Source organism: Grampus griseus (genome assembly GCF_964374135.1).
Source record: "Grampus griseus genome assembly, chromosome: 19".
NCBI lineage: Eukaryota > Metazoa > Chordata > Mammalia > Artiodactyla > Delphinidae > Grampus > Grampus griseus.
Window position 1 is genome coordinate 25,612,192 of NC_139013.1, and position 144,179 is coordinate 25,756,370.

The following is a 144,179-nucleotide window of genomic DNA, read 5'->3' on the forward strand; positions in this document are numbered from 1 at the left end:
CAGGAAGCAACTTTCTGCTGTGTTTCAACTCATGGTCACCCATTAGGTTGTTCTCTATGTCTAGTTCCTCCACTCATCCTGGACCCCTGTACATGGCGCTTCCTCTGCGGTTGAGGACTCAGAATACTGGCGTTCTCATCTTTGCTCCTTCCGTTACACCCCAGCCCTCCTCCCGCCCTCCCACTCCGCTCAACGCCCCACACATCCTGGATGAGAAGGGCTTCAATTTACCCTGCTCTCCTCTGGTACTTAAGACATTTTTGAGAGGGGACACATGACAGCCATGTGTTCCTCAAGACATTCTAGATTTTCAAGAAAAATATGACCACACTACAGCTGGTATCACACCTGGACCTTTATTTCCAGTGAAATCAATTACTTTTCAGTTAAACCTTTGGAAACCACTCCCCATCCAAATGCAGCTTTTTAAAATTAATCTGGGCCAGAAGTTTGAACAGCCCCACTCTGATGCCTGTGAACTGAACTCTGGAAGCAGACTTCCAAAATATATTCATAAAAGACCGTTCAGTTTTATATGTGCCAGAATGCTTTAGGATATAAAGTTACGGATCAAAAGTTTACAGGGCAAAATCAAAGGCCCTTCCTTATAAAGCAAATGTTTATTCTGAATTTTTCAAAATGATGCATGTTGAAGCTTTTCTAAACTGTCAGGTGCTGTGCAAGTGTTATTATTTTAAACACTGTTATCTGGGAAAAACTGGTTAATATTTATAAACCACTTGGTTTTTTTCTCCCAAGTTTATGTTTTTATAAAAAAAATAGGGCCACGAATTTTATGCCGCACATAATCACAGAGGAGAAAACTATTGAGTCACCGAAGCTATCTTTGTTGAGACCAAACATTTAAAAATATTCCTGAACATCGTCAAATATTAAAGCACAATTTTCTACTTGAAGGGGGGAAACATGATGTTTCAACCAGAGAGTTGGTTGCTTAAGGCACAAGCAGGTTTTAGAAATAGGCTTGCAATCAAAACACATTTGGCTTTGGTTTAGAAAAGTCTAATCCAGCATGAACTTTAGGCTGCGGCAAATGTGAGAAATGCGAGAAGGACCCCTGGGCCTCCCTCCATTCTCTCCAAGTGGCTCCGGGAGTCTCTAACAGGAGAAGATTTGGGAACAGTTCTCCTCGGCAAGCAGCCTCCTGAGTGGGCCTTGGCGAAATAATTCTTAGCTGCATTTAATTAGCAAGGACTCACGTGGCCGCTCATCAAGGTGAAATCTGCTTCCTTGAATGGTTTCGTGTGTTGGTTTCTGGTTGGTTAAATGTTGTGACATCTCCCTGGGCCCTTGCCCAGGGAGAGCATGTGTGTGGGTTCTCTTTGTTTGTTCGTTTTAGTTTATTTTACTGATGCATGGTTGATTTACAATGTTGTGTTAATTTCTGCTATATAGCAAAATGATTCAGTTACATATATAGGTATATATTCTTTTGCATTATGGTTTATCACAGGATATTGAAATAGTTCCTTGTGCTGTACAGTAGGACCTTGTTGCTTATCCATTCTATAGATCTTATGTCTGCTCACCCCAACCTCCCACTCCATCCCTGCCCCACCACCCCTCCCCCTTGGCAACCACAAGTCTCTATGTCTGTTTCTTTTTTCTTTCTTTTTTTTTTTTGCAGTACGCGGGCCTCTCACTGTTGTGGCCTCTCCCGTTGCGGAGCACAGGCTCCGGACGCGCAGGCTCAGCGGCCATGGCTCACAGGCCCAGCCGCTCCGCGGCTTGTGGGATCCTCCCAGACCGGGGCACAAACCCACGTCCCCTGCATCGGCAGGCAGACTCTCAACCACTGTGCCACCAGGGAAGCCCTGTGAGTCTGTTTCTGTTTCATAGATAAGTTCATTTGTGTCCTATTCTAGATTCCACATATAACTGATATCATATATTTATCTTTCTTCACTTAGTATGATAATCCCTGGGTCCATCCATGTTGCTGCAGATGGCATTATTTCATTCTTTTTCATGGTTGAGTAATATTCCATTGCATATGTATGTGTGTGTGTGTGTGTATATATATACTGTATCTTCTTTATCCACTCATCTGTTGACGGACATTTAGGTTGTTTCCATGTCTTGGCTATTATAAACAATGATGCTATGAACATAGGGGTGGGTTCTCTTTGTTGGTGGCATCAGGTTCTGTCTGGAGCATTCTTTCAAATAGAGAAGATCAGGAGGAAGATGGGGGGTGCTGCTTTCTCAGAGGAGTAGACAGAGCAGCCTGTTTGCATGGCACAATCTTGCATTGCAAATTCATCTGAACAGAACAGACACCAGCCCTGTCATCAAGGCACTGGTGGGGAGGGCAGAGGGAGAGGCAGGCAGAAAACAAGTAAACTTGAAAATATATAAAATAAGGTCCACTGTGGCAAGTGCTAGGAAGGAAATAAAGTTTCAAGATAGAGGGAAACCTTTGGATTGGAGGTTGTTCAGAGACAGGTTCTGCGAGGAGGTGACAGGTAAGGTGACAGGCCCCCAGATGAGAAGGAACTGGCCATGCAAAGAGGGAGGGGGACCTGGGGGAGGATTCCAGTCACAGGGAACAAGCTTTACAAAGACCCTGTCATGGACGAGAGCTTGGTGGGTGTGGTAGGCTGAATAATCCACACACTCCCCTCAAATAGCCAGGTCCTGATCCCCGGAACCTGAAAATGTTGCTTTACACGGCAAAAGGGACTTAAAGATGTCATTAAGTTAAGGATCTTGAGATAGGGATATTATCCTAGATTATCTGGGTAGACCCTAAATGCAACCACAAGTGTCTTTATAAGAGAGAGGCGAAGGGAGACTTGACACAGAAGAGGAAGGCAAGGTGACCACTGAAGTAAGAGGCTATACTCCTGGCTTTGAAGGTGGAGGAAGGGGCCTCATGGGCCAAGGAATGCAGCTTGAGAAGCTGGAAAGGGCAAGGACACACATTTTCCCTTAGAACATCTGAAGGGAGTGTAGTCCTGCAGTTACTTTTGTTCTAGCCCCATTTTGGACTTCTGGCCTCCGGGACTGTAAGAGAATTAATTTGTGTCGTTTCAAGGCACCAAGTTTGTGGTAATTTGTTACGGCATCCACAGGAAACGAATACAGTGTGTTTGAGGCAAGCTAAGGGGAGAGTCCACCACATGGGTCTGCAGAGGTAGGTAGGGCCAGTTCATGAAGGGCCTAGTTGGCCATGGGAAAGAATCATGGCAGGGCATTGGAGAGTTCTAAGCGGTGCAATGCAACCCATTTAAAGATCTCTCTTGTTCTGGGGTGGAGAAGCGACTGGAATGCACAAAGGTAAGGGTGAGGAGAAGAGGAAGTAGAGAGACCATCTAGGAGCCATTGCAGGGGAGAGGCAGCTGGGCAGCATCAGGGGGTATCAGTGGAGGTGGAGAGAAAAGGATGGATTCCAGAGATATTCTAGAGGTCAATTCCCAAAGGTTTACAAATGGAATGGATGAAAGTGGTGAGGGAAAGTGAAGACTCAAGGATATCTGCTAGATTTTTGACTTGAGTAACTGGGGAGGAAACAAGTTTGGAAGCAGGAGAGACTGCTGTTTTGGAGTTTCAAGTTTGAGGTATCTAAGTAGAAATGTCAAATGGAGACGCCACGTTCTGGCGTGGGTCTGGAGCCCATGGGAGAGGTCACCACCAGATATAACACCATGGGCATCCTCAGCATCAAAAGGGGAATGGGGTCTTTGGGCCTGGATGATATAACCCAGGGAGAGATTATGGAGAACAAAGAGCTCAAGAGGGCCCAGGTGGGACTACTCTGGTGGCGCAGTGGTTAAAAAGCCGCCTGCCAAAGCAGGGGACACGGGTTCGAACCCTGGTCCGGGAGGATCTCACGTGCTGTGGAGCAGCTAAGCCCGTGGGCCACAACTACTGAGCCTGCGCTGTAGAGCCTGCAAGCCACAACTACTGAACCCGCGTGCCACAGCTACTGAAGCCCGCACGCCTAGAGTCCGTATTCTGCAACAAAGAGAAGCCACCACACTGAGAAGCCTGTGCACTGCAACGAAGAGTAGCCCTTGCTTGCAACAACTAGAGAAAGCCCACGCGCAGCAATGAAGACCCAACACAGCCAAAAATAAATAAATAAATTTATTTAAAAAAAAATATAAGAGGGCCCAGGTAAGGGTGGAGCTGAGATCTTGACATGTGATTACCGTCAGAGCTCAGAGTGGATGTTTCCTACCTTGCGAAAGGCCAGTAGGTCCAACAAAGGCGTTCTAGGTATCTGCAGGTAACTTGCGAATTAGGACTCTTAAAATTCTCCAACAGGGAGGTTACCTGAAAGATGTGTGCTGGTGGCCAGTGGCTTATCTGGGAGCAGGCAGATTCCAGATCTGTAGCTCAGAATATTTAATTCTTCCACACAGAAAAAAAAGGTATCAGGGCAGAAGAATTTTTAAAGAGCTTGAGACTTTAATTAGATTCACCATCATCTTAGAAGAAAAAAAAATGTCAATCTGAGTGTTTTTTTTCCCAAAACCTAGAGTGCCAAACCCAGATGCTGAAATGAATACACCCCACGGAGATGTGGGAGGCGGAATCCCATTCCAAGCGGGCTGCGTTGAGACTACATGCAGCATCATTTCATTATTGCACCAACACCTTCACGCCTCCTTTCCCGCTCGGGAGATTGGTGCAGCACACAGCGCTCAGGGCACACTCCCTGGCAAGGCCTTACGGGAGGGGACACAGGGCCTCGGGCCCTGGGTGGCAGGTTCCGGTGGCCAGCAAGGTCATGAACAACATCGAGGACCGGCCTGGGCAGTTGCCCTTGGAGAACTACATAGGGGGAGACTGCAGCTGTGCAGACTGGCAATCCAAGCTCTTTGGATTCCCCAAGATTTCTTTTTTTTTTTTTCCTCTAAATGTAATCCCACCTATCATCACTTCCAGAAAAAGCCACAAATCCAATCCCCTAAGTGCTACCCCTGCCCCGTCAATCACCTGAAAATCCTTCCTCACAGGAAGGGCTGCATCTCTTCTTTATCTGGACCTTCTTTCTTGACATCTCCAGCTCCACATTCCCCTCCTCCCACCTGCTCTCTCCCACCCCCCAAGAAACAAGGGGCTCCTTCGGGGCCCACCCTTGCCCGATTACTGACTGGCCTCTCTGCTTTTGCCCTTGTCCCTCTGAGTGAGCCCATTAAAACATAAGTCAGATGAGCCAGGGCTCTGATTTAAACGCCTCAGGACTTCCCATCCGGTGCCGGGTAAAAGGCAAGGTCTGCGGCTGGCCTGGACCACCCCTGTGTTTTCTCTGGCCTCACCCTTGTCACTCACACCCCCATTCTCTGAACTCCAGCCACACTGGTTTCTTGGCTCTTCCTTGGCAACGCCAAGCACACCACTGCTTCCAGACCCTCGCACTTGCCTGTCTCCTCCCACTGGGACACTCTTCCCTAGACGCGGCATGGCTGGCTTCCTAGTTTCCTTCGGGTCTTTGTTCGCATGCTACCACATCAAGGGAGCCGTTCCCTGAACAATCTACCTAAAACAGCAGTCCCCAACCACCTCTTCGCCCCTGCCCTGCTTAGTCCTCTCTTCTCAGCATGACCACCTGATGCACCCTTGTTTCTTCCTTCCTCTAGAATGTCAACTCCATGAGAACATGGGCTATGCTCACTGCAGCATCCTCAGAATCTAGAACAGTGCCTGGCACATAGTAGGTGCCCAAATATCTGTTGAATGAAGGGAGAATCCACCTACTTAAAAGGGGCAGAAATAGAAGTTTCTGCCCCTGGGGTAGATTCTGATAATGAGTCACTTTTTCCCGACACTGTTAGTGATTCCTTCCTTAGGAAGGAAGGCTTCCTGGGACATGGGATCATTCGTAACGTATCTACTGCTCAAAATGAGATTCTAGATGTAGCACAAAGATCCCAATGGAGAGCACAAAACCCTTTTTCTCTCTCTGTGTGTTTTCTAAATCACACAGAAATCATTTGTCATTGATAACAGCAAATAGCTCAAACAGGAGAACATGGATTTATAGTTCAGTTGGATTAGTTTAAAGATGATTAAAATAATCTCTTTTATCTGATTAAAAAGAGCTTTTAGGTGACCGGAGTACAAGCCCTCAGACAGAATGTTCAGTTGTGTTTAGCGTTTGCCTCGCTAAGAGAGAAGCACATCCCCGAGATGGAGGGCTCTCGACTCAGCCATTGACTGAAATGCCACACCGGTCTATCATGGAGAGAGCAGTGGTATGGTGTCCTTGTCTGTGGGGACGCCTGGTCCATTCAGCCTCGTGGTTTAGAGTTCATGAATGCACACGCTCCTAGGACTGGATCCACGGGAGGCTGGATGAAAAACTGGCAGTTGCCACTTACTGAGATGGGGGAGTGGAAGTGTGAAACATCAGGATACTTGGGTTGTGCAGCAGGATATAAAATTCACACTGAATTTGGCAAGGCTGGAAGTAGGGGTAGCCTGTGGCAGCGATTTGGGAAGCATGGGGCGGCATGTCATGAATAAACATGACCAGTGCTGCTGTGAAGGTTTTGCTGAGACCTGACTGGGTGTTACTCCAAGTCATAGGCCTCTACCAGGCAACCAGGAGGGTCCCAGCTCCTGGGGGAGAGAGCTCCATTCAGTTCACTGGCTTTTTGTTGGGGTCCTGCTATGTGCCATAAGAGAAGTATGCAAGGTAGTGCAGAATTACAGTTACTACCCTGCTTAACACCCTTCAGAGGGCTCCGACTGCTCTTGGGATATAGACCACCCCTTGGTCCTTGCTCATCAGGCCCTAGACAGGCCCTTCTGCGCCCACACTTTCTGTGCTCTGCCCCTTCCAGTTCCTCCAATATGTCATGTAACATGTTCCCTTTGCCTGGGGTGCTCCCCTCACCCCGGCTGCCAGTCAACTTTCCTACCTCATCTTAAAGATGACTTCCTCAAATAGGCCTTCCCTGGGTACCCAGCCACCTTTGATGTGTGCTCAGAGCAGTTCTCCTTCTGGGGCTCCCTCTAACCGCCCCAGTTAAGTGATGGTGTAATTATTCGTTTAAGGTCTGCCTTCCTTGCCAAAGGACGAGGGTGGCATCTCTCTCATACGCTGCCGTGTTTCCTGCTGCTCGCACAGTAACAGAACCACCGGTCGTGTGAAGCCAGGGCCAGGCTGAGTGGAAGAGGCTGTGGGGTGGTGGGTAGACAGAGGGGATCAGTGGGGCCTGGAGCCGTCAGCAAAGACCCCGGGAAGTGGGTGGGCTCTGGCTGAGCCTTAAACGAAGGAGGATTTGGAAGGCAGAGAGGATGGAGAATCCATTTAAACAGAGGTAGAAAGAGCCCTGGCTTGCAATTAGGAGAATCAGGGCCCCAGGGCCCCTGGGTGACTGTTGACAAGCTGTTTTCCCGCTCTGGACCTTAATCTCCCATCTGTAAAATGAAAGGCTAGCTTACTAAGGACTGTAAGTAATAGCACCATGACACCGTTTCCCATTTCATCCCCTGGCAGGCATCTCTCTTCCCTGTGAGCCTGAATACAGCGTGAGGATTGTTTTCAACACAATGTTCTAGGCGGTCATTACCAATTGATAGGAGACGGTAATTGAGATAAGCCCTGTTTATCCCGTCTGGCTTGGAAGAATATCTGTTGGATGAATTTGGGCCCTGACACTGATTCAGGGAACCTGTGACAGGAGGGCTGACCACCGCTGGTAGGGAAGAAAGCCCTCCTGAAGCCTAGGGCTCAGCAGCACCAAAGGACACGAGGATGTTCTATGCCAGGGGTGGCAAATTCAAATGCCTTCAGGAGCCAGCAGATAATGTAAATGAGAGAAGTGTTCCAGCAGGATAAAATAGGGAATGGTGAGGAATGTGGCAAACTGGAGAAAGGGAGTGGGCTTGCCCTGTCTAAAAGGATTCAAAATCTTTCTTCCTCATCCCACTTCTTCCTCCTCACTGTATGGGTCAAGCAAAAACAGTCCTCAGGCTGAATTTTTCTTCCCGACAGCCAGACTGTGACTTCGGAGTCCTATTGACTTTTTTTGGAGAACCTAGATCTAGAAGGGAACAGTGTTGCCTAAGGCCACACTTAGAGTTAGGCCTGTTGAGTCTCATTTTATTGCTTTCTCCTGCATTGTGATCATGAAGATGGCTAAGGATGGACTAAAGAGGGACAAGAATGGATTGAGGTTTTCAAAAGATGTCCATTTCATTCTGGGCTCTTATGGCAAAGGAGATGGGTGGCCTGTTTACCAGTAATGTTAATAATAACTCCTGTGACTTATTTTATGGACTCACTGGTTTAAATTCTCCAGATTTTCAGAAATGTCACTTTCCACTGAGGAAAACTTTCCCTCTCATGGTTAAACACACACACACACACACACACACACACACACACACACACACCCCCCACATCTTCCTTCCTCAGTATTAATCACCTTCTCCTATAATTGGTAGTTAAAATGTCAAAGGAGAAGGAATTAATTAACAGGAGTATCCGGTGCAGCAAGGCATGCTGCAAGGCTCTGGGACTGATTATAAAAAGCACTTCCTTAAATATTGTGAGCACTTTTGGGAATCAGAAATCTCCCTTCTAATTGAAAAATCCTTAACTACACCCCAAGTCCTGGCTGGTGGCCAGGGGTGCAGATCTGTGGGAGGCCTTGTGTGGAAATCCCTTCTCCATCACCCTAGGGAGACGTCCCTCCAAACTCGGATAGGTGGCAACGGAGGTTCAGAAACAGCAGGGGTCCCACACAGAATCTGAGGAAGAGGAAAAGACAACATTACTGAGCTCTTAATGTGTGTCAGGACTTTACATACGATTTTTCACAACAATCCTGTAACACAGGCGATCCGATTATCTCCATTTTACAGATGGGGAAATTGAGGCTCAGAGCAGTTGAGTTCCGCGTGTCACGCGGCTACTAATTGAAAGCGCAAAGGATTCAAACTTAGGTCTTATTCCAAAGCTTTGCTTTTTCGTGGAATCCTAAAATCCTATTCCTAGCTTGCGTCTGGGCTCCTCCCCACCCCAGCTCCGAACTCTCAGTCTGCAGGAGTTTTGACAGCTAAGCCAAAAGCCAAGACCCGGGTGGAGCCGGGAGAAGCACAGCGCCCCGCCCCGGCTCTGTTGTTAGCCAATGGGGCCGTGGCACCCGCAATATTTCGTCCAATCAGCCAGAGCCCCCCGCCCCCCGTATCTCCCGTTCTCCTCCCCTCCCCTTCGCTTTCCCTTTGGCTCGACCGAGCTTGACGGAGCGGAAAGTCCCTTCAGTCCGCTCCGGGCCGGCAGCCATTGGAGGAAGGTCTGTCACAGGACGGCCCAATCAGAGCGTGCTTAGGAACGCAGCTCGGGCTGCGATTGGTTAGCGTCGGGATTGCCCCCGCCTACCCCTCTCCCTCCCTCTGTCCCTGGGCGGTTCGGAGGCGGGGCAGGTGGGGGCGGGCCCAGGTAGCAGGTTCGGCTGCACTGGGGATAGCGCGTTGGAGGTAAATACTAGGGCGGCGGGTGTGGGGCGCCGGGGCCGACCCTGTAGGCGGGCTAGCGAGACTGGGGAAGGGGCGACGCCCCGCCGCCCGAGGTGAGTGAATGAGCTGGCGGCCGAGAGGGCGAGCGACTGGCGGCCCGGTCCCTCGGGCGCCCCTCCCCGGCCTCTGGGCGCCTCAAGCTACCGCGGCGGCCGTCGGGCCTCGGCGCCGGCCCGTTACTTGCCCCGGCCCTTAGCCGGCCGGGCCCGCGGGGTGCTGAGCCCGCTGACGTCAGCCGGGACTTACCCACTCCCCGGGGCTTCCCCACCGACACCCCAGCCCCTCCGGCCTTCCTGAGAGGGCTCCCAAGTCGTGGGAGCGTGGTCACCACCGCCAGGACCCCGGGAGAAGAGAGGACTTGGGGGTGGGAGCAGCGCAGGAAACCGTCTGCTCCTTGGGCCCCCCATTTACAGATGGGGAAACTGAGGCATGGGCCGCTGGCTGGCTCCCGACAGCCCGGGTTGGCATCGAGAGCCCCGGGCTGTAATACTGTCACATCGGTGCCTTGGGTTTTGGAGTGTTTGTGGCTCCTGTCCAGGAAGAGCAGTCGGGGTTCTGGCCTCGTTAATGGCGTGTTGTGTTTTTCTTTCAGTTTCTCCCTTTCCAGGGTGAGGATGGTTTTACACAACAACCCGGAGTTCTTTAGTTGAAAGGTGCGCTGTGTTGAAGCAAGGTATTCATTTTTTTCTTTCTTTTTTTTTCTTTCTTGTCATATTAACGATCTCTGGGGAAATCGTGAAGTCTTGACGGAAGATGGTGTTCCTGAGTTTGGTTTTCAGCCGGCTCAACTGTCCAGTTATTCATTTACTTGGCATCTTTTCTATTCCACCCTATGGCATTTGCATGTTTTAGGATGGTTGTCACCTTCCAGCCACCAAGCTTTTCAGTCCCCGTCATGCCTGCCCCCTTCCTCTCCTCAGGTTCCCTGGAAAGTTGTATGCTTAGCTTAGCTTAGCTAAGGAGCATTCCCTGCTTGGCTTTTGATTTCGGGCTAATAGGGATCTTAATAAGATTGTTCCTTTTGCAGTCATTGGCTCCAGGAGAAAAATCCAGGCCTTGAGAGAGGGTGTTCATTCAAGCGTTGGTTTTCTGCGCACCCCCTCACGCCCCAAGTAGACTGAATGGTCTAAGAATTTAGCTTGCTAATTCCCTACTGAGTAGTGGGTGGATTTGAACTAGCACAATATTAGGTGAAAATGATTTGCCGGAAATTCTTGTTGAAGTTCATGTACTGTGAATGTTGATAACACCTAGAACATTCTCTAATGTTCTGCTACAAAATTTTACAGTACTCTTTCGAAGAAGCCTTCCTTTGGAGGGTAACTTTAGTGAGGAGCTGATAAGACCAGGGCACTTGTTATATAAAACAACAGACATGCAGCAGGAATGAAATTTTCTTGTGATCTGGCATGCCTAAACTGTGAGTTTGTTCAAGGAAGTCTTTAACACAGAAGAAAGGAGTAAATTATCCTATTCATCAAACTTTTAGTATTTTGTTCCTGATTTTCCAACTGTGATCTTAAATTTGTCAAGGTATTTTCATTGGTTGCGCAGAATTTATAGGCATCAGACATGGTGTGAGAATCTAGGAACCCAGTTTCAAATGAACCTCAAAACAACTTTTCGTAATTGTGAAATATTCCTTATTTGTTTCCTCTTATGTGTGTAACAATGAAGTGATATAAAGACTGACCATTCCTTCACTGAGCCAGAGAATTAGAATTAGCATTTATTTAGGGAATTAGGTAAAAACCTAATTACTCTCAACTCCTGAGTCTTTTCTCTTTTTCTTCTTTTAACCTAAAAGAAGCTTTTAATCACTTAAACGATTAGGATGAGGAAATGGAAGTTTGGCTTTCACTGTTATCACCTGAGTTAACCAAGTCATTCATTCATTTCTTATGTACTGATTGTCTAACATACTGTCAGGCTCCTGTTTGGGCAGTGGAAATATAAAGATGAAGGACTTAGAGAGTTCACAGTTTGGAAGTGCAGTGGCCCCGTGTAACTCCAGTGAGACAGGAGTGTTTCAGGTTCTTCGGAGGACGTGAATATGCGGATGTGGGAGCCAGACTTTCTTCCAGACCTCATAAAACCCACTTGTTTAGGTACTGAATAAGTGTGTACTTGGGTCACAGATTAATCTATGAGGAAAACGGACTCTTTTCTGGTCTGGTCTCTTTTCTGGAATCTCTGCTGTTTGGGAATGTACAACCTTGTTCTTTTAATGGGAAATATTCTTTCTTAAAATGGTAATTATTCTAGCCATCTAGAAGCATTTGGAAAAAGTCCTGTGTATCTTCTTTTTTTTGGGTATGCACACTGGCCTCCCTACCTGTTTGTCATTTATAATTATGGGCAATTTTTTAGTGTTGTAATGTTTATTCTGGTATACATAGACCCCTGTGGTTTTTAGAACAAGTCACGATATCTCAGGAGATGCAAAATGTTACTGAATTGCATCTGTTTTTGTTTTCTTCGGTGAAGTTCTTTGAACAATAACCTGATAACTTGAGAATCAAAATGACATTGTTTCTTCTAGATAAGTTAACCATTGTCACTTTCATGTAGCTAATGCTGTTCATCTGTACTATATATTATCTTTTAGAACTAATTTGGACCTTTAATATTTTCATATGAAACGTATTTCTCAATCATCTTCTTTTCATTGCATTTGATAAGAAACTGATATTTGTGCCTTCCCACCCTCACTTGGTTTAATGACTTTATTGTAATACAATTAAATTCTCCTTTACTCAGAATCCAGACCATCAACAAGCTTAGATAACCAGATATATTTTCAAATCTATCTGACCCTGAATCTCATCTGAAGTCTTGTCAAAAGAAAGTCCTGTTCAGTATGGTTTTAGCGTTAAAAATATTATTGTATTCCAACTCTTTGATAATCTTCATTCGGTACTTATAGTATTTATCAGGATATTCATAATTACTCAGTTTTTCGGCCTGAAATAAGTATGATGGTATTTTAGATGAATCGTTTGTGATACATTTACACTCAAAGTGAAGTACAGTATATTGTTAGAGGCAATTTTTAAACAATTAGACCTGGAAGGTAATAAAAGAACACAAATGATGGCAGCCATCAACCTTAAATCTTCTGTATTTTTCAGTGTCTAACACTGTGCTGAGTCCGTAAAAATACTAAACTAACAAACCTTGATGGATAAAGAACTCACTGACAATGTGATTTAAATCTTTCCCATGTGGTCTTGAGTCAGTTTTTACTGCTTGGGGTTCTTTAAGACTTAAGTTTAGTGTTGTGCATATCCCAGTGAAAGAAGAATGTGGGCATCATATTCATTTCTACAGGGAAGAAAGTCTGTATTAGCATATTCTGCTGTAATGCCAGTAAGTTGAGATATTAATGTTCATTAAATTTGTCTTATATACCTCTAATAGAGCCATAAAGTTCCCTGTTCAACTTTCTCTATCAGTTGCAATGAGGAGAATCAATGTTTAATATGATAATTCCAAACCTATTCTTCCTTCATGTATTCTTTTTCAAAGAGGAAAAACCACATCCTTTTTACTTTTTGGATAATGCTTTTAAAATATTTTATAACTTTTGCTTTGGCTGTTCTAGTTGTCTAACATGACCCATCCTGTTAATGAGTTAAGCTCACTCTGACTTGTGCTAATGCAAGTCAGAAAAAAGTTACTACTACTTGTGTAGTTAACTTTAAAATACAGTTCTTATTAACTGTTATTAAATTGCCCTCAACCTTTTTATAAACCAAAGGTAGTTATATTTTACTGTGGACTGTCTCTTAAATGATTTGCAAAAAACCAATCTTGTAATCAAATTCATTTAAAATAGGGTGTCCTAATGCCTTCCATACAGTGATTTAGTTTTGTCTTGGTAATATTACATTAGCACCGGTGGTTTTTATTTTAAATCATGACATGGATTGTTAAGCTAGAGCATCAGCAGAGCAGAAGTTGTTGGCATATACTAATTATTAAGATTCAAGGAATTTCTTAATTTTAATATTTGAAGATATAATTTGTAGGAACTTAAAAGATTTCTTTTCAAAATAGAATTGCCATACTTTAAAAACAATTTTTGGCCAAAAATATTTAAATATATTCTAAAGAGAACAAAACAACTTCACTTTTTTAGGAGTTGCTTTTTGACCGTCTCATCCTTCCGGGAGCAACCGAGATAATGTCTATGCAATAAAGCCTATGCACTTTACTCCTAAAAGACCCGTTCAGAATTTATGCATTCCTCTTTTTGTTATTGTTTTGTTTGTTTTTTTTAAAACACACAACCATATTTCATCACCTGGCTTCCCAGAACTCATTAGAAGCAATAAGTTGGAAAGCAGCAAGGCTGTAAAATAAGTCAAATGCATGTTGCAGGAAACCACAGAAAATGGCTGATGGCAGGGGAAAACCATAGACTGTAAATCTACAGAAGGCAGACGAAGAACTCAGAAAGCATGATGTAAAGCCTCATTACAAAGTAACGAGCACGCTTGCATAGTGAGGGTCACACATAATAATTTCTATTCATGTTGATACTTCAGTGATCAAGATAAAAATGAGGCTATTTCCTTGTTGAAAAGTGCTGACATTTAAAAAGAATTTTAGTCAGCAATAACAAATACTTCATTTGAGGACTTTTAAGGAATAGAGCCAAATTACGGTTTGGGTCGCCTTCCTAAGGGGTTTTGTTTATGTGGGGTTTCCACAGGTGTCTTATATAAGTAGCAAACATAAATTGATCCTATTCCTGCTGAAGAGACAGTGCCCTCAAGTGGAATTAAGACAAACACATTATAAAAAAAAGAAAAGAAAAAAAAAGAGAGAGAACCACTTTATGCTGCTTGCCCTCACTAAATATTGTGCATATATTTGTTGTGCATATATTTCGATAATGTTGGCTTGAGGAGGTGCCAAGCCCTTTACCCTGTCTTGGGTGATCTTCATGTCTCATTCTGGCTTGTAGAGGGACAGACTTTTAAAACTTTACCATTATAGAGAACCTCACTATCTACCAGTGCGTTCTAAAAGAAATGTTATTCCGTGTGTAGATTTGCCAGATTACACATTTAATCATTAAGTTAAATGGTTAAACTTAAAATTTGGCTCTTAAGTTTTAGGAGTATTTATTTTTTAATTCCAAGAATAAAATAGATAAATATGATAGTGCTATCATCTGCTGCTATTACCCAGAATAATGGAAATGGATATGGCTACCTCAGAGAAGGATGGAATAAATACCGTATTCGGAAACCAAATAGCCACATGCGTGTGACAGAGAATACCTAAGAACTATTGTTTTCAGTAAGATAATTAATTAACATAATGAATTAAAGTCTTTACTTGAATTGATGAAATTGTGTAGTTTTAAACCCATGATTCAAGTAGGGTTGCGAAGTCTATTTTAATTGCAAAAGATTAGTATTCTTGTAAAAATCTTTAATGAAAAATTGAAACAAAAAGAAATAATCTTTCATGTATTCCTTTCTAGTATACATAGTTAAACTTGTGGTATAAAAACATTTTATATTTGATGCTGTACTGCAGTTATATTTCTTCCTTATGTAGTCCAAGTTTTGATGGCTACAAAATTGATTTTTAAGATATATTTAATATTAAGCAGATTTATAATATCTGATATTTATGATTGAGAGAAATTAAATGATAGCTATGATTAATACTATTAACATTTGCCTAAGGACAAAATGTACAAGATTAAGGAAATGAAACTGAGTTAGATAAAATGTTCCATTATCAAACTGTGGTACACAGATAAATGAATTGTGGTTGAAGTTTCAGAATGTGATTTTATGGTATTTTTATTGATAAAAATGTTCAATATAATAATTGTGATGGGTAACTTTTTACCTAAACTACCTGTACAGATATATATATATAAATAGCCTTTTTGATTTGTGTGTGTTGCCCAAATATAGCAGCTTATCCATTTAAGTTAGGCAGGATCTATTAAAACTTCTACTTGTGAAAGTTTGAAAATGTCAGAATATGTATATAAGGTTATCTTTTACTAGAATTTGAATTCATAAATTTCAATGCCTTGGAAACAAACATTATTGTATTGTCTTTGGAGATAATTTACAATTGAATCTCCTTGATTAAATACGCGAGATTACTGTAGAAACAAGTAATATAGTATATCTTTTAACCTTTTAAGATATTTTTGGAAGTATGTCATTAGTGTGTGCTTTTACTAGTCCAATGAAGAATTTTAAAAGTCTTTGACCGTAATTTTAGCTCACGGTAGAGTGAAATGTAAAGTTTCTTTTTGCTTGTCCTCCAGGCGTTTTGATTTGCTGTCTTTTTACAGCATGGACACCAGATTGCTAAAAACATGCTTTGGGACTGCCAGTGAATTTACCTTTTGCGGTTTTACTACACACTTAGTAGTTCCTTTTTTTTTGAGTTAATGTTTTGGAGTTAATATCACAATGAGTTCGGGCTTATGGAGCCAAGAAAAAGTTACTTCACCTTACTGGGAAGAGCGGATTTTTTATTTGCTTCTTCAAGAATGCAGTGTTACAGACAAACAAACACAAAAACTCCTTAAAGTACCAAAGGGGAGTATAGGACAGTATATCCAAGACCGTTCTGTGGGGCATTCAAGGATTCCTTCTACAAAAGGCAAGAAAAATCAGATTGGATTAAAAATTTTAGAGCAACCACATGCAGTTCTGTTTGTTGATGAAAAGGATGTTGTAGAAATAAATGAAAAATTCACAGAGTTACTTTTGGCAATTACCAATTGTGAAGAGAGGTTCAGCCTGTTTAAAAACAGAAACAGACTAAGTAAAGGCCTCCAAATAGATGTGGGCTGCCCTGTGAAAGTCCAGCTGAGATCTGGGGAAGAAAAATTTCCTGGAGTTGTGCGCTTCAGAGGACCTTTATTAGCAGAGAGGACAGTATCGGGAATATTCTTTGGAGTAGAATTACTGGTAAGTTTGATAAGCCATTTTAGTGGGCTGTGTGTATTTGTGTCTGTGTCTGTGTGTGCACACGTGTTTTTTCCCCTTTTAAATACAAAATAAGTTTTCCCAGAAATCTTCTGTAATTTTTAATATTCATAATCCTTAGGATTTACTTTCTAATGGTAAATTGAGATGATGCAAAGATGCTGCATTGAAAACTTTTAAAAACTACCTACTATAGTAGGAAATGCAAGTAGATGATGTAATTATTGAAGACTTTCATATCTTAGAAATTTTAACATTGAATGTTAAAAATGAATTCTATCAATTGTAAATGAATTCATTACTTAAAATTGTTAATTATCCTGTGATATTATCATCTGTAGGTTTCTCACTTTTTCTTAAAGTGTACTATTAAGTTGTGAATTTTGGTTATATAAGTTAACAGCAGTTTCAACTTGCTTATAGTTGTCCCTGATAATGTACGTGAAAATCATCTTGGAATTTGTTTCTACTGAAAAGAGAACCAAGAACTCTGTGATAATGTTTCCAAAATTAATATTAATTCTCAAGAACTTAAATGTCAGTTATATTTTGACATTCTTGCAAGTAGAATTTCATGCCTTGTTTGCTTTTGTTTTTGTTTTTGCGGTACGCGGGCCTCTCACTGCCGCGGCCTCTCCCGCCGCGGAGCACAGGCTCCGGACGGGCAGGCTCGGCGGCCATGGCTCACAGGCCCAGCCGCTCCGCGGCATGCGGGATCCTCCCGGACCGGGGCACGAACCCGTGTCCCCTGCATCGGCAGGCGGACTCTCAACCACTGCGCCACCAGGGAAGCCCTTGTTTGCTTTTTGGTTTAATTTTTTAAAGCAGCAGTTGTAAAACAATTGGAAATTTGCATCCTAACTGTGCCATTTGCTAGCTGGGTTACTAGGTTATTTAAGCAAGCCACTTCTCTAAATCTGCTTCCTCATCTGTAAAATAGTAATATTATACACAACTTGCAGTGTTTTTGTGATATATTGATTCAGGATTTAGCACAGTGGCTGGCACACAGTAAGCGCTCAATAAATGGAGCTAGCATTACTGTCATATTAAAGTAAAGTTTTCTTTTTATGACAAAATTTTTGTTAAAATCACAATGTAGAATCTAGCCCACGCTCTCTCACAGTAATGATTTGAAATTATCAAGTAATTTTATTTCAGCATCGGATACAGTTTCTTCCTTATTTTTTAAACACCCTAAATTCAATATCAGCTTCTAATAATTATATTTCTTATATGTGTCATTTAGAATTTGTTCAGTGATTTCTCTGAAGTCCCCAGAGTGGATCTTTTCCCTTAGGGATCATCTTTCTCTATCAGTCAATCATTTTTTTCCTCTCATTTAAAAACTAGGAAGAAGGTCGTGGCCAAGGTTTCACTGATGGGATATATCAAGGGAAACAGCTTTTTCAGTGTGATGAAGATTGTGGAGTATTTGTTGCATTGGACAAGCTAGAACTCATAGAAGATGATGACACTGGATTGGAAAGTGATTATGCAGGTCCAGTGGACACAATGCAAGTTGAACTTCCCCCTCTGGAAATAAACTCCAGAGTTTCTTTGAAGCTTGGAGAAACTATAGAATCTGGAACAGTTATATTCTGTGATGTTTTGCCAGGCAAAGAAAGCTTAGGATATTTTGTAGGTGTGGACATGGTAAGAAACTTTTGAATTATGTTATCTTTATGAATATATCTATTAGCTTTACGACCAATTTAGGTACAAATTTAACACTTAGAATATCTAAAATGGACTAATTCGTAGTAATTTAAAGAACACTTTATAATTTGTCTTTGGTAGAGGAACATTGATAGGGGACAGGAGTCTAGCTGTAGATTTACACTTACTCGTTTTTCCAGTTTGAATAAACTGGAATAATGTTTTCAGTCTTTAAATTTGCTCTATAATAGCTGACCAATAAACAGAAAAAAACCCCACTGAAATATATTGCATGATGTCTTATTTTTCTTTATTTTGAAAAGGTTTTTTTTTTTCTGTAATCTGTTTCTCTTTTTGTAATACTTTGTTGAATTTAATTGGCTGATCTAATTTTAATGAGTAGTGTGTAAAAGTCATTCCTGGAAAATATCAATACCTGAATAGAGGAAAGGCACATTGCTTTAGAGGAAAAGACAATTAGAGTGTCTTCTTAGGATGTAATTCACTCAAAAGAGGTTTTTTTTTTTTACTGTGATAAAATATATGTGACATAATATTTACCAATTTAGCCACCTTAAAGTGACACTGAGTACATTCACATTTTTGTGCACCCATCACCCCTATTCATCTCCAGCCCAAACTGAAACTCTGTACCTATTAAACAATAACTCCCTGTTACTCACTCCTTTCAGCCAGTATTCTACTGGTAACCAGAATTCTTTCTGTCTCTGTGAATTTGCTTATTCTAGGTGCTTCATTAAGTGGAATCATACAATATTTGTCCTTTTGTTTGTGTCACTTATTTTTAATGTTACCTTACAATCATATTTGTTAATTATGGTTACATCCCAATATGGCAAATTGGACGATACCTGTGAGATTAAGAGAAGGAGAAGAAAAAGTCTTGAGAACATTTTTCTCATAGATTGAAAATACGGACAGGAATTTGTTAGGTATAATGAAAGAAATTCGTACGGAATTATTAAGTACTAGAAAGAGTTGGGAGAGGATGTGAGTAATAGACTTGTACTCACGGTGTTTTTCGTGATTATTTTTATCAATTCAGGTACACTTTTTAGTAGGATATGAATGTTCTAGCGTAAGTTTCTCTTACGCTGTGCTTGGAAATTCTGGGAAATTCTATTTGATATCCATTAGTTAGACAAACGTTACTATGTTGTTTAGGCAAACACTTACTGAACATTTACCATGTGAGAAGTTAGAGCCAGTGTAAAACATGTGGGTCCCTCGGGATAGCTAGAAATAAAGCACATCTTTAAACCATTATTCTTTAAATATTCAGAACTTGTTTAGAGAAGAGGTTGTGGGCTGAGTGGAGGGAAGGTTGGAGAAAGAGGGCCACTGGTCATTGGGGTTAGTTTCCTCTTGCTTTAGGTCATTTGGGCCTTAAACTTGGCAAAAGCCATTTAGGCCTGTCGCTCCTTAGATGGCAGTCTAGGGAGCATCTTGTTTACTTGGGGCAGGCTGCCTAGTGATTGCACCGCCAGCTTCTCCCCCTGCCTCTGTCTGTCTTCCAGTTGGCTTGTGCAAGCATTCATTCCAAACCCCTCTAGTGCACTCCTTGAAAGGAAAGTTCTGGCAAATGCAATAGTGTTCATCTCCTATTTCTGATGACATTTCGCATGCTGTCCATATTGGTGCTCAGGGCAGTTGTCTGACTGGGCCATCTCTTAATCTAGCTCCATGAACAGCACTTGTACAGTGCTGTTCATGGAGTACATTTTTATAATTAATATAAAAATCTCCATTTTGGAGGGAATTCTTGCATACCCATAAAATGACAAAAGAACAGTTAAAAAAATAGACTTTCTGTCTACAGAAAGGCACACAGGAATTCAAATGGAATATTTAAGTGCTCAGGGAATGTGAAGTGACTAGAGCAAGCTAGGGTTAATTAGGGGCAGATTTCTGGCTGAAACAGTGTATGATTAATACATCTACCTATGTAGATGGATTGTTGTTATATAGATAACTATTGTCCAGTGAAATATGACAAATGCTTTTGATCCCTTGCTCATCCATGGGTTTACTATGGCTTGATTGTTCTTGATCTCATTTGTTGGAGGATCTTTTTATGGAAAATACAGACTTTCATATTTATGTTTTGTTGAGGAGGTTTTTAAAATTTATTCTATTATTTAATTTCTAGGATAATCCTATTGGCAACTGGGATGGAAGATTTGATGGAGTACAGCTTTGTAGTTTTGCAAGTGTTGAAAGTACAATTCTCTTGCATATCAATGATATCATCCCAGGTATGTTTTCTTTGTGTTTTAAATATTATGAAGGCAGAGCTTCTAAGGCATATTTAGTTATGAGGATGTAAATATAAGCTTCAAGATGCATTTTTGGAACTTGACTTTTATATTATGGAATTGTTATTACATAGAATATCCTTCCTTACCCCCAAATAAAAACAATATTTAAAGATTTGCATTTCTAAAAGTATGTGAGTGTGGGGTAGCATTTATCCATTATTGTTCACTTTTTCATTATGTTCCCCTTCTAAGTGGGTGAAAAAAAAACCCTTTCTGATAATTGCAAGGGTCAGAAAATGTAATAAACTGCTACCTGTTTGAGTGAGAGCCTGGTTTAAACTAGAAGCCTTTAAGCAGAAGTTGGTCATTTAATATAATCTAATATACTGTGGAGAGGATTCTTGCTGGATGCCCTACGATATCCCTTCCAGTTTTGAGAATGGCATAATTGATCAGGCTTCATGACTCTGTAGTCAGAAACAGATCACTCAACTTTTACATCTTAAAAATAATCTTAAGCAACCTTTTATTTTACCCTAAACAAGTAGCACCTAATGGCTGCTGTCAACTAATTGATAAATTCCTATCGATAGCAGCATCAACATCACCTTCTCCCTGCTCCTAGTAGAATTCCAATTATCAGCTAGTCTGTTGGTAGTCATGGAACTAACAGAGGCAATCAGAGGTGGTGATTCTTATTGAGCATTGAAAGTCTGCATTCAGTAGCCACAAATTATGAATCTCTTAATTAGATTGGACATTAATTCTTAATCAGTTTCTACATTCTTGACAAACTTATAAGGTAGGTCTTAATTATCCCCATTTTGCTGATAAAGAACTGAGGATTAGATAGAGATAAGACTGACTAGGATCAAGTAACATCCTAGTTGATTCTGTTAGAGCCCAAATTCAAATCCAGACTTGTCTGATTATAAAGCTCTGACCTTTTCAGTACCTCCTCACCCCACATCCTGTGTGTGTACTTAGGATATGAAGCCCTGCATAGAAGAACATGATTCTCAGCCTCACATGTATACTTGGGAATATTGTTTCCATGGAGATGTATTTTGTCTTTAATTCTTTAAAAGCTGAATTTTACTATAGCAAGGATCACAACTGAACAAAATGTTTTTTTTTGCTTCCAGTGTTATTTCATTATTGTTGATTTTGACACATAACACTTTTGAGTTCCCCAAAACTCAAAAGGTCATTTCAGGTCCTCAGTTTCTTTTTTTGTAAAAATGAAGGGGCTAATACTAGGTGATCCTTGAGATTCCTTCTAGCCTGCCCTCTTTGTCCTTCCTGTTTCCCTGTTGGCTTGGCAAGTAATAAATGCTTGTTTTGCTGAGTTAGGGAATGCTTTCTACGTTAGCTTTTAGCCTTACAGCAAGAGTACATTAATTTAGTTGGAGGTATGGGATTCAAATGATAGCTTTATGTTGATTTTGCTTTGTAAACTCTGACATACTTGGTTTTCCTTGACTTCTTTAAAATCAGTTTTTAATTTCTTACACATTGGATTCTTAGCTGTTTCTTTGCTTCTCTTTGGAAACAAATGGTTTACATTCAGTGGAAAGTATACACGTGCTTTGTATTTTACCTAGTAATATTTAATTTACCTTTTCATGACTGCTTATGGAAAAACACAATTTGTGATCTTATAAATCAAAATACTTTTTAATGTTACAATAAATGCTTATTGTTTAAAAAGCAGTTTTGTAAAAGGTTGTTCCTTCATCAAATATTATTAAAGCCTTACTTAGGCTTCTTTTAGGTGTTGAGGATATAGTAGGAAGCAAACCAGGTAAAAGGTCTTCCCACATGGAGGTTTTATGCTAGTGAGTGAAGACAGACAATAAATAAGACATATGGTCAATTAGATGGTGATTGCATGGAGAATGACAAGGCAAGGTGGAAGGGGAGTGCTGGGTTGTGAGGGGTGGGATTTTTCTACTTTATATAGGGTAGTCCTAGTGAACCTCTCTAATGTGACATTTGAGCTCTTGACATGAAGGAGATTTGAGGACTTGGCCAGCTTGAGGAATAGCAAGGGGTTCATTGTGGCTTGAATGAGGGAGAGTGATAGGAGAGGTAGTGGAGCTGGACCAGGCAGGGCCAAGTGGGCTGGTGTATGGATTCTTGGCTTTACTCTGAGGGAGATGGGGAGCTCAGGTGGGTTTTGAGTGAAGGACAGCTTAACCCTAACTTACGTTTTAAAATGATCGCTTTGGCTGCGTGTTAGAAGGCAAAAACGGAAATCAGGAGGAGGACTGTTGCAATTATCCATATGAGAGATAGAGGATGGTGGCTTGGATTGAGGTGGTATATCGAGGTGGTATATAATATATTGTTTAGCCTGTTTTTAAACTTAGTATAAACAGAGTCACAGTGATTGTATTCTTTAATGCTTGCATCATTTACTTAAAGTGTATTTTGAGAGTCTTTCCTGTAGATGATGGTGTTAGTAGTCTGTTCACCCTCACTGCTTCATAGTATATTTCATTGTGTGAATACTTCATGATTTAATAACCCATTCTAATGTGAATGGATGTTTGGGTTTTGCGTATTTCCATATCCTCTTCACCACTTCACCACCATTTTTGCCAATCTGATGCCTTTGGGAAATGGTATCTCAAGGTGGTTTTAATTTGTAGTTTCCTGATTACAAGTAGGGTTGAATAACTTTTCATATGTTTATGGAACATTTGTGTCTTCTGTTAAATACCTGTTTGTGTCTTTGCACAGTTTTCTGTTGATTTGTTTGTCTATTTATTGATTTATGAGTTCTCTATTTTAAACTTTTAATAAAATATTTTTTCAACATTTTATTATGAAATTTCAAACATATGGAAAAGTTGAAAGAATTTTATACTGAACATCCCTATTCCTATGACCTAGAGTCTACACTTAATATTTCTGTACTTGCTTTATCATCTATTTATCCATCCCTCTATCCATGCACTGATCCACCATTTTTTTAATGCATTTCAAAATAAGTTACAGACATCAGTACACTTCCTCCTAAATACTTCAGCGCGCATATAATTAGCTAGAGATAAGTATTTAGGGTTTTTTTTCCTTTTGAGATAAAAGACATACATGTAATGAAATATACATTGTATCATTTGAGTTTTGACCAATACAAATACCCTTGAGTTTAGTAACTATCAAGTTACTAAAATAATTTTTAATAAGAAATGCATTCACATAGCTCAAGTCAAAATAATGAAACAGTATAGGAGGGTATCTTGTTTCCATTCTTATCCCCTCTGCTCCAGTTGCACCCTCACTCCTCTCCTTGCCTCCCATTAGTAACTATTTTTTTTAGTTTCTTGTATATCTTTCCAGAGTTTCTTTACACAATATAAATAGTCTTTCTTCCCTTTTTAGGCATGAAACTTAGTATTTACGCTGTTCTGAACGTGCTTTATTCTCTTCACTCTATATCTTGGAGCTCTTTGTATATCTGAATAGAGAGGTTCTTCTCATTATTTACAGTGTTTATTTTTCCGTTGTATTGTGGTTCCATAATTTATTGATTCATATTGATGGATATTTGGATTGTTCTTCATTTTTACTATTACAAACAATGCTGCATAGCCTTGTACATATATATTTTCCACATGTGCTTAACTTATCTATAGGATAAATTCCCAGAAGTGGGATTGTTTGGTGAAAAGCTGTATACATTTGTATTGTTCTAGATACTGCTTAACTGCTTTCAGTAGTGGATATAACAATTTATATTCCTACCAGCAGAGTGTGAGGGTGATTTATTTTTATTTTTTTATTTTGTTTTTTATTTTTTTATTGAAGTATAGTTGATTTACAGTGTTGTGTTTCTGGTGTACAGCAAGGTGATTCAGTTTTACATATATATATATATATATATATATATATATATATATATATATATATATACGTGTGTGTGTGTTTGTGTGTGTGTACACACACTCAAATTCTTTTCCATTATGGTTTAATACAAGGTACTGAATATAGTTCCCTGTGCTATATAGTAGGACCTTGTTGTTTATCTATTTTATATAGTAGTTTGTTTCTGCTAATCCCAAACTCCTAATTTACCCCTTCCCCACCCCCTTTCCCCTTTGGTAACCATAAGTTTGTTTTCTGTGTCTTGTGAGTCTGTTTCTGTTTTGCAAATAAATTCATTTGTATAATATTTTAGATTCTACAAATAAGTGATATCATATGATATTTGTCTTTGTCTGAGACCTAGAGATTATCATACTAAGTGACTTACTTCACTTAGTATGATAATCTCTAGGTCCATCTGTGTTGCTGCAAATGGCATTATTTCATTCTTTTTTATGGCTGAGTAATATTCCATTGTATACATATACTGCATCTTCTTTATCCTTTCATCTGTCGATGGACATTTAGGTTGCTTCCATGTCTTGGCTATTGTAAATAGTGCTGCTGTGAATATTGGAGTGCATGTATCTTTTTGAATTAGTTTTCTTCAGATATATGCTTAGGAGTGGGATTGCTGGATCATATGGTAGCGCTATTTTTAGTTTTTTTAAAAAAATATTTATTTGGTTGCACCAGGTCTTAGTTGTGGGAGGCAGCATGTGGGCTCCTTAGTTGTGGCATGCGAACTCTTAGTTGCGGCATGCATGTGGAATCTAGTTCCCTGACCAGGGATCGAACCTGGGCCCCCTGCATTGGGAGCGTGGAGACTTATCCACTGCAGTGCCAGGGAAGTCCCTCTATTTTTAGTTTTTTAAGGAACCTCCACACTGTTTTCCATAGTGGCTGTGACAGTTTACATTCTCACCAACAGCATAGGAGGGTTTCATAAGGGGGATTTTTTTATAGCCTTGTCATAGATTTTTTTTCCAATCTGATAGGTGAAGGATATATTTCAGTATAGTTTTAATTTGCATGTCTGTGATGAATGTGGTTGAGCATCCTTTTGTATGATTAAGAGAAATTTGTATTTCTCTTTCTGTGGACTGTTTATACATATTTATTGTCTATTTTAAAAAGTTGGATTATCGTTTTTTTCTTACCAATTTCTTCTTTATGTGTTAGGGTTGTAAACTTTTTTGTGATATGAGATGCAAATGTTCCTGTTTCATTTGTCCCTAACCCTCATTTGTCATTAGTGTTTTTAATTGTTTGCTTATCTGATTGTCCTCATTTTTAAACATTGTGATAAAATATATGTAATAAGATTTACCATTTTAACCATTTTTAAGTGTACAGTCAGTGGCATTAAGTATATTTACAATGATGTGCAACCATCACTGCCGTTTCCAGACCTTTTTCATAATCTCAAACAGAAACTCTATACCTATTTAGAAATAGCTCCCCATTTCTCTCTTCCCTCAGCCCCTGGTAACTTGTGTTCTCTACTTTCTGTCTTTATAAGTTTGCCTATTCTAGATACCTCATGTAAGTGGAATCCATACAATATTTGTCCTTTGTATATAGCTTATTTCACTTAGTTTAATGTCTTTTGACTTTGCTTTAGGTGATTTTTGTCATGCAGGATTTAAAATTTTTACATAGCTGAATTTATCAAATTTGTTAGAGGCTTCTGGATTTTGTCATTCCAAGGTTATAAAGGAATTTCTCCATGTTTTCTTCTAGTACTCTTGTGGTTTTATTTTTTACATTTATTTCTTTGATCCATTTTTATTTTATATGGTGTATGATGTGAAATATGGATCTAATTTAGGTTCCAGCCCCCTGCCCAGATAGTTACCCACTTGTCCCAACACCATTTATTAAAAAGTCCATCTTTTTCTTCCTCCTTTGAGATGCCACTTTCATCATACTGAACTCCCACATATACTTCAGTTATTTCTGGACTTTCTATTCTGTCTGTTCATGCTTCAGCACCACATTGTTTTTAATGATTCTTTATAATATGTTTTAATAAGAGCCCTAGTCCTGTCTCATTGCTCTTCTGAGTTTTCCTGTTATTCTATATTGTCTTCTACAAGTTTAATAGTTTTGCTTTTCACATTTAAGTGTATAATACATCTAGATTTTATTTTGTGTAGGATATGAGGTACATATACCCAATTTTCTCTACCATGCTTGCTGGGTATAAATCAAGTTTTAACATATGTATATATGGATCTCTTTCTGTGCTCTACTCTTTTTCTACATTAAGACCTCTAGGCCTTTATCATCATAGCTTTAGCAGAAGTCTTACAGCTGTAAGAGTACATTTCCCTTCTTGTTCTTTCTCTTTTTTTTAATAACTAAAAAGGTTTATTAAAATTAATAACCAAGTGTTTTAATTGACATCAGAAGAGCAAAACAATAAACCCTGAGCTTGTTCTTTTTCTTAATGAGTGTCTTGGCTGTGATTGGCCTTTGACTCTTCACTGTAAATTTAACAGTCAGCTTCTCAGATACTATGAGAGTTCCGTTGGGATTTTGATTGGAATTGCAGTTAAGCTGTGGAATAATTTGAGGAAAATTGACATTTCTATTATATTGAAACTTCTAATACATGAACAATGTATAGCCTTTCATTTGTTTAATCTCTTTTTAGTAAAATTTTATAATTTTCTCCATTTCTTGCATGTATTCTGATACATTATAAAGTAAAACATATTTTCTAATAGTTTTTTGGTTATAAGTAGAAATATAGTCTACTTATAAAAACAGTTGTATTGAGATCTAATTCACATACCATATAATTCACTAGTTTAAGCCATACAATTCAGTGTCTTGTAGTGTATTTACAGATATGTATAGTTATCACAACAGTCAATTGGAGAACATTTTCATCAACTCAAAAAGGAACCCTGTACCTTTTAGCTATAACTCCATTATCCCTTCATCCTCCTCAGTCCTAGGCAACCATCAGTCTACTTTCTGTCTCTGTATGTTTGCCTATTGTAGACATTTCATATAAATAGAATAATATAATCTGTGCTCTTTTGTGACTGACTTCTTTCACTTAGCATAATGTTTTCAAGGTTCATCCATGTTATAGTGTATATCAGTACTTCATTCTTTTTTATGCCTGAATAATACTCCATTGTAATAATATATCGCATTTTGTTTATCCATTCATCTGTTGATGACACTTGGGTTCCCTCCATCTTTTGGCTATAATGTATAATGCTGCTACAAACGTTCGTGTACAGGTTTTTGTGTGGATGTATGCTTTCATTTCTCCTGGGTATATATCTAGGAATGGAATTGCTGGGTCATATGGTAGCTCATGTTTAATCATTTATGGAACTGCCAGACTGTTTTCCAAAGTGGCTGCACCATTTCGCATTTTACAGCAATGTATGAGAATTCTGGTTTCTTCATTTTTTTGTTGTTATTTGACTTTCTGATTCTAGCCATCCTAGTGGGTGTGAAGTAGTATCTCAGTTGACTTCTGTATGCTGAGTTTTGTTATAAACAATCTTATTAAAATCTTTTATTCACAGTTTATCTGTAGATTGCTTTTTTAGTAGCAAGTCATTATCATCTGCAAATACTGTTTTACCTCTTCCTTCTAATCCTTATATCTTTCATTTTTAAAATATGGTTTTGTTATCCTAGTGTCCCTGTAAATATAATATTGGATAGACGTGGTGATAGGAGGCATCTTGGCCTTGCTCCTGATCTCAAAGTGAATGCTTTCAGCATTGCACTATGAAGTATGATGTTCATCATAGGATTTTATTGTTGTTGCTGTCATTTATCAGGTTATAGAAGTTACCCACTATTCTCCATTTTCAAAGAGTTTTATCATGAGTGGATATCGAATTTTTTTTTTTTTGGCTGTGTTGGGTCGGGTCTTTGTTGCTGCACGCGGGCTTTCTCTAGTTGCAGCGAGCGGGGGCTACTATTTGTTGCGGTGCATGGGCTTCTCATTGCGGTGGCTTCTCTTGTTGCGGAGCACAGTTTCTAGATGCATGGGCTCAGGAGTTGTGGCTCACGGGCTCTAGAGCGCAGGCTCAGTAGCTCTGGTTCATGGGTTTAGCTTGTCCGCGGCATGTGGGATCTTCCCAGACCAGGGCTTGAACCCATATCCCCTGCATTGGCAGGCGGATTCTTAACCACTGCGCCACCAGGGAAGTCCCTAAATTTTATCAAACTTTTTTCTTTATATATTGAGGTAGTCCTATGTTTCTTTTCTTTTAATCTGCTAATTTTCTAATATTAAATTAGCCTTACATTCCTGATATAAGTCCACTTTTATCATGAGTCATGCGTTGCTTGGTCCAGTTTGCTAATTTTTGCATGTTTCAGAATTAAAGAACAAATTTGCATTGCATATTTAAAAATTTTTTTACATAGTGCCCTGGAATGGGCTTGCCTCAGGAAGGGCCTGTTCCTTGGAAAGTGTTGGGGTAAAATTAAAAAAAAAAAAAAAATTTAAAAATGCATGTGTTTAAATTAAAAAAACATTTTTGTTTGGTAAAGTACATATGGCATAAACTTACCATCTTAACCATTTTTACATGTACAGTTCAGTGGTATTAAACACGTTCATAATTTTGTATAACAATCATCACCATCTGCCTCCTTAATGCTTTTCATCTTGTAAAACTCTGTACCCATTAGGCAGTAAACGCGCATCTCTCCCCTACCCTCAGCCTCTGGCAACTGCTGTTCTATTTCCTGTCTCTATGATTTGGATTACTCTAAGTACTTCATTTAAGTGGAATCGTACACTGTTTCTTTTTTAATGATTAGCCATTCCACCCCGCCACTCCATGGTAACCACCACTCTACTCTCTGTTTTTCTGAGTTTGTCCTTTTCAGATTCCACATATAAATGAGATCGTACAGTATTTGCCTTTTTCTTCAAAAAATTAAAAATAGAATTACCCTACAATCCAACAAGCCCACTTCTGGATGTATATCCAAAGGAAATGAAAACAGGATCTCAAAAAGATGTCTGCACTCCCATGTGCATTACAACATTATTTACAGTAGCCAAGGTATGGAAACAACCAAAATGTCCATCAACGGATAAATGGATAAAGAAGATGTGGTGGAATATTATTTGGCCATGAGAAAGAAGGAAATCCTGCCATTTATGACAGTGTGGTTGGACTGTGAGGGCATTATGCTAAGTGAAATAAGGCAGACAGAGAAAAACAATCTTGCCAGAGGATTCTCACTTTCATTTATTCAAAAAGCCATCTTTTGGATTTCTTAATCCTTTCTAGATATATTGATTTTCTGTTTCAGTAATTTTAAAAATTATTTTTTCTTTGACTTTTTGTGGATTCTATTTTTTTCTAAACTGTTTAGTTTGAATGCTTATTAGCTTGTTAATTTTTAGTCTTTTTTTCTAGTGTAAAGCATCTAAGGCTATAGATTCTCTCTATGTACCCAACTACCTACATTCCATAAAATTTGATATATAGTTATCTTGTTACCATTAAATTTGAAGTGTTTTGTAATTTCCTTCATGAGTTTTTTAATGTAATTCATCAACTATTTTAAAATGTACTTTAAAAATTTTCAGGTGTCTGTTTTTATCGTTATTAATTTTCAATTTGATTGATATGGTGAGAGAATATGATACTAATCCTTTGACATTTGTTGAGGCTGACTTTATGGCCTAGTACGTGATCAATTTTCAGAAATGTTCTGTGTGTACTTGAAAAGAATGTGTTTTCTTCAATTTTAGTTGAATGTAGTTCATGCATATTTTATATGTCCCTTAGGTCAAGCTAATTTATTATGCTATTCAAATTTTATGTATCATTACTGAGTTTTTAATTGTGAGGTCTAACAGTTACTGAGCAAGGTATATTAAAACATCCTCATATGATGATGGATTTGTTAATTTCTTCTTAATCTATAAGTGTTTCCTTTAATTTTGAAATTGTTATTTGCTACATACAAGTTTAGATTTTTTATATACCTAGAATTTAGAATTGTTGTGATTTAGAATTGTTGTGATTTCTCATTATGTGGTGACTGCCTCCATCTCCAGTAATTTTTTCTTTTTTTTTTTTTTTTTTGCCTTAAATTCTGTTTTGTATGATATAGATAGGTTTTCTTTTGGTTAGTATTTTCCAGGTGTGTCTCTTTTTCATCATTTATGTTTTAGTTATGTCTCTTATAATCACATATAGTTGGTTTCTTAATATAGTTTGACAATTTTTATATTTTAACTGAAGATTTTAATCTATTAATAGTTATCATTGCTGACAGTTGGATTTATTTCTACCATCTTGTGTGTTTTCTATTTGTGCTACTTTATCTGCCCTATCCCCAGTGTGTTTTTTTGGATTGAGATGTTTCCCCCCGCCCCACCTTCTTTACTCCATTTTCCCACTCTATCCCACTTGTTTTCTTTTAGACAGCATGTCATTTTTTAAAAAAATCCATTCTGATGATCTCTGTCTTTTGTTGTTGTGTTTAATCTATTAACACTTAAAGTAATTTTTGTTTTTTATGTTTTCTATTTGTCCCTCTGTTTTTCATTCTTCTTATAGTCATTTTCTACCTTTTTGGTAGATTATTTGAAAAATTTTAAGAATTATATGTTAATTAATCTATTGGTTTTAAAGCTATATTTCATTGTAATATTGCTTTTAGTGGTTTCTCCAGGGATTATAGTATATATCCTTAATGTTTTAGTTTAGTTCGGGTTAATATTGTGCCAATTATATACATCAGTATAAGGTGTAGAAACCTTGTAACCATGTAAATCTAGTTACCTCTTCCTCATTATTTATGCTATTAATTGTCATGTACATTACATCTGTGTACTTTAAAAATGCACAAGAAAATGTTATATTTTTTGTTGAAATAATCATTTATATTTTAAAGAATTAAAAGATCTGTGCATCTATTTATCATTTTCCTTCATCCTGAAGAACTTCTTGTGGTGTTTGTTGAAGTGAAGTCTTCTAGAAATGAATTTCTCTTAATTTTCTTTGTCTGAGAATGTCTTTATCTTGCCTTCATATTTGAAGGATATTTTGGGTATATATAGAATTCTGCTATAAAGTTGGTTTTCTGTGATTTTCTGGCCTTCACAGTTTCTGATGAAAAGTCATCAGTAGCCTGAATCATTGTGACCCTGTATGTAATGTAATATGTTGTTTTTCTCTGTGTGCTTTGAAGACTTTATATTTGGCTTACAGCATTTAACTATGATGTGCCCAGAATGATTTTCTTCATCTTTATCCTGGTTGGCATTTGCTAAACTTCTTGAATTTGTAAATTTATATTTTTAACAAAGTAGGAAACGTCTAGCCAATTTTCCTTCAAATGTTTTTTCTGTTCCTTTCAGTGTTCTCTCTTTCTGTACCTTCAATTTGATATATGTCGAAATTTTTGGTATTGTCCCTTATCCTTAAGGTTCTGTTAATTTTTTTTCAAATTTTAGTCCCTCTGTTCTTTAGATAATTCTTTTGTTCTACCTTCAATTTTATTCACTTCCCCCTCTTTTATCCGCATTGTGCTTTTAACACATCCAATACATTATGTTTTGAGATATTGTATTTTTAAGTTTTTAAAAGTATTTTAAGACTTCCCGTCCAGTTCCTTTTTTTGTTTCTCTAGTTTTTATTTCTCTGATGAGATATTCCTATCTTCTCCTTCACTATAAGCATATTTTTCTTTACTTCATTAAGCACAGTTATAATAGCCTCTTTACAATTCTTATCTGCCAATTACAACATCAGAATCATCCATGCATTGGTATCCATTGCAGTTTTTTCTTTTTAGACTGTCAGTTTACTGTTTTGTTTTTTTTTTTGGTATGTTAAGCAATTTTTTAAGTTTTTTGTTTTGTTTTACTTTTACTTTTTTTTTTTTTTTTACGGTACACGTGCCTCTCACTGTTGTGGCCTCTCCCGTTGTGGAGCACAGGCTCCAGACGCGCAGGCTCAGCGGCCATGGCTCACGGGCCTAACCGCTCTGCGGCATGTGGGATCTTCCCGGACCGGGGCACGAACCCGTGTCCCCTGCATTGGCAGGCGGACTCTCAACCACTGCGCCACCAGGGAAGCCCTTACTTTTACTTTTAGCATTAGTACAAAACCTTCATAAGAAGGTCATTTTAGTTGTAAGCCAGTAGTAGTTCTCCACCTGTGGTGATTTTGCCCACAGAAGACATTTTGCAATGTCTGGAGACATTTTTGGTCAACGCATCTGGGGTAGGAGTACTGCTTGAATCTAGGGGATAGAGACAGAGATGCTGCTAGACATCCTACAATGCAGCAAGCAGCCCTCCACAAAAAAAGATATGGTCTGAAATGTTAGCCTTGCCGAGGTTGAGAAGCCCTGTCCTAATAAGCAAATTCTGTGAGTTATGCTAATTTTATAATAACTTGCTGGATAGTTAAGGGGAATCCCTTGTAAAATCAATTTTCTTTCATTATTTATTCTTACAGGAATAATCAACTCTATGCTAATATTGTCTCACCAGAACCACATGGATAAATGTAATTTAACTTGTCTTACCAAATCAAATATCTCTGTGGGTATTTCTTTTTCTTTCTTTCTTACCTTTTTTTTTTGTTTTAAATGTCCAAAGGGTACTTTCGAAAGCTCAAAACCTTATTAGTATAACCATCCTTTTTACGTACCTTAATTGAATTTCTTTGAATTTTCCATTTTACAACTAAATATAATTCATTATATCAAGTAAGTTGGGAGGCTGGGGAAATCATTAGTTCAGTATTATAATTTAAGAAAGAAAAAGATACCTGAAATATGAGGTTGGCTTATGTATAATTAATTGTGTTTTTCTCAGTTTGCCGTAGAATAAAGATTTGAAATGCCCCCACCCCCTTTTTTTCCAACTCCAGAGCTGTATTTCTTTCTGTATACTTTTTCCATATCTCGATTTGGTTTGAAATGTAAATGATCTTGGGTTCTACAGTAGCACTTAAGAAGAAAAGAAAAGAAAAAGCTACCATTTCTATTTTTCATGTGATGGAATTATATATAACCTCACAAAGAATTCATCTTTAGTAGTATTTATCTTCAAAAACATTTACAATTACATTTTATTTAAATAGTGATGTAAGATTAAAATAATCAAAATTAGTTACATGAATCTCTTAGGAATCACTTGTCAGGCAAACTTTGATCTTATAGATCAGTGGCAATCATTGTCATTGTTACTGGCTCTCAGAGCAGTGTGACAGGCAAGGCAAAGAATGCTTTTTTTTTTTCTTTTAAACCTTGATTTTCATAAACCATGAATAGAAGATAATTAGGAATGATACCAGCTTTTATTACATAATACACCAATTATACTTTTTTGCCAACAAAATAAAGCTTGCAAATAGACTTTAAAAAGCAAAGTTGTCTAAACGAAAATTAATTTCATTTATTTAAATAGGTCTTCATCTATATTTCATGTCATCATTAACACCCATTTCTTGAGAGAGAAGAAAATAGTCATAATCTCATTTAGTTTCTTAGTTTTTTTTCTTGCCCTATTACCTTCACTTGTAGGACAAAATTATTTACAGCATTAAAAAATTTTTTTTGGAAGTGGTTGAACAGTTGATGAGATTAGGAAAGAATTCATCCTATTCAGTTGCTTGTTACAGTAGGCTTCTGAAGAATACCATTGACTAAAAATGCAGGAGTCTTCAGCCTGTTAAGAGTTTTTCATCTCTTCATTACTGTTTTTTTTTTATTTTTTAATTTATTTGTTTTTGGCTGCATTGGGTCTTCGTTGCTGTGCACGGCCTTTCTCTAGTTGTGACGAGCCGGGGCTACTGTTCATTGTGGTGCCTGGACTTCTCATTGCAGTGGCTTCTCTTGTGGTGGAGTATGGACTCCAGGCATGCGGGCTTCAGTAGTTGCAGCACACGGGCCCTAGAGAGTGCGGGCTTCAGTAGTTGTGACGTGTGGGCTCAGTAGTTGTGGTGCGCAGGCTCTAGGGTGCTCCGGCTTTCAGTAGTTGTGGCGCGTGGGCTCTAGGGTGCAGGCTCAGTAGTTGTGGCACACTGGCATAGTTGCTTCGCGGCATGTGGGATCTTCCTGGACCAGGAATGGAACCTGTGTGCCCTGCATTGGCGGGCAGATTCTTAACCACTGTGCCACCAGGGAAGTCCCGTTTGTTACTGTTTTAAATGTTAAAAACCTCTAACATAATCTAATTTGACATTATATTCAGGTTCTTAAACCTGTTGTGATGAAGCATATCAATTAGTGCCTCCCCTAAATTTCTGCTTTTTTTAGTCCAATCTGTGTTGTCTTTTTTAGTTTTGGGGGTTAGGAATGTAATACTAATTTTGTTTTTCAGATTATGTAGTACATTCATGTTCGCACAGAATTTTCAAAGGGTGTATGAGACCTTTTCCTCCTAGCATTGCCCCCCAACTACCTAATTATCTTCTGCATCCTTCTTGATTAATTCGTTTCTTTGTTGTTCAGTGTTTGCATATTTTATACACTTTTTTGTACCTTCTTTTTATAATCTTAACAATTTTAGTGAGTTTTAACTGACATACAGTAAACTGCACATATTTTAAGTATATAGTTTGTTATGTTTTAACGAATGTGTAGACCAGTGAGACCTTTACCGCAGTCAAGATAGTGAGCATGTCCATCACCCCGAGGTATGCCCCCCTTGTGCTGGCTTCCTTCCATCTGCGTGTCCCATCCTCCAAAATCTAGGCAACCATTGATCTTTTTTCTGTCAGTGTACATTTGTTCACATTTTCCTAGAATTTTATATAAATGGAGTAACTCAGGATGTATTCTTTTTTTTTTGGTCTGACTTATTTCATTCAACGTAATTATTTGTTGACTCATCCACGTGTCCCTTTCGTTGCTGAGAAGTATTCCATTCTATAGTGAGAAATAATATATATATATTATATATGAATAATACATATTATATATGTATAATATATATTATATATATGCATTATATATATTATATGTGTGTATAATGTATATATAATATATATAAATGTATAATATATATATATGTGTCTGCCCCTGAGTCTTGCTAATGTTTGGTCTTTGACCCAGGTTCCTGACACAGAGCTCCTAAAATCCTTTGGAATTTTCTGGGTGATAGAAGTGTCTTTTGTTCTTATGAGGTGATTCTTAGTGGGCTCCTGGATGGAGGCTGGTCACTACAGAGACCAAGCCATGATTAGAACTTTCAGCCACAGCCACATTCCCTGGAGAGGGGAGAGGAGCTGGAAATTGAGTTAGTAATCAAGCATGCCTATCTGATGAAGTCTCCATAAACATTCCCATAGTATGGGGTTTTGAGAGCTTGCAGGTTACCGCAAAGCTTACGGTCTTTTGGGACTGAGCCCTTAACTTGTGGGATTTGCCGCTAACCCCAGGTAGATAGCGTCAGAACCAAATTGAATTGTAGGACACCCAGCTGGTGTCACAGCTTAGTGTGGGAAAACTCCTCACACATTTGGTGGCCACAAGTGTCAAAATTGTTGTGAGCATGAGAACAAAGGGAAAGACAGCATGTTTTCCCTATAGGCATAAGGATATACCATTTTGTTTTTTCATTCACTTGTTGGTGGAATTTGGCTTGTTTCTGTTTAGTTTGTGGCTATTATGAATAATGCTGCTATGAAAATTCATGTATAAGTCTTCGTATGGACATAGGTATTCATTTCTCTTGGGTAAATACCCAGATGTGGAATGGCTGGTACTATTGTAGGTGATTGTTGAACTTTAAAAACAAAACAAAACAACAGCAACCTGCCAAACGGTCTTTCCAAAGTGGTTATACTATTTTACATTCCCAGCAGCAGTGTGTGAGAATCCCAGTTTTTGCATATCCTTGCCAGCGCTTGGTATGGTCAGTCTTATAAATTTTAGCTATTCTAATAGCTATATAGTGACATCTAGTTGTAGCTTTAATTTTCATTTTCCTGATGGCCAGTGATGTTGAACATCTTTTTATGTGCTTATTTGTCATCTGTATATCTTCCTTGGTGGAGCATCTATGCAAATCTTTGGCCAATTTCTTGTTAATTTATTTTTATTATTGGGTTTTGAGAATTCTTATAAATCTGAATATAAGCCCTTTGTCAGATACATGATTTAAAAATATTTGAGATTATTATATATTTGTATGCAGTTGTAAGAAATAATACAGAGAGATCTTGTGTACCCCTTACACAGTTTTCCCCAAAGGAACATCTTATACAACTACAGTGTAAGATCACGGCCAGGGTGTTGACATTGATATGGTCAATATACAGAACATTCCCATTACCACAAGGATACTTCATGTGGCCTTTTTATTGTCACACTGCCCGTCTTGTCCCCAACCTCTCCTTAACCCTGGCATCCACTAATTTGTTCTTCATTTCTACAGTTCTGTCATTTCAAGAATCCTTTTGAGCTTGGCTTTTCTCATTCAGCATAATTCTCTAGAGATTCATCCATGCTGTGTGTGTCACTGGTCTGTTCCTTTTTATTGCTGAGTTACAGTCCATGTTATGGCTGTCCCACTATTTGTTTAACAGTTTACCCATTGAAGGACATCTGATTTGTTTCCAGTTTTTAGCTGTTATAACTAATGCTTATAAACATTTGTGTAGAGTGAACACAAGTGAACATAAGTCTTCATTTCTCTGGTATAAATATCCAGGTGTGCAACTTCTGGTCATGTGGTATTTGCATGCTTTTTAAGAAACTGCCACACTTTCCCAGAGTGGCTGTACCATTCTACATTACCGTCCACAATCTATGAGTGATCCAGTTTTTCCACATGCTCACCACCATTTGGTATGGTCACTAGTTTTTACTTGAGCCATTCTGAGATGTGTGTAGTCATATCTCACTACGGTTTTAATTGAATTTCCCTGATAGCTCATGATGTTGAATATCTATTTTCATGTACTGATTGCCATTTATGTATCTTCTTTAGTGAATTTTGTTTTCATCTCTTTTGCCCATGTTTTCATTGGATTATTTGCTTTTTTACTGTTGAATTTTGAGAATTCTTTATATATCCTAGACACTAGTCCTTTGCAAATTTTTTTTCCCAGTCGGTGCTTATCTCTTCATCCTCTTAACAGAGTCTTTCACAAAGCAAAAGATTTAGATTTTTATGGAGTCCAGTGTTTCTGGCTGTTTTTGTATTTCTCCTCTGTTCCCTTCTTCTCTTGCTCTCTTCCTTTGTGGTTTGATGACTTTGTTTAGTGGTATGCTAATATTCCTTTCTCTTTATCTTTTATGTAAAAAGTTTTCTATTTTTCATTTTTTCCTAAGTGTGTTTGTAATTGCTTATTGAAGCATTTTTACCATGATTGCTTTACAGATCTTTGTCAGATGATTCTAACATCTCTGTCATCTCAGTGTTGGCATTTATTGACTGTCTTTTTAAATTCTTTTTGGCATCTTCCTGGCTCTTGGTATAATGAGTGATTTTTATTTGAAACTTGGACAGTTGGGTATTATATTCTGAGATTCTAGATCATATTTAAACTTTGTTTTTGCCGCTTCAAGGGGTGTGTGTCACCTCATTATGGTCAGGTGGAGGCAGAAGTCCAGACTCCCCGCTTGGCCTTTGTTGGAGTGGGTGTGGCCGCTGTGTTTGGTTGCAATAGAGTGATTATTGTCTGAAAGTTTCTGTCTAACTAGGGTTTGTCTTTTCTCATTCTTTGACTAATGAGAGGATACCTTTGTTGGGAGTTTCTTTTGCCTCTCCCCGTTGGCATTTCCAGGTTGCTGCCTTCTTCAGCTCTAAGTCTAGGATATATGAGGCAATAAGAAAACCCAGGGAAATCTCGTGTCACTCCTTAGGTCCTGTGCTCCCTAGCTCATCTGCCTTCTCCTCTTTGCCTTTCAGAGGCTTCTCAGTTTTGTTTTATATGTTACATCCAGAGTTTTTAGCTGTACTTATCAGGAGGAATAGGAAAAAGTACACCAACTTATCTTCCCAGAAGAGTAAGTTGCCCCTTTTTAAAAAAAGCTAACAGTAGATCGATCATAGGGATCATTTTATATTAGTACATAAATTGCATACTTAATCTTTTGCTTAAATTATTGCATTGTATTTCATTTTATAAATGTATCAATTTTTTTTTTTAGATGTTGGGGGTAGGAGTTTATTAATTTATTAATTTATTTTTGCTGTGTTGGGTCTTCGTTTCTGTGCGAGGGCTTTCTCTAGTTGTGGCAAGCGGGGGCCACTCCTCATCACGGTGCATGGGCCTCTCACTGTCGCGGCCTCTCTTGTTGCGGAGCACAGGCTCCAGACGCGCAGGCTCAGTAGTTGTGGCTCACAGGCCTAGTTGCTCCGCGGCATGTGGGATCCTCCCAGACCAGGGCTCGAACCCGTGTCCCCTGAATTAGCAGGCAGATTCTCAACCACTGCGCCACCAGGGAAGCCCCAAAATGTATCAATTTTTTGAAACCAGTCCCCTACTGATGGGCATTAAGGCTGTTTTCAGTCTTTTGCTATTATAAACAATGCTTCAGTGAGTAATGTCATATGTATGTTTCAGTTTGCATGTATCCAGTATAGCTAAAACATTACTTACGTGTTCATTTGATAGAAGAGTCACTTTGTCCTGAAGAAAATTAGAGTATTTCATTTTAGAAAGATCTAATTGTGAAAAGGTCTCTCCTTGGATACGTGCTTACCTCTACCTCCCTATAACTTCCCTCATTGATTCTAGTTCTAACTGGGGATGAAGTTAGGACAAATCCAGCCCCTCTTCCTTGTAGCAACCCTCAGATATTCAAAGATGAGTGTCCTTGACACCTACCTCTTCTGTTCTCCAGCCTAAATAGTTTGAGTCATTTTAGCCATTTCTCATATCGCATGCCTTCCAGATATTCTGAATAAGACCTGGTTTGTTAAAGACACCTTGACACTTGGACACCTAGAGGGGAACAGAATACCGTAGTCTGTATGTAGACTAATTATTGCAATAGAACAGGACTTTGGAAGAAAAGATTTTGGGACTGCCCTGTCACAGTTTGAATTATATTCCCAGAGACACGGTAATGCCTTCCTTGCATGGAGTTAGTAGTATTTCTTGACTAAATGAATGCACTTATAAACTAATGAATTAATGATTCCTGAACTTACGCTTGACTTAAATCCCCAATTTTGTTCACATGTACTTCTGCTTCTGATCTATATTTGTATGGTTGATTTGGGGGACACATGGCAGGACTTTACATTTGTCCCTGTTTAACTTCATGTCGTTAGAACTATCCAGTCTTCCATTTTCAGATCATTTTGGATACTAATTCTGTCCTTTTGTGTTTTGTCTCTCTCAATATCATGTCATCTGTAGATTTTTCTTGTGTGCCATCAATATACTTTTCTGAGTATTTAAATGGGATATATTATACTCATATTTACATTAAAATATTTATAAGATCTTAAAAAAAAGATAACTTCCTGGAAGTGGACTTGCTGGGTCAAAGGGTATGTGTACTTTACATTTTGATAGATAATGCCAAGTGGCCTTCTGTAGAGATTTGTCAGTCTGAATCACCCTGAATGTTGTCTGTATAGGCAGGACTTCTCTCATATGAGACAATTAGAGCCAAAAGGTTATTTTGAAGCACTAGATCACAGTATGCAACCCTGATGTTATCTCTATGGACCTTCCAGGATTTCTTGAACAATTTTTCATATAAAATTGTCTAAAATATAAGGAAAATATTTACTTTGATCAGTAGTCTCACTGTAAGGAGATTTTTGCTTTGTTGTTGTGTATAGTATGTTTGGTATTGGGTTTTATAATTCTTCATTCTACCCAAGTAAACTTACATTTTCTTCAGTAGATTTCTCCATGGATATTAAATTCTCATTTGGGTTTGAATTATGCTCTTGTGGCTGATGATGTTAAGCAGTACCTCAGTTAAGCAATTTTCTCAATTTAGTGGGTCATTCAAATCCACAGACATTTCTTGTGGTTTGTTATTGTTCACTGGTTTATTGTTATGATTTCCAACCCAAGTTTCTTCCAGAGGTTTTTCTTTTTCTGATTAAATCGATAAGAGTGCTGGGCAGGCTTCTAATTTTATCATTTTGAATGCACTCCTGCTGTGTATATATAATGGGTGCTTTTGGCTTCATTTCTTTTCTCAACACAGTGTCCATGGTGTTTTGTATATCAGTTGTTTATTCTTTTTTATTGCTATGTAATATTCCATTGCACGAACAGATCACAGTTTGTTTATCCATTCTCCTGTAGAGTGCATTGTTCCAGCTTTTGTTTATTACAAATAAGGCTGCTATGAACATTTTATACATGCCGTTTGGTGGACATGTCTTGCTATCTCTTTTAATATCTTTTAATCAGGATTGTTTTAATCTCACAAAATTGCCTGCCAAATTTATTCCTTACTTTGTTTACTTTCTCATACTTGCCTTTTCCTGAGATGGTAATCTCTTAAAATTCATTTAAGATGGAAGCCTTTGATTTTGGATCATGAATACAGTTGTGATAAGGAAAGAATTAGTTGGTATGTAACTGCTGGAGGGCAAGTTAGATATGGCATGTGACCCTTTATCTGCATAGAATTCTGCAGGACTGTCCTATTCCTCAAAGTTGATATTTGAGCCCCTACCTCCCCCATGACAAAGTCTGTGGCAGAAGATAACCACCATTTCCAACTCCAGTGCCCTGCATATTCCTAACCCTTGGAGCGCTCCCCTAGCATCACCATCAGAGTTGTCACCACCGGCTCATCCATTTGGCCTTTCGGTACTGCCAGGCGGCCTTAGTAAAGACCATTTTCTGCCTTTATTATAATCACCACTAACTGTATAGTGTATATAGATTATGGTATACATGTGAAGATCTTTTCAAAATGTACTTACATGCAATTAATTACAGTTAATAGTGGGAGTTAGTTTTCTTTAGTCAATTTGTATGCTATAATTTGGAAACTTTTGCCAGTGACTAAGAAGTTTTACTTTCACAGTAGCTGTCACATGTGGTATTTAGAGATATTGGAATGGTAACATCATAAAAATATTGGTAAATAGCCTCACATTTACTATATCACTTGGTTAAACACATGGTTATTCAGTATAATTTTTGAACTAAAATAATAGTCCATTTGATCACATTATGAGACAGTTAAGATATAGTTCAATAATGCATTCTTCTCCCCCTCCAACTGTGGAAAAAAGTTACCAAGCATCATTTATATATAATTAATTCAATATTATTTCTTTTTTCTTAAAAAAAATAGCCCTTTTGTTTAAAATGTAAAACTTTCCCTCTTTTTCTCTTTCTGTTCTCAAAAATCCACTGTGGGTGATATTGTTTTTGCTGATACATAGCTTTATCAGGTAGGACTCTTAAGTGTCATGTTGGACTCCACGGATATGTTGAACTTTCCAGGGGAAAACTTTCCAGACTGACTTTTCTATATTTGCTTGATGAGTTTTTGTGAATATCTTATGAAAATCACTGGCCTTTAAGGTTTAAAGTAGTCTTTGTATCAAAAACAAAATTATTGCACCAATTTTTCAAAACAGTTTTAAGTGTTTTCTTCAGAAATATTGTTGCTATTTATCTCTGGCTTTCTGCATTATTCATTTGTGTATTTCTCTGTGTTTTTTCTCTTATATGTATATGTGTTTGTGTTATTCTTAACATGTATATATATTTTTAAAAACTGATACATATACCTAACCAGACTTTTTCCAATCTGTGTCCCATGAAATATATTAATCTGAGATGCTAAGTAGAGTGGCACCAAAAACATTATCAAATAAGTTTATTATATCCCTTTTTGAGAGATTCACAATGCATATCAGCATATTAAAGGTTCTGGGGTTATGCAGTAAAGAAGTCTGTTTATCTCAGCATCTTCTAGAGATATTTGAGAGTGGGACACTTCATAACACACAGGGGTGTTCTGGGGATACTGATTTGGGAAATCCTGCAAAAAACTGAGTAAGGTTTTCTTGGTGGTGTTTCAACATATCAAATAAAATTGATTAAAAGTGGTTAAATTTTCAAGAAGTTAAAGCACATAGCTGAATTGTACTTGGGGTGTATTATCTTGTAGAAATTATGTTTTGAAATACAGCAATGATTTATTTTTGGTATGATCTTTTTCAGTACTTTTTATGGCCTTGACGAATTTGTAAAACTACTCTGAAAATTCTGTTTTTTCATTGGAAAGGGATTGTTGTTGTTATTGTCATTATTTGCTCAATTGTTTCTCTTCTATAAGAATTTGCTTTTATCTTTAAAAAACATGTTTACTGTTTCAGATAGCGTTACACAGGAAAGGAGGCCTCCCAAACTAGCCTTTATGTCAAGAGGTGTTGGGGACAAAGGTTCATCCAGTCATAATAAACCAAAGGCTACAGGTATGGATTAATAGAATACAGTTCTTAGTTATTTACATGATTTTTTATTTGCCATAGCATTGAAAAAAGGTTAAAAGGTATTACTCCTTAATGTATACGTAGACTTTCTTCTTGCAAACATTTTTAGTAGTTTACTAAAAAATGTTTATAGATGGTGTTGCTTAAGCCAAGGGTTCGCAACCTTTTCTAAATGATGAAAAGTTTCCTCTGGGGACCTGTGTCTTTTTCTGGTCCATATATGCTGGTTTTTGGAATTCCCTACTTGTAACATTTGTATATATAGTTTAGAGTCACACTGTACAAAATAATCATTTATGGATAATGTTTATAGGATAAAATATACTAGAGATTATGTGGATTTTGCTAACAGAGGTGGCACAAATTAAATTCCAAACCACTAAGCAAAAATTTTTGTCTTTCTTCCAGAGACTCCCTTACAATACATGTGGAGTTTTTAGTTGTTTTTTGGTTAGCTTCCACATATTTCATAGATGTATAGGGTGGTAGTTATACAAGCTAAACAGCTAATTTAAAAAGCTGCAAGAATTTTCAACTCAGATGTAGGTTAAGAAAAGAATATTTTTTCCTCAATTATCTAGTGAAGAAAACTTTTTCAGCTTATTTAAAAGGAAATTGTACTTTAAGCAATATTTTATGTGACATTGGACCCTGGGAGATGTAGAATTAATAGAATATATAAGTGATAGATAGTATTTTTTATGTTAACCTATGGATCTAGGTAGGTTAGCACCAATTTGCTACTCTCACTTAAATATGAATAGCCTAAAGATTTTCTTAAGATATGTGTACTACTTATGTTGTAGCAGATCTTAGTTATAGGTATGAAGTGTAAAGTTATCTGCTTTAAATTGAAAGAGAAATCAGATTTTGTTGTAGGTTCTTCAGACCCCACTGCTCTCAACGATAGCATGTCCTTTTAGTAATGAGGCAGGGGGAATGTCTTGATGTGTCTGTGGCATAGCTACACTAAATTTTCTTACATTTAATAAATCTAATGTATAAGAAATAATACTGCTTCACTTTTTCAGAGACATGAAGAAATTCAGCAAGGGATTTGTTGACTAAATTCCAAAATGTTTAAACCTTAAATCTTTTAAACCTAATTTATGCATCTATTTATATACATTCGAAGACTGCCTTCTTTTGAGGGCAGCCGTTTTAAAATAATATGTTAAGTTTGTGAACCAAGAGCTTCGTTAAATGAAATTGGGGAATGGTGATTTTGACATTTGGAAATAAGCCATAGTACGTGAAATGATTTTTTAAAGCAGTTTGTTTAAAAAAAAAAAAAAAGCAGGCTTTTCTTTTAACTTAACTCCTGTTCTCCTCTTATATTGTTTCTTGGGCTGAAGAATCTTTTTGACACTGCAAAAATGGTTACCAAAATTTTAAAAGCTGAAGGTACTAATAAAATATATTGTGTTTGTATACATCTGTTGGTTGTGTAAATAATTGTTAACACCATATACATATTATTTTCTCTTACGGAAAAACTTTCACGTCATATTGACTTTATTTTTAAAAGGAACTTTTCTTGTTCTATAGGATCTACCTCAGACCCTGGAAATAGAAACAGATCTGAATTATTTTATACCTTAAATGGGTCTTCTGTTGACTCACAACCACAATCCAAATCAAAAAATTCATGGTATATTGATGAAGGTAATCTATAATTTTAGTGTTCTTTATAATGATTCTCTCCTTTTAACTCACTAGAGAAAAAATGGCTTTTTCACCAATATAGATAGTTTTTGGAAACAGAATGAGTAGACCATTCTTTATTAATATTGCTGAATTAAAATATTGTACACAATTTGAGCTGCACTGCTGTTAAGGCTAATGTAATATTTAGAAAATGTATTAGCAGCTTGTTCTCTGCACTTCATTGATCTGTTTAAGGTAGAAGATCTCTAGAATCAGTTGAATCATTTAAAGACTTTACTATCTTGATTTCCTTTTTTTTGATACCACTTTTAAAAAACTCTACCTTCCCTTGGTTCTGGGACATCACTTTCTTCTGGTTTATTCTTTTTTCTTTTGTTCATCTGTTCAACAAGTACATATCGAATGCTTACTGTGTGCCAGAAACAAATGAAGAATTGCAGTCTTGATGGGTATAAGGAAGGCATATGATGCTGTGAGAGTATATTAAGGGATGCTTTTACTTGAGGGGCTCAGGGATATTTCTAGGAGGAAGTGACATGAGCTTAGATTTACCAGGGGAGTGATAGATAACAAATTGAAATGGGGCAGGAGAACGTTTTAGGCAGAAAGAACAGCATATGTAAAGGCCTTGTGGTAAAATGGAGCTGGTGTTTGCCAAGGACTAAAGAGAGCCAGAGTAGCCAGAACGGAGAGATAGAACATTTTATGAGATGAGAATGGAATGGCAAACAAGGCCAGGGCACGTGGAGCCTGGTGTATCCTATTAAAAGGAAATGGCAAGCCACTGAAGGATTTTGCAAGGGGTTTGCAGGGTTTGCCTTTTGAAAAGATGATTGTGGCTGCAGGGTGGACAGTGGACTGAAGCAGGGGCTGTGTGAATGCAAGGACACCGTTGAAGGCTGCTGATAGGCTCAGCCGTAGATTATAGTCGCTGGGGCTAGACTTGTTGGGGAAGGGATGGGGAGAGGTGGATGGCTATGAGATATCAGAAGTGAATTGACAGGATTCACAGATAGATTGAAAGTGAGAGGTAAGGAAGAAAGAGATGTGAGTGATGACTCCTAGTTTTCTGGCCTGCATACGTAGGTGATGATGGAGGAAGGTGATGGATTAGGTGATTGTGGAGGAAAGTGATGGATTTGCTTCGAATATGTTCAGTTTGAGGAGCCTTTTAAACTTCCCAGAGTTGATTTGTCAAGCGGGCAGTTGCATATGCAGATCTGGAGCTTAAAAGAGATGTTAAGAGCTGGAGAAATAAATTTGTAGTTTGCCTTCACGTATGTGGTGATTAAAATCCTGTGAATAGTATCACCTATGGAGAAAGTAGGGATGGAGGGTGTGGCTGAAGTCTGAGCCTTGAGGAGCATAATGGCTGGGAGGAGAAGTCTTCAAAGGAGACAGAGAAAAGGTAACCAGAGGATGTGGGCAAAACAGAGGATGTGGGCAAAACAGAGGATGTGGGCAAAACAAGAGGTTATTGGGCCAACAAGCCAAGGAGCTAATAGACACCAGTGTCGAATGCTTCTGAGAGGGCAAATAAGATAAAGACCACACAAAAACCCGTTGGATTTAGCCGGTGGCAGTCGCTGATGGCCTTGTGAGTTATGTTTTTACGGAGCCAGGAGATGGAGACACGAGTCCAGTTGCCTAAAATGTAAGTTTCTGCTTCATCCTGGACTTCCTCTCTCTCTCTCATTAGTCACATCCAGATGTCACCAAGTCCTAGGGATTTCCTCCTCTTTAATATCACTAGAATCCTTCCCCTCTCTTCATTTCTGAAACCACTGCCTTAGTTCAGATCCTTTCCTTTGTTTTTTGCTGTCTGGATTAATATAGTAACCTTCTAACTGGTCCAGAAAGACATATGAAGTAATGAAATTTGTATGGAATAGGTCTGCATCCTTAAATTAGAAAATAGAAGCAATTTACTTGTAAAAGAACATCATATCTGTAGTTGTTTTACTTACACATTTTAAAGGCTATTCTTTATAACATTTGATTCATTTATTCAATTTTTTTTATTAAATATTGAGTATTTTATTGTGTTAGTGGCTACACCAAGTGTTATGGATCCAACCATGGAAAAGACTAACAAAGTTCCTTGTTGTAGGGAGCTTATATTCTAGTTGGTATGATAGACAATAAATGTATAGACAGACAAGGTTAACTGTGACATGTGCAATGAAGGAAATGAACAAGGTGATAGCAGCTGGTGGGAAGCTGGCTCCAGAGATGGTTTGGAAAAGAGTCTTTGAGGAAATGATATTTATGTTGAGATCTGGATGATGTGAATGAAACTTCCAGAAAAAGAGCTTGAGAAGAGCATTCTAGGCAGAGGAAATAGTAAAGGCAGAGGTCCTGAGGTGAGAAACTATATTTGGGGAACAGGAAGTAGGCCAGAGTGGCTGCAGCAGAGTAAGCAAGGAAAAGAGGTGTACGAAATGAGTTTGGAGGGATAGGTAGGAGCCGGATCATTTAGGACCTAGTAAGTGTTGGTAAGAAATTTAGTATTTATTGTAAGGTACTGGAAAGCCATTGATGGTTTTAAACAAGGGAATGATACAAGATCACGTAAGATCTTTAAACTTTAAAAAAGATCTCAATAGTTGTGGTATGGTAATTAGATTGGAGAGGGGCGAGAAGAGGGACAGAGAGTCCAGGTAAGAGACTGGTTGCATGGTGAAAGATGATGGTGGCTTTGACTGGGGAGATGATAGTAGAGGGTAAGAGGGGTGGACAAATTTGAGGTATATTTTGGAAGTAGAAACAACAGATCTTGCTGTATGGAACTGAGTGTTGGGCTTGGGGGGTTGAGGCTTTGGGAAAGAAAATAATAACTTAAAAAATTTTTAGATTAAGTATCATCAGTACAGAATCTTAAATGGATAAGTTATAAAGTACAGTGAACACCCATGGAGTCACTACCCACTTTAAGGCAAAGAACATTATCATTCCCTTTGAAATCCCCTCAGCGCTTCTTCCTGGTGGTGTTCTTTTCACTCTCCTCTGAGCTACCATCGTCTTTAATTTAGTGTTCATCGCTCTCTTGGTTTTCATTATCGCTTTATGAGTTTGTCCATCTAAACAGCATACTGTTAGTTCTGCATGTTTTGAGCTTTATATACAAGGAATCAGACTGTATGTATATTGTGTAATTTCCTCCCTCAACATTATGTTTCTAGATTCATCCAAGTTGTAGTATGTGATGATGATTTATTTGTTTTCGTTGCTGTATAGCATTGCATTCCATTCCATTTCATTTCTGTGAAATATGGTATTTAAATATACCACAATGTAACTATCCATTCGACCACTGATGGACATTTGAACTGGTTTTATTTTCTTGCTATTATTAACAGCTCTGCTATTAACATTCTTACCCATGCCTAGGGTATGTACCTAGGAGTGGAATTACTAGATGTACATGGGATATGCACATCTTTCCTTTACTAAATAATGCCAAACTGTTCCCCGGAATAGTTAATACCACTTCACACTCCCATCGGCTTTGTGTAAGGGTATCATTGACTCCTCATCCTCACCAGCAGTTAATGTTCTAAGACCTTTACCTTTTGAAATGCTCTCTCATGTTGATTTTGACTTTCTTTTATGTATTTACTAGTGAGGGCAAGAACCTTTTCATTGATTTGTTGGTGATTTAGGTTTCTTTTTCTGTGAGCTCCCTTTTCAAGTCTTTTGCCCATTTTTTTTTCTATTTTTTTCTGCTCTTTTAAAAAAATTGATTTATAGACCTTTTTCAAATTCTAATCCTTTGTCAGAAATAAGGATTACAAGTATTTTCTCCTTGTTTGTGGCTCATATTTCTACTCTTGCTATGATGCCTTTTAATGGACAAGTATCTCTTAATTTTAATGTGGTCATATTTGTCAGTCTTTTCCTTTTTGGTTTGTATACTCATGTTTAAGATATTTCTCTCTACCCTAAAGTCATAAAGAACATTCTTCTATATTCTCTTGCAAAATTTGTAGGTTTGCCTTTGACATTTTTCTTTAAGACATCTGGAAATTGTTTTTGTGTAGAGTATGACAGAGGAGTCCAATTTAATTTTTTAAAAATATGGATAGTTGATTATCTCAGCGCCGTTTATTAAGAAGTTTGTTCTTTCCACACTGATTTGCAGTACCTGCCTGGCAACTGTATTAGTTGTTTTAATGAAACAGCTTTTGGCTTTGGTTCTTTTTATTGGATGTTTGTTTTCTCTTTCATTAATTTCTGTTTTTGTGTTCTTTCCTCTTGACTACTTTTGGGGAGGTTATTCTGTTGTTTTTCTAACTTCCTAAGTTGTATGCTGAGTTTATTAATTACCTTTCCTTTTTTTCTAAAATGAACTATTAAGTCTATACATTTCTTTTATAAGTATTACTTTAGTTGTGTTCAAGTGTTTTTTTCTTTATTTTAAAAATTTACATTATCATTTCTTCTTTGACTCATTTGTTATTTAGAAGCATCTTTCTTAAATTTTTTGCTCTCTTTTTTGTATTGGTTTTTGTAACTTAATTGTATTTTGGACAAAGAATATAACCTATACAATTCCAATCAATAACATATTTTATTGGTTTGAATAATTGGGTGCCATTTACTGAAGAAGAAAAATTTGGAGGTGGGGATGTGAATCAAGAACACTGACGTGGAGGTTGAATCAAGAACACTGACGTGGAGGTAGTAAGTTTGTGATGCTTATGAGAATCATACTAGAAGAGGTCAGGTGGGCAGTTGGACTTATGTATATATTAATCTTTAGAGATGTATGGCATATTTAATATTCTTGAATAAATTTCTCTAATTAAGAATAATTTCTTATAGTTGCTGAAGACCCTGCAAAATCGCTTACGGAGATCTCTCCAGACTTTGGACATGCTTCACCACCACTGCAACCTCCTTCCATGAACTCACTATCCAGCGAGAACAGATTTCATTCTTTACCATTTAGTCTGACAAAGATGCCCAACACCAATGGAAGTATTAGCCACAGTCCGCTCTCTCTGTCCGTTCAGTCTGTGATGGGAGAGCTAAATAATGCACCTGTGCAGGAGAGTCCACCCTTGGCTGTATCTTCTGGTAACTCACATGGCCTGGAAGTGGGCTCGCTGGCCGAGGTTAAAGAGAATCCTCCTTTCTATGGGGTAATCCGTTGGATTGGTCAGCCGCCAGGACTCAATGAAGTACTGGCTGGACTGGAACTGGTAATTTAATTTCACCTAAAAATTGCATTTCTTTTCTGTCTGGGGTTTTGTACAGATCTTTCCCTATGCTTTGCTTTTTGGTGACATATTTTATTTATCCACAAAGCCATCACTAGAGAAAAATTTTATTACCACGCTGCCTGACATCCTTTGCCACCCATTAAGCATCTGATCCACTTATTCTTAATGTTAGTTGATCTATGTTCAGGGAATGAAAGTAGATTTTTAGGCTAATATGTTTAGGCTCATTATATTAAACAGAATGCAGTAAGGAAAGCAAACTGTTATCAGTTTTTCTTTTTTCTTAGCCTCCCTCCTGCAATCAGTTCTAATATTTCTATCATTGACTTTAAGATTAATCACCATTTTTAGTGACCTTTTGAGATCTTTGGTAGAGGGAAAGATTTTGGAGATTAGAAAGCATATTGTTTGACATTTCATAATCAGAAAGAGAATTTGAGTACATTTAGCTTTTATTTAAATATATTTCTTGCTTTTTTATTTGTTGGTTTACAGGCCAGTGAATGCTATTTTTCTCTTTGGGTTGTTAAAATAAACAGCCCCTTCTGGCCTCCTGTCCCCACTAGTTTTAATGCTTTTGGAAATGATGCAGGGAAGTCAGTTAACCAGGGAAGGTTTAACATGTATTCTGAAGGGAAATACATTGAGGATTTTATGCTGGAATAAGGCATTAATTTCTCAAATCGTCAGCTGTGGGCTGAAACACTGATTAGTCAACCCCTTTTTCCTGATGGAGTTCTCAGTACAGGTGTGACAGCAGAATTCTAAGAAAGGGTAAACTTGAAACAAGTCTTAGTTCTTTGTATACCATCTTTGCAAGATGGAGAATAATGCATGTTTAAGCTTTTTTTTTTCTTTTTCAGGAAGATGAGTGTGCAGGCTGTACAGATGGAACCTTTAGGGGTACTCGGTATTTCACCTGTGCCCTGAAGAAGGCGCTGTTTGTTAAACTGAAGAGCTGCCGGCCAGACTCTAGATTTGCGTCCCTGCAGCCAGTTTCCAATCAGATCGAACGCTGTAACTCTTTAGGTATTTGTGTGCCTTTCATTTATTCATCAATCTGGAATGACTCTAGTTCTGACCTCATGTCATTTTGCAGTAGCTGGTAGTAAACAGTGTTTCTTCTTTCCTGCCAGTTTTCATCAAGCTTTTAAATCAGAAAAAAATTATTACTTGGTGTATGAGAAAGTTACAGTTATCCTAAGAGGGGACATTTAGAAAAAGTATTAGCCAGGAAACCATGCTTGAGACTTAAAAATTGAGAAATAGTGGGATTTATTTTCCCCTTCCTGTTGATTACAGACATTTAATTTTCAACAACCCAGGAAGTAGAGATTGAAATGTGGCCTTCGTTATGGCACTGATTTTCCTCTCTCTGTATTGTTCAAGTACATCAATAAGCATGTCTTATCAAGAAGTCAGCATTATTATAAGAAGTAGTTTTAATTGCTTGATGAACGACAGATTTCATCACTTATAGTAGGTGGCAGTTGCCTGATACTGTTCCTTTCCAGTTTTGGATAATTGTGGTGAAACATCTTGAGGGTTAAACAGGTGTAAATAGGAAAGCCATCTTTATGAAAAACAATTTTTCTTACAGTTGAAGTAGTGCTTTGGAATTTTTTGTTTTCTTTTCCAACTTGAAAATGGAACATCTTCAGACAAATAAGATATTTGGGGAACAAAATATTTTACTTGGCAGATGCTTTTTTACGTTACTTGATACTCTAAAATGTTTTTTAAATTGTGGAGGAAGTAAGGTTGAAAACGAACATTAGCATTTTTTTTATAAGCCAAGCTGAATAACAATTAACCAAAACCTACCTTTAACTTAGTTTTAAGTTGGGTAATAAATTGTGCATCAAAATACAAAAAGATTTTTTTTTTTTTTTTGCGGTACGCGGGCCTCTCACTGTTGTGGCCTCTCCCGTTGCGGAGCACAGGCTCCGGACGCGCAGGCTCAGCGGCCATGGCTCACGGGCCCAGCCGCTCCGCGGCATGTGGGATCCTCCCGGACCGGGGCACGAACCCGCATCCCCTGCATCGGCAGGCGGACTCCCAACCACTGCGCCACAAGGGAAGCCCCAAAGAGAGATTTTTAAGTGAAGAAATATGTATGGGAATACATAGCTATAATAGTTTAAAAGAATTATTTTCATTTTTATCTTTGCAGCATTTGGAGGCTACTTAAGTGAAGTAGTAGAAGAAAATACTCCACCAAAAATGGAAAAAGAAGGTTTAGAAATAATGATTGGAAAGAAGAAAGGTATCCAGGGTCATTACAATTCTTGTTACTTAGACTCAACCTTATTCTGGTAAGTTTAAAATTAATGCAGTAGGAATATAGTGCCATGGGGGCAGGTGTGTGTGTTTCTTTGTGTGTGTGTCGGAGAGAGAGAGAAAGAGAGAAAGAAACTGCTAATTGCCTCTGAGTGGAGAAACTGGGGGCTGGGGTTCAGGAGAGAAAGGGAGATTTGTATTTCACTATATACTCCTTGGAAGCTACTGAATGTTGCCTTATGTACCTGTATCCAAAAAATTAATATAAAAAATAATGCAGTGAATGATGGATAAGAGGTGAATGATAGTGTTACAGGTGGTACAGATATTCTGAGGGTATGTGGGAAATCATAGGACTGAAGAGAATAAGTACAGGATCTTTGTGCACAAATCAAATAACTTGTCATAAGCCATTGACTGGCGTGTGTGTTTGTTTTACTAGGCAGAGGCAATCATAAAACTACTTCATTTTAAAGAAGTATTTTCAGTAGAAGCACAGTTGCCCTCGTATATGTAGTTTGTTCCAAAGAAGAACAATTTAACATGGCAAGAATTTTTACACTCTGAAGCTTGAACCAAGAACATCGCCAGTTAAACTGAGCATAACCTGCCAGCTCTGTACAGCCATGCTGTAAGAATTAGGAAGTTAATGGGATGTTAAAATTTTAAAGACAAGGGAGAAGAATAAAAGTGGTAGGCCATTTTGGGGGCAGAATACTTTGTCTCTCAGAGGTGTTGACAAAAGCAAGACTTGATGTAGTATTCTTCAGATTTTCTGATAAAAATCTGTTTAGCCAAATTTTCTTTTTCTTTGATATCAGCAAGTCACTGCTGTTAGTCACTCACAAGTGATTTTGACATTTAAAGGAATTCAGATTTCTGCAAAGGGCTGTGGAGAGAGAGAAGTGTAATATCTAGAGTGGGTTACATATTGGCTATGTGTTTGCCTTGGGAAATTAGTTTCCAAACTTTCTCCTCTGTTGTAGTTTGACTCAGATTTGTAGGCCTTCTTTCAGCTTTTGCAAAGAAGTTTTCCAGTGTACTGAAGGCGTATTTTTAATCCTTTAACACTGTCAATCTATAGTTTGCCTTCTTGATATTAGTATTCTCCTTAAGGATCTCTGATGATTGAACCATGGGAACCTTGACAGGGGTCTTGGTTACCTGTATTAATAAAAAACACGAATTTGCATGTTATTTGTTCTCCAGAGTTTGTGATTTTTCTCTTCATATTCTTTTTAGTATGGGTTTCTCAAAAATTAGTACATTTACAGCATGAGGAAAAATATTCTTTTTATTTTGCAGCTTGTTTGCTTTTAGTTCTGTTCTGGACACTGTGTTACTTAGACCCAAAGAAAAGAATGACGTAGAATATTATAGTGAAACTCAAGAGCTGCTGAGGACAGAAATCGTTAATCCTCTGAGAATGTAAGTAGAAGATAGTTATTTTTGCCTTTAGGTGTGGTATCCTAGGTGCTATTTTTTGGTACAGTAATTAATTTATTCCCTGCTTTCCTTTAATGAGAAATGGGAGAGAATTAGTTCTCTCGATGATGTATTAACATCTTTTTTAACTTTCGGTCCTTGTATTGTCTTTTTTTTTTTTTTAAGAAGATTTCTGTTCAGTCTTTGTTGCTACTTTTATTTATTTTTTTTAATTTTTATTTTATTTATTTAATTATTTTTTGGCTGCGTTGGGTCTTCATTGCTGCACACAGGCTTTCTCTAGTTGTGGTGAGCAGGGACTACTCTTTGTTGCGGTGCACGGGCTTCTCATTGCGGTGGCTTCTCTTGTTGCGGAGCACAGGCTCTAGGTGCACGGGCTTCAGTAGTTGCGGGGTGTGGGCTCAGCAGTTGCAGCGCACGGGCTCTAGGGCACATGGACTTCAGTGGTTTCAGTGCGCGGGCTCAGTAGTTATGGCTCGCTGGCTCTAGAGCACAGGCTCAGTAGTTGTGGCGCACGGGCTTAGTTGCTCCGTGGCATGTGGGATCTTCCCGGACCAGGGATCGAACCTGTGTCCCCTGCATTGGCAGGAGGATTCTTAACCACTGCACCACCAGGGAAGTCCCGTTGTACTGTCTTTACTTCTTTAACATTTTAAATCTGGCCAAAGTGTAGCACATAGTGTATGCCATGAAGTGATTAAACCATTTTGGTAGAGTGTATTACAATTCAGCAATTACAGTAGGTTTATAAAAGCTGATATAAGGTATTTGGGATTCTTATCTTCAATACTACCCCGAATGTAATCATGCTTATTAGTTTAATCGGTATGATCTGGCTTCTTAAACTTAATTTTATCTGAATGAATAGCAGCAAGGGACATTTTTATTTATAGAGTAGCAAGTATTTAATAGTTTTATGTTAGAAATAAATAAGATGTATTTTATTAACACATTTCTTGGTTAAAGGAAAATATTTAGGCCTCCCTCCACTTCTCTTAAAAAGGTGATGTTTTTGGTTATCTCCTAGTTTAAGAATTATAAGTATGTCTTTCTTTGGCCACAGGAAGCAATTTGTAATGGTATAAGTACAAGACATCTAGTAAGGACTTTTGTTAAGTGGTAGGAGGAATGTGTGATAATGTCACAGTGTAAAATTTAAACTATGAAGAGTCCGGGCCATAGATCACAAAACAAATCTGTTCTTTTAGGAATATAGGGAGCAAACTATGTAATTTAAAGTCCATATTAAGATAAATTTAAATTTTGTGACATACTTTTATTATTTAACAATTAAAATAAAAAATAGTTTGATGTAAGATTTTGACCCCAAAATGCAGAACACTGAAATATAATGAGCATTCGGAATGACCTACTATATAACATGACTAGGAAAGTATATTATAGGTGAATAAATTTCCTACTTGTATCTTTTGTTTTCTTTGAATTCTGTAATGATGAAAATAACTGTAGTTTTTACCCCCTTAAGATAATTATGAATCTTGAGTTTTACATCAGTTATTTTGTATTATATTTGTATAAATGCAAATTTTAAACATACTGTCTATTTTCCCCCCAAGTGATTGATACTAGAACGAGACAGATTAAATCCAAAACTCTAAGGCATGTTACCACTTCCTTCTTTCCTTCCAAAACACCATAAGTCCGTTAATAAATGTTCTTTGAATACTGTTGTCCAACCAGTCAAGAATCATGGTTCGTCAGACTTTGTCACCCTGTCCACAGCAAGAAGCTTGTCAGATGCCCTGTTTTGATCAAGATTCCCTGTGTCTGCCGCAGTCATATCTAGATTATAACTAACTGGTTTTACTTGGTACTGAAACACGTGCTTTCTCCATTTCAAGCTTCTCGCAGGCAGAGACCCTGTTTTTCACCTTATTCATTTTTGTTTTCCCAGTGACTGAAAGGTTAGGTTACTTTGTAAGTGGTAGATGCTCAATATATGTTGGCCGCAAAGAGCTAATGAGTGAGTGGATAGCCGGTATGAAAAATGGATATAAGATTAGGTGGTTCTGACTTGCTCTTATGAAGCCCATGGTGGCCTCTAAGCTGTCTTCTGAAGCCATTTTTAGAATGAGAATTTTGTCAAGCATTGACAGGAAGCTTATTGAATGTATCCTGTATTCAGAGAAAGATAAGAGAAAGTGTCATAGTTACGATGACTGGTTTGATTGCAGAGTTTAGAATTTCACTTTCTTATCACTGCCCTTTTCCATCCCCCTTGGTAGCTATTTCATCCTTTAGTACAGCATTAAAAGGATTCTCTCTCAAAATTGTATATCCTGTTTTGTAAAGTACATGTTTTAATTCCTTAAGTAAAATAGTATTAAAAAAACAGTCATCATAAATGAAAAATATTTTTTTCTTTTATTAGTATATGATAGTTATTTTTAGGTTATCGTAGTGTCTGAGATAATTCTGATTATAGATTTTAAAATTTTCAAACCTCAAGAAGAAGCTTATAATTGTATTTTCTGAAATACTTATTAAGCTTACTAATTTTTGACACACTGGAGTTACATAAGAAATATTTGATTATCAAAATGTGTTATGTTCATTGTAAGCCAACTGTCCTTCAATAAAAAATGTGTTATATTAATTTAATATATTTGCTAATATTAATTAATAGTTTTTTACTAACATAGATATGGATACGTATGTGCAACAAAGATTATGAAACTGAGGAAAATACTTGAAAAAGTTGAGGCTGCATCAGGATTTACCTCTGAAGAAAAAGGTGACTGTTTTTTGTTTTTTTTTAAAGACGATGTTGGGGGTAGGAGTTTATTAATTAATTAATTTATTTTTGCTGTGTTGGGTCTTCGTTTCTGTGCGAGGGCTTTCTCTAGTCGTGGCAAGCGGGGGCCACTCTTCATCGCGGTGCGCGGGCCTCTCACTATCGCGGCCTCTCTTGTTGCGGAGCACAGGCTCCAGACGCGCAGGCTCAGTAGTTGTGGCTCACGGGCCTAGTTGCTCCACGGCATGTGGGATCCTCCCAGACCAGGGCTCGAACCTGTGTCCCCTGCATTAGCAGGCAGATTCTCAACCACTGCGCCACCAGGGAAGCCCAAGGTGACTGTTTTAATTTATAGGATAGGCATTAAAAGTAACTTGAAAGCATAAATGCTAAATTGTTGGCTGAAATGTTATATCTGTGTAGTTTTGGGGATTATATATTAAAATATAATTTTTTTCTATGTGGTGTACAATTTTCTTTTTGTAAATGCTTTCTCTTTTCTAAAAGTGAGTGATATGTGGAATAATGAACCCCTTTAAGAAGCTGGCTGGTTTTAGTATATTATGAATAAATAAGGAGATCTTTCCGTCCAGCGATGATATTCGGAGTTGTTTTCTTTTCAGGGTTGAAGAGTTGCACTGAGTCATCCACATTTCTCACTTAGCCTTCCTTGTTATAAAGGGAGTTACAAATGGCTGATTAGGATTAAGTTTATGGTCAGAGACAGTGTTTTAATCTATTCGTAGCTAATGAGTTTACTCAGAGATTCAACTCCTGACTTTGAATGTATTAACAGCATACTAGCTATAATAGTTACAGACTTGATAATTATTTAAATAACAGGAAAGATAAGGTCATACATCAGGTTTTATTACACTTATCTTAAGCCCCTCCCAAAGAAATTAAAATTATTTCCCTATATGTGAATTATTATACCCTTTGAAATATAATAAAGTTATAACAAAATTGGCACATAATACTTTATCATATCATTTAAATATCCTTTGTAGTTTGTTAGGAAAACTTGAGAACTATGCTTTTAATGGAAATAATATTGATTATGAAATTGAATTCTGTATAGGAATATGACTGTTATAAAAAAATAGAATGATTTAAAAATCTTGTCTGTGACTTATTTGATTTTTTATTTTCTCCTAGATCCTGAAGAATTCTTGAATATTCTGTTTCATCATATTTTAAGGGTAGAACCATTGTTAAAGATAAGGTAATTTTAAACTGTTACAGAAGCATTGGAAAAAATAGATAGTCCTCATTTCCACTGCGATCATTCAGTAGAAATGATTTCCTTAATGATTACTTAATATTGTATTTATTTAGGGATCTCAATATGTTAGGTTCCTGCAATGCAAATTAATTTAAATCATTATCTTTGCCATAGTATCATACTTAACTTGAGGAACAAATCCAGTGTAAATTTGTGCTTTTAATTTTAACCCCAGTAATAAGCACTATTGCAAATCGTTTTCTTATAAAACTGTATATAAATATATATATATATTTTTTCGCGGTACGCGGGCCTCTCACTGTTGTGGCCTGTCCCGTTGCGGAGCGCAGGCTCTGGACACTCAGGCCCAGTGGCCATGGCTCACGGGCCCAGCCACTCCACCGCATGTGGGATCTTCCCGGACCGGGGCACGAACCCGTGTCCCCTGCATCGGCAGGCGGACTCTCAACCACTGTGCCACCAGGGAAGCCCTGTAAATATTTTTGTAATTTAAATTAATGAATCCTTTTTTTTTTTTTTTTTGCGGTACGTGGGCCTCCCACTGCCGTGGCCTCTCCCGTTGCGGAGCACAGACTCCAGACGCGCAGGCTCAGCGTCCATGGCTCACGGGCCCAGCCGCTCCGCGGCACGTGGGATCCTCCCAGACCGGGGCACGAACCCGTGTCCCCTGCATCGGCAGGCGGACTCTCAACCACTGCGCCACCAGGGAAGCCCTAATGAATCCTTTTAAGAGAATATTATTCAAACTCAATCAAACACTGTGGGAGCACTGTTTTTGACAACCCATTAGTCAAAGAATTAATTTAGCTCTAAATTAGCTCTCTTCTCAGTTTTATAACTTGGTCTTTTTTCCCCCCATCTTCAGTGAAAGCCTTGAATCTAATACAGTGAAGTTCTTGGTGAGATGTTCTAAACTGATGAACTTTCCAGATTGAATGCTGGGCCTTTTTACATTTTAGTCTGGGTTTCTTTGTTGAAAAATCTTGCTTATATACTATTTACTTCCCTAAAACCTAATCACAGACAAGTATTCTTACTCATTTCAGTGTCTTAAGTGATATTCTTTGATGCCAGTGTCAAATTGATGAGTAAGAAGGATGGAGGGAAGGGTGGACAGTACTGAAGTTATAGTTTGATGTTATTTTGGAAGTTCTAGCTAATGAAATAAGATAGGATATATTTATTATCTATTCAGATAAGGTCATAGCTATATGTATACCCAGAAAATCCTAGAGAATTGTTTAGAAACTACTAGTATTAACACAAGAATTTGTAATTTGACCATGCAGGAAAAAACCATGGAGAAATCAGTCATATTCTGGTATCCCCACTAGCAAATATGAAAAAGAGATAATTTCATACTTCATGAAAGTATAAAATGCTAAGAAATCAATTTTACTGAGATAGGTTTTTAAAGAAGACTTGCACAGAGCTAAAAGGTGATTTAATTAATTAGTGAGAAAGATTGTGTTCCAGGTAGGAAGATTAAATAACTTAAGGATGTTAATGTTTACAAAATAACTTGTACATAATCAAGATCTTAACTTTTTTTTTTTTCCTGGAACTTAGTAAAATGATTTTAGAATTCTCTACAAGATGAAATGGGTGAAAACATTGCAGTTTTTTTTTTTAAAGAACTCTATTATAAGCTATAAAGACAAAACAACAGACATTTAAAACCGTGTGATACTGGTATACAATTAGAAATTGGATAGATAGAATTGAATAGAAAGCCCAGATATAGAATTAACTATATGTGGTATTTCAGTATTTTATAAGTCGACCTTCAAACACAAAGGAGGAAGGAAATATATATTAAATACATGATGTAGGAAATCTGCCAGGCAATTTGGGAGGAAAAAAATCACTTCTGTTTTTCATCTTGAAGAGATAAATTTCAGATGATTAAAACAGTTTTCATTCTTTTTTTGCATAGCCCAACACACCTTGGGTTGTAATACACTCCTGGTGTGTTACATAGGATGAATACTGCAGAGCACAGGATGTACATAGGATGAATACTGCAGTGATTCTCAGAGTGGGTGAAGAAGGGTCAGTCACATATAGGAATATGTCTCAGTGTCTGAAGGTCTTGTGGAGTTTGAAGAGGGCCCTGGGAAGCTCTGCCTCTCCTCCCCATTCAGCAGCCTCTTCATATTGAGAATCACTAGTTTGAAGATTATAAAAAGATAAAAAAAAAAATACTTTAAAAGTTAGCGTTTTTTTCCCAAGTGTCATTCTTCCCCTCCATGAGCCTGTCTTCCTGACTGAGGGAGCATCAGCTGATGCAACAAATAGGAGGATGAGTACCTTAAAACCTTGAAATAGTAAAGTAGTCTAAAAGAGACTATTCTAAAATGATATTCTTAATATGAATATTCTTAAATAGCTTAAGAGAAAAAAGAAGAACTTAGATACCTATGGAGGATAAATGCAGATTTGATAACAAAGAAAAATAAACAAAAATAAAACTCCCCAAAATACAATAAAAAACTATATATGTAGTTATATATATATAGCCATATATGTATATATGGCTGGGAGAGGGTACCTCACTGAATGCAGTATGCACAGCTGAAGAGAGAATTGCTTACTTGAAAGATAGATCTGAAGAAATTACCCAGAATGTAGCCCAAAGCGATAAAGAGTTAGAAAACCAGAAAGAGGAGATAAGAGACATGGAAGACAAATTCTAATTGTCATTGTAGGAGGAGACACTAGAGAGAATAGGGAAGAAGCAATATTTCAAGAGATAATAGCTGAAGATTTTTTGGAATTTTTGACAGACTTAATTTCTAAGAATAAAGATGCATAAAATTCCTGAGCTGGAAGAACCAAGACTAAATTACCAGTCAGAGACTTATTACAGGGTGTACTTTAATAACATAAAACTGAATTTAGAATAAAGGAGTGATATGCAAGAAACAAGAAAGCCAAGCAAGAAATTGGTAAATGTGGGTAAGTAAAGCCTTCATACTTAAAAACAATAACAACGATGGTAGTAGTAATAATAATTACTGTGTATGGGGTGCTAAGGTGAAGCTAAAGTCATAGCCACTAATGCGAGAGGCTAATGGATGGAGGTAAAGCATTACAAGAAAAATAACTGGAATAAGATCAGCATCAGGAAGCAGATATAAGGGAATATTCAGGTTGTATTACTGAGTACCTCTCATTATAGAACAATAGAACTGGCAATTCTTATTACATGGATATGCTATATTCCATAGTACTAGATAATCCAGAATCTGTAAAAAGTTTTAGTTGACTACCCATTATGGTCTGTGTTACAAAGGTAGATAGACCAATATTATGCAAACCCATGGATACTTTTGTCTTCTCTGTAGACGTCTGTTTTCTTTTAAGGTTAATACAACATTTGTACCCTTCTGCTCTTAGATGTTTTTGGTGATAAACAGCAATGTAAATTTCATGATTTTGTACAACAGCACCAGTTTTGTTGTGATTCTTTTATATGTGTGTCTTAATGCCCAGCTAATTACCCTAGGATATTAGCCTTCTAAAACTTTAGTTATGAGGTTTGAGTGGTTGCTGCCCCCCTCACCGCCTCCAGTTTTTCTGTCCCAGTATCCCAAAGCTGTTGGTATTACATCCTCATTTCTGGTTCCCATCTCTCGTGTTTGCCACTCCATGCTCCCTCCAACCACCATCCCCCTCCCCATCACTATTATTATTTCTAATTTTTGCAACTACTGACCTCTACTACTTTCTGCTTTCTTAGTTTCCAGTCTTATTTTTTCTGTTACCTATTAATTTTTTTTAATGCTTTTTGGCTTTTTGGCTTTTTTTAATGGCTTTTTTTGGTAATGCTTTTTTGCTTTTTGGCCAGAAAAATGCTGGCCTTTTATTGTCATCTGTAACCAATTAAAATATTGGTACAGCATAACCTTCAGGTTTTTTGGCTATCATTTTTTTCTTTTTTTGTTGTAGCGTCCCAAGAATCTTTGCTTTGTTACCAAATAAGTTGTGTTTATTTCAGGCTATAAGTTGCTTTGGGAAACTGAGGGTTTCTGAGGTTGGCCTCTCAATAGCTGAGATTTTATTGTGAAAACTATGTTAATATTTTTCCCTCAAAATCTTGAACTGTACTTATAAATCTAATTGTAAACAGTCTGATTCTATATGCAGAAATTCTGCTAAAAAGGGTAAATAGTAAATTGAAAGATTATTGATTCTTTTAGTAGAGTTAGTCTTGAATTTTCATGCATTCTGAAGTAAAATATTTAGAAGGGAAAATGTTCAATATAAGGGTAACACGGTGATTGGCATATAGTGGGCCCTAACTTGGTGTTTGTTGAATAAGTGAGTGACCATCTAAAGAGACAGCATGCTTTAGTGCAAAGAATAGTAAGCAGTTGTTAGGACACCTGGGTTTTATACCTGGCTCTGATTTTGAGTTACTGGGAAGGATTATCCTTCCCCAGATCTCAGGGCCTTTATTTTAGAAATGAAAAGTTACATCTGGAAGGTCTCTTAGGGTCTGTCCCATTCAGGCATGTACAAATTAACTTTCCTGTTTCAAGCATTAAATGCAGTTTGCTCCTTTCTAGCTTCGGTGGTTAAGTTGAACCAAGTGATGTTAGCTTCTGGTTTTTATTGTTCACACAGTGCTTCTTGACTGTGGATGTTATTGCATTATTTTTCTTCTAATCACTAAGGCAGCTTTTCAATATGAGAACTTAAACAAGAAATCATTTGCAAGGTCTTATGCATAAGTACATTTAATTATTTTATCTAAATGATTGTCTCTGCCCCTGTTGTTCTGAGTGTCAGAGTTGCACCATTGGTTTTATGGTCAGAGTTGCACCATCGGTTTCTGTTCTCAACAGTTTTTCTGTTCTCAAATGCCTCTGGAACCACTTCACTTTTTGATGCATTTCATAAATAAATTATCTGGCTTTTTTCTGCATATTTTTAGATCAGCAGGTCAGAAAGTTCAAGATTGTTACTTCTATCAGATTTTTATGGAAAAAAATGAGAAAGTTGGAGTTCCTACAATTCAGCAATTATTAGAATGGTCTTTTATCAACAGCAACCTGAAATTTGCTGAGGTTAGTGATAATTACTTATTGTATTTTTTATGCAAGTCATTAGGGTTCTCCAGACAACTATAGCTTCTATAACTATTACTTTTAACCTACTGAGAACAATTAGGAGCACAAATTGTTAACAAAACACAAATTTTAAAAAAAATATGCCATGCTTCAACTTTGTCCATGTAGAAAATACCTTAGAATTGACTGAACTTTTTAGATTTTTGGTGCCATAGAAAATATCATTCTAATTTGTAACTTGAAAACTTTTAAGTAGCTTAAAGCAAAGAAGATTTGCTTTTTTTTGTTGTTGTTGTCCTTTCACCCAGCTTAACATTTTACCCAATTAAAAATTTTACCCAAGCATATTATCCAAATATATCAAAAAAAATGTTTATTTTTCCTCCTTCAATAAAAAACAAAATTCACTTACTGTAAATGAACAAGTGATTTAAATTACTTTTCTTTTACTGTTTACTGAGTATCTTCATGATCTTAGTAGTACATGCTTGTGGTTCATTTTCATTGTATCCATCTCTGAAGGAATGTTCTGGTAAAACCTTAATAGTTACCGTTATTTATTTGTTGAAACATAAGGAATAGTGTCCTTCAGGTTTTTCCAAAGCCTTTAAAAAATATAAACCCAAAGTAGATGACTCTGCATGGTCATCATATTATTTGAGACCCAAGGTTGTTGAACTGCCTGACTTCCGTGTCCACATGTCCATAGATCTTGGACTACTTGAGGCTTGTGGCTCCGTGGTGCTCTGCCTTCACAGTCCATTTCACACGTGGATCCCATTTGTGAACACGGAGTAGCCATCCATGTTATGGTGGAACCACTGCTTGGTTTGACAATCAACTATTTCGGGGGAATTTTTTTTCAGCGTTTTGCTTCTAAAATTATGTATCTTTTTTTTTTAGGCACCATCATGTCTGATTATTCAGATGCCTCGATTTGGAAAGGACTTTAAACTATTTAAAAAAATTTTTCCTTCTCTGGAATTAAATATAACAGATTTACTTGAAGACAGTAAGTATAAGATTTTTTTGTTTGTTTTTCAGAAATAGTCTGTCAGGTCATTCACGTTAATTGTGAATGTGAGTCTAACAGGATATGAGTTTCCTAAAGGACAGTTTGGTATCTGAAGAGCCTGGAAATACTATACTAAAATTTATTCTGGGGGCTTCCCTGGTGGTGCAGTGGCTAAGAGTCTGCCTGCCGATGCAGGGGACACGGGTTCGTGCCCCGGTCCGGGAAGATACCACATGCCGCGGAGCGGCTGGGCCCCTGAGCCATGGCCGCTGAGCCTGCGCGTTCGGAGCCTGTGCTCCGCAACGGGAGCGGCCACAACAGTGAGAGGCCCGCGTACCGCAAAAAAAAAAAAAAAAAAAAAGATTTATTCTGAAAAAATAATCAGACATGTAAATCAATATTTCATATGTAAATGGTTTATGAGTAAGAAATTAGAAGCACTCTGTATGTTAATGAGAGTAGTTAAGTGAATTATGGTGTATCTCTACAACAAAACTACTGCCATTAAAATTCATGTTTTTGAAGACCAGTGTTATATGAAAGTGGTCATGATGTAATGATAAGTGAAAAGGAGAGTATGCTGATATTTTCTATAAGAGGAGCTACACACACACACACACACACACACACACACACACACACACACGTGCGCCGAGTTATATGAGTGTGCAGATATAAAATTATCTGAGAAAATTCACAGTTGGATTGACAGTGGTTGTCTCTTGCTAACTGAAATTGTAGATGCTTTCGGTTTTCTTATTTATACTCTCTTGTATTTTTGCATATTCATCAATAGAAATTTTATTATCGGGGAAACACTCTAGAATATATTATTTTTAAAAAATTGTCATTTGGTCAGAGAAAATGTTTTTAAAGATATCCTGAATCCAAGAAAATCCAATAAGTTGATGGGGATGGGGAGGGGTGGACTTCACTGAGTCCATGAGCATTATCCTTTTTAAAGCTTAACTTTTCTTTTTAATTTTTTTAATGAAAGAATGCATTTTTAAAGACCCCTTAACTCCCCGCCACCCCCAACGTTTTCAGCCCCTAGGCAGTGCCGGATATGTGGAGGGCTCGCAATGTATGAGTGTCGAGAATGCTACGATGACCCTGACATCTCAGCTGGAAAAATCAAGCAGTTTTGTAAAACCTGCAACACTCAAGTAAGTTTGACTTCACTTAATGGATATTCTCTTAATAAACAGTGAATCATTTGTAGTTTAAACAGATTTCAGGTTTTGAAAAGTTTTCAGAATCATAATTAACTTTAAAAATTCCATAATTAAATGGTATTGTTTATGCCTCCTCTGCTGATTTGATGGACTTCTGTCAAGTACTCAGTTGCTCTTTGTGAGGATGTATTCAATTAGAGTAAGTGGCATTCATTCCCGTCAAACATTGAGTTTGGCTTCTTAATGGCATTCTCTTCATGTTCCCTTTCAGGTCCACCTTCATCCCAAGAGGCTGAATCATAAATATAACCCAGTGTCACTTCCCAAAGATTTACCTGACTGGGATTGGAGACACGGCTGCATCCCCCGTCAGAAGATGGAGTTATTTGCTGTCCTCTGCATAGAAACAAGCCACTATGTCGCTTTTGTGAAGTACGGGAAAGACGACTCTGCCTGGCTCTTCTTTGACAGCATGGCTGATCGGGATGGTACTTTCCAGACCTTTTCTACATGTGGCACCATTTGAGTTTGTAGTGGGATAACCATAGTGGGCTAGCCTGGTCTGAGTAATAAGATAGTGTTGGGAAAAGCCGTTCAGGAATATCTTGGTGACGTAGTCCGAAATCTTGAAATGCATTAACAGCCCTGCTACTAAACGAAGGGATAATATTGTTGTGATATTTTGACATGCATAGAGTCTTTTAAAAAAAAGAAAAAAAAATGAACTGGAAATTTCTTTCTTTAGGGCTGAAAGGTTTTCAGCTTTGTCATCTTTGACTTTCAGGCTTCTCTTATTTTCTGTACCATAGTCACCATTTCCTAAATACCTACGTGCCAAGCTGTCAGGGAGGTACCTTACGTCATTATACCTAAATCCTTGCAAGATGGGAATGATTCCTATTTTTCTCTTACTAAAGCTGAGATTTAAGGTGCCTAAGGTCTCAGAGCTTGTATTTAATTCAGTCTTTCTGACCTCGGTGCTTATGTTTTTTCTGTTGTCTTCTAGATGACAAAGCTAAGAATAGAAGTAAATGTCTTCTTTGGAAAAATAAGCTTATTCTGTGTGTAATCTGTCTTCCTTAAGTGGGGAACATACTGCACCTTCTAGGCTGCTTTCTAGGATGTTTAGTCATTATTTAACAAATACCTAATGAGTGCATGTGAAGTGCCTGGGGCTCTAGTAGGTTTCAAAAACGAAACAGTTGTCAAAACAGCTGTACCCCTGCCTGTATAGAGTTTACAGATTAGGACTGGTCCTAGGCCAGGTTGTGACTTACACGTACTTCCAGTTCTCTTCCGTTTTTCCTTTAGTCACTCTCACGCTCCAGACCCCGAGTCTTCTGGTGTGGCCCTCTGGTGACCTAGGACGCCACTTGTGGCAGCCTCTTGATCAGATGCCCAAGCTGTACCCCAAGGGTTCTCAATGTTTTCTCAACTTTCAGACGGTTGAGGGATATAGCACAGCCCCAACTGTAAATAGGTCCTTACCCCAGTTAAAATTTGCATTTAGCCATGTAACTCAAAAGCACAAGGGTTCCAGGCGATTTTAGAAAAGCCACTGGGAGGCTAAAGCCTTTCCTGGAATCCCTAAGACCACGCCTCATAGCATCTTCATTCAGTCTAACGAAATGTAGAACAAAACCTTGCGAGAATCACACAAATACATATTTTAAATTTAGCGGGATAAAATGGTATTCATTTTACTAGATCTGCCCTAAACTGGACAGGCTCATGGTAAAGCATACAGGGAGGGGTGCTTGCGTCTGGGAAGGGATTTGGGAATGTGAAGAGTTGAGTGCGTGTACGTATGTGTGTGTAACATTATTCCCTGATTGAATACACAGAGAAGCCTGGGAAGTAGGTTTTGGACTTTGCTCAGGATATGTGTCCTTTTATCAATAGTATTCACTGTTGGTCCTGGAATCCTTTCAGAAACCAAGAAATGAGACTGTCAGGAGTTAACAAGAGAATTTAACTTCTAGAAATCAGAAGTAAAATAAGGTCTTTCAGGTCCTGGGAATTAGCCTTAACTAAATTATGGAATTGTAAAATTACTTTGGTGGGGCAGGACAGCAAAAGGGTTTAGAACTTGACTGCCCTAAATACAGCTCTTCCTCTTTTCCGTAGGTGGTCAGAATGGCTTCAACATTCCTCAGGTTACCCCATGCCCAGAAGTAGGAGAGTACTTGAAAATGTCTCTAGAAGATCTGCATTCCTTGGACTCCAGAAGAATCCAAGGCTGTGCACGAAGACTTCTTTGTGATGCATACATGTGCATGTACCAGAGTCCAACGATGAGTTTGTACAAATAAACGGGGTCATCTGGACAGGTGCAGAAACCCAATGCACAATTTTAATGTTGCATTTCACGCGAGCTGGCAGATTTGTTCAACGTCCATTGCCGGCAATGGATGTCTTTGTGGTGATGATCCTTCAGAAGAGGATTCCTGCGTTTAAAAACAAATTGCTTTTGTGTTACTAAAGTATTTAATAAGAAGCATTTTGCACTCTAGAAAGTATGTTTGTGTTGGTTTTTTAAGATGCCTAAATGAAGTTATTAATACCTGAAGCTTTAAGTTAAGTGCATTGATCATAAGATATTTTTGGAAGCATAAAATTTTAATTGTGACAGTTTAAAACCTCTTTTAGTCCATTGAGAATGTAAATAAATGTGTCTTCTTTATGGACCAAGGATATGAAATCATTTTTCCTTTGTAGCTGATGGTTGCCTTGAGGAGGATATATTTTGGTTTTATTAAGAGTCTACTTTCAATCCAGTTATTAAAGTTGTACTGAGTTTGATTTGTTAATTCTTCCCTGTATAGTGCTGATTCCTGCATGTCTGAAATCTGCTGAGTTTCTGTGTTTCTGCAGTAGTGGTCAGAAAAGTATTTAAATTCCCTTAGTGGTGTTTTCTATTTGTTCTGGTTTTGATATAAATGAGTGATTTTGTCATAAAATGTCCATTTTGGATGTAGTTTTCCTGGAGGATTAGCGTATACAGCAATTGAAGCTCTACATTCATAGTAGTAACTGTCAGCTAACAGCTTTTTTTTTAAGGCTCTCTATTGTATGCAACAGGGCACAGTAAGTTTTATTAAAGCGTTGGGGTGATAAATATATTCCTACACAAATATATATGGTTCATAAGAAAATAAAATTGGCATATAGAATCACTCATTAAAATTTCCCTGAAGAGATGTATTGGATATCTAAACCTCTACTATTTTAGATAAGACTGTCCAGAACTTAGATCAGTACCCGCATTAAATTCCATCTGATTTCCCTTGAGATAATGACCATTACGAATCAGATATTTTATTGAAATGTTAGCAGCAGCTTTGCCTTCCTCCTGATTAGATAAGTAGAAGATGAATGTTTTTGTAGCTAATATCCGTAGTGTGTGTCTGTTGTAGACTAGAAGCATAGGCTGTAAATGTAAGTGCCGTGGGATGTGTTGTATGGCGTCATCGTCTCTCTGGAATGACTTCCCAACCGCGCGGAAAGGCAGAGACTGTCGTGTGTCTAGCATATGACTTCATAAAACATTGAATGTCCAAAAAAAGGGAGAGAATCCTTGCAAACCCTGCAATTGTTTCTTTTCCAAATCACGTTTACTTTTTGGTTCTGTCATTCCATTTTCCTAATATTTATTAGCTTTATAAATCATAATAAGGTACAAAAAGTTCTTTCATATCGTGATTTTTTCAGTTTTGGAATGAAGAAGTCCGCAACTTGTGCGTGAAGTTTTGCTCAGTGCCTGGGTGGGGGGTGAGATGGTTCCTAGATTGGGGGGTGGGGGTGACCCCGCCCTGTCACCCCGGGGCAGGTGAGGAGCATGGGACACAGGATGTCTGTGGTCCCACCCAGTCCTGACCTTCCGAAGTCCAGTCACCGCGTAATCAGTACGTGCTGGGGAGGAAATGGATGAAGGAGCTTATCAATGTGATTTGAAAAGGCTGTCTGGAGGAGTGACTAGGACTCTATATCTGGGTAGGACTGGACTTAACAGTTAAAAAAGAGAAGACAGTGCCTTTCCTGTAAAAATTACAACAAAGTACAAGTTGAGGAAGCTCTGCCGTGCCCGGCCCCTCGCGGCGGAAGACTTGAAGAGGACTTGTGAGGGTGCCTGTGCCGTGTCCCGAGGCGGGTGGAGGCGCTTTCAAGTGGGAGGGGCCTCATCCATAAATGATTTCTAAGGACAGACTCTTCAAGCATTAGCTGAAGAATGCTGACAGCTCTTTTAGCATTGTCTGGGGAGGGAGTACCCAGTAAAGGGAGGCAGGGCCTGCTGTGGTGGTTCCTGGGGAAGCGGGGTCCTTTCCGGCCCTGGGTGTCCTCCCTGCTCCCCCGCAGTCCTGTCTTGTTCCTGGTCCAGCAGAGGCCCGTGTGTCAGGTGGGCACAGGCAGGGCTGGGCTGTGTGGCACCAGTGGCCCATGTGCCTGTTGATTTATTTACTTTTCAGCCTTAAATTTTCTTTAATATTTTCCTGTTGGCTTTTCAAATGTTTTTGTTATCCTTTCTTCCGTATCATATCTACAATCAAGATGGCAATATAGTAGAATCATCTTATTTATAAAACAAGTCATGTTCCCCCACCTCCATTAAGTACACACGTGTAAGTGTGTGTGTGCTTGTGTGTGAGAGTTTATACATGTGGGGTGGGGAGGGAGAGCAGCCATGCCGTAATGTGTTCCGTCCCTCGCTACCAGCTTGATGAAGGAGTTTGACTCCATCCACAAAAGGATGTTTTATAAGACTAGGGATACACATTGCAAACCAAGAGAAACAGTAACAAAACTCAATAAAATATAGTTGTTACAGTTGCTAAGGATTATCTCCCTGGACTAGTTGAGGATTTTTATAATTCATATTTGCCAAATATTATAGGTAAATAACTTCTTTCTGTCCCATGGATTCATTTAATATTATTTTTTTTTCATAATTCACGTAATTCAGGAACAAGGGGAAGGCATGGTAATCCTTATGGAACTTGTGTAGTCGTTCAAATTCCTGTTGTGTGAACATGGCACCTTCATAAATTCAGAGGCGTTACTGCCCTCCTCAGGTGGATCTCGATATCCAGCTAGATGATTTTGCGTCTGTGGATGATTGCAGACAGAGATGTGAGTGGAAAATACAGAATGAGGCCTTAGCTGAGGGACTGCCTGCCAACAAGTATTTCTTAGACACTTATAACCTAGGATTGTGTCAGAAGGAACATGAGACATGGTCCCTGCCCTCAGGCAACTTACCACCTACTTCTAACAACAGAATGTCTACTAAAGGCTGCTTAGCCTAAGTGCAAGGGTACCAGGTCGAGGGAAAGCTCTGGGACGCAGTGAGGTGTGACAGAAAAAGTGGTGGACAAGGGGACAAGAGAGCTGGTGCTAGCCCTTTCTCTGTCGCTTGCTCTGTTAGTCTTGGGCAACGTCTTGACTTCTCTGGGCCTTAGTGTCCTCCTCTATATAGCAAGAGGGTGGGACTGTTGAATTTTATAGGAAAAGAAGAAATTTCTGGGTCCCTGGCTATGCATGCTGGATCTGACTCCTCACAGATGGGGTCTAGGAAATGTCAAAGCCCAACCAGGTGACCCTGATGATCAGCCAGATTTGAGATGCACTGAACTGAAAGATCTCGCAAATACCTTCTCCTTATGTGATTGTGTGATCATAGAATGTTATTGTGTTAATTACTCTACATTCACGTGGGTAATTGTATGTTTGTCATATTGTTTCTCTGTGTTTACATGTGAATTTATATAAGAAATGCATTTTAGTATCTATGCCTCAGCCCGCTGTTTCCTAGAGGTTTTAGCCATCTTTGGAACACACTTAAGACTTAAAGAGGGTATTGGATGTTATTTACCTGGCTATTTGCATTTCATTTAATTTCTTTAGGGGAAATTGAGGCTCTGGGAACCAAAGAAATGGAAAAACAAAATTCTTATGCAAAGTTATAGAAAAAAATGTAAACTAACTAGCTGCTACTTTACAATGAAAACTTGAACCCTGTATGAGAAGATTCTGGTCATAAACTGTCCTTGTTAAAGTAGGGGGACTCTAAGGCTTATAATGACGAAATAAAACTACCTTTTCTAGGGGTCAGTGATGTTAACACACCCACAATTCTCCTTCAGTGAAAATAATCCTGGAATTTCCCAAGGCGAGTTGGGGTGGTGGAGGAGGGAAGGCCACCAGGTGTGGTACCCAGCCTGTGAAGGTGCGTTCTCTGCTCGCAGGCTTGTGTCGCTGCTCAGAGACTGGGACTGCAGAGAGCGAGGCTTCCTGCAGGGAGTCAGCACTGCATTGTCTAGTTTCCTTTCAGAAGCTTTATTGGAGGGAAAAGAGAGGAAAAAAGACTCTTCATCTTACTCTAAATCCTGGAACAGCCGAAGGGTCTTTCTTGAGTCAGAAAGTGGTGGTAAAAAGCTAACCAGCAAATATGGCCAAGGATAATGAAAAAGGGGGAAAGAAGGACATTCCTTCTTCCTGTTCACAATAAACATCAGTATTTGGAGCAGGTCACTCAAGAACCCCATTTGCTTTCCTGACTCTCTGTCTTGTCAGTGATGCCAGTTATTTTCAGTGTATTTTAAAGTCTTTCTATAACACAGGTTGGGGGAAAGGCCAGGTATGGTGGGATCATCCTTGGGGGCATCGCCGTCTTAGATGGAATTCTCCTGCACTTTTAAACCCTGTCCACTTTTGCTTTTCATTTTTTCAATAGAGGTTGTGTTGGAGACTCAACTGTCCTTGGTTTTATTTTCTAAAATGGCCTATAGTACTTCAGAAAGTCATAGTATCCTGTCAGAAACATTCATTAAAAAAAAAAAATCCCATTTGGGACCTCCCAGGGAAGTCGTGGTTATTAGGAAATCGGTATAAAGGGGCACATTTTGTATTGCATTTCCCATATTTGGTATCTTGTTCAACATTTTTTTTTTTGGCCTGATGAACATTCTATATTTATGAAGACATTCTTTAAAAATAAAACCACATAAAATATCCCTTTACTATCAGATTGCTCTGATTTAGCCTTAATTTTGTTAAATTTTTTAGAGATGATTGAAGTGCAGCTGTGGAAAGAAATGTACTATATACTATTTCTGTATCATTAAAATTAAATTTGTATGGTTCCTTTTCCTTGATTTCTTTGGGGAAGGATTTTGGGTTATGGGAAGACTAGAATTGAGTACAACTTCATAAGTATTTGCAGTGGTGCCGGGAAAGAAGATTGCTTTAGGAAAATGCTGTACCGGGCACACCTGTGTCTTCCTCAAGTCTCTGCCATCATCACAATTGTTTTAGAAAACCTTACAGACTTTTCCTGTTGTGGGAGATATGCCAGTGGCCTCTGGGTCGCCTCCTGACATCATGACTCCTTGTAGTTTCTTGAAATAACCTGGTACCTCCAAGCTCTGATCCACCAGTCTCTAATCCAGCCAGAAGTTGTTCATCTCTAAACATGGGCACAAAACTGTTGACACACTATAGAATAGTGTGTCCTGGTCCCTCACAGCTGCCAAGGAGGCAGTTAAACAGTTTACTTTTCTGTATAATCCAGAGGCATGATTACATGATGCTATAAGGACCGAAACTTTTACCTTCTTTTAGGTAACTGATATAACAAGCCTTCTACAGGAATTACTACTTGTATTTTAAGTCACTTGTTATGCCAAGGTAAGAAAGCCAGAATGGTCTGAGTTGGCAATATTCGTATGAATATAGAACCTTCAAGAACTTTCCTGTTTCAGAAATGCATAGCTGAATGACACATTGGTGATAATGAAACTTTGCCATTTTAACATCACTCAGATTTTCCTTTGTTCAGACTCAAGGGTTTTCATGCTTTTTCATAGATCCATTCTTTCTCTTTGTGGGTGTGTCAGTGAGACAGTGATAGTTTATATGCTTGTGTCCACCTGTGGATGTGGCCAGTCAAAGCCAGACCTTGCTGGAGGCAGGCTACCCGGTTGGCAGAGGACCATGGCCTCTCTAGGCCTCTTCTCCTGGGTCCTGGCTCCCTGCTCCTTTCCTGACTTGCTGAGGCCTCTTGTCCCTCACTTTCCTGAGAAGGGCTGTGCTGCCTACAGCAGCAGTTCTCAATCCTGGCCGCGCACTGAATTCACGGATGGAGGCTTTTAAGATAACTCATGCCTGTGCCCATCCGAGCCCACTGGAGTCTGCAGATGGTGCTACCAAACGCAAGTTCCTGTGCCTGCTGCACAGTGAGGCCAAACAAACTGAAACAGAGTTCAGAGCAGAGAAAGGTTTATTGCAGGGCCATGCAGGGAGAACTGGTGGCTCGTGCCCCCAAAGCCCCCAACTCCTCAGAGAGTTTCGACAAAGCACTTTTAAAGGCCAGGTGAGGGGGGAGGGTCCCAGGGTATGTGATCAGCTCATGCACAATTCTGATTGGTTGATGGTGAGGTAACAGGGCAGTCTCACAGGGGTTAACGTCGTCAATCCATAGGTGCCAGAAGGTCTGGGGGCTACTGCTCATGATCATCAAGTAGTAAACTTCTTCCATTTGGTGGTGGTTTTAGCATCTGAAAAACTCAGGAAATGAGCATCAGATACTATTATCTAGGTGCTTCAGAGAGGAGCTAAAGCAGAGGATATAGGGTAGGCATCTGTCCCAGGAAGGTTCCACAGGGTCCTGCTCGGTGACAACGGGGCCACAGGCACGTGGCATTTTTCACAGCTCCTTTCATTAGTCCAACATGCAGCCGGGATCGGGGGACACTTGTCAGGGGGAATGCAGTTTTCTGAGGGAAACATAATCCACCTGTCGTTCCCTGGTGGAACTTCTGCTCTGATAAAGAGGACTATGGACTTGGACGGGCTCCAAAGGGGAAGTAGAAAGTCTGTTGTAAAGCTCATGGCCCAGACTATTGAGAAAGAGCCTTGGAAATCGATGTGGGATGTATTCTAGAGGCCAGAGAAAGCATTTGGAAACAGGGTGAATGTCACTACTTCTGAAGAGGGCTTGAATGAAGATATCCTTCAAGGGGCATAATGAAGATGCTATCCTGTTCAGGAAATATTCCAAGGTGTGTAGAAACTTAGATGTCATAAACAGAAAAGAAAACCCACCAGGCTGATAAGGTAAGAAGGTGGGAAAGCTCTTAGGAAGGGGCTCAGTGTTTTGGGGGGCAGCCTTTACACTGAACTGTGGACAGTCAGGTTCGTGCAAGTTGCCACTTTTGGAGGGCTGTTGCTCAATGCTGAATTTTATCGGAAGAGGGAGTAGTTTGTGGTCTCATTGAAGTAATTAGGTGAGTGAAGACTGAACTGGACATCATAAAGGTAGAGTAATTTACCCAGCAGTGACCTCCATTACAAAAGCGCCACAGAAATTTGCAAGTTGCATCCACTGCTTTGACCTTACCCTTTGCTAGGAGTTTATGAAAACTCTTAAATTTTATACATCAGACCATCCCCTTACAAATAGCACCCAGGTCTGTTTCAAATACTGCCTTTTCCAAAGCAGTTTGAACTCAGGTTTGAAGAGTTGGATTGAAACTGACTTCCCCACGGAGGCCTCCTGAGTCCCTCTCTGCCACCCCTCCCTACTTTGTGAGACATTGAATGTGACCTCCGAGGTTGTACCTATTGAATCCCATTTGACAGCAGGCAGAGTCTCACCAGCCTGTGGAATAAATGAGGCCAGGCCTTGGGGCACGACGCATGGCATGCGTCCTACGTGGCTGAATACAGACAAGCAAGGCTGCTCCGTGGAGGGTGTCGTGGTGGGGTTATGAGACTGGAATCTCTACGTTTTAAACAAGTGTGTGTTTTACTCTTTCTGGCCATCTCTGCGAACTTTAGATTGTTTTGTTCAGATCTGTTTCCAAGCTATGTCCCGTATGTTACCTCTGGTGGGTGGGATGGGCAGCTGCAGGGCAGAAAGACTTAAGTGCAGTTTCAGGTTCCCGTGCAGAGTTCACGTCCCCAGAGAGGCCTTCTCAGACCACATTAGCCGCTGGTGTGCTGGTAAATGTTTAACAGCCAGCTCTCCAGGGAGAAAAAAAAAGCCCTGATCTGCAGCGTTTGCCAATTTTGAGGTGTAAATACTTTCACAGCGGCTGATTGCAAGCTGCCAGTGTGACATCCCTGAAGGTGGCACCGGGAAGAGATGTAGCTAGGATTAGCACACAAGTATCAATATATAGCATATCCACCAACCAGATACGACAGACAGGAATAGCTGAGTACAGACCGGGGGCTGCTGACTATGGCTGGGAGACCAAACCCAGCCCACCGCCTGTTTGCCTGTTTTTGTAGATAACGTTTTACTGAAAGACAGTCACGCCCATTCATATTACATATCTGTGGCTGCTTTCAAGATACAAGGGCAGAGTTGAGTAGTTAATGACAGAAACTGTATGCTCCGCACAGCCTAAAATATTTACTATCCGGTCCTTTACGGAAGAAGTGTGCTTCTCATTAGATAATTGTAAAATGTAAAATAATTAGGAAGGAATAAGTTTTAAATATGACTTATTTAATGATAACTTTTAAATATAACAATTGTAAGTTCATATAATTTAACATTAATAATGGATGTGTTTAAGACCGGGCTCACAAAATTCCTGAAAATTAAACAATTGGTTCTGAGGGTCGGTGGGACTAGCTCCAGCTCACCACCAGCATCCTCTAAAATGCCCCTGCAGACGCTTTCTGGCCCTGGGGTTCTTCAGTTTCTCCATGGCACCCCTCCTGGCACCTGGTGCTTTACTGTGGTCTCTCTGCACTAGAAGCAGGGATTTTTCTCTAGTTCCTTCAGTTATCTTTCCTTAGCACCTTGAACAGGGCCAGGCATGAGTAGGCACTCAAATATCTGCTCAGTGAAAGGAGGAACCCTCAGCCTTTTATGCATATAAGTCACCCCATTCACTATTGTTGATGTGGCCAGAATTAGATGACTGTCCCCATTTCTTTTGAGAAAATACAAGAGGTCCCAGCCTCTGGTGTCCCACATAATGCTTCCTCTCAGAAGTGGAGACATCGTGGAACTTCCCTCATAAGCTTGATGAACTTGAAATGAAACTGTGTATGTATGTAGAGTGCTTGTCACAGCCTGGTACGTGGTAGCCCCTCAGTAATGGCAGCCGCTGGTGGCAGCAGCTGTCGTGGTAATAGCATAATCGTGAACTCTGAGAGACAGGCTGCAAATCTAATCAACATGTCTCTTTCCCCCTCTCTTCTCCCTCCATGATCTTATTTTCAAGACATATTCTCAAGCCTTCATATTGCCTTTTAGACATAGATTTTCCTGTGCTTCTGGTCCTCCTGGCACAGCATCGCCATCTTGTGGTGATAATAGGCTATGCAGCCAGATCCCAGGTTTGGGAAGCAGCAGGTGATTTTTGAAAACAAGTGTGGCAATTAGTCAAGGCTACACACCAGATTACAAATTACATCCAGAAGCCTTTAAGCTCCCTCTGTGTCACTTCAGGACGTTTCTGCTTGTGACTGTCCTCTCACTGTCTGTCTGTCTTGCCCTTTCTCTGTCTCTCCATCTATCTTGAGCTTTGTCTCCTTTTACAAATGGTATTTAAAATGAGTTAGTGCCATCTGCTGGGTGAATGCCGTAAGGTCGGGTGTGAGCGCTTCTCTCAGGGATCTGCTGAAGAATAGAGTACTAATCCCTAGCTTTATGAGAAGAAAGTAGGTAAATCATGGGATCCTGATGTCAAGCCCCTAAACTGGTATGCATTTCTCCCTTCATTAGAAACATGCTTTTCTGGGGGCAGGGTGGGAACAGGGTGTGGGAAAAGACTGTCGGGGTGAGCCTAATATCTACTAACTTTACTACAGCTCAAGTTGTCAGGGTCTCCGTATGAAAATCAACCACACTCTCATCAGTGTTTCCTAAAGAGTGGTCTGTGGCCCACCTGCAGCTGAGCCATCTGGGACCCTTAGGAATGCAGGCTCAGGGACTTTCCTGGCCGTCCAGCGGTCAAAACTTCGCCTTCCAATGCAGGCGGACGTGCGGGTTCGATTCCTGGTCGGGGAGATAAGATCTCACGTGCCTCGCGGCCAAGAAACTAAAACATAAAACAGAAGCAATATTATAACAAATTCAATAAAGACTTAAAAAAATATGTGATGGGGCTGACACATCTGTCACTTAAAAAAAAAAGAATGCAGGCTCAAGTGCCCCACCTAAAACTACAGAATCATACTCTCAGCATGGGGCCCCGGAGTCTGCACTTTGAACCCCTCCCCCTCCCCCCACCAAGTGAGTCTCATACACTCTTTGTGTGTGTTTGAGAACCACTACCCTAGACTCTGCCACTGTGGCAAAGACTTTTTTTCAGCAAAATCCGGGAAGGATTTGCATGTGGATGAAGGCTCACATAAACTGCTTTCTGTGTGAGCGAGAGCTGGAATCTCTTGCATAGCCATAGCTCCTACCTTCACTCACTTTGTCATCACAGACCCAAACGCCTGGACCAGCGCCTGGCACATCACAGGCGCTCATGCTGATTATAGCCACTGTATGTCCGTGACCCCGGCTCATACCCACCATCTCTCTCTGGCTCTGCTTGGCAGGTTGGATACGACCAGTCCACACTCCCACACCGAGGCGCAGCCTGCTCTGCCCCAGCAGGGCTCGCTTTACAGAAAGCACAGGGCTCTGTTGGAAAGACTCCAGAACTGGAGGTCGCCACCTTTCTGGGTGGTGTCTCTCTGGCCTGTTTCTCCACCCCTTAATATAGGGGGATCGGGGCTAGCCTGTCCGCTGTCCTCTGACACTCAGGGGCCCCACTGCTTTCTAAGCCCCCTTCCGCATGTTCACATCTGAGGATGCTTTGGCCTGGTATGTGCTCAGACCCCTCCTCAGACCGCTGACTTCTCTTGCTTTGGTTCTTCCTCAGCCCCCTGACCTTAAACAATCACACACAGGTTGTGAGTCAATCCACTTGTGGGGTTCCATCCACGTGTGCTTAGTTTTCAGAAGCCTTGATGTTTTTCTTCTACCTGGCAATTCGGTTGCTAGGACATCTTTCTGAGGACATGATCACAAGGATGCCCAAGATTAGCTGTAAGACCACAGGCAACATTGTTCACAACATGGCTACACTTGAGAAGCTTAAGGATGCAGGACCTTGATCAATTTCTGGTATAGCTAGACTACGGAGTACTCAGCAGCCGTTGAAGATGCTTCTAGAACATCATTTTTTTTTTAAATGACATGAGCCAAGTTCCACAATATATTAGGTGAAAAAAAGCAGATTATAAAACACGTTTCATAATAGATCTGTCTAATTTTGTTTATACAAGGTTTGGTACGAGTGTACTGAAAAGTTTGCAGTGAATACACTGACTGCAGAGATTACAGGGACGGCAAATGATTTTGATGTTCTCGTTTTTTCCCTTTGTCAGTATTATCCAAATCAAAACCCGTGTTTGACTGAATGACGGGATATGCAGGGAGGTGGCTGGGCAGGGGCCATGTATCAGAAGGAGATAATGGATGTGGGAAAGTCTGTGAGCTGTAAATCAAATACTGCTAGGATGTTGGGGAGTTTGGGCGGTGATTTTGGAGGTCATTTGGCATGATGAAGACAGGTGCATGTCCACCAGTTTTCAAGTTCTCTCCTGGCAGTCCTGGGGATAAAAGACGGCTCCTGGGGAAAGGGAAGGGAGGTGGGAGGGGCCTCGGAGGTCAGAGGGCGTTTAGGACCCCAGGGAGGGAGGGGATTGCAGCTGGCATGAAGGGTGAGTCAGCGAGGGCTCGGGGGTGCCGCCAATGACCCGATCAAGACAGAAGCTGTTCCCAGGCCACGACGACCGTTCTGGGTGAGGGGGTCTTGAAGGGACAGCAGGAACCGCCAGGATCACACTGGGGAGCCTGAGGCAGCCCATCAGGCATGAGGTGGCCAAGGAAGAGAGCTGTGTTCAGGATGGTTTGGCGTAAACAGACTCGGCTGCGCCCGGCCCTGTCCACTCCAGTCTCTGCTCACTGTCCAAGCCTTGGTGTGACTGCCAGAGCTCACAGCCTTCACCCTCACCCTCTGACCTCACAGAATGGAGAGGTGCGCTTTGGAGAAACTGAGGCCGAAGGAGCTGGGGATTTGGCAGGAGTTACGGGTTAAACAGACTTCTACTGTGGTGCTCCCGAGCATATAAGCCGGCCTCTCCCGGGCGGGCAGGACCAGAAGCGGCAGGCTGAGCTCCTCCCCAGAGGCCATGGGCACAGAGCCTGCTGCCTGCTCACTGCGGAAAAGTGGGAGGGGAGACCCAGGGGGTCCCTGCTGCCCCCAAATGTCACTCCCCTTCCGGCCTTGCGTGCTAGGAGTCTGGACAGGCAGGGCTGGGGAGGCGTGCGGGGCATCAGGGATACGCGAGGATGGAGGAGGCCAAGAGACGGGGTAGCTGGGGCCAACGCAAAGGACCGTGGTGGGCAGGACTGTGTGTCCCGACACCCAGAGGAGGGGACCAGGGTGGAACCGCAGGATTGAATGTGTTCCTGCTGGTGGCAGAACGGCCTGGGGGGAATTGGGGCTGCAGGGGGAGCCAGCTCGGAGCTCTGCAACCACAGCGTCCTGACACATGGAGGGAAGCATGTCTGTCTGTTCCCTGGGTCTCAGTTTCCCCATCTGGTGAACATGTGGCCCTGGGTTAGGTGCTTCCTATATGTACTCTCCCATTCTTACAAGAACCTCACCCCACTTCCCAGATGAGGAAACTGAGGCCCAGGCAGAGCCAGTGGGACTTAAATTCAGGGCTGCCTGGCTCCAGAGGCCTAGCATTGACTCTAAAAGGAGGTAGGGTTGGGGGACTTCTGCTCAAGACGGTTCCCTCTGGTCCCACTCGTTTCTGCCATTCTTCTGGACACGTCTGCGGGACCCTGCCCGATCCAGGTCCCCCTCTGACAGAGGGCCCTGGGCAGGGTTTCCGTGCCAACGAGGTAAGGTCTCAGTCTGATGCTCTGTGGTTGTGGCCCTGCGTCTGGAGTCGTGCTCTGGCCCGCCTGCAGAGAGCAAGCCATCACCCCGGCCAGGGAGGGGCGCCAGCGCTTAGGGGCGCTGAACTGGGATCTATTCAGGGATCCGCGGGAGGGAGCCTGGGGGATGCCCCGCCCACCGCGGGCATGACTGTGTGGGGCTGCGGCCTTTCTTATTGAGATGTACCTTGTTTAAGCACGCTTGTTTTCTGTGCAGTGTTCCGTGAATTTCACGTGTCCGTACAGCCCTCAGGTTAACTTCCGGGGCTTTTCCAGCACCTGGTCCTTCTCCCTTTGCCCCTCCCAGGCAGCTCCTTCCCCTCCCCCAGCAATAACCACTATTTTGACTCCTGTCCCCATGATTCATTTTGCCAGGTTTGTGACTCCATGTAAAGGGGGACAGGCTCCTGTACACTCCGTGCGGTGTCTGTGATTTTCGCTCATTTGTCTATATCCGTGGTTCTAGTTCACGGCTCTGTAGGGCTCTCACAGTCGTCTGAAGCTTCCCAGTTTCCTTGCCAGCAAAGCCTCTGGGGCCTCAGACCTGCTCCATCATCCCTACCTCTCGCTACTCACCAACCTGCCACTTCCTGCAGGAAGAATTCAAGACTTTCCCTAGAGGAATACTACTCTCACTTGCCGGAGTGCAGAGAAAGGCCCAGCCTCACCTCTAGAGCTTCTGCCACCCTTATCCTCAAGGGGACCCTTCCCCAGGCACTCCCAAGACTCCTGGACTTCCACAAAGCTTTATATCCATCTGCTGGCTCTGGTAGGAGGGCGATCAGAGGGCGAGAGCTGCGTGGTCCCTGCTGCTTCAGCACCCATCCCAGGACAGCCCAATGGGAAGCACACCATGTCCACTGGAGGACTGGACGGTTCACATGAAGGTCATTTTCATGGGCATTTCCAAGCTGAATATTCTCTTTTGCCCATGCCATTTTAGTTGTCAGGACTTTTCTCTTCTGGTTCCCTCCTGCAGCCACATGCCTCAGAGAGCCCACGTGGGGGTAAGGAAGAATTTCCCCCATCCTTCGCCAGCCCAACTCAAAGAATCTGCCATTAGAGGGACTCAGTCTGTGGTTTCCAACTGCAAACATCCAACACGGTGATGTTGGTCCATCTAGTCTACAGCAGGGACAGGGTCCACTCATGGAGAGGCCCACCTCCCCTCGGGCCCCCAGCTCCATCTAGATACTTGTGAAACCAGCCATACCCAGACTGCTTGGGGCCTGGTCACCACATGCTCCTTGACGAGACTGTCTCTCAGGGCCTCAGTTTCTTCACCTATAAAATGGGGAGGCGTCCTAGACCTTGGCTCTCAAGCTCACTGCCTATAGGGACCAGGCAGGTAATGGAAGAAGGGAAGGAAAGGCATGGGGGTGTTACAGGGAATGGGAGAAGCAGGCCCAGAGGATTCTGATTTTTCAAAGTCAGGAATCTCCAGGAGATGTGAGATTTCCCAAATTTGTAACAATTCTGACCAAGACATGAGTTTTTTTAGCTAGTTTGTTTTTAAACACTGTATGGACCACCAGTTCATGAGCTCTGGCCTAGGCATTCTGTCCCAGGCCCTCTATTCTGCCGCTCTGAGCCTCCGTTCCTTCTGCACCGGGCTTTGGCTGGCACTAGCGGGGTGGGAAGCACAGAAGCTCTCGGGGCTGGGATTCTGACTACGTCTCCTCCACCCCCAGCACGCCAGCTGTCACATCACAGGCACCCTTTGTAGGAAGATCGCCTTACTTTAGGGGCGCCCGAGCTAGCATATGAATTTTTGATCAGATTGCCTTTTGAATGAGTTGACTGTAATGAATAATAGGGCAAAGGGCGCCAGCATTGTGTCTTAACTATAACTGTTCCAATTAATTATGGGTTTAATTAGCATACATCGAGAGCAGCCGTGGAAAATAATACTTCATGGGCTACAGATGCCCTGGCAGCTGTTACATGAAGTGTGATACCGGGCTGGGGTAGAGATAGTTATTAATAAATTACTCCCATTGTCAGAGACCCTTATTTATACAAATTAGCAGGGGATACATAATCAACTTTAACTGTATAATTTATAATAATTGATTTCATTTTGACTGACCACTAGTCGCTTACCAAATACCCTCGGAAGAAAAATTGCCCTATTAGGGTAAGTTTAATCCTAAACATAGCTAATGAATCCTATTACTTTAAGGTCATATTTGAAGCTTTTGTTAATTGTCAGAACCATTTTAAATTGATTAGAGTTAAATTAAATCAATGTAATGTTTAGAAAAACAATATTTCTAATGGATGAGGCCGGGCTGACCTCGAATAAACATATTTATCAACCGATTCTTGGTGACGAGCAGGGGAACAGCTGGGCCCATAATTCACCTTTGTCTATAATATGGGAAATGTCACCAGGCAATTAGTTATGTCAGGTAATGAATAGGGAGCATGGGGACTCCCCTCTGGCAGCTGGGGTGGACAGGGGTAGAATGTTCTGGACACAAGCTGCTGCTCACCTCCCGATGGCTTCCCTTTCCCTGGCCAGAACACAGGGCTCCCCATTCCCTGGAGCTCACCTGGCCCAGCCCCTCCGCTTCCCTCTCTCAGGCACATGGGCCTTCCTCCAGGAGCTGAGATGCTGGTCTTTGGTCTGGTCCACACCTCCTCACCCCTCATCACCCGTCAGGTTTCACTTAAGCATCACTGGCTCATGGGGGAGCCTCACTTGACCCACCCAGACTCCACCAAGTCCCCCAAGTATGGGCTCTCAGGGCAACAAGGTTCACCCTCCCAGCTGTCATTTTGCATCATGTGACACTCATGGCATCTGGCTCCTTGCAAGCTCCGTGGGAGCCACCGTATTGCTTTACTTAGCACTGGGTTCCCGGATTCTGACCCAGAACAGGAACTCCATGAGGACTTGATGGGTGAACAGAAGGTTGGATGATGCAGGATGAGGTTGTGCTATTCCGTGAGTTCTGCTGCAAGGAGAATAGTGTACCGTCTACCACTTTCTAAACGTTCACCAAGGCCAAGTGCTTTATATATATATTCAGCTAGTTTTTGTGACATTCCCACGAGGTAGGTACCTCCATTTCACGAAGGAGGTAATTCATCCAAGATGTCTCAGCTCGGGAAGTAGGTAATTCTCACAAGATGTCTCAGCTAAGCAATAGGGAGCCAAAATCCAAACTCGGGTCCAAGAGAATCCAGAGCCCTTTCTGGAATTTTCATCTGGTCAGTAGGGCTTCCTTGAGGAGGTAGTGTGGGGAAACTTGGGGAAGGGTTTGGATCTCCAGAGGAGGCTGAGTGGATGCGCTAGGCTAACTCCCGAGGGAACAAGATGAGGGCAGGAAGAGCAGATGTGGAGGAAAGTGATGGTTCGCTCCAGTGGCCTCCTGCTACTTCCCCAGCCCAGAGGGACGATGACTGCGGTGGGATGTGCAGAGCGGAATCCCTGGGGGAAGTCTAGACCTGGGTTGAGTCCTGGATCGGAAACGTATTCACCATGTTGACTTGGGTGGTTCACTCTGGCCTCAGTTGCTAGGGCTGTGAAATGGGCTCCCAGCCATTCAACACTCAGGGGAAGGGCCTTGAGGGTAGCCCAGCTACTGTCACCCTGGCCTGGCAGGTCAAGTGAATTAGGTGTGGGCAATGGGGATCTCACACTTTATTTAGCTTCTGCTTGGGACCCTGGGGGCAGAGCAGAGGAGGCAGGCTGGCTAGAGTTTTTCAAGGCTGCTGAAGCCTGAAAGAGGATGCCCTTGAACAGGCTAGGGAAAGCATCTGGACCCCCTGCCTGGGGAGACAGCTTCGAGAATCAACCGACTTCTTTGGGTCCCCTGAACTTGGCAGTTTCCAAAGCTCTCATGTATCCATGGTTGAGAAAGGCAGCCCAGCTTCATGAGCCCCCTCCCCACAGGTGAGAAAACTCAGGCCCAGGGGGGCTGACGCAGCGTCCACCCCAGCCCCCTGCGGTGGCAGAGCCAGAGGTGGGCTGCACTGGAAGTCAGACCTCCTGCCTCTGACCCTTCCATCTCCGCCAAGCCTTCCCTTCCTCCTGCGTGTGGCTGGCCCTCTGCCCACTCTTGCTGACGACCAGGACTGATGGGGGGAGATGAGTGTGCAGGGACCCCCAACTGCACCCGGCGCCCAGCACCCCACACCATGCCAATGACAACCATGGCTTACAGTTACTGGGTGCTGTCCTGGTGCCAAGCAGCGTTCTGAATGCCTCCCAGATACTGTTGTAATTGTTTCTCACAAAAACTGGGGGGTAGGAAGTATTATTATGTACCATAAGCATCCCATTTTTTAATGTTTCACCTAAGGCACAGAGAGGTTACCCCTTGCCCAAAGCTGCACAGCTCCTAAGTGGCAGAGCTGGGATTTGAACCTGGTTCTCACTCTGGGGCCTGAGCTTGTCATCCCTCCCCAGTACTTTCTCCTCTGGTATGGAAGATTGAGGCCCGGGAATAATTTCTGATGATCTCAAGCAACCTTATCTTTGATCACAGCCTTCTTAAATGACTGTAGGTTTTTATCATCAAAAACCATTAAAAAACAAATGTAGGGCTTCCCTGGTGGTGCAGTGGTTGAGAGTCCACCTGCAGATGCAGGGGACACGGGTTCGTGTCCCGGTCCGGGAGGATCCCACATGCCGCAGAGCGGCTGGACCCGTGAGCCATGGCCGCTGAGCCTGCGCGTCCGGAGCCTGTGCTCCGCAACGGGAGGGGCCATAGCAGTGAGAGGCCCGCGTACCACAAAAAAACGAAACAAAACAAAAAAATGTAACCAAAGCTGGAATAATTTGGATGACAAAACGAACAGCTGCAGTATTGGCAGTATTGGATTGTAACACCCCAAATACCCATATTAATATAAAGAAATGATTGAATACATTAAAAAATGGGGGAAAAGGACAAATATCTCTTTTAGAAAAGTACAAATAACACATGTAGCTGTTGCCGCGTCTGGAGGGGGAGCATCCCCTCTCCCTGCCTGCGGGCTGGACTCCGGGACTCCCGTCAGAAGAACAGAGTGTGGACAGGAAAGAACAGCCATGTTAGCGGGGAAACTGACAAAACAGACTAACCAGCTGACCTAGGTTAACCTTACCGGGGTAAGCGTGGTAGCACGGACCCCGATGTGGTATGGCAAGGAGAGCGCATCACCTTCGGGCTGTTTGTGCCTCACACCTACGGTCGAGACTAACCACGAGGAAACAGGAGAAACCCAAACTGAGGGGCACCGGATGAAACATCTGACCACTACTCTTCAAAGGTGTTCAAGTTCATGAAAAACAAGGAAAGTCTGAGAAACTGTCACAGACTTAGACTAAGGAGACATGATACCTCAGTGCGACAGGGGACCCTGGATGGGTGCCTGGAACAGAAAGAGGAAATTTGTGTAAAAACCAGTAGGACCTGGATAAAGTCTGTAAGACGGTACCATTGTCAGCTTTTTAGCTTTGACAAATGTACCACTGTTAGGCTGACCTTAAGGGGAACTGGATGAAGGGTACATGCGAACTGTGTCATCCTTGCAAATCTGTAAGCCTAAAAAATATTCCCAAACAAAAGAAGTTTGTGAAAAAGTCACTAATATAACAGTAAGGTTAAAAAGATGTCAAACAGTATAAAAGTGAAAGGCAAACCTCCCTCCTACCTGTGCCTCCCTGTTCCCAATTCCCTTCCTTAGAGTTTAGCATTTTCACCAGTTTCTTATTTCCTTCCGGAAATATTCTTTTCATGAACCAACTCGGGCAATTAAATATCACCATTTTGTGGACAGAAATGGGACACACTCTGCACTTGGTTCTGCGCTTTGCTCTCTTCATGTAACCACATAACAGAGCTCCTTAGCTTTTCACACGGCTGCATAATGCTCTGTTGTCTGGTTGTGCCCCGGTTAATGTAGCCATTTAGGTTGTTTCCAGATTGTAGCTTTTTCTTCTTTTTTCTTTAAGGATTGGAATATGGCAAGAGAGGAACTGCTTTTCTAGGTGTTTGATAATGTAATAAGCTCTCTCCAGGCTGTCTGGAAAGCCTGTCCAGAGGCCAAATGGTCATCAAGGGGAAAAGTCTTTTTTATCAACTCTGAGTCTTTTCATACCACACAGCTCTGTCACTGGGGGGACACGTGCGTCGCTTTGAGCAGAGGTGGCCAAGGTGGGGAAGAGCGTAGCTGGGAGAGCAGTGGCCATGCAGGCGGGTGGCTGGCAGGGCAGCGGGGCCTCAGGGAGGGAGGGGAGTCCTGTTTGTTGTAAGTGGCCCCTGCACGTGGCAGGCACCTTGCAGCCCTGTATTCATCTGTGTCTGCAGCGAAGAAAGGGCACTTTGGTCAACGTACTCCAGAGGCAGAAAGAGCTGGGATCTGACATTTCCTTACCCAGGAGTGAGGGTATGGGGAGCGGCAGTGGATATAACAAGCATATATTGAGAACTGAAGAGGCTCTGGTCGGTGTGGACTGTGGGGCCAGGAGGCTGTGAGGATGGGCTGGCCTTTAAGGATGAGGTTGGTCTGTGTCTCTGAAAATTCTACCCCTGTGAGGGGAAGCGGTGAAAGCTGTGAACCACTGCCTTTTCTCCGCTGTGTAGAGGTTGCAGACTCAAAGTCTGCATGGTGTTTGGAATAAATGTGAGAAGTTGCCCTTGTTTAAAAACTAGAAGCTTTTACAAGAAATCTGGACCCCCAGCTTTTCTTGAAACACTGGGAAACCTGGCCTGTTGGGGGCTGTTTTCTGGAAGGGCAACCAGGGGCTGAAGCTGACCACCGAGGACAAGCTCTGTGCTCTGCTTGCACCTGGTCACCTTCCCCAAGGCCTGGACACCAGAGATAATTGAGTTTGCAACCCCTGACATAAAGAGAGGGGTTGCCAGGGTCCACGTATCCTATTTCCCAGGAAAGGCTAACACTGGTCTCATTTTAATGGAAAGGAAATCTCAGAGCCTGGTGTGCTAACGGGAAGAGAAGGGACATTTTCTGAGCCAGGCACCATACAGGGCACTTCAAGGACACACAACTTATTCTGCCAACAGCCCATTTTACAGATGGGAAAACAAAGGCTCAGAGAGATCAATACTGCACACCTGACGTCTGGCACAGTGTCTGGCCCTTTAATAAATACTTTTCAGGATGAATGAATGAACAAATTCCTGAGAGACTGAGAGTGTGAATCATGTGATAGTTGAACCAGTGACTATCAAAGATGGGCTGAAGTCTGTGCATGGGGTGGGGGTGTACCATGTGGAGTGGGCAAGTTTGCTCTTGAGCCTGAATCAGAGACCCACCCACCCAAAGAGCCCTCTCCCCCTACTGGTGTCCCGCCCTCCTTGGGCCATGGTGGGTTGTCAGATAACCTGATGTTGCTGAGGTGTCAACGAGTGATCCTGGCTTCCTGGGTCCTCTGCCAGCTGATGGGTTTGCATTTTAGAGGGTGGTGTCTTCTGGCTTTTCAGAGGCGCCTTCTACTGTGCAAGTTTAAAGGGTTGGGGATAGATTCAGACAAGTGGAAACTCTGATTCCTGTCCAGTGAAGAAGCTGTAAGTAGATAAAATTTTGCCCTATTAATAATGCTTTATACATAATTCTCATTTAGTAGGAATAATAACTCTATGAGCCAGGTATGATTAACATCATTTTACAGCTGAGGAAACTGGGTGCCCAGAAATTAGCTACTTGACTGTTTCTTGTTCATATTTGTAACTAGTAAGGTTGGAGCAGAAACCTCATAACCAGGCGTATATATTATGACGTTACCGAAGACTGACAACATATCTTCCAAGAGAGTTCTGGTTGCTCCCCATTTTCACCATCACTTGGATTGTCAGTCTTTTTTAAAATTTTAGCTATTCTTGTACGGGTGTGTCAGTATCTTCTTGTGGTTTTAATTTGCATGTCTTTAATGACTAATAAGGTTGAGCATCTTTTCATGTGTTTATTTGCCATCCATATATCTTCTTGATGTAGTATCTGTTCTGATTTTTGCCCATTTTAAAAATTGGATTCTTTCTCTTATTATTGAATTGTAAGAGAGTTTTTATGTATTCTAGATACAAACTTTTTATCCAGTGTTTATCAAGACATATTTTTGAATACTACCCTTCCCCCAACCCCTGAGCATTTTTAGACATTTTCCCCTAATGCCTGCACTACCCCTGCCCAAGAAATTTAATGCCACAGATATACTGCATATCTGTTTATGCACTATTGCTCTTTGGAGGGACATATACCATTGTGATATTTAAACGTTTTTTAGTCTCCTGAGAACCAATTTTTGCCACTTTAGTGAATCAGTTATACATATACATATGTTCTCATATCTCTTCCCTCTTGCGTCTCCCTCCCTCCCATGTACGTGGTATTTTAAAATTTCAGTTTCCAATTGTTCATTGCTAGCACATAGAAATATAATTGATTTGTGTATACCAATCTTGTATCCTGTGACCCTGCTAAACTCACATACTAGTTCTAATAGCTACTTGGTAGAGCTTATGGTAGATTTTTTTTTAACGTAGATGATCATATTGAATTTCTTCCTTTCCAATATATATGCTTTTTATTTCTTTTGCTTTCCTTACTGCACTGGCTAGGACCTCCAGTACAATGTTGAATAGAGGTGGTACACGTGGGCATTCTTTGAATCTCTGTTGTTAGAGCGATTGAAATGACCATTTTCCTTTTTTCAGCCTGTCGATGTGGTGAATTTTTGAATGCTAATCAACTCTTGAATCTCTGGGATAAACCCCACATAGTCATCACGCAGTGTTCCTTTTATATATTGCTGAATTTTATTTGCTCATACTTTAAAAAGTATTTTTGACGTTATGTTCATGAGGGACATTGATCTCTAGTTTTCTTTTCTTGTTAGATTTTTGTCTGGTTTGGGTATCAGGGTACTGCTGGCTTCAGAAAAGGAATTGGAAAGTGTTTGCTCTTCTATTTTCTGAAGGAGTATTATTCCTTCCTTGAATGTTTAGCACAATTCACCGGTGAAGCCATCTGGGCCTGGAGTTTTGCTTGTGGAAAGATTTAAAACTATAAATCAAGTTCCTTTATGGAATATTATCTATTTCTCTTCATATAAGCTTTGGTAGTTTGTGTCTTTTAAGGCATGTGTCCATTTTATCTGAGTTATTCACTTTATTGCCGTAAATTCATGCTTAATATCCGTTTATCATTTTAATTTCCATAGGCTCTCTAGTGAGGTACCTGCTTTCATTCCTAATGTTGGTAATTTGTAGTTTCTTTATTCTTGATCATTCTGCCTAGAGGTTTATCCGTTTTATGGATCTTTTTAAGATTTACGTTTCCTTGATTTCTTAAAAATTGTTTTTCTGTTTTCTATTGTATTGATTTCTGCCTTAATCTTTATTATTTCCTTGCTTCTACTTTGGTTTAATTTTCTCTCCTTTTTCTAGTTTTTTTAAGGTAGAAGCTAAGGTCATTAATTTGAGACCTTTCTTTTTTTCTAATGTCAGCACCCTGGGGTCCATCGAGGCATATGGCACAAGATGCAGGACTTGTAGCACAACCCAGACTTGGGGTAGAGCCCCTTCTTGCTTTGGACCTCACTTAAGACCAGCATCCTTCCACATAACCCAATGCATGGGCAGGAGCCGTCTTCCCAAGTGTGGGAGTGTGCTGCCTCCAATATCCAAGCAGCCTCCAAGCATCAGGCTTCTTTCTCAGTGATAGGAGGTACACGGTACCATCCTTTTTCCTTTACTTTAGAGGGAATGTTCCACTGCTCCAGATAACCCTTAAAAACTTTGCAGATGCACACCTCGGAATCCTTTCCTTCTCATCCTTTGGAAAGCATGCATCTTATGAGGCACCCAGAAGACTTGCCTCTTCTTTCTTACCCGATCCAGTTGACATGACATCATTGAGACAGGGAACTAATGTCAGGTTCTGGGAAGTGTCCTGATGATTTAAGTCACTTTAGACTGTATTATGACGGAAATCAGAATCACCATATTCCAGGGCCAGGCTGTAAATGTATGCTCTTTTTCATTGGATGTAAAGGCATCCTCCTTTGTGATGGGTAGGTGTAATGGGTTGAATGGCGGTCCCTCCTTGCCCCTGCCCAAAAGATATGTCCACTTGGAACCTATAAACTTGACCCCATTTGGAATAAGGGTCTTTGCAGCTGTAATTAAGGTTTCAAGATAAGATCATCTTGGGTTCAGGTGGGCCCTAAATCCAATGATAAGTGTCCTGAGAAGAGAAGGGAAGACACACGGGGAGAAGGTGACGTGAAGACGGAGGCAGAGACTGGAGTGATGTGTCTACAAGCCGAGGAGCGCCAAGGATGCCGTCAGGCACCAGAAGCCGGAAGACGCAAGGAAGGATGCTGCCCTGAAGTTTACAGAGGGAGCAGCGCCCTGTGCACACCTTGGTTTCAGACTTCTTTCCTCCAGAACTGTGAGAGAATACGTCTCTATTGTCTTAAGCCACGAAGTTTGTGATAATTTGTTAGGGCAGCCCCAGGAAACTAACACAGTGTGGATTTGCTAGATCAGAGACTGCAAACCACATACCCGAGGTTGCGTTAAGCTGCCCTAGTAAATAGACCCCACTTGGCCCAGGAACTGCACTTCAGCTACTGCCTGCTTGGGCCTTCCCCCCACCACCTGCAAGGATAGTTCTGGCATCTCTACTTCATTTAATGTGAGACATCACTTTTTCCAAGCTTTTAAGAGCCATCTCAGCTGTGTATTAGGCGCAGGGTGTTAGATCCCGTGTCAAAGGAGAGGGCTCCCTTATCAACAAACGATCCCTTAACCAGCACTGTATTCTGTGCATGTCATCCAGCGTTGTAACCGCCATCCTCAGGATCCTCCCCTGGGCTCACTTTGCCAGTCCTGCTGGGACCCGTTCGTGAGGTCTTTCAACTCCTTTGGCTTTTCAACCCCACGTTCCCTTTGCAGGCCTGGCACAGTTGAGTCATGCTGAGATTGGACCCTAGCAATTTTCTGACGGTCAGCAGATCGTTAGGAAGACCAGCACTGTCTTATAAGCCCCATCTGAGGCTTTTCCCATAGTCTCCACACCAGGGGGAGTGGGCCGCTTCTGCAGCTGTCGAGGCTTCAAAGTTCTCCAGTGCATAGACTCAGAGGACCCTAGCCCAAGTTTCGGAGTCCTGAATCTTCCTTTTCAGGGTCCCGACTTTGGTGTAGAAAACTTGCCTGGGCTGGGAGCTGAGATTTCTCTGCGGTTCAGTTCCTGGTGGTCAGCTTCCTCTGCCCATAATGCTGTCATGGGGGCTCCCGGTCTTTCATGGTTTGTTCCACCCTGTGACTGACCACCCCGAGCCTGGCTTTTTGAGCATCAGGGGCGCTCATCAATGGGCTCCCGGTTCCACAGTCTCAGTCCTTTTCCTCCCATACTGCTCCAGCATCAGGGCTCTTGCATGAGGCAGTGCACCCCATCCACACGTGTTCCATGCCCCAGGGGACCCACAGGCGGGAGTCCTGGTAACCGCGCTGTTACCGCATGCTCCAGACGATTCTCCACTCCCGCCAACGATGGGGTCATCATGCCAGTCGGCTCGCGACTGCAGAATTCCATTCCCTGAGCCTGTTTCTGAGGACCACTCCTGGTCCCAACTCTGCTGGCTCAGGTTCGCCAGAAGCAGATCCTGAGATGAGAATTCAGGAGCACAGGATTAACGAAGAGGGTTCTCTTCCAGAAAAACCTGTAAGGGAGGGAATCGAGCAGGATAATTACGGGACAGGAGCGGGACAAGGAGGTAACCTCAGTACAGCCCAGTCTTGTCTGAGCCACAGTGATGGAGCTCTAGCCCATAGATCACACTGTAGCTGGCCCCCCTCAAGACCAGAGTCTTTTGCACCTCCTGTTCGGCCAGTCATTTGCTATGGGCTGCCCTTGCCGCGTGCTGGGGTTCAACTTCCAGGGCAAGGGCCTCCCATCAGCTGAAGGCAATTCTCCAGAAAAGGGGGCCACTGGGGGCCGTTACCAGCCTACCTCATAGCAGCTGGGGTCCAGAAAGGGGCTCTGGGCTGCCGGGGTCCAGAAATCTGCATCCCAGAGATCTCAGCTAATTCAAAGCTAGCATCATTTAAGACTAATTGTTCCACGAGGTGGCGTCTATTGTACTCTTGGAACGCACAACTCTATAATGATGGTGAATTTTTTCCAGCAATGTTTCTGATAGTTTACAGAGCACGCACTCCTAAATTAACAGCACACCATGGTGATTGTTTGGTCTTCAAAATAATTTTATCCCCTCCATCCTCTAGCCCAGAGTTATTGATGTTTAGATGTGTGTGTGCGGGGGGTGTTTTAGCGCAAACCTAGCACTGCCACTCTAACAAATGCTTGGAGGGTGTTGTTAAAAGGTTAAACTGTATTTTGAATCATAAGATCAGTTAATGTTAATGCACATTAGTCATCAAACTTACTGTTGGAAGTCGTGACTGGAGAACCACTGCTCAAGTAATAACAAAGGATAGCAGGCCCTTGTTTCTACCTGCTAAAGAGTCATCACCATGTGGCATTAATATAAACGTAGTTCCAGCTCACTTTGCCCTAGTTTTGAAATTCCACAATTATTTTTTTTAAAAATATTTATCTATTTCGCTCTGCCGGGTCTTCGTTGCAGCACCTGGGATCTTCGTTGCTGCGTGTGGGATCCTTTTTAGTTGCGGCATGTGTGAGGATTCTCGTTCCCTGACCAGGGATAGAACGCAGGGATAGAACGCATTGGGAGTGAGGCGTCTTAGCTACTGGACCACCAGGGAAGTCCCTTGAAATTCCACAATTCTTGATTAATTGTTGCTGTTGGGCTGCATCCTGCAGGCCTGCAAGCGTTGTAGTTGTCCAGCCTGGAGACCTAAGAAAGAGCCCAGGAACAGTGAGAGAGACAGCAATGGTTTATTGGACAGGGCATCTGAAGCAAGGTCCCGGGGTGATACCAGACAGCAGACAGCAGGCAGGACACGGCAGCAATCTTCACTACATGAGGGAGAAGGAGGCTACCATTTATAGGGGGAACTGACATCAGGTTGGCTCATCAGTTACCATGGAAACCAGAGGCTGGGGCAGGGGCAAGCATGTAGGCAGTTACTGATTAAGCCCTATAATTAAGAAGATTGGAGAGTCCTGTGAGTGAAGCAGGGCCTGGTCCAGCAGGGGATGTACAGAGAACAAGAGAACAGTCATCTTGAGTGGCCTGACCACACGGTTGTTTTACTTGAGGGGAGTTTCAAACTTTGTATGTAACATTGAGACATTATTGTTTTTCATATTACATGATTTCAAAACCACATCATTCTAATTTATTTCAAATACGACACGTGACATTGTCTAATACTTTTCTAGATTTGTCTTTCATGTTTAGCTTCTTAATCTGGTAGGAGTTTATTTCTATATACAACGTGAGGTAGGGATTTGACTTTTTTTCTTTCCAAATGAAGAGCCAGACGTCATAATCTCATGTATTGAAAACTCCATCATTTTCCTGATTTTTCTCTATATACATGTGTCTATTTCTGGACTTTCTATTCTGTTTCTTTGGTTTCTTTGTGTAATCCCATCTGCTTCATGCTCTTTTAAATACTTCATGGTCTGTTTTTATATTTGGTAGAACAAATGCCCAAACTATTCTGTTTCTTTTTCAAATTGTTCCTGGTTATTCTCTTGCATTTTCTTTTTCAAATGAAATTTAGCTTGGGCTTGTCCAGTTCCTTTAAAAACTCCTGTAAGGATAGTGATTGGGATGGTAGTGAATTTATAGTTTAATTTGGGAAGATCTGACATTTTTACAATATTGACTATTTCCATCCAGGTCTATGGTTGTGCCTTTCCATTTATTCAGGTCTTCTTTTATGTCCCACAGTAAATTTTTATAGTTTTCTTCTCATAGTCCTGAACATTTCTTGGTAGGTTTATTCCCAGGTATTTTATATTTTTTGTTTGCATTGTGAACGAACCTGGAGGGTCTCTGGGATTGTACTTACGTCACCACAGAATTCTTTAGGTTTGGTGAAATGTCTCTAGCTCCGAGTGAAAGGGGCTGTACCTCCACTTGGCAAATTAGAGGGTGAGGTTGCCTGTAGAAGTGGGTTCACTTCTTTAGTGTGCAGTCCTTGGCTTTTGACCTGAAATGTCACTGCAGCCTCCTGTCTGATGTAAAGGGACAGGCAGGCTCCATCGGCTCCAGTGAAGACCGATTCTGAACACGGTTATTTTACTAATTTTTCTCCCGATCGCTTCACCCCTTGCTTTCTGTGTTTGTTTCCTCTGAACCCAAGGTTATTTGGGGTCTTTTTTCCTTTCTCAGTGGCTCTAGCTCTGGTGTTTTTCACTGTGGTTTCGTCGGCTGCTTCTGGGGGCCTCTCACTGCTGTGGCCTCTCCCGTTGCGGAGCACAGGCTCCGGACGCACAGGCTCAGTGGCCATGGCTCACGAGCCCAGCCGCTCCGCGGCATGTGGGATCTTCCCGGACCGGGGCACGAACCGGTGTCCCCTGTATCGGCAGGCGGACCCTCAAGCACTGCGCCACCAGGGAAGCCCCACTCTTTCTTTTTAAAATACGACTTTTCTTTTCAGGAATTTGGGGCAGGAGGACAAGGAGATGGGAATGCTTAACTTGTCTTCTGAATCATCTTGTTTGGTGTGTTCGTTTTTCTTAAGTTAGGAGAAGCTGAGATGTGCTTTCTTGGTTGCACAGAGGCCAACAGAGCAAGGAAAGATGAAGATGCAGGGGAGAGGTGATACATGATGTGGTGCGGTCCCCTGGGGAGCTTGAGGGGCTGAGCTCAAAGGTCGGGGTTGGTTTCGGACACGCAGCGTGGGTCAAGGGCAGCCACAGGTATAGGTGTGCCCTCAGGTTTGATGGCAGAACATGAACTGTGTTCCCATTGGTTCCTTCTGCGTTTCTTGAGGGCCAGGACATGAGGTTATGGTGGGGAGAGGGAGGGGGGTGCAGAGAGCAGCCAAGGGGTTCTGGGAGAAGGGAATGTTTGAAATCGTCACTGTGCAGAGCGTGAGAGGTAGTCGAATGGGGAAACAGGCTTCCTGGATTGTGCTGGGAACTAGCCCTCGGATCGGAGGTCCAGCCCAGAGGCGCTGCCCCCGTCCAGTCCTCAGTCACTCTGAGGAGGGCGCAGGTTTGGAAGCTGGAGAACTTGGGAGGGACCTGGTTAACCTTTTCCACCTGTGTTTCTCTTCACAGACCCAGGCGGACCAGGACTCAGAAGGTCTGGTTTCAAGTCCTCCTGTTACCTCTTGGAAGCTGTGAGACACTGGGAACATTGTCCCCCTTCTTGTTCGCTGCTGTTTCGAGGTCATGGTGACATTGACCTCATGGGGTGGCTGTGAATGACACAGGGCATGGCATGGCATATTCAAAAATTCAGGGGACATTGTAGTGAATTGGGCTGTAATGACACTTACAGCCGTAGCATTCCTTTCTAGTATAAAAAACATTGCTGAGGTTGAATCTGGGAAAAGCCAGATAGCAATGGGTAATAATGTTGCCCTCTGGTTAAACTGTGACACTGACTCTTATTTCCACCTACTCTGAGTCACTTTCCCCTAATTCCTTAGTGTCCCCTCAACTCCATCATGTCCAATTCTTCCTTCCTCCACTTACAGATCAGTCATCTACATCTTCAGGGCATTTTCTTAGACACTTGGGTCTGGAAGGGACACAGAGGGTCTTCCTACTGATACTGATGCTCTTATCATTCTCCTGTCCCTGCTGTCCTCCTTTAACGTGGAAGCCTCTCGGGGCTGGGTTCCTTTGGAAGATAAGCTGAGCAATTTCAACCCAAGCCGAAGGTTGTGCCGCCTCGTAAACGGCATTTCTGTTCTAGACAGCGTGGGTTCCCCTCTCGGGCAGCCACAGATTCCGCCAATCCCTAGGTGGGTGTCCGTGGGGGGCACCCGGGCCTGCACCTGTGTGTCCACCCAGATCTGGCTGATCTGTGATGACAGGGCCTTGTCTGCTCTGGGCGTAACTAACCTTATCCCTAGAACCTTTTCTCTCCGTAGTTTTAAACCTGGAGACAGCTCCAGAATACATGTTCCCAGATAAGTTAGGAGCACTGCTGGCTGTGTCTGCACTTCATTCCTAGAAAGCAGAAGCCGTTCAAACAGAAGCTGGTGCAATCGGCAGGGAAGGTGGGGTTTTGGACAGCTCAGTCTGCAGCTTCTGCTGGTGCTGCTTGTCTGCACCAAGCCTGACCACGGGGTGGGACTCCCTGGAGTGTCCCTGGGGAAGCTAAGACTGCCCCAGAGGAAGCAGAAAACTGTGCCCAGTGCAGGCAAGTTGGAAAACTTCAATGTGCGACTCGTTCTTTTCCCCAAATTCCTCTTTTCCCCTTATTTAATTTTTTTCCAGAAAACGTGTGATTTTATATGCTTTTCTCTGCATGTATTAGACAAATTGCACAGCTGAATAGCTTTTCTTAAAACCTGGACATTCACCAAAAAGAAGTTTGCCAGCAGAGACAATTAAGCTTTCTTCTTTGAACAATGGAGTGACTGACTGGCACATTTGAAATGCAAGCCTGTTTTTTTTTATTCCACTGTTCATCCTTCAAACTGATAAACAGCAACAATGGGAAACAGCTGGGACAGGAAAACATTTGAGTTTGTATTTTCAAAGCAAGCAAGAAAGAAACCCGTCAGTGTGGGCCAGATCCCGTCTTCCGCTTAAGGGCGAGCCGGCATTTGGGGAGGGAAAAATACTATACATATTTCTAATCAAACATTACATATTTATTAATGTGCAGCTGGTGCATTGTATTCCGAGGGGTGGGGGGGGTCTCCCCTCCCCCACCCCATCCGCCTTGTCCCTCTAATGCGTCTTGTCTGGCAGGCTGGTATTGTTCTGTAACTGACATTGTAAGAATCCAGAGCTCGGTACATTTAACAGGAGTCGTGGAGACAGTTGCTCTCTGAGCAGTTTGGGTCCCTGTGACGTAGGTGCCATCTGAGCCTCAGTTTCTGTTCTGGGAGCCGGACAGGTGGGCAATGGATGTATTTTTAGGCAGGTGCATCGGCGATACTGTATATGGGGATGCCCCCAGCACCTTTGCTGTCACCCCACACCACACACCAGGGTCTCTTCTATGAACGCCGTGCCTCCTGCCCACGTGTCTGTGTCCCTTTCTAAACGTGGGAGCAAATTTCTTTTGATGCTCATGGAGATTAAACTTGCCGTGCATTTCATTGGGAGCAAGGGTTGCATCTGTTCATTAGGGGAGGAGGCTCACCTTGTCAATTTCCATCAAACGCTGGCATGAGAGATCACTTTATCATCATTTGTCAGCAACCTTGACAGGTTTTACTCAGCTTTGATTCCTCCCGGGCTCTGCTGTCATAACTTCATTGGCTTTATGGTAGCAGCTGGGCTCCCTTGTGGAATCGTCTAATAGGTCGACTTTGCCTTAATATTGGTAATACGTTAAATGCAAAAGAACGCGGAAGAGAGGCTAAAACGTTAAACTCCAGACAAGCTATACAGTCCTGCAACAACCCCAGCTCCACCCTAAACTCGTGGCCCCATCCATCTTTAGAAATCCCATTGTAATGAGTAACGCAGGGAGGGAATCGGTCCCCTAGAGCTTGGAAAAATTGGAGCTGAGGTTTCAGCCCCCCTCTGGTCTTGTGACCCAGAAGAATTTAGGAGGGGAGGATGGAAAGGGTTCTCAGCCAGGGGTTGGGTGGGTGCACTTGGCTGCTGGGGCCCAGCTGTGGCCTCCGTCTTCCTATCTGTTTACGAGGGGAGTGAGTAGGATGTGAAGGCTCTCGTACCGGGGCCAGGCAGCGGTGGAGATGAGTGAGTAGGCCGGGAATTGTGGCAAGCTGGAGGGCACTACCACTGCTCATCTGCAGCTGAATATTGCCAGGGGTGAATGAAAGCCTGGCAGACCTAGAGGTTTAGATTTTTAAAGAGGAACCGGAATTCTGTATTTTTATGTCAACTGTTTTAACTTTTAGTGTTGGCGTTGAATTAAAAAAAAATTTTAAACCCCGCTCTGTCGATAAAATAAAGTGTCTGCTGGCTTTGATTAAGTATAATGATGACGGTGAATGACAGCTAACATTGCTGAGTGCTTGTCACGTACCAGGGACTGTCTTAGACAGGTTTTATCCTCACAACAATGCTGTGAGACAGGTAGCGATGCTATCCCTGCTTTACAGGTGAGGAAGTGGAAGCACTGTAAGTAACTCGTCCAAGGTAACTGTCCTTGCCGTCCAGCTTATCAGGTAATTTACTTCCTGGAACTTGGAGATGTACTGACAAGGGACTCTGGGCCTGTGTGGAAATATGGATTTTGCCTGAAGATAGATCTCCTGGTAGAGGCCAACTTATTTCAGTGTTCTATTTAGAAAAAAACGCCACCCTGTCCTTTTAAAAAAAAAACACCTCTTTTCTGAAATTTTCCACCTCTATGTTATCACTGTCCTTCAGAATCCTGGGATTTCCTTACGTATCAGGGAATAACCATGTTAACTTCGAAGTTGCAGGGCAGAGGCTAAAGGATGTGCTTATGACTTCTTGACTTTATCAAAACATACTCTTATTCATAGCCTAGAGCTCCTTCTTAGGTTTGATGAAAACTCCAGTTGCCTTCTCTACTCCTCATAACACAGTCCTTGGAAATCGTGACTGGACGTTTACCTGAAACTTATTGGATCCTTAATAAACATTTGCGGGATGGATGTTTGGTGAATTAAAAATCTGAATGTAGGGTGTTTTGAATAAGGATTATTTCTTTTTATTTTTTGGCCTCTGACCGTGCTTCACTTTGTCCCGTTATCTCTGGTTGTCATTTTTGGCACTTATTCTCACAGACCAACGTACGCGTGTACATTCACTTACCTGTGATTAAACACACACCCTAGCACGCGCGATGCTTACATGGGGACGGATGTATACACGTGCACACACATTCATGTAGTCCAACACAAATGTGTGCACACTTACACGTGGCCCAACATATACATGTGCAAATCCACGTATGTATGTGTGGTTCGATATACACGTGCACACACGTGGTTCAACATGGCGATGTGCACGTGCTTACATGTGATTCGACATCCATGTGTGTTACATGCTTGGAGTGGTTCAGAGACACCTGTGAGGTGGCAGTTTCATTGCATCCGTGAGTGATCCCGAATCCTGCCCAGGCTCAGAAGTGATGCGATAAACTTCTCTTGCACAGGGGAGAGGGTAGGGAGTTCTCCCTGCTCCTCCCCTGAGCCAGCATCTGTGGCTCCCCCAGCGAATGTCTGATGTTGGCTGACATGCAACATTCCCAGAGGGTGGTGGAAAATATTTCCTGGCCGGTGTAACATTTCCCGGAGAACCCTTCGGCTGTACGCAGTTCCACCCAGTGAGTCCGTCAGGGAAGACCTGTCCCCACCTTGTAGGAGGGCAGATGAAAGGAGGCGGGGTTTTCTGTGGTGTAATGTAGAGGTGGATGACACAGGGGGTGCCCTCTGTGCCCGAGGGTGCGTGTAAACTCACGCGATGCAGTGGGTGCCCACACACATGTGCAGGCCACTATGGGACACCTTGGGAAAGAAGGAGGGTCCCCCTGACAGGTGTGATGTGCCCTCTGCTGGCTTGACCAGGGAACAGTGGCAGCCTCGTGCTGAACAGGGGTTCACACCTGCCTGCGAACCCCGCTTCAAGAGGCTGGTTTGAGAATGGTGTTATCTTCCTGGGGAAGCCGAGGAGGGTCAGAGCCTTGTGGACTGGGGGCCATTATCCTTTCACCGAGACCGGCATTTCATTCCAGGGACTTTGTGGAGGACCTGTGGCTGATATCCAGGCTTGTGGCAGGAGATTTTATTAGACTCAGGCTGTGGAAGTTGGCAGGGTCGAGGATGAGGGGCCTCCCGTCTCTCTAAACCCACGTCCAAGGCAAGGATGGAGAAGTGGAAGCAGGGGCTGATGACGAGGGGACAATAATGGAGGATAATAATACTTGTGGATAAATGCATTTTGAGCACTGACTGTATACATTTCTGTGCTAGGTGCTTTTCATGGATAATTTATAATCCTGACAACGACTCTATGAGTCGATATCGTTAACACCTAGGTCCATTTTTCAGATGATGTTAACAGGCTCAGAGATGCCAGATCAACGCATGCAAGTTTACACAGCGTGGACATGCAGAATCAGTTTTTAAAGTCAGGATTCCATGACCCCAAAGCCCTTTTCTGTCCCCGGAAGAACCACCTTCGATACCCCCCCACCGCTGAAGGCTGGGGCGTCCTCCCAGGGATCTGCCACCCTTGTTCCCTGGTTCTGAAGGCTGGCGGCTGCTCAGGACCCCAGAAGCCAGAGTTGTCCCTCTACCGTTTGGGGAGGGCGGGCGGGCGAACCCAACCTTTTCCAATACTTTGTCATTTCTGGGAGGAGAGAAGTGGGGAGAGGCCTTTGCGTGCGGTTCGGCGTTCAAGGTTATCCAGATAGCTCGGGGCCTCATTTGCATGGCGGGGCGGTGCTGCGAATGCTCGAGCGGAGCCGGCCGGCGGGGCCAGGCAGATAAGGTCTGGAGGCCCAAGTTTCGGGGTTGTTCTTGCATTATCACCGGCTTCCTTAAGCTCGGATGAATATGTAAATCTTTCCCCGCCGCCGCCTTGTTCCGCAGTAATGGGGACCGCCTCCGCCGCAGCAATTCCGAGGGTAAAATTGATTAATATTTGTTTTCAAAATGACACGCGGTGATGTATGGGCCCTTTTACAACTTAAATTAATACTTTAAAGAGATGAATGGTCTCTACAGAGGGTGTTAAAGTTCAAGCCCAGGGAATTTGCATATTTATATTACAGCCAACTGATAGTAATTGTGGGAACGGGCTGTAATGCTGTTCGTTTGTCATTTTCAGCGGGGTATGCTGCAGCCTGGGACCTCATTAACTCCCGAAGCCTCAGCCCCTCCGCCCCGCAGGACACGGGCTGGCGGCTGGGCACTGAGGGCCTGTGTCCAGGCCACAGTCCGGCCTCCTGGTTCCCCAGAGACTGAGCCCCCCTCAGGCCTGGGAGACTGTTTTGGGGGGCAAAGACACACAGGCAGGGGTGAAGACAGGTGCCTTGCGCCTATAGACCCACGTCCTGTTAGTCTTAAATCTGTCCGCAGTGGAGCCGGAGTCTGACCCCTTCTCAGCATCTGTGATGCCCTCCCTTCCACGGCCACCTTCCGCTCTCACCACGGTCCTGCCGTCCTTCCGTCTTAGTGAAGGGTCTCCCAGAGACAAGGGTTTGGGGGCAAGTGGTTTCTTTGGGAGGTGATCCAGGAAGCGATGGCAGGGACGAGAAGGAAGACCCTAGGGGTACGTTATCAAGCAGGTGACCTTCATGGGCACCTGGGGTGCAGTCCTGCTGGGGCACGGGGCGGGGGGGCAGAGCTGTAGGGGAGCTTCCAGAGTGTCTCAGCCGTAGATGAGGAAGCTGGCGTATTTATCTACAGCTCCATGTGTCACCGACTGAGGGCTGCTTTTTGGGTAATTCCCAGTACCTCCTGCCCTCTAAGTGCTGGCTGCAGAAGCCACAGAGTCACAGGTGTGGTCCCTGAGCCAACAGCCTGGACTAGAACCTTGCATGGTGGGGGAAGGGCAGCCCCCCTAACCTGCTTCCCCAGCCCCCATCCACTCTCCTCCACTCAGCAGCGAGTTCCATCCTTTTGAAACATTAGTCAGGCCAGGTCATTGCTCTGCTCAAAACCTTCCTCTGGCTTCCCTTTTCTCTTTGGAGTAAAAACCAGACTCCTAGCCGTGACCAACAGGGCCCTGCCCATCTGTCCCACTCCCGCTTTCCTCTCTGACTTCACCTCCTACTTTACCCACCTGGCTCCTTCCTCCGCAATCACACGGCCTCCTGTTGTTCTTCGAATTCTCCAGCCATGCTCCTGCCTCAGGGCCTTTGTACTGCCTGTTCTCCTTCCCTGGAATGTCCCCCCACCCCCAGTTCCACGGGCCTGGGTCAGTCCCTCCCTTCCTTCAGATCCTTAATCAGGAGTCACCTATGTGGTGAAGATTTCCTTGCCCACTCTAGTTACTATCCTGCCTCTTTACCAACATTCCCATTCCCCGGCCCTGCCTCATACTTCATGTGTCTCTTCCTGCTTTGTTTCTGCTTCTTAGCCCTGCTCAGTGTCTGACATAGGACATACTGATTTTTCTGACTTGTCCGTCTCCCACTCCGGAATGTAAGCTCCATGCGGGCAGGGACTGATCCGTTCACTGCTGCATCCCCAGCATGTAGAACAGTCCCTGGGATGGAGTGGACACTCAATAAACCTGTACTGAATGAATGAATGAATGAAGGTGGGCCCAGCACTGTGGTGGGTGGCCAGGGTCAGGCCAAGCGAGGAGGCCTGGCTGGCAGGGCTGCCGTCATGAGCATGTGACCTGTGCAGGGCCCATGCTCAGCAGGGCCCCATGCTTGGTTTAATGCTCTGCTGTCACTATCTTGAATAAGGGACTCTGCAGTTGCGTTTTGCACAGGGCTCCAGAGATTGTGGAGCCAACCCTGCAGGCAGGGTTACTGGACGTTAATTCATTCTACAACCCCGCTAAGCACTGGGTCTGAGCAAGGAGTTTCCGGATAGAGCTGCCACCAGTGACAGGACTCTGCCTCTCAGAGGGTTTTGGGAGGACAGAAGAGGCAGCACTAACAATTCCTGAGTGTGGGAAGCCCACCATGCAGTACAAACAGTTTGTTTATTTCTCACGTACATGCACTTCACATAAGCCCATGCCTTCAGACACGCACATACGGGCAGGCCCAGGGGCACGCACACTTTTGGATAAATTGCTTGCAAAATTGGCCTCCATTCTGGGCAATGTGATTTTTGCAACCCCTCCTGTCAATCTAACAAGTAACAAGGTCAGAGCTGGGTGGCCACAGCCCTGAGCACCTGCTCAGACCGACTGGGATAGGGTGAGTCAGTCCTCAAAGGGGTAGCCAGTGGGTGAGGATTGCCCATGTCACCAACCGGATGGTGAACACAACACACACACGCACGCACAACAGAGCATGAACAGAACAGAAGGCGGATGGTGATTTTTATTTAAAAATACATTTTGGGGGAAGAGTTTCCTGCCTGTATAAGGTTGCAAGAATATACAGTGAATGCCTGTTTACTGTCACCCATATTTACTTACCAATTGCTAGCATGTTGCTATGTTTGCTCTCTCCTTCTGTGTGTGTATAGTATTCTTATGATTATTGCTGGCTCCTTTGAGAGAAAGTACAGGTATTATGACCCTTCACACACCTGCATATTTCAGGGAATATCTAAAACCAAGCACTTCCCCTTACATATCCAACTATAATAATCAAATTTAGGAAAGTTAATGCTGACAGCATACTGTTATCTAACATACTGTCCATATTCGAAGTTCACCCATTGTCTCAGTAAAGGTCTTTAAAGCATTTTCCCCCCAAATACAGTGTCCGGCTGAGAAGCAAGGGTTGCACTCACCCGTGTGTCTCCTTTAATCCAGACAGTGCCTCAGCCCCCGCCCTCCCTCCCCTTTTTGTCTTTCACGACGGTGATATTGAGGCGTTCAGGGCAGCTGCTTTGTAGAACATCCCTCCATTCGGGTCTGTCCGATCATTTCCTCCTGATTATTATATTCAGGTTATGCACTTTTGGCAAGAATGATGGATACCCGATATGGTGTGAGAGCATCCTTCAAGACTGTGGAGTGCTGGCAATGACAAGGCTTTTTGATCATCATCTCAAGCACCACTCCCCCGGACCACCTTCCGGCCCCTGTCCCCCAAGAGCTTTTCTTCCTTTCAGTTCATTAGCAGAGTGATGTGGTTAAGAGGCCCTATTCTAGAGCCAGAGTCCTGGGCTCAAAGTCCAGTTCTGACATTTACACTGTGACCTTGGGTATATTACTTCGTCTCTCTGAGCATCACTTTCCTCAACTTTATAATGGGGATTATAGTCCATACCTCTTATGCCTGTTACCTGAATTAAATATGCTAATATATGCAACGCATTTGAACAGTACCAGAACAGTGTTTCTGGCAGTTATTAAGGTAGTTTAGTAAAGGTTTCTGGCCCCCGCCTTGTGGAAGCATTGGTAGCATTATACTTCCTGCCCCTGCCCCCGAAGATGAGTGCATGGAAGTAGCTCTGGCCATTGAATTATTTGCAGGAGTGATGGGTGTCACCTCCTGGGCTAGAGTATTTAATTGCAGATGTAAGACTCCCCTGAACTCTCTTTCTCTCCAGCACAGTGACCAGCAACTTTTTTTTTCTTTTTTTTTTGCGGTACGCGGACCTCTCGCTGCTGTGGCCTCGCCCGTTGCAGAGCACAAGCTCCAGACGCGCAGGCTCGGCGGCCATGGCTCACGGACCCAGCCGCTCTGCGGCATGTGGGATCTTCCCGGACCGGGGCACGAACCCGTGTCCGCTGCATCGGCAGGCGGACTCTCAACCACTGCGCCACCAGGGAAGCCCGTGACCAGCAACTTTTGAGATGGAGGCTGCGTCACTTGCCTGGGTCCTTTAGTAACCAGGTCTTTTAGTAACTTAATAAGCAGCAACTCCTCCTTCTTGCCTCCCCCTCCTCCCCATGCCAACATGCAATGAACAAGCATGAGCAAGCAATAGACCTTGGCCGCTGAGATTGTAGGTTTGTTTGTTACTGCAGCATATTCTAGTTTATCCTGACTAATACATGGATGCTGGACATCATCCCCATCATTATTCTTCTTAATATTATCATTATTATTTCTTGTGCCCATCATGCTCAAAGCTTTGCTACTATGTCATGATGATCTGTTTAGGTTCTAGCTCCCCCTTCCCATCCCTGACTGTGAGTTTCTCAAGCACAGGCTCCATGTCTGTCTCCAGGGTCCTAAAATCCTAGCTCAGGACCAGTCAGAGACTTGCTGCTCAGGGTTCAGTGCATGACTGTTTAAATCTGAGTTACGGGTAGCCTTAACCGGCTTGGCTTTGATTTCAGCATTTCTAATTGCACAAACAATATTGCAGCAACAGTTGTAGAAATAAAAGACAAAAAAGTCATTTACAATCTCTCAAATTTTAAGGGTCTTTCCAGGCTCTCTCTTGTCTATCCTTGTGAATGTATGGTTTTTAAAGGTGCTCTTTCAGCCAGATAGCCTTTTGTTTCCTGCTTTTTTCTCCACTTAGAATACTATCAGGAGAACACATTTCCACAGTTTATGAGACCTTTATTCTAGAGATCGCATATATTCCATGGAGTGGATGGAGCCCCGTGGCTTACAGGGGCTTTGAGGTTTTTTTGACATTTAAACATTCTCCAATTCTTTGCAGTTTGAGACAATAGTGCTATGAACGTCTTTTCTATGGGCTCTTCCCTCTCCCCCCTACACCTTCAGAAAGGATGCATCTGAGCACAACATTCTAGCACGTTATGTGCCACCCCCCATAAGAAAAATATAACGGAGTCATTTCAGCGACTGCTCAGTCACCAGATGATTGAATAATGGTATTGAAACAAATTCTGCCCCTTTTAAACTTTGCCTCAAGTTTTCTTTCTTATTTGATGAGCTGTTTCCCCATCTTTGGAGCCCTTCACCCAAAGAGTCTTGTGATTTGCTATTTCCTATCTCCATTTGGAGCAATGGCGGACTCGACACTGCTTCCTGCCTCGGTTCATGTAACATTGTGCCTTTTAACTTACCCCATGTTTTTCTTTCTTAAACTGCTTCTTGGTCTTCATTCCCACCCCAGCATTAGCAGCCGGCTTTTTACCTTGGGACTCTTTGTTATGGAGAAATGAGCTTTTATCTTTTCACTAGAATTAGCCTGTGTGGGTAAATGAGTAGCAAGCAAACCAGGATGAGTGTCCAGGGGGGGCCGGGCATTCACTCTGCTCCCTTCTGCTCCGTGTGCTGGGTGACACAGGAGCCCTCTTTGTGTCCCCGCCAAATGGCAAGTCAGCCACTTTGTGGCTCCCGGCCGCTTACTCTGGTAGAAGGTGGTGTGAGGTGCTGTCCTGAATGTGCAGAGCAGGATCCACATCGCGGCGGGAAGGGGCGAGGCCGGCACAGCTGTGAGTGCTCTGAGCGCAGGGCTCATGTCAGTCCTGCCGTCTGCTGTGTCCCCAGCATCCAGATCAAGACCTGGCCTGCAGCCAATGCTCAATGCTGGATTGCAGAATAAATCACTGGATGAGAGGAGAAGGCTTCCAGAGAGAGGGGCATCTGCACTGGTTCTTGTCAGGTGGAGTCCATGGAATGGAGAAAAGATGAAGAGAGAAAGAGTTTTCAGTAAGGACCTTGTTCAGCCCACAGCACTGATGGATGTGTGTGTGCGTGTGTGTGTGTGTGTGTGTGTGTGTGTGTGTGTGTGTGTGTGTTGGTCTCAGTTCCATTTGAAGTTGGATAGAGAGATCATTCATTCATTCATCAAACATTATTTAAGTGTGTAATACATACCTGGCTTTATCCTAGGCAAAAATTCCAGCCCCCATGAGGCTGATGTTCTCGTGGGGGGACAGACAATAACTAAGGCAAGAAAAAGTTCTGCACAGAGCATGTTAAATGAGGAAAAATGCTGTGGAGAAAGTGAAGCAGGCACCAGCCACGCTCTCACTCCTTGCTTTCATTTTGCATTTTAGTTTGTTTAAAAAAATTATACAGGAAAAAAATGAATACCTTTGCACAGTAAGAAATTCGTACAATATAGGAATAGTGTAGAGGCCATCAAAGGAAAGAGTCCACCAGCAATCTGCTTTGACCTGCTCCCTGCCCCAGAGGTTAGGTGTCCGTCCTTCTAGACCTTTCTCTCTGCATTTATATCAATATCCATATACACATGCATGTCTTTAAATTTTCCCCCAACACAAATGTGATTATACTAAACGTACTGCTCTTGCTTTTTTTCACTCAACAATATGTTGATGACCTCCTTTTCATGTCAGGACATACACACCCACCCTTTCTTGTGAAATGCCGCAGAGGATTTCAGAGGAGGGATGTCTCTGATTGATTTAACCACTTCCCTACGGAGGGACTTTCCGTCTATTTCCAGCCTGTCAAGATCGCAGATGATGACGCAGCAGTGAGCATCCTCGGGTGTGTCTTGGTGGGCGGGTGAGTGCCTTCTGGTAGGATGGAGACTTAGAAGGGGAATCGGTCTTGCATTTTGATACATGCTGCAAAACTGTACTCCAAACAGACTGCCCTAATTTCCTCCTCCACCCAGAGGGCCTGTTTGCCCAAACTTCCACCTAGCCCGCACCTCTTTGTTCCCCTTCGGGCCATCCTGCCAACAAAGCTTTGTTTCTCTTAAGTCAGCGTCTAGGCGGGACAGTACTGCTAACAGGGATCTTTGTGGCCCTGAAGGCTCAGGTGGGCTCCTGTCCACTTCACAGAAGGTCAGAGTTGGAAAGGCCTTCTGAGACTATCCAGTCCAACCTGCTCACTGTTGGGATGGGGAAACCGAGGTCCAGTGAGGAGACAGGACTTCCTCTGAATGCCTAGTGTGTGAAGGGCAGCCTGGGACCAGAATCCTGATCTCCTCTCTTTGCTTGGAGGACAAGCATCTAGACAGGCTGTGCAGATTCATATTTTTGTGAGAGGTAGCAGGGTATGATGTTGGAGAGCATGGGCTCCAGAGCCAGATGGCCTGGAGTCAAATTCCAGCTGTCAAAGCTGTGTAACTCAGGACAAGTTGCTGAACTCCTCTGATCCTCAGTATCCTTATCTGTAAAGTGGGTCTAACAGTAGCCCCTATCTTAGAGGCTCTTGTGAAGACTGTCTGAGTTCATACATGCAGAGCACAGGTCAGGACGGGGGCTGTGGGTTCTAACTATTCATCTTGCTCCTGGAGGGAAACGCTGTCATTCAACGTTAATTCTCTTGGTACTTACCCATGCCATGCACTGTACCAAGGCACATCAGAGAGGAAAGAATGAGAAAGGGCAGGAATTGCTAAATCCAAAGTCATGAGTATTTACCCCTTGTTTTCTTCCGAGTTTTGTTTTGATAGTTTTGCCCTTACATTAAGATTTTGATCCATTTTGAATTAATTTATATATATAGTGTGAGGTAAGGGTCTAACTTCATTCTTTTGCTGGTGGCTGTCCAGTTGTTCTAGCACCATTTGTGGAAAAGACTATTCTTTCTTCAATGGATGGTCTTGGCACCCATGTTAAATATCAGTTGACCATAGATATGTTGGTTTATTTCTGGACTCTCAATTCTATTCCGTTTGACTTGTATGTGTCTATCTTTGTGCCAGTACCATGCTGTCCTGATAACTGTAGCTTTGTAGTAAGTTTTGAAATCAAGAAGTGTGAGTCTTCCTGTTTTGTTCTTTTTCAAGATTGTTTTTGCTATCCACCATGGTCCCTTGTAATTCTATATAAATTTTAGAATCAGTTTGTCAATTTCTATAAAGAAGTCATCTGGGATTCTGCTGGGGATTGCATTTAATCTGTAGATCAGGTTGGTTAATTGCTGTCTTAACAATATTAAGTCTTCCAAACCATGAACATGGCTTGTTTTTCCAGTTATTTAGATCTTTTAAAATGTCTTTCAACAATATTTTGTAGTTTTCAGTGTGCAAGTCTTGTACTTCTTTTGTTAATTTATTCATTTTAATGCTATTGTTAATATAATTGTTTTAAAATTTTCATTTTGGATTGTTCATTGCAAGTATATAGTAATACAATTGATATTTATGTATTGATCTTATTTCCTGCAACCTAATGAACTCTTTTATTAGTTCTAATAGTTTTTAGGGGATCCCCTAGGATTTACTACATTCAAGATGATGTCATCAGTGAATAGAGTTATTTTTTACTTCTTCCTTTCCAATCTGAATGCCTTTTATTTCTTTTACTTGCCTAATTGCCTTGGCTAGAGCCTCCAGTACAATACTGAATAGAAGTAGTGAGAACAGACATCCTTGCCTTGTTCTTGATCTTAGAGGGAAGGCATCCAATATTTTACAATTAAGTATGATGTTTAACAGTGGGTTTTTTGTAGATGCCCTTTAATAGGTTGAGGAAGTTCCCATCTATTACTAGTTTGTTGAAAGTTTTTACCAAGAAAACCTATGGGATTTTGTCAAAAGCTTGTTTTATGTCAATTGGGATGATCATGTGGTTTTTGTTTTTTATTCTATTGATATGCTGTATTACATTAATTGATTTTCAGATGCTGAACCAACCTTGCATTCCTGTGATAACTCCCACTTGGTCATGGTGTATAATTCTTTTTATATGTTACTGTGCTCAGTTTGCTAATATCTTTATTGAGGGTTTTTAGATTCGTGTTTGTAAGAGATGTTATCTGTAGTTTTGTTTTCCTGTATGTTCTTTCTTCCTCTAGCCTTCTGAGAATACCCCAGAGTTCAGATTAACCATCAAGGCCCCCATGCTTGGGCCAAATTATCAGCTGGCTCCTGGGAGGGGCACCAAAGTATCTTTGCAAACATCTACACAAGTGCCTGGGGAGATAGGGCTCACTGACATTGGCTGAGCGCTGGGCCCTCTTACAAGTATTCTTTCATTTGACCTTCTCAACAACCTGTTATACGTATTATCACTATGCCCATTGTATAGATGGGGAAACTGTATGTGGTGAATCTATGGACTGCCTTCATAACAGATGCTTTTGATGACATCTCATTATATAATGAATGTGGAGCGGACTGAATGTTTATGTCCCCCACAAATCTATACGTTGAAATCCTAACTCCCAAGGTAATGATTTTAGGAGGTGAGGCCTTTGGGAAGTGATTACGGCACGAGATTGGAGCCCTTATGAATGGAAATCGTGCCCTTATAAAAGAGGCCCCAGAGAACTCTCATGTCCCTCTGCCACGTGAGATTACAGTGGTAAATGAACCAGGAAGTGGACTTTTACCAGACTCTGAATCTGCTTGGTGCTTTGATCTTGGACTTTCAGCCTCCCGAACTGTAAGAAATAAATTTGTATTTTTAATAAGTCATCCAGTGTATGGTATTCTGTTACAGCAGCCTGAATCGACTGAGAATGTACAGTTAGATTTATTTCACTTGTTTTTATTTTAAAGAATGATGTAACAAACATCCCTACTCTCACCACTCAGCTGTTAGCATTTCTCATATTTGCTTATAGTTTGCTTTTCATCAAAGAAATAAGGTATTACAAATAAAGCTAAATGTCATTTAACCGCCCCTTCCCCAACTCCTCAGAGACCAGGATTCTCACTATTTTGGTGGTTAGTCTTCTAGACAGAACTTGTTTATACTTTTCTATGTGTAAATATGTATCTAAAAATAGCATATACTTTTTTGCATTTATGTTTTCAATAATTTTTATTTCATAAACACATACATAGCTGTATGAATTTGGAGTTTGTATTTATTTTACCAAAAATGGGATTTTTTTTTTTTTTTTTTTTTTGCGGTACGCGGGCCTCTCACTGTTGTGGCCTCTCCCGTTGCAGAGCACAGGCTCCAGACGCGCAGGCTCAGCGGCCATGGCTCACGGGCCCAGCCGTTCTGCGGCATGTGGGATCTTCCCGGACCGGGGCATGAACCCGTGTCCCCTGCATGGGCAGCCGGACTCCCAACCACTGCGCCACCAGGGAAGCCCCTGGGATTATTTTTATACATATTTTCCTGCTTTTTGTTTTCCTTACTCTTCAGCATCTTGAAGAAATCCCTCTAATTTTGCCACGGCTCTAATTCATTCATTTTTATGGCTGCATAAGATGGATATGTCCATCCATTGATGATCTGATGGGCAGCTAGTGTCTTGTCATGGTGAACAATTGTGTGACAAACACATATGTATCCTTAGGTACCAGTGTTTTTATTTTATAAGGTATATTTCTTGGAGAGAGAGTGCCACATCAAAGAATATATGTATTTTTACATTATTATGACTTTTCTGGAAATAATTGTCATAAAGCCTGAAATAATTCTCATTTTCTAGATTTGAACAAGAGAACCCATTTTCTCACAACTTCCTGGAAGTAGATGTTACATCACCTAAAATATGTAATCCAGTCTGATGGTTGAAAGATGATATCCTCTTGTTATTTCAATTTACATAGCCCAGAGTTTGAACATCTTTTCATATGTTTGTTGACCTTTTGGACTCGCTCTTCTGTGATTTGCTTATTCATGTACTTATCCCAGTTTAAAATTGAAAACTAATTCCTTTTAATAGCTCATTGGTATATTATAAATATCAATTTTCTGTATTGCAAATATCCCCCCAAATCTATTATTTGTCTAAATTGATTTTGTTTATCTGATGCCAAAAAACAAGTTTTAATTTTCATGTCATCAAAAAAATTTTGATGATAAAAAATTACTTTTCTTTTATAGCTTTGGGGTTTTTAGACTTCAGAAGATCACCTATATTTAATTCTGGAGTGGTTCAAAAGATCAATGGAATAGTGTACTTCTAGGTTTGTTATGTAAAACTGTCAGTAGTAACCAATCCACTATGGCGTGTTAGGACCACTTCAAAAATAATGTAATTCATTCTGTAAACATTTATTCAGGCCTTGCTGTTTATCAGTTTCCAAAGAACTGCACATGTATTATTCACTGACCTTTCAAAACATTCTGTGATGTGGTACCATTATTATTCCCAATTTATAGATGATAAGGAAACTGAGTAGAGTGCGGTTAAGTACCTTAAGATTACAAAGAAGTTAAGTGGCAGAACTGGCTTCCAAATCCTCACCTCCCCCTGCTCTGGAGCCCATGCTCACAAACACTGGGCACGTAGCTACAGAGGGAGGTTGAGTCTGCACAGGCCCAGAAACAGACTCTGATTCTAACAGAAAACAGGTACCCAGAGGGCCGTCTCTGAGAATCATCCAGAAGGCAGCAATTTTTGCATTTAATGATGTGGCCCCTAGAAAGGATCATGTTTTCCTTCCAATTCTCAAGACTCAACCCTCCTGCTAAATTCCAGAGGTGGAGATGGTTTCCCAGAGTCATGATCAGATGGGATCACCAGGCTTGGGGTGCGCTTCCTGGGGTGGACCCTTCCTCAGTCTTGGCTGCTGTGGACAGTGAGACGGACACGGAGCTGTGTCAGGCTCAAGTCTTTCATCTCCAGTGCCAACCCTCTGGCGGCTGTTCTGGATGCCCGGAGAGGCTCAGGACAGGGAAAAGGAAGGGAGAGGATTTTATGTTCCTTGAGTGAGAAGGCCCAGAGCAGGTGATTTTCCTACAGCGAGGTTGTTAATCCTCACATCATGTCTTTGAAGTGGGTGTTTCTGTCACCGTCTAAAAATGCATATTTTTTTGTGTTATTATTGCAGATTTAACGCTTATTACTTATATAAATTGGTCAAACAGCATATAGGTGTATAAAGTAAAAGATGCCTCCCATTCTATGCTCCCATCCTTGACAACACAGAACGCATCCTCAAGCTTTCCATAATACAGGTACAAACATACACACATAGGGCATTTAAAAAAGTTTTGGTAGAATATATGTAACATAAAATTTGCCATTTTAACCATTTTTGAGTGTACACTTCAGTGACATTAATCCTTTCACATTGTTGTGCAACTATCACCACCATCCATTTCCAGAACTTTTTCATCATCCCAAACAGAAACTCCGTACCCGTTCCACTCCATGGTAACTCCCCTCGCCCCTCCCTCTAGGCCCTGGCAACCATCACTCTACTTTCTGTCTCTCTGAATTTGACTAGTATTATCCCTACTATATTATACCTATTACAGGCAATTCATTTAAATGGAATCATACAGTATGTGTATTTTTGTGACTAGCTTGTTTCACTTAGCATAATGTCTGAGGTTCATCCGTGTTGTAGCGTGTGTCAGAATTTCCTTCCATTTTAAGGCTGAGCAATGTTCCGTTGTATGTATAGGACCATATCTTGTTTATCCATTCATCTACCTATGGACACTTGGGTTGCTTCCAGGGTTTAGCTCTTGTGAATAATGCTGCCATGAACATGGCTCTACAAGCATCTGTTCAAACCCCTCTTTCAGTTCTCTTGGGTATCTACCCAGAAGTGGAACTGGTGAATCATTTGGTAGTTCGATGTTTAATTTTTTGAGGAACTGCCATATCATTTCCCACAGTGGCTGCACCGTTTTACATTCTCACCAGCAATGCATAAGGGTTCCAATTTCTCCACATCCTTCCTAACCCATTTTCTGGCTTTGTTTTTTGGATAATAGCCACTCTAATGGGTGTGACAAGATATCTCATTGTGGCATCCATAAGTTTTAATTTCACAGAAATGGTGACATACAATGCGAATTGGTCATCGATTGTTCACTTAGAAACACAGCATGGTACCTTTCTACGGCAGCACACACCAGCTGCCTCTTTATTGTCACTATTCTCATGTTTCCGATGAAGAAACTGCAGCTTGGGGAGTTCAGAGAACAGAGCAGACCCCTCTGGGAAGGGGGTGGGGGAGATTCTGTTCCAGTTACTACGGCTGCGTGATAGCAACCTGCCCTCAAACACAGTGCCATAGAACAAGCATTTGCTCACAAGAATGGGGCGGTTTGCCTCTGCTCCGTGATGTCTGGGGCCTCAGAAGCAAAACTTCAAGTCTGCTGTACTTTCTACTGCTGTCAGAACAAAGTACCCCATAGGTAGAGGCTTAAAACCACACAAACGTATTATCTTACATTCTTACCGGTCAGAGTTCTGGTGGGGACAGCTAGGTCTCCACTTGGAGAGTCCCGAGGCTGAAATCAAGGGGCTGCAGGGCTGTGTGTGGTCTTTTGGAGGCTCTAGGGGAGGGTCTGTTTTCTTGCTCATTCAGGTGGTTGGCAGAATTCAGTTCCTTGCGATTGTAGGACTGAGGTCCCCGTTTCTTTGCTGGAGGGCTGCAACCTCTAGAGGCAGCCTGCATTCCTGGCCGGTAGCTCTTTCCTCCATTTCCAAAGGTATGGAAAGGTATTTCCAGCAGGCTCATCCCTGCCTTGCTTTAAATCTCTCCTACCTCTTCCTCTGCTGCATGTCTCTGCCAGTCTCTCCCTGAAGGTCTCTCCAGCCACTGGGGAAAGAATCTTTGCTTGTACAGGCGCATATGATTAGATGGGGGTGCGCCTGTGTAATCCAGGCTGCTCTTCCTCTCAAGGTCCACACCCCGAATTCCATCTGCAGTTCTTTTTGCTGTGGAATGGAAAATATTCACAGGCTCTGGGATTAGCACATAGAGATCTTTGGGGAGCCATTCTCCTGCTGGGAATTGGTCTCATTTGAAGGCTCATTCACACATGGGTCTGCTGCCTGATGGCTGAGATGTTACTGGGGCAGTCAGCTGGGACACCCCCATATGATCTCTCCATGTGGCCTGGGCATCCTCACAACATGGTGCCTGAGTTGCAAGGGTGAGTGAAGAGAGAAAGACAGAGAGAAAGACAGAGACAGAGACAGAAGCTGTATCATTTTTACATCCTAGCCTTAGCAGTCATATAGCATCATTCTCTCCCCTCCAGCCCTTGGTGAGAAGTGACAAGTTCTTCAAGAGCACATGGGATGAAAATATTTTGGAAAATGCAGCCAGCCATCCCCTCCTAGATAGAAGTAGTAGTAACCGCAGTACTAATAACAGTAATAGCTACAGTAGTAGTATTTATTGAGTTCTTATGAAGTGTCGTGCTCTGTTCTAAGCAATTTACGTGCATCACCTTATGTGAGTCCTCACAGTCACCCTAGGATACAGTTACTATTGATATCATTATTTACATTTGAGGATGGACACGGAAATGAAATTTTAGTGGAAACCGACACACAGATGGGGGACTGGAGTGAGCTCAGGTAATAGCTGGGTTTGGGTGGATGGATTTCTGAGGAAGCAGACTTGGTGATGGAAGCTAGGCTTGGGGAAGTGGAGGAGAGAAAACATGCTGGGCAGGGTCTGGGTAAGTCCTTGCAGTCCCAACTTGAGCCAGGCTTTGTGGGGCAACAGTGGTGATGGGAAAGGTTTTCTATGTTTAGGGCACAGGCTGAATCAAAGGCCTGGAGGCCAGACATCCCGTGGTGAGTAGGGTGGTGTGGGTATTTTGTCCTAGGGTAGAGATGGGGGATGGGGGATGTTGAGGAGAAGCAGTGAAGAGCCATGAGGTTGCTGGGATGTGTATGTTTCTGCTGGGGACTGGGGAGCTCTGGTGGGCGTGAGAGCAGACATGACAGCAAGAAGGGCTTTTCTGATCTAGAGGGGCGGTCCTAGGGGAAGGGACTGAGGCTGGACCCCTGGCTGGCCTGAAGTCTGGTCTTTATCTCCAAGCAACCACTCCCCGTCCTCCGCCCCTTCTCCTCTATCCTGAAGAGAGATCTATCCCCACAGTGACCTGCTGAAGGCCAGCTGGACAGTGGGCCATCAGGGAAGGCACGGGAGCTGGGCTGCAGAGACCCCGCCTGGGGTTTCCTCCCTCCCCTGTTCAGCTAGGAGACCCCCGCCCCACTGTGCTCTGGGGTTGGCAGTGGGGCTGTATGCATCCACCCGGGTTCCGCGCGGTTCTCTCTCCTTTTTGTGAGTCTCTCTTTGGTGCTGTGTCTCTCTTTTCCTTTATGGCTCTCATCCCCTTTGCCCCCATCCTCAGGCAATAACATATTTCTGCCCCAGGTTTGAGGCCCTTTTACAGATGAAGAAACTGAGGCACGGAGAGAGGCCTCTTCAGAAAAGTTGACGTCAGGGCTTTGGGGCAGTTGGTGTGCTGAATTCTCCGCAGGGCTTTCTGTTGCCAGAATAAACGCCATTCAGCAAAAACTCACAGAACCTGCCTGGGCTACCACGGCCTGGAGGGCAACCGCATGCATCCCTGAAGGAGCTTGGCCAGGCGCTGGTATAATTTGCTTCAGTTTTCAGTGCCTCTGTTTCTTTAACTGTAAAATGGGAGTAACAAAAGTATCTACTTCATGGGATTCCATGAGGATTAGATGGGATGGTGCATGTAAAGTGAGTGCACTGGAGAGTTCCTGACCCCTACCGTGAACCACACAGGTATTTGTAAATAAATATGAGATTTTATACGCAGCTGAGCCTGGTGGCTAGAGCATAGGGTTTAGAGTTTGATGCACACTCACTCTTTCCTTAACTAGCGTGGTCCCAGGTGGGTTAGTTAACCTTTCTGAGCCTTGATTTCCTTTTCTGCAAAATAAGGATAAGTCAGATTTGGAATAAGGATCTAATGAGATTGTGCAGCTCAAGTGCCTAGCAGAGAGTGAGCGCTCAATAAACTGGCCCGTTGGGACCCTCTTCCATCCCAGGTCAAGGGCAGGAACAGCTGCAGCAGAGAATGGGGTAGTGGTGGGAAGAGTCCTATTGGAGCGACAGGGATAGCCTTGTCCTCCTTCCCCAAACCTCACTCCCAGGTTAAGAACCCTGACACTGGTAGTGGCCTTCAGGTGTTTATCCTTCACTGCCCTCTCCCCTTTTCTGTTTTTTGGGGACTGCTTCCCCCCGCCGCACCCCGCACCACGTGATTCCAGCGGGAACTGCCAATTCCAGGTCCTGCCTCTCTGCCCCAGAGCAGATCATGTGATTCCAGCCAGCTAATCAGGAGACCTCACCTGCCTGGAAACAGTGATTGGTCCAGAATTGGGCATGTGATTCAAGGAGGGTCAATCAGAGTTCCTTTGGGGGAAAGTGGTAGTGGTGCTGGGAGAGAGAGGATCTTGTGAAATCAGAAGCTGTAAGACCAGGAAACACCATCCTCCCCATCACCTGGAACAAGCCTCCTTGATATTTTAACTGACACAGAGGAGAGCAGAACTGAGACCTGGAGAGAGACACAGGTTTTTGAGGATAGAACCTCTGGATCCAGCTATGCCTGAAGATGGTATTGGACTCCCAGTTAAATAAACCAATCAACACTCTTTTTCACCTGAGCCGGTTTGGATCAGGTTCTGTGAGTCAGCTCAAAGGGTCTTGATTAACGCAGAGTCACAGTTGGTGCCCCTTCCTCTTCCATCCATCCACCCATCATCCTCCTGTTCATCTCCCTGCCTAATCTTTTTTTTTTTTTTTTGCGGTATGCAGGCCTCTCACTGTTGTGGTCTCTCCCGTTGCGGAGCACAGGCTCTGGACGCGCAGGCTCAGCAGCCATGGCCCACGGGCCCAGCCGCTCCGCGGCATGTGGAATCTTCCCGGACCGGGGCACGAACCCGTGTCCCCTGCATCGGCAGGCGGACTCTCAACCACTGCGCCACCAGGGAAGCCCCCTGCCTAATCTTGCTCCTCTCCATCCCCTGGTCTGTCACTGTAGTTCAAGCTTTTAATCTACTTCTTTCCAGTGGTCCCCCAAAGTAGGGGAGGAGACGAGAGAAAGGAAGACACAGTGGAAGGAGGCAATAGAACGTGGAGGCAGAGATGCACCATTTGAGTTGGAGCCTGAGAAATGAGGACCCATCTGCAGCAACCCCATAGACTTACACAAGCCCATGGATTTACACAACCCCATGGATTTGCGAAGCTAAGCCACTCTCATACCCACTTTCCTCCACTGGATCCCCGTGGTGACTCTGCAGTTAGCCTGCTTATTTTAGAGAGGAGAAAAACTGACACAGAGAGAGTGAGTGACTTGCTCATGGTCACACAGCCAGAACTGGGAAAAGAATCTTGGTCTTCTGGCTTTAAACTTCACCCTCACAAAGCCTCAGACTGTCAGAAGGGAAAGGCCCTCAGTCATGCTTCCAAATATGACGATAAGAAAGCCTGAGGCCCAGAGGAGAAAAGGGCTGTGTGGTTGTCGGCCCAGTAGAGCAGTGATTTACAAGATGCACGGAACAGGTGCGAACGTGTACACGCGGGCACACACACACGCGCGCGCACTGCACACACGCGTGCGCACACACACGTGCACACGCACACACACATGCACACGCACACACACACACACACACACAGGCAACACTCATTTTTGTGCCCAGGGAACGACTAAAAGCTTTCAGGGTGACGGGGATGCGTGAAGCGGAGCCACTGCCAGGAGCATAAGTGACGGATCTTTAAGAAAATATTTCAGACGATAAATAGTGCTGCATGGCTTCCCGCGGAAAGCCCAGCCTCCTTCCTTTCATGATGGTGCAGGCCTGCTTCCCAGAGCCTCCACACCCACTCCGTGCCTGGTGTCCTGAGCACTGCCCGTATCTCTAAATAATGCACGTCTGCCACTATTTCCTGATTCATCAGTTTTAGACATTATCTATTGACTTTCTGCTGTGATGGATGAGGTCTGCACTCATACTCACGCCGCCCCTACTCACCACAGCATCCCAGTGTTAATTTCCAGCGCTCACAGTGCTAACCTTTGTAACCTTGAGGACACTACTTCCTCTTCTGTTTTTTGGCTCTGCAGGGTTGGCCGCCCCTCCTGTGGCGCCCAAAGCCCTTCTTGGTCAGAAGAGGCTCTCCAGGCCCCTGCCTTCCCTGCAGCTCCACACGCCGCCCTCCCAAGGTCCAACTGAGTGCCTGTGGGGACCAGCGGTCACGGCTGTCCTAGGATCCTCGGCCTTGTGTTCCTCTTCCCATCACTCTATCCTTCCTCTTGTGTTCTGTCCCCCACCCCAGGCTCTGCCACGATCCCCTACAAGGCGGTGGGTGTCAGAGTGGCCAGAAGTCCTTCCTGTAGACATTCAGCTTCTTGGGATCCTAAGGCCAGATGGTCTCTGATGTCGCCTCCCCATCTTCCCGATCAGCACTTTGAAACAGAAATGAAGGTCTCCAGGGGGCTTTCTCTTATGAAATTACCTGGCTTCATTATGTCATTAGAAAAAGAGAGGGCTTCCCTGGTGGCGCAGTGGTTAAGAATCCGCCTGCCGATGCAGGGGACACCGGTTCGAGCCCTGCTCCGGGAAGATCCCACATGCCGCGGAGCATCTAAGCCCGTGCGCCACAACTACTGAGCCCGCGTGCCGCAACTACTGAAGCCCACACGCCTAGAGCCCGAGCTCTGCAACAAGAGAAGCCACCGCAATGAGAAGCCCGCGCACCGCCACGAAGAGCACCCCTGGCTCCCCGCAACTAGAGAAAGCCCGCGCGCAGCAGCGAAGACCCAACATGGCCAAAAATAAATAAATAAAATAAATAAATTTATTAAAGAAAAAAAAAGAAAAGAGAGAACCCAGACACACCACGGACCGATGGGCATTTGACAAGTGTTAGCAGCCAGGGCCAGTGTTTGCGATTGGGTAGCCCTCCTCCTTTACCTTTAAAATCTGAACAGTGGGGCCTTAGGTGGGGTTTGTCTCTTCTGCTGGGCCCTTCTGAGTCACTGCACGTTTTTATGTGCTCAGTAATATACAGTGTGAGTCACTCTCCAGCTTGGGGGTATTTCGGGACTTGTGCTGTTTTACTTACAATTGCAGAGAAAAATCTAATATTACAGAGGTGATAAAAAATACGGCAAATTCATATGACCCGACTCAGTGTGTGCACGATGTCAGGGCTGGGAAGGGAGCTGCGGCATGAGGTCATTGTGAAAGGCTCTTGGGTAGGGGTGAGTGAAGTTGCATGCCAACCATGACCCCTTTTTGCTGAAGTTGGAGAAGGGGGCGATTATGACATCCCTAAGAAAGCTTCTTATGTCGAAGGCAAAACATGCCAGCCTCTTGATCCAGTTCCTGAGGGTTCAGGGAGAAAGCAATGGTTCCTCCCTCAGTGACAGCTGTGCCTTCTAGATTCGCTCATCTTTAGACTTGGTGTGCGGGGTGGGAGGGCTTGGATGGAAGTGGGGATGGAGGGAACGGTGATGAAGTTCTGCTTTCTCCAATGGTCCAAGGCTTCAGTCTGCAGTGCCCCGACAGAGCCCCCTTCTTGAGGAGCTGGGGGCTAAAATGGCTGTCTTCAGCTGGGGAAGGGCTGAAGCAGGTGCATTTGCTTCGAAAAGATTTATGAGGACAGGAAGGGATGCCGAGTGGACCCACGGACCTTCACAATAATGGAGAAACTGAGTCACAGTGGGAGAGGCTCCTGGGAGCCTGTCATGGGGCCAGTCCCTAAAACAGGGATGAGAATCACCTCTCCTCGCCTGAATGTCCCCCCTGCTGCCATGCTGCCTCTGATGTCACTGGCCTTGAGTCAGCCACTCTGTGGAGCTCAGTCTCCCCATCTGTAGCCCCCTACGAGATTAGGAAAGGCTGACCCAGCTTGGATGTTTTGCCTCTCTGATAGGCATCTATTTATCAGGCTCTGGGCCACCAAGTTCAGGGCCCCTGTCCCTCTGGGAGCCCAAGTCTTCAGGGCACTGGGGGCCGGTCCTAAGAAGCAAGGCATGGCCCAGGTAGAGGGGTCCCAGCATTAATGGCATTCCGAGCACATGCCTACCTCTTGGAGCTGCGGGGCCTGTCTCTTTCTATTAGTTTAACAAGCCCTGGTATTAATGAGATTGCTCTATAATTGAACCTCTTCACGGGTCCCTCGGTAATGAAATTATGCTAATTTCATTCAGCACCACCAGGCATCCATCACGCGGGATCAGCCGGGAGCGGCCAGTGAGGCGGCGTGAATGCACCGCTAATTATCACCGAAATGAACAAACCCAGCAGTATTATTATTTCATCTTCTGCCCCTTCCCTTCCTCACTACCCGCCTCCCCCGCCCCATCCATAGTTTTGTCTTTTCATCCACGTGACTGCCCGGGCCGAGGTGGGGAGGGTGGGCGGGGGCGCGGGGAGGATGCCGCATCTCCACTGTGTGGCAGCACGGGCCCGGGAACCGCGGGCTGGAGACGCTGCCTGTGTGCTGGGTGCACCTGTGTGTCTGCGTGTGTGTGCGCACGTGCGTGGGACAGCACAGTGTTTCTCAGCGCATGTGCAACGTGCGCTGGTGTCTGAGTGTGCAAACACATCTGCGTTTGTGCGGGCGGCTGGGTGTGAACCCGTGGGTGTGTGGTTTGTGCTGTCTCTGCAGGTCTGTGTGGGAGTGCGTGTGCTTGTGTGATTGTGGTGCCTGTGTCAGCGTCGTGGCCAAGGGGGACAGTGTGTGTCTCTGATGTCTGGCTGAGTCCTTGTGTGCATGTCTTTGTGGGTGTACATATCTGTTTGAGCGGGAACCTCAGCAACCATCTGTGCCTGGATCATTGTGTGTGAGCGTGTGGTGTAGACATAAGTACATTGCACGTGGGGCTGGGTGTATCAGTATGTGTCTGGAGGTGTGTGTATGTGATGGCTGCTGTGGTGTATATCTAGTGTGGCCTGTGTCAGTGTGAATGGGACTGCCACACTGTCTCTGTGCCTGTGTCATGTGTGAATCTCTGGGATCGTCTAGATGTGTCTGAACATGTGCATATATATGTCTGGCCACGTGTCTGAGTGCATACAGCTTTCCTGGAAAACCCAGTGTCCTGGGAATGGTAGCCGGCTGGAAGATGCCACACCCAGAGTGGTTCACAAATGAAGCTACCGGGGAACCATGGTGAGGAGACAACGGGACCTCCTCACCCCCCGCTCCATTTGCTGGACCCCAAGGAATCCTCCTGGGCTCCAGTTTTCCCAGCTATAAAATGGGAGAGGGAGGGCTTCCCTGGTGGCGCAGTGGTTGAGAGTCCGCCTGCCGATACAGGGGACACGGGTTCGTGCCCCGGTCCGGGAAGATCCCCACATGCCGCGGAGCGGCTGAGCCCATGAGCCATGGCCGCTGAGCCTGCGTGTCCAGAGCCTATGCTCCGCAACGGGAGAGGCCACAACAGTGAGAGGCCCGCGTACTGCAAAAAAAAAAAAAAAAAAAAAAGGGGAAAGGGAGAAACAGGCAGCTAGTTTGCTGCAAGTTTTTGAATGGGTGTTAAATTTTGTCAAATGCATTCGATGAATTTATGAAGATGATACTATGGTTTTTCTCCTTTTTTTGTTAATGTGATAAGTTACATTGTATGCCTTTCAAATATTAAACATTCTTCCATACAGAGATAAATCCCACTTGGTTGCCATGATGCTTTATCCTTCTTACATATTGCTGAATTCTATTTGCTAATCTTTTACTAATTATTTCAGCATAGAAATGGGAGATTGTACATATTGCACGATTTTCTTTTATTGTAATATCCGTGTCTCTGGGTTTTTTTTTGTAGTATCTTATTGTTTTTATTGTGTTAAAATACATATAGCATAAGATTCACCATTTTAACTGTTTTAAAGTGTATAATTAAGTGGCATTAAGTACATACACAATGTCGTGCGACCATTACTACTATCTAGTTCCAGAACATTTTCATCACTCCAAAAGAAAACCCCGTACACATGAAGCATCCGCTTCCCATTCCCCTCCTGTTCTCTGGCCTCTGGCAACCACTAATTTGTTTTATGTCTCGATGGATTTGTTTATTCTGGGTATTTCATATAAATGAATTACACATTAAACCTTTTGTGCTAGGCTTCTCTCAGGAAAATGTTTTCAAAGTTCATCTCTTGTAGTGTGTATAAGTACTTCATTCATTGTTCTTGGCTAAATAATACCCCTTTGTATGGATGTACTATATTTTGTTTATCCATTCATTAGTTTATGGACAGTTGGCCATTTCCACCTTTTGGCTGTCATGAACAGCGCTCCTATGAACATTCGTGTGCAAGCTTTTGTTTGAACACTTGTTCTCAATTCTCTTAGGTACATACTTAAGAATGGAATTTCTGGGTCATATAGTTTAATAGTATGTTAACCACGTTTAACTTACTGAGGAGCTGCCAAACTGATTTCCAAAGTGGCTGCATCATTTTACATTCCCACCATGTATGAAGACTCTAAATCATCACCATCACTTGTTATTTCCCAGTTTCTTTTGTTGTTGCTGTTAATTATAGCCAAGCTAGTGGGTGTGAAGTGCTACCTTATTGTGACTTTGATTTGAGCTTCCCTGACAACTAATAACATTGAGCTTCCCTGACGACTAATGACATTAAGCTTCACTTTATGTGCTTATTGGTAATTTATATATCTTCTTTAGAAAACTATCTGTTCAAGTCTTTTTTTTTTAACATCTTTATTGGAGTATAATTGCTTTACAATGGTGAGTTAGTTTCTGCTTTATAACAAAGTGAATCAGTTATACATATACATATGTCCCCATATCTCTTCCCTCTTTCATCTCCCTCCCTCCTACCCTCCCTATCCCACCCCTCTAGGTGGGCACAAAGCACCAAGCTGATCTCCCTGTGCTATGCGGCTGCTTCCCACTAGCTATCTATTTTACGTTTGGTAGTGCATATATGTCCATGCCACTCTCTCACTTTGTCACAGCTTACCCCCGCCATATCCTCAAGTCCATTCTCTAGGAGGTCTGTGTCTTTATCCCCATGTTGCCCCTAGGTTCTTCATGACCATCTTTTTTTCTCTTAGATTCCATATATATGTGTTAGCATACGGTATTTGTTTTTCTCTTTCTGACTTACTTCACTTTGTATGACAGACTCTAGGTCCATCCACCTCACTACAAATAACTCAATTTCGTTTCTCTTTATGGCTGAGTAATATTCCAATGCCACATCTTCTTTATCCATTCATCTGTTGATGGACACTTGGGTTGCTTCCATGTCCTGGCAATTGTAAATAGAGCTGCAATGAACATTTTAGTACATGGCTCTTTTTTTTTTTTTTTTTTTTGCGGTACGCTGGCCTCTCACTGTTGTGGCCTCCCCCGCTGTGGAGCACAGGCCCCGGACGTGCAAGGCCCAGCGGCCATGGCTCACGGGCCCAGCCGCTCCACGGCATGGGGGATCCTCCCGGCCCGGGGCATGAACCCGTGTCCCCTGCATTGGCAGGTGGAATCTCAACCACTGCACCACCAGGGAAGCCCCATGGCTCTGTTTGAATTATGGTTTTCTCAGGGTATATGCCCAGTAGTGGGATTGCTGGGTCATATGGTAGTTCTATTTTTTGTTTTTTAAGGAACCTCCATGCTGTTCTCCATAGTGGCTGTATCAATTTACATTCCCACCAACAGTGCAAGAGGGGTCCCTTTTCTCCACACCCTCTCCAGCATTTATTGTTTGTAGATATTTTGGTGATGGCCATTCTGACCGGTGTGAGATGTTATCTCATTGTAGTTTTGATTTGCATTTCTCTAATGATTAATGATGCTGAGCATTCTTTCATGTGTTTATTGGCCATCTGTATATCTTCTTTGGAGAAATGTCTATTTAGGTCTTCTGCCCATTTTTGGATTGGGTTGTTTGCTTTTTTGATATTGAGCTGCGTGTAAATTTTGGAGATTAATTCTTTGTCAGTTGCTTCATTTGCAAATATTTTCTCCCATTCTGAGGGTTGTCTTTTCATCTTGTTTATGGTTTCCTTTGCTGTGCAAAAGCTTTTAAGTTTCATTAGGTCCCATTTGTTTATTTTTCTTTTTATTTCCATTTCTCTAGGAGGGGGGTCAAAAAGGTTCTTGCTGTGATTTATGTCATAGAGTGTTCTGCCTATGGTTTCCTCGAAGAGTTGTATAGTTTCTGGCCTTACGTTTAGGTCTTTAATCTATTTTGAGCTTATTTTTGTGTATGGTATTAGGGAGTGTTCTAATTTCATACTTTTACATGTACCTGTCCAGTTTTCCCAGCACCACTTATTGAAGAGGTTGTCTTTTCTCCACTGTATATTCTTGCCTCCTTTATCAAAGATAAGGTGACCTTATGTGCGTGGGTTTATCTCTGGGCTTTCTATCCTGTTCCATTGATCTATATTTCTGTTTTTGTGGCAGTACCATACTGTCTTGATTACTGTAGCTTTGTAGTATAGTCTGAAGTCAGGGAGGCTGAGTCCTCCAGCTCCATTTTTCTTTCTCAAGATTGCTTTGGCTATTTGGGGTCTTTTGTGTTTCCATACAAATTGTGAAATTTTTTGTTCTAGTTCTGTGAAAAATGCCAGTGGTAGTTTGCTAGGGATTGCACTGAATCTGTAAATTGCTTTGGGTAGTAGAGTCATTTTCACAATGTTGATTCTTCCAATCCAAGAACATGGTATATCTCTCCATCTATTTGTATCATCTTTAATTTCTTTCATCAGTGTCTTATGATTTTCTGCATACAGGTCTTTTGTCTCCTTAGGTAGGTTTATTCCTAGATATTTTATTCTTTTTGTATTGTGTTGTTCATCACTGTTTGTTTGCTCTTTACTTCTTCTAGGTCCTTGTTACACGTTTCTTGTATTTTCTCTTTTCTATTTCCAAGATTTTGGATCATCTTTACTATCATTATTCTGAATTCTTTTTCAGGTAGACTGCCTATTTCCTCTTCATTTGTTAGGTCTGGTGGATGTTTGCCTTACTCCTTCATCTGCTGTGTGTTTCTCTGTCTTCTCATTTTGCCTAACTTACTGTGTTTGGGGTCTCCTTTTTGCAGGCTGCAGGTTTGTTGTTCCGGTTGTTTTTGGTGTCTGTCCCCAGTGGCTAAGGTTGGTTCAGTGGGCTGTGTAGGCTTCCTGGTGGAGGGGCCTAGTGCCTGTGTTCTGGTGGATGAGGCTGGCTCTTGTCTTTCTGGTGTGCAGATCCACGTCTGATGGTGTGTTTTGGGGTGTCTGTGGCCTTATTATGATTTTAGGCAGCCTCTCTGCTAATGGATGGGGTTGTGTTCGTGTCTTGCTAGTTGTTTGGCATAGGGTGTCCAGCACTGTAGCCTGCTGGTCATTGGGTAGAGCTGGGTCTTGGTGTTGAGATGGAGATCTCTGGGAGATTTTCACCATTTGATATTACGTGGCGCTGGGAGGTCTCTTGTGGACCAGTGTCCTGAACTTGGCTCTCCCACCTCAGAGGCACAGCCCTGATGCCTGGCTGGAGCACCAAGAGCCTTTCATCCACATGGCTCAGAATAAAAGGGAGAAAAAATAGAAAGAAAGAAGATAAAATAAAATAAAGTTATTAAAATAAAAAATAATTATTAAGAAAAAAATTTTTTAAAGTAAACAAAACAAAAAACAGACAGACAGAACCCTAGGACAAATGGTAAAAGCAAAGCTATACAGACAAAATCACACACAGAAGCATACACATACACACTCACAAAAAGAGAAAAAGGGAAAAAAATATATATATATCTTTGCTCCCAAAGTCCACCTCCTCAATTTGGGATGATTGGTTGTCTATTCAGGTATTCCACAGATGCAGGGTACATCAAGTTAATTGTGGAGCTTTAATCCGCTGCTCCTGAGGCTGCTGGGAGAGATTTCCCTTTCTCTTCTTTGTTCGCACAGCTCCCGGGGCTCAGCTTTGGATTTGGCCCCGCCTCTGCGTGTAGGTTGCCTGAGGGCCTCTGTTCTTCCCTCAGACAGGTTGGGGTTAAAGGAGCAGCTGCTTCCGGGGCTCCGGCTCACTCAGGCCGGGGAGAGGGAGGGGCATGGACTGCGGGGCGAGCCTGTGGCGACAGAGGCCAGCGTGACGTTGCACCAGCCTGAGGCGTGCCATGCCTTCTCCCGGGGAAGTTGTCCCTGGGTCCCGGGACCCTGGCAGTGGCGGGCTGCACAGGCTCCCGGAAGGGGGGTGTGGATAGTGACCTGCGCTTGCACACAGTTTTCTTGGTGGCGGCAGCAGCAGCGTTAGCGTTTCATGCCCGTCTCTGGGGTCTGCCCTGATAGCCGCGGCTCGCGCCCGTCTCTGGAGCTCCTCTAAGCAATGCTCTTAATCTCCTCTCCTTGTGCACCAGGAAACAAAGAGGGAAGAAAAACTCTCTTGCCTCTTCGGCAGTTCCAGACTTTTTCCTGGACTCCTCGCCCGGTTAGCTGTGGTGCACTAACCCCCTTCAGGCTGTGTTCACGCCGCCAACCCCAGTCCTCTCCCTGGGGTCTGACCTCCGAAGCCCGAGCCTCAACTCCCAGCCCCGCCCGCTGGGGTGAGCAGACAAGCCTCTCGGGCTGGTGAGTGCTGGTCGGCACCGATCCTCTGTGCGGGAATCTCTCCGCTTTGCCCTCCGCACCCCTGTGGCTGAGTTCTCCTCTGTGGCTCCAAAGCTTCCCGCCTCCACCAACTGCAGTCTCCACCCGTGAAGGGGCTCCTAGTGTGTGGAAACCTTTCCTCCTTCGCGGCTCCCTCCCACTGGTGCAGGTCCCAACCCTACTCTTTTGTCTCTGTTCTTTCTTTTTTTCTTTTGCCCTACGTGGGGAGTTTCTTGCCTTTTGGGAGGTCTGAGGACTTCTGCCGGTGTTCAGCAGGTATTCTGTAGGAGCTGTTCCACATGTAGTTGTATTTCTGATGTATTTGTGGAGAGGAAGGCAATCTCCACGTCTTACTCTTCCGCCATCTTGAAGCTCCTCCCCTCTGTTCAAGTCTTTTGCTTACATTTTAACTGGGTTGTTTATCTTTTGGTTGCTGAGTTGTAAGATAATAGTTACTGGATACCAAGCCCTTATCAGATATATGATTTATAAATATTTCCTTCCATTTTGTAGGGTTTTTTTACTCTCTTGATGGTGTTCTTTGAGGCATAAAGTTTTCTCATATTTTTGTGGATTCTTTAGACTTTTCTATCTGCAAATAGAGATAGTTTTACATCTTCTTTCCAATTTTAAATGCTTTCTTGCCTAGTTACTCTGGCTAGAACTATTTCAGTGTTGAACAGAAACAGTGAAAGCAGAATTCTTGTCTTGTTCCTTAGTGGGAAAGCTTTCAGACTTTCACCATTGATTATGATGTTAGTTGTGGGTTTTTCATAAATGCTCTTTATCATGTTGAGGGAATTCCTTCTTCCTATTTTGTATCATGACAGGGTGTGGGTTTATGTCAAATACACCCGTTGGGATGATTATGAATATCTTTTCTTTCATTCTATTAATGTGATGTATTATATCTATTAATTTTTGGAGATTGAACCACCCTTGCATGCCTATGTTAAATCCCACATGGTTATGGTATATAATCCTTTAAGTATTCTGCTGGGTTTGGTTTGCCAGTATTTTGTTGAGGAATTTTGCATTTGTTTTCATAAGTTATATTAGCCTATGGGGTTTTTTTTGCATTGTTTTTGATTGGCTTTGATATTAAGGTCATGCTGACCTCGTAAAATGCATTAAGAAATATTTCTTCCTCTTCAAATTTTTAGAAGAGTTTGAGAAGATTGGTATTAATTCTCTTTTAAATGTTTGGTATAATTCCCCAGTGAATCCATCTGGTCCTGGACTTTTCTTTGTTGGGAAGTTTTGATTACCAATTCACTGTCTTTGCAGGCATACCTTGGAGATATTGTGGATTCAGTTCCAGACCACCACAATAAAGCAAATATCATGATAAAGTGAGTCACACAATTTTTTTTAGCTTCCCAGTGCATTCAAAAGTTATGTTTACATTATACTGAAGTTTATTAAGGTACAATAGCATTATATCTAAAAAAAACCAATGTACATACTTCAATTAAAAACTACTTTATTGCTGAAAAATGTTAACCATCATCTGACAATGCAGGATTGCCAAAAACTTTCAGTTTGTAAAAACCAAAATATCTGCAAAAAGTTTGTGAATTTTGTGGATCTTTTCAAAGAAGCAACTTTTGATTTTATTGATTCTCTGTTTTTCTAGCTTCGATTCTATTTAACGGACTCTAATATTTATCATTCTTTCCTCCTGTTAGCTTTGGATTTATTTTACTCCTCTTTTTCTACTACTTGAATGTGTCAGGTTAAGTTGTTTTTTTTTTTTTTTAATAGTGCTGCAATGAACACTGTGGTACATGCCTCTTTTTTTTGACAAGGTATTTCACTCTAATTAATTTATTTATTTTTGCTGTGTTAGGTCTTCGTTTCTGTGTGAGGGCTTTCTCTAGTTGTGGCAGGTGGGGGCCACTCTTCATCGTGGTGCGTGGGCTTCTCACTATTGTGACCTCTCTTGTTGCAGAGCACAGGCTCCAGATGCGCAGGCTCAGTAGTTGTGGCTCATGGGCCTAGTTGCTCTGTGGCATGTGGGATCCTCCCAGACCAGGGCTCAAACCAATGTCCCCTGCATTAGCAGGCAGATTCTCAACCGCTGCGCCACCAGGGAAGCCCTCAGGTTAAGCTTTTGATTTGAGATCTTTCTTCTTTTTAAATGTAGATATTTAAAGCTATAAATTTTCCTTAAAACTGCTTTTGCTGCATCCCATAACTTCTTGTATTCTGTTTTCATTTTTGTCTCAAAATATTATCTAATCTCCCCTGTGATTTCTTCTTTGATCCATTAGTTATTTCAGAATGTGTTGTTTAATTTCAAGATGTCTGTGAATTTTCCACTTTTCCTTTGTTATTGATTTGTTATTTCATTACATGTGGCCAAAGAAGATACTTTGTATGATTTCAACCTTTTAAAATTTATTGAAACTTGTTTTGTGACTGCACATAAGGTCTATGCTGGAGAATGTTTTGTGTGCACTTTAGAAGATGTATATTCTCTGCTTGCTGGATGAAGTGTCCGTATGTCTCTATTAGATCAAGTTGGTTTTTAGTGTTGTTCCAATCTACTTTCTTTTCGATCTTCTGTCTAGTTGTTCTATCTATTTTTGAAAGCTTGGTATTGAAGTTTCCAACTATTATTCTAGAATTGTCTATTTCTCCCTTCAGTTCTGTCAGTTTTGTCTTCACATGTTTTGGGGCTCTATTGCTAAGTGTGTGTAGGTATATAATTGTTATATTTTCTTGATGGATTGACTCTTTTACCTATGTATAAGGTCCTTCTTTTTCTCTTGGAATATTTTTTGACTTAAAGTCCATTTTGTCTGATATTAGTTTAGCCACCTCAGTTTTCTTTTGGTTATTATTTTCATGGACAATTTTTCTTCCATCCTTTCACTTTTAACCTATTTGTGCTTTCAGATCTAAAGTGAGTTTTTAGTATACATAGGATGGATAAACAACAAGGTTCTACTGTACAGCACAGGGAACTATTTTCAATATCCTGTGATAAACCGTAATGGAAAAGAATATGAAAAGAAATATATATGTTAACTGAATCACTCTGCTGTACAGCAGAAATTAATATTGTAAAATTAATTAATTAATTAATATTGTAAATCAACTGTGCTTCAATAAAAAAATGTACATACTTTTATCTGGAAATACTCTTTGTCTTGAAGTCTATTTTTCTGATATTTGGTAAAAAAACAAATTTTTACTGCTTGCAGTTTATAGCTTTTCTCCCCTTTTAATTAGTCTTAATATTTTAAATATTTCTCTTGTTGGAATAAAGTTAACCTTCCTCGTCTGAATCAGAATAACAATATCTGCTTTTTAATTGGAGTGTTTAGAACATTGACATTTAATGTTCTTAATATAGTTGGGTTTAAATCTGTCATCTTACTATTTGCTTTCTATTGACCTATCTCTTTTTCTTTCTGTCTTCCCTGTCTCTTTAATTTGGGCATATAGAATACTTTTTTATTCCATTTATTTCCTCTATTCTTTTTTCAGATATAGCTCTTTTTATTCTAGCTCTACTGAGAGTTGATATTCTCCCACTTCAAATAAAATATAAGAACCTTAAACACTACCATTTCATTTATTCTTCTCTGTTCTTTGTGCTATTATTTTAATATATCTATATCTACATCTATCTATCTATCTATCTATCTATCTATATCTATCTATCTTCATCATCATCATCATCTATCTTCTACATAAGTTATAAACTTCACAAAACTGTGTTATTATTTTTGAGTTGAATAGTCATTTGTCGATTACAAAGCCAAAGAGAAGCAAAAAGTAATCTTTTAAATGTAATCATGTGTTTACCATTTCCAGTGCTCTTCTTTTCTTCCTCAAAATCTGAGTTGCCATCTGATTAGCCCCAGCCTTAAGAAATTTTTAAAAGCATTTTTTTGTTGTGGGGCAGATCTGCTGACAATGAATTCTCTAAGCTTTGTTTTATCTGAAAATATCTTTATTTCACCCCAATTTTTGAAGGATATTTTTGCTAGATACATAACTCTGTATTGATAGTTTTTTCGTTCAGCATCTTAAAGACTTCATTTCTATTTTTTCTTATCTGCATGTTTTCTGATGAGGTTACTTATCAATTTTATAATTATTACTTGCAGGTATTGTATTTTTTCTCTGATTTTTAGATACATCTTTTACTTTTCTTTTTAGTGTTTTGACTATGAAATGCCTTTGTGTGGCTTTCTTATATTTATATATACGTTGGGGTCTCCTGAGCTTCTTGGATCTCTCAGCAGATGTTTTTCATCAAATTTGGAAACTATTCCTTCAAATACCTTTTTTCTGTCCCACTCTCTCTCTCATCCTTCTAGAATTCCAATAAAATCTATTTTAGACTACTTAATATTGTTGCACAGTAGCTGAGGCTCAGTTAATTTTTTAAAGGTTGTTTTCCTGCCTCTGTTCTTGAATTGTCTTCAAGTTTCCTGGCATTCTTCTGCTACCTCCAATCTGACTTTAAGAACCATCTAGAGAATATTTCATTTCAGTTATGAAACTCCTCAGTTCCAGAATTTCCATTTGGTTCTCTTTATGGTTTGTATTTGAGGGTCTCCATTTTAAAATTCCTCATGTTTATATTTTCCTTTAAGTTCTTTAACATTTATATATACCTGTTTAAAAGTCCTTGGTTGTTCATTCCAACTCCTAAATATCTCAAGATCTGTTTCTATTATCTGCTTTTCTTCTTAATTTTGGGTCACTTTTCCTGTGTGTTTTGTTGCTATTTGTTTTGTTTTGTTTTTTGCACATGTAGCAACTTTTTATTGTATTTTGGATACTTTGGAGTTTGCTATCCTCTTTTAAGTGGTGTTGAGTTTTGTTCTGGCAGTCGGTTAAGTTACTGGTGGATTCCCTTGATTCCGTTAAGCTCAATTTTATTTTTTGTTATGATGGGTCCATTTTAGGTTTTGTCTTTAGTCTTAGGACATGGCCCTTACTCTAAGATGTGCATAGATTTTCTGATTTCTCAGCTGGATGCCTGAGGTGTTCGGTGAGACTCTCTTCACTCTTATTAGGCCAAAACTCCCTACATGGTGTAACTTCTGGCGTCCAGCAATCAGCCTTCCTCACCAGCTCTCAGCTAGCCTTGCGGAGTCTTGGTCTGCACATGCATAGTACTTCTATTGGCCAAGGATCTTCAGGGGATCCCAACAGAAATTTCTGGTTCCCACCTTTTAAGCAGCCCCTCTATTCCAGTGCCCTGGCTTGAAAACCTGGAGGAGTTCAGGCTGGTGACGTGCCCAAGGGAAAAACTTGAGAAAAGTGGAAGACTCCCACACAGTGTTCTTTACCATGTTCCAGCTATGGTAAGGAACTTAGGCCAACTTGCCTAATTTCTCCTTGCCTCAGTTTCATTATCCGCAAAATGGAAGTAATCGCAGTACCCAACTGATAGGGTTATATCAAAGGTTAAATAAGATAATTAATGTAAAGTATTTAGAAAGGTGCTTATCATGTAGTAGGTGTTATATAAGAATTATCTGCTTTTTCCATCCTTGCCCCATACAGCTGGTGGCAGCCCTTGGAAGACAGGGCTTCATGGCGAGAGAGCCTCATTCTGGGCCCTTTTCCTGAGCTGCATGAGAAGATATTTGGGGCATCCACAGATCAGGAAGGTAACCATACTCTAGAAGAATCCTGCTGCATGAATGGATTCCTCCATGGAACCAGCTAGGTGACTGCCTTCTGGAGTCACCGTTTGCAAAGTCTCTGCTCACTGCTACTGTCTCTGTTTAGCCCTCTATGATTTTGCTAACTCAGGAATGACTTGGGATGGATGGTGGCTACCCAGGGTGGAGAGGCATATAGGTGCTCTGGGGTAGTTCGTGGCCACTGCTGTCTCAAGGTATTCCTCCTTATGAGATGCTACTGATGTCCAACCCATTTCTTGCTTGCCTGAAGATTCTTTTTTCTTTTTAAACCTGGAATTTTATAAAGGTTGCACTACTAATAATTGACCTATCTAAGTGAGGGCTGTGAACTACGTATCCCTTCTCATGGGGATAGTGTAGGAGCTTGTCTGAATCCCCTCTGGAGAGCTGCCTCTTCTTGCTGACTCCACGTTCTGCATCCATGTGGACAGGCTTTCCCTGGTGGGTGCTGCCCCCATTCCCTGAAATGCACCCATGGCTTGTCTTCATTTCTTGCAGGACCACATGAGAATGTTGTCTTCCCTGAAGCCAAAGCCAGACAAATTTGTGGCAATTTTACCAACGTTCTGCCCCAAACTGCTCAAAATTAGGCCTCCATTCCCTAGGCTGAATTAACTGGGTGTCCATGCCTGTGCCTCTGTCTGTTCCAGTCTGTGCTCAGTGCACCACGAGTTCCAAAGACCCTGAGTGGAGTTCTGTAGTCAAAGAAGTTTGGAACTATAGGTTAAACGGAGCGAAACAGGGTTATTTTTTGCAGGATTATCTTATTCTGTTCACTTGCATTGTGACTCTTCTATACGCAGGAATCAGTGTTCCATCGTGTATTCAGATCTTCACTGAGCATCTTCTCTTGGGATTAATGTTCTGTTCAACCCACCTGGGGAAATGCTGGATTCGAGTAACAAGAACTGTAGTTTACCTTTGAGGAAGATGAACACTGGTTGCTTCTGTGTGTGTGAGTGTGTGTATTTCTGTTTAGCCCTTTTATTTCCAATAAATGGTTCTCTCTTTGTTCCTCAAGTGCTTGGAGGGCAAGGTGTATTTAATAGTATTCTTATGATTTTTTGTTCTATATTACTGAGGCCAGGCCTGCACTGATAGGAGTGGATACAAACATTTGGCAGGAAAAAAAGGGACACAGACAGCCTTGCTTTACCTCATGCTTCAGACTCTCCAAGCTCTGGAGTGATCCCCAGCTGAGGGAAACTGAGAGCTGGGAGGCCCTTGGAGGCCATCGCATTCAACATTTTCACTTGGAAAATGCGGAAACTGAGGCCCAGTGAGGGGACCCTTGTACCAGGCTGGGAAGAATCAGAGGCCCTCTGAATGTCCAGATATAAGCCTATAGAAGAGTGCTTCTCAGACAAGGCTGCATTTTAGCATCACCTGGGGAAATTTAAAAAAATCCTGGTGTCTATGCTGCATCTAGAGCAACAAAATCATAACCTTGGGAGTAAGACCCGGGCATTAGCAGTTTTTAAATCTCCCCAGCGATCCCAACGTGGGGCCCAGCTTGAGAACCAGTGCTTCAGAGAGCATCGACGCGCCCGGAAACCTAGGGGTCTGCAGAGATATCTCAGAGGTGCTGTGTGGTTAGATAGGGCAGGGGGTCTCCTGACCCTCTTGTTTCTCCTTTTTCAAAGCTGCTCTGCTTGCATCTCTATTTGTTGCTCCCCTATAAAATATCACTAGAAGGAAAGCCCCCATTATGCTTCTCCAAGTCAACCCCTCCAACTTCACTGATGGGGAAGGGGTGATCTGAAGAACATCATGGAAGATTCTGACACCTCCAGGATTCGAACCCCATCTCCGGACCACCAGCCCAGGTTCTGCAGCTGCCTCTTGCCCTCTAATTCTTTTCTTTTTAAATGATTCAACACCCTACAAGTCATCCTCAAACCTCCTCATGTTTCCTTTTAATCCCACTGGCACATCCATGCTCTCCTGTGGACCGGAGTTTTTGTTTTAGGTTTTACAGATTAATCAAGGATGGCCGGGGGTCACGGGGCACTTTGGGTATAGAGATTATGTCGGGGGCTGGGATTCGGGGCAGGGGGAGCAACTGACATCGAATTAGCCTTCATTTTAAGTTCTGATGCAGCAATTATGACTTCTGAATAGCAGTGGTTGTTACTGAGGATGGTCGCCTAAGCAGTGCACATAATTATTATAATTACCGTGTACCTAATGATGCCTAATAAGGAGCAACACCACGCAGAGGCGCATGGCTGCTCAGCCTGGTGCTCTGGGCTCCAGACGGGGAGCAGCTGAGGTTCTGATGCCTGCGTGGGGCTTTTACAGGGAGGCCAGGCTGCTTGTCTGCTGGAGACCAGGGGTTGCAGAGTGTGTGGAAAGAGAAAACTCCCAGAAAGAATGTGCTGGCATCAGCTCAGAGGCAACCAATGTGGATGTGGCTGAACAGGAGCCATCCTTCTTCAGCCATTGAATTCACGGTCTTATGTTCATGCTAATTCCTGGTCCTCAGGGAATCTGCTCAGGGAAGGCAGAAACGGATAGCACTTTATGGGCTCTGTGTACGTGTGTGTGTGTGTGTGTGTGTGTGTGTGTTTATAAAAAATAATCACTAATTTTTACAGAGGGCTATATGCCAGGCAAATTCCATTCATCACCTCATTTAATTCTTGCAACAGCCCCATTTCACAGATTAGGAAATAGAGGCCCCAGGGTCATCTCAATAATAAAACTGGCTGCCATTTATGAAGCGCTGTAATATCTGCCAGGCACTGTACATGGATTATCTCACCTGATTCCCACAATAATCTTATTAGATAGGTTTTATTATCATTGTTTCTCATTTATTCCTATAATATAGATGAGAAACTGAGGCATGGGAAGGGAAAATGACTTGTCCAAGGTCCTACGGCTGTTACATGGCAAAGCCAATATTTGAACCCAGGCAGCCTAACACCTTTTTCCCTTCCCTCATTAATATGTATTAAGTAACTAGAATATGCCAGGCACAGGCCAAAGCAGATTACAGTCTAGTTGGGAAAGACAAAACAAAATCAAATAAGCAAATAAATATATAATATTTAGGATATATACAGGATAGCAGGACAAGGGGATGGACAGGAAGAGGATCTATTTTAAAGAGGATAGACAGTGAGGATCTCACTAATTATGTCAAATTTGAGTAACGACTTGAATGTAGTGAGAGGAGGAGCCATGTAGATATTTCAGGGAACAGTGGTCTAAACAAGAGCAACAGCCAGTGCAAAGGGCCTGAGGCAGGAACATGTACGGAAGGTTTCAAGAATCATGAAGAGGCTAGAGTGATGGAGCAGAGTGAATGAGAGGAAGAGAGTTGCAAGGAAAGATCAGAGAGGCAGATGGGAGTCAGATCCTGTAAGGCCTTATAGACTAGGTTAAGAACTTTGCATTTTATTTTAAATGTGATGGGAAGCCCTAGTCGGGTTTTGAGCAGAGGTGGGACCTGGCTTAACGTTGGTTTTGTTTGGCTGCTGTGTACGTGGAGAAGGGACTGTGAGGGCCCCAGAGATGACCGTGGCTTGGACCAAGGGCAAAGCAGTGGTGGTGGTGAGAAGTGGCTGTATTCCCCGTATGTTTTGAAGGAAGGGCTGATTGGCTAATGGTTTGGGTGTGGGGCGAGAGAGAACGAGAGTGGCCATTGATGACTCCTGGGTGCCTCAGTCTGGGTTAGGATATCCTGAGAGCAGGATTCCAGTGTAAGGGAGTTATTTGAGAGGTGCTTCCAGGAAGCAACCACAGGGGAGAGGAGTGAGCTGGGGAAACAAAGGCAGCCAATAAATATGCAGAACCAAGAGGTTACCAATGTGGGCACCTGCATCTTGTTTCTGCTGGGGACTTGGGGGAGTTAGCGTGGAGCACACATCTCAGACCCGAGGGGTGAGGGGCTGGGTCCCCATCTGTCAGCACTGTGTGCTGTCCTGCAGGACTTTGTAGTAAGCAGGTGTAGAGGCTAGTGCCCGGGGGATGGGGTGGGACATTGACTGCTCAGCTACACCAGGTTTTTAGCCAGACAGTTGGGTAAATGGCCATGCCATCTCCTGAGACACGGGAACTTGTGCCTTAGACAGATGCTGTGCACTGGACCTCAGGCTTTATTTGGATCAAGGGTCAGCAATCTACAGCCTGGGGGCCACATTCTGCCCTCCGTGCCTTAGGGTATTTAAAGCTTTATTGGAACCCAGTCACACGCCTTCATTTCCTTGTTGTCTCCGGCTGCTTTCCTGCTGCAACGGCAGAGTGGAGAGGTTGGGATGCAGACTGTGTAGCCCTCAAAGCCAAATATACTCTCTGGCCCTTAACGGGAAAAGTTTGCCACCTTCAGATTTAGAAGCAAAGACCAAAACCACATTCTAACTCTCAGATTCAGGGATTCCTTTGGAATCCAGCTGCAGGAAGTAAGGCGCTTGGAGGATCAGTGGTTGCAGAGACCATCTCTGCCTCCAGGGCTGCGTGATGGGTCAGCTGTTGCCTGTGTGAAAGTTCCCCGCCTCTCCACAGACTGAGAACCTCCCGACGACACACATAGAAGTCTGCAAGGTATGTCTTTCCCTCACTTCCGCCTGCCCCTTGGCTTTGAACCCCAATCAGATAAGAATGCAACTCCCTCTGGACCTTTATTTTCCCAGGGCACCTCTATCTGACCCGAATATTCCGTTCTAATTGCCAATTCCTTGGAGAGAGGTTCTGATTGGCTCATCTTGGGCCACACCCTCTCCTAGGCCAATCAATGATGGAGGGGGTGGTATCAAGCTGTAGAAGTCAGAGGGAGGGGTGTGGCCGGGTTTTCATCAGGTTCTTCCCCGTTCTCGGACCTACTGAAGTTACCAACTCCCCACCTGGCACTTCCACCGTGCTTGGCACAGAATGGGTGCTTTCTAATAAGCACAATTCAGATAATCTGAGTTCCAGCCTCTACTTCTCAACCTCCCAGCTGGGTGTCCTTGGCAAATCACCTGATTTTTCTCAGCCTCAGTTTTCTCACCTGGTTGGTTGTGAGAACAACCAGCGATACCCCTGGAAGTTGGCAGGAAAAGGCCAACCTCAGGGTTGCGAATAAAGCATAAACCCTCACGTACTGGGCATCCAGAAGGAGATACTGACATTTGTGTTCTCCTAATTATAACCATTCTTACCAGGGACTGTCGGAACTCCCATCCCAGGACTAGTCTGGCCCTGCCCCGTTTCCCTCTCTCTCTTTCTCTGGTCCATGCTCCATGCTGTGGGCTGGGACCTGGCCTCCCGGTAATGGGGCATTGTCCCTGCCCGGCGAGAACAAGGCGAGCTCAGCTGGCCTTAGTCACAGTGCTTCATACAAATCCGCAGGGACAGGGCTTCCCTGGTGGCGCAGTGGTTGAGAGTCCGCCTGCCGATGCAGGGGACACGGGTTCGTGCCCCGATCCGGGAAGATCCCACATGCCGCGGAGCGGCTGGACCCGTGAGCCATGGCCGCTGAGCCTGCCCGTCCGGAGACTGTGCTCCGCAACGGGAGAGGCCACAACAGTGAGAGGCCCGCGTACCGCACAAAAAAAAAAAAAAAAAAATCCGCAGGGACTCGCAGAGGCTCTGACAAGGGGTGGGGTGCGCGAGGGCTCCATTTCGGGCTCAGACACAGCTCCAGGTGCTGGAGGCTGTGAAACGGGGCGGGCAGCACAGCTGTGATTTGCGCAGCCCTGAGAACCGAATTACCCGGAACCCCAGCGTCCTTGCTCTCTGAAGGAGAACAGGTGTCTCCTGAAAGCAGGGTTCCTCCCCCTCGGCACTGTGGACATTTTGAACCTGATAAGTCTTCATTGTGGGTAGTATCCTGTGCACTGAGGGGTGTTTGGTGTCCTCCCTGACCTCTACCCACTAGATGACAGCAAATCCACCACCCACTCCAGTTGTGACAAACAAAAATGTCTCCAGACATTGCCAAATGCTTCCCTGGGGGGGCAAAATCACCCCCAGCTGAGAACCACTGCCTTAGAGGATGATGCTTGGAGTGGTTTTCTGGAACAAATTCCATCAGACAGCCAGGAAGCACGCCTGGGCAAGGCTGCTGGAGGGCGTGAGAAAGGGGAGGGCTTAGGCCTGGCCAGAGAGGGTCCCACCACTGGGCAGAGGAGGTGAGCACCCGGTGAAGTGATAAGGGACAGCCCCTGTGAATGCCAGAGCAGCGATGCGTGGAGGTGACGCTGAAGTGGGCTGGGTTAGGGAGTGGAGTAGAGCTGCGGTCCCCACATTTTTGGCACCAGGGATCGGTTTTGTGGAAGACAATTATTCCACGGAAGGAGAGGGTGGAGGGGTGGAGGGGTGGAGGGGGTGAGGGATGGTTCAGGCGGTAACGCGAGCGATGGGGAGCGCAGATGAAGCTTCGCTGCTCCCCGCCGCTCACCTCCTGCTGTGCGGCCCGGTTCCTAGCAGGCTGAGGACCGGTACGAGGGGCTGGGGACCCCTGGAGTAGAGGGGACATTCCAGGTGATGGAGAAAGCCTGAGCAAAGGCCTTGGGGCATGAAATGAGTGTGGGACAGTGTGAAGACAAGCCTGGGCAGTGGCTGGGGACCTGTTAGAGGAGAGAGTGGAAGTAATAATAAAAGCAACAAACAGCTACCCTGTTTCTGAGTGCTGACCACGTGCCAGATGTTCCCTAAATACTTTACTTGCCATCTCATTTAATCCTCAGGAAATCTGTATGAGATTTGACTACTATTCTCATCTCACGGGTAAGGAAACCAAGGCTCCAGATGTTGAAGGGTTTGCCAAGGCCACACAACCCATAAAGGCAGGTTCCAATGTCAAGTCTAGGCTGCTGACCATATGCTCAACCCTGCTCTTCTCCACCCTCGTAGCCACCACCGTGCTGGGTGCGATGGGGGGTGGGAGTGGACATGGAAGCGTTCCCCTAACTCCTTTAAATTGACCTACTTTTAAAAGACTTTGATCTATTTTGAAAGGAAATTTTTATATTTGCATGAGAAGAAAATTGATATCACTTATCACAAATGGCAAGCAATAAGATAAAACAAATATGACCACAAACAACTACTTGACTCACGTGTGTACCAACGATAATTCTCACAACTAAGAGCCGTGCTGTGCCTCCTGCACTTTTTGAAGCACTGAACGTAGGGTGCTTAGCGCTTATTCAATAAAAGATTGCTGCTATGAAGACAATTAAACCAGTATGGTGTCTGCCCCTTGGGAGCATTGCTCTGAGTTGGTCAAGGGGAATAATTTTGCTTCAAGAAACTGCCGTATTTCTTCTCTGATAATTAGAGCTGTGATCTGTCATTTCGGTGAATTGCAAAAATGGTGACAATCTTTCTTCCTCCTGATAAGAGGTGGGGGCTGCTTGCGCCTTGAATCTGGACTGGCCTCACGCCTTCCTTCGACTGCTGGAGTGTGGTAGGAGGGGTGGCGTGTCAGCTGTAAGCTCATGGCCTTCCAAGAGGCCATCATGCAGCTTCCACCCTCTCAGGTCACAGACTCTATGCTAGGCCTGACCTGGGTCTCCGTATGTTTATAAGAATTGAAATCATGACACTGCCATGTGAACAAGATTAGGCCAGCCTACTGGAGAATGAGGGACCCCATGGAGCAGGGGGGAGGTGTCCCAGTCAAGGCCATCTCAGAGCAACCAGCAACGTGCCATCCAACTCAGATGCATGAGTGAGCCCAGCCAAGATCAGCCCAGCCTGGCCCAGAGCAGCAGACCCATCTGGCTGACTCACCGATTTGTGAGGAATAACCAGTGGTGTTTTAAGCTCCTCAGCTTTGGTATGGTTTGTTATATAGCAATAGTTGACTTTCCTGTTTTATCTTATTCACTGGGGAATTTATGCCCAGTTCCATGCTCAGTCATTAATTCTTTGATTCAATTTCTTTCTTTCTTTTTTCATTATAAGACTTGTAGAAATATTTGCCTTTTAAAAACAAATTTTATTTTATATGGGAGTATAGTTGATTTACACTGTTGTGTTACTTTCAAGTGTGCAGCAAAGTGATTCTGTTATACATATATCTGTTCTTTTTCAGATTCTTTTCCTATGTAGGTTATTACAGAATATTGAGTAGAGTTCCCTGTGCTATATAGTAGGTCCTTGTTGATTATCTATTTTATATATAGTAGTGTCTATCTGTTAATCCCAACGTCCTAATTATGTTTCAATTTCATTTGTTTTCTCTTCTTAATTCCCTTTCCTTCCTTTTTTATTTCTTCATTTGTGTGTGTGTGTGTGTGTGTGTGTGTGTGTGTGTGTGCGTGTGAATGTGCATTTTTAAAAGCCATCTTTGGCAAAGGATCAGGATGGAGATGAAAAGTTGAAAATCTAGCAGAGAGTTGGCCCAAGTGTTTCTTAAATTTTGAAGACAGCCTAAGGGGACACAAGGAAGCATAGACACTTGAGAGTGATGGAGCCATTAGTGGCAAAGGAGTGTTTCTCTGCAGTGTCCCATTTTGTTTGCGTCTAGTTTTGTCTTTACAACCACGCTGTCAGGTGAGTATAATTATCAACCTTATTGTTCAGGGTGGAGAAGCCAAGTCTCGAAGTTAAGTGACTCGTTCAGGATCACCCAGCTGGTCAGTGTTGGAGCCAGGACTCGAGCCAGGACTCGAGCCAGGTATTCTGACTGCAAATCTCATGCTCACTCCATAATGTGATGCTGCCAGTACCAGCGATGGGTGCGGGTAGGGTGGGGTGGTGGGAAGGGGGTTGCCTCCAAGCATTTGCCAGTGGGCGTTTTCTATTCCCAGAGCACGGATTGCCATCCAAATCGAGACTCAGATCTCCCTAGTTCAGAAATTGTCCTCTTTTCTTCCCCCTGTAACTCAGAACCAAACATCCGATCCATCAGCAAATCTCTCAGCCCCACTGCTCCCCACCTGCTCCACTGCTGTTGCTAGTATTTCTCCTAGATGGCTGAGCAGTCCCTAGCTGGTGTCCCTGCCCCTCTAGAGGGTCTTCCCAGGGCAACTTGGCCAAGGAAGGGCCAAAGTCCCTTTCTGTGTCCTGCAATTTTCCACATCTGGGACCTCAGGAATATCAGATATGGTCTCATTTTTTTCTTTGTCCTTATTAAATAACAAATGCATTGCAATGCTCCTTACACTGTGCTGAAATGGAATTCATAGATAACATAATCTATCTATACACATAATTTAAATAAATCTATATAAGCCATATAATGTCCTAAGTATACTCTAGAGGAGAATTAAAAGGCAACTAATTTATAATAAAATAACAATTACATCAGAACATAAATATTCCAGCCCAACTCTCCTGCAAGACACAGTGAAGGCATCAGAGCTTGCAGCCGATGTACGTAGACTCACCATGAACATGACCCTGTAGACACAGACTGATGCTCTGCTGGTGATTCAAGCTGCACAGCGGCATGGATGGCTTTCAATGGTGGGGTCCCCATAAGGGACTAATTCCTGATAAATCTCCTGACAGAATAGAACTTCCCCTTGATTTACACACAAATGGCAGTCCTAGAAAGTTCAGTGTTGAATAATATTGTGCAAAAAATAAAAACCCTTTGTATTAAATGTGAAATAAAGTCAGATTCTAGGCTCCCAATATTATAACTAGTTTTTTCACCTGCCTTGATATTTGGTGGATAATTTTTTGTGTGAGGAGCTGTCTGCGCTTTGGATGGGGGTCTGGCCTGCCGACCCTTACCTGCTAAATGCTGTTAACATCCACCGACCTTTGTGACAAGCAAAAACATCCTTGTATGATTTTAGTCTCCCCGCCTCCACCCATAATCTGGTTACCCTGGGCTCTTCTCTGACTTCCTTCCCTGCCATGTCCCTCCTCACCTACCGTACTCCAGCCACACTGGCCTTGCAATCTGTGAGGAGAGTACTCCAGGCAGATGGAAGAGCCAGTGCCAATGTCATGTGGTAGGAGTGTCTGGCATGGCTCCCAAACAGTAGAGGCCAGTGTGACCAGAGCAGGATGAGTGAAATAAGAGATGACATCAGAGACAATGGGGGCCAGGATGTAGGACCTTTGAGACCATTAAAAGGACCAACATTTAAAATCCAAATTAATGGCTTCTTTTGATATGTCAGGAGATTTGGCAAAACTGGGTCTGCATTCTTCCATATCTGCATAGCAACCATTGGCAGGTTTGACCCCTATAGGAGGAATCTTTGCTCTTCAATTTACCACAAGCCCCACCCGTCCCTATCGTCCCACACAGCCACCTGCATTGCTCATGTACATTGCCTGTCTTCCCCTATGGGCATTTGAGTGTGTAACCTCTGGTGGGGAGAGGGTGCTAGGAAAGAGAGTGGGGCTGGGGGTGGAGGGAGAAAGTAGTTTCCCCCTTCCTTGCTCTGGAGAAAACAACTCCAGCCTCCAGAGAGGCTGTGGGTGAGGTCTCATCCCCGCCCCTGCTCCGTGCGCTCCACTCCCAGGCTGCCTGCTGAGAAGGCATCTCAGCAGGGGAGGCCAAGGCAGGGGCACCCATGAGGACGTCTCGAGGAAATAGTGAAAATATTTTCCCAGGGAAAGCCAACACTGCTATTTGTTTTCGTTGCTTAAATTATACGTGTTATTTATTTTTTAAGTGGCCTGTCATTATTGGTGAATGGGGAAGGCACCCAACCTCACAATACAACCAAAATTTTAGATATTGCTATGTAGTTATTAACAAATGAACTTTTCATCTTTGTAGAAGGCGCCCTATGTGGAGCCCTCAGGGGCTGGGATTCTCATTATTGGGTAATTACAACCCACAAGGAGGGGCTGGCCTGGGGCTTGGGAAGCAGACAGGGTGGGACTTTTCAGGCCCTCTGCATCTTGGCTCTTCGATCCATGTGTATATTCATTCGAAAATATGTATTGGGTGCCTGCTGTGTACGAGGTGCAGTTCTGGATGCTAAGGACAAAGCAATGAATGATGATATTAATATAAATAATAGAAACCATCTCTTAGATGGTGCTTATATGGCGCTATGCACTGTTCTGAGTGTTCTACATGTTACCTCCTTTGATCATCCCAATAGTCCATAATGAGCAACCAGCAACGTGCTGGTTGTGAGGTCAAGTTATCCCCATTTTACAGATGTGGAAACTGAGGCACAGAGAGAAACAAGAGACACAGGCTTCCTTTATAAGGGAAACAGACCACAAACAAGAAATTTCAGTCCCGTGGAAAAAAATGGAGCAGAGTTAGGTGATGGAGAGGGCCCAGGAGGGGTCAGCTGCAGATAGGATGATCAGAGAAGGCCTTGGTGAGGAGGTGGTGGCGAGAAGGAGCCAATCCCAGAAAGATCTTGGGAAAAGAATAGCAAGTACCAAGGCCCCGAGATGGAAGTGAACTTGTTGTGAGCAAAGAAACAGAAAGAAGGAGACTGGGACACAGGGAGCGTGGTTTTGCTGAGGAAGGCTGATGCCCTCTGGCCCTGGGCTTTCCAATGGTCTGGTGATGGTTATGGGCTGGGGCCCTCAGCTGTCTAAGCAGGAGGTGGGAGGATGGCTGCAGGCAAGTAGGAAGAACACTTGGGTATTTGAATTGTCCCTCACGTGTGGGTGGCTGACCCAGGAAGTGCTGGGACTTCAGGCTGGGTTCTTTTTTCAAATTTTTTTATTTAGTTTTTTTTCAGCCAACATTTTTATTGAGATATATTCTACATACAATATTATATCTGTTTTATGTATACAATAGTGATTCAACATGTGTATACATTGTGACATGAACACCACAATCATTCTAGATACCATCTGTCACTCTACAAAGTTAATGCAATATTATACATTATTTTAATTAATTTTTATTGGAGTATAGTTGATTTACAATGTTGTGTTAGTTTCTGCTGTACAGCAAAGTGAATCACATATATATATATATCTCCACTCTTTTTTAGATTCTTTTCCCATGTAGGTCATTACAGAGTGTTGATTTCCCTGTGCTATACAGTAGGCCCTTATCAGTTATCTGTTTTATATATAGTAGTGTGTATATGTCAATCCCAATCTCCCAATTTATCCCTCCTCTCCTTTCTCCCTTGGTAACCATGTTTGTTTTCTACATCTGTGACTCTATTTCTGTTTTGCAAATAAGTTCATTTGTACCATTTTTTTAGATTCCACATATAAGTGATATATGATATTTGTCTTTCTCTGTCTGACTTACTTAACTCAGTATGACAATCTCTGGGTCCATCCATGTTGCTGC

The 144,179-nt window shown here is 42.4% G+C and overlaps 1 protein-coding gene across 4 annotated transcripts; it reads left to right on the forward strand.

Annotated features, from left to right (window-relative positions):
- Positions 1-9,406: 9,406 nt before the first annotated feature.
- Positions 9,407-71,719, forward strand: CYLD (CYLD lysine 63 deubiquitinase). 4 transcript variants are annotated; one of them, XM_082676517.1, is made up of 18 exons: positions 9,407-9,459; positions 10,091-10,171; positions 15,806-16,457; positions 17,829-18,131; positions 20,305-20,410; positions 42,579-42,677; positions 44,244-44,360; positions 49,188-49,567; positions 50,452-50,617; positions 51,762-51,903; positions 53,174-53,296; positions 55,978-56,069; positions 57,228-57,294; positions 62,255-62,387; positions 63,294-63,402; positions 64,453-64,571; positions 64,852-65,068; positions 66,708-71,719. In XM_082676517.1, exons 3-18 carry the CDS (start codon positions 15,954-15,956, stop codon positions 66,890-66,892), a joined length of 2,862 nt encoding a protein of 953 aa, XP_082532643.1. In that variant the 5' UTR covers positions 9,407-9,459; positions 10,091-10,171; positions 15,806-15,953; the 3' UTR covers positions 66,893-71,719. The 4 variants fall into 4 exon arrangements, with proteins under 4 accessions (XP_082532643.1, XP_082532642.1, XP_082532645.1 ...); XM_082676516.1 differs by having other exon boundaries at positions 9,420-9,551; XM_082676519.1 differs by having other exon boundaries at positions 9,420-9,551; positions 64,852-65,012.
- Positions 71,720-144,179: the final 72,460 nt, after the last annotated feature.

Excerpts from the sequence above, each read along its gene's own strand:
- CYLD (XM_082676517.1), top strand. The coding sequence starts at position 15,954 with ATGAGTTCGGGCTTATGGAGCCAAGAAAAAGTTACTTCACCTTACTGG. Across the intron at positions 63,403-64,452 it reads AACAGATTTACTTGAAGACA|CCCCTAGGCAGTGCCGGATA; the intron begins GTAAGTATAAGA and ends CAACGTTTTCAG. Across the intron at positions 64,572-64,851 it reads GTAAAACCTGCAACACTCAA|GTCCACCTTCATCCCAAGAG; the intron begins GTAAGTTTGACT and ends GTTCCCTTTCAG.